General features: G+C 48.6%; 1 protein-coding gene across 1 annotated transcript; it reads left to right on the forward strand.

The window, feature by feature from the left end:
- The first annotated feature begins 3,629 nt into the window (after positions 1-3,629).
- KCNK3 (potassium two pore domain channel subfamily K member 3) lies at positions 3,630-116,115 on the forward strand. The gene is made up of 2 exons (XM_063123761.1): positions 3,630-3,943; positions 114,939-116,115. The coding sequence occupies exons 1-2, from the start codon at positions 3,661-3,663 to the stop codon at positions 115,844-115,846; spliced, it is 1,191 nt and encodes a 396-aa protein (XP_062979831.1). The 5' UTR covers positions 3,630-3,660; the 3' UTR covers positions 115,847-116,115.
- Positions 116,116-144,179: the final 28,064 nt, after the last annotated feature.

The raw sequence follows: 144,179 nt of genomic DNA on the forward strand, positions 1-144,179 counted from the left end.
GGGATTTGCCTGCTGGTATGGCCGGTAGTCTGGTTGAAGCCCGGTTACTCTGCAGAATGCAGAGATGATGACCAGGGCAGTTGGCACGATCCCTCCCAAGCACCGTCTCCCTCTGAGCGGAGCCCAGGGAGCTCCCTGGTTTACCCCTGAACTGAGGGCAATGAAGCATGAGTGAAGACAGTTAGAACACAGGTGGAGGGGGGCGCATACCATGTCCGAATGAACACAGGTTAGAGCTTCATATTGAGCCAACTCTGTGGTGTTGTGGGTGGCAAAGAGAGCGTTCTTTTTCAGCAGAAGTGCATCTTCTCAGTGTTGTCCAGTGGAGCTTTTCTGAGTGGTTCATGGCTATTTTTCAATCTGGATGAGGGAGAGCAATGGTGGAAAACTCAGAAGAACTCTGGGACGAGTTTGCATGACACTCTGAAGATAAAGTCACTCGCATTGGTCCCAACTTGGACACCACTGGATGCACGCAAGATGCTTGTCCAAGTCTGGTCAACCACCTATGTGCTTGACCTTTGCCCATCATGCTATAACACATCCAGAGATATGGACTGAGGTGTCACCAACATGCAGATGACACCCAGCTCTGTCTCTCTTTCCCATAAAGCCCAGGTGAGGCAGTGGGCATTCTGAACTGTGCCTGGGTGAGGTAATGGACTGGATGAAAGCCAATAAACTAAACTCAATCCAGACAAGATGGAGGTACTATTCGTGGGTGGTTCGTCTGCCCGGCTAAGTGATGTTCAACCTGTTCTGGAGGGGGTTGCACTCCCCCTAGTTTGAGGGTGCTCTTACATCCAGAGCTGTCACTTGAGGCACAGATGGACTCAGTAGCATGGAACACCATTTATCAGCTTACGCTGATATACTAATTACACCCTTATCTGGACAGAGGTAGCCTAGCTACAGTTATCCATGCTCTGATAACCTCTTGCCTGGATTACGTTATTACTGGAATGCGTTATACGTGGGGCTGCCTTTGAACATGGTTTGGAAACTTCAGTTGGTCCAAAACAGGACAGCAAGCCTGAGAGACTGGCCAATGTGATCATGTTATGCCGGTAGCTTTCCATCTGCACTGACTGCCAGTCCATTCTGGGCCTGAGTGAAAGTGACGGCATAAAATTCAGAGCCCTGAATGGCTTGTGGCTATGCTACCTGAAGGATACTTGCCCCCAGACCCTATAATCATCTTCAGCGGAGTCCCTGCCAAAGGAAGTGAAGTGAGTGGCCAGTACGGAGATGGCCTTTTCTGCTGTGGCACCCTGGTTGTGGAATGAGCTTCCCAGAGAGGCTGGCCTAGTGCCCACATAATGCTCTTTTCAGCACCAGTTGAAAAGACCTTCTTATATCAAGCATTTTAGTTTTGCCGTTTGTTTTGCTACATTGCATTTCTGTAGTTTAAAACTTTTATATTTTATTTTATGGTTCTATTTTATGGGGCACTGTAAAAAGTGACACATTTATGATGCCTCGGCCTTTCATGAACTTGAGTCCACTTCATCAGATACAGAGAAAGGGGGGAAGGAAGGGAAGCCAGGGGGCAAACAGGAGAGTGATCCACAATGCTTCCGTTCTACCCACCGAGGTTTACTGACAGCCTGGGGATGAGGCGGTTGAGCCAAAGGCTTCCTGGGAAAGGGTTAGGAGGAAGCCAGAGAGGTTGCAGCGCTCCCGTGTCCAGGGAGGCAGTTCCAGCGAGGGAGAAAGGGCAGAGCCTTCTGAGGAGTCCTTTGGACAGTGGAAGGGGTGGCGGTGCTCGAGGAGCAAAGATCAGGGCAGGGATGTCTTGGCACAGAAGAGTGGGGAGATCTGGGTGGGGGCGAAGGCGTGGAAGGCTTGGGAAGAAGGACAAGGATCCTGGGCAGGGCCGGTGCTACCATAGAGGCCACTCAGGCAGCCTCCTAGAGCGCCAAGCTAAGAGGGGCACGGAGCAGCACAGCACTCACGCGCATTGTTGGCTGTGAGCTGGGCTGGCCCAGCCTGAGGATTCAGCTGGGCCTGGGTGGGCAAGATGGCGCCCCGCACCTGCCCAGATGAAGCGAAGCCAGGGACGCTGGGGTGGGGCGGCGGCTCCACATTCGGACTTCCACCCGGAAGCCGCCCTCCCAGAGCCAGGAGGCCACTGCCGCCAGAAGAAGAAAAAGCACATGGCGAGCTCGACCCTGCCTCAAGCCAGCCTCCGCCTTACTCCCAAGGAAAGGGCACCGGGTCGCCTCGCTTCTCTCCTCAAACAGGCCGCGACGTCCAGGCAGGCAGGCAAGCAGGACTCCCTCTCCCTTCCCCCAGGAAAGCTAGGGACTTGTGGACTCCTCGCAAGGCCAACTCTCCTGCTTCCCAATGCTGCACACATGGATCAACAGGACTTGCATCCGAGAAAGCGAAGCACTGGGAGGCGATATGTGTGAACAGTGCGATATGGCTGCAAGAAAGGCAAATGCTATTTTGGGCTGCATTAATAGACGTGAAGTATCCAAATCATGTGAGGGTCTGGAAACAAAGCCCTATGAAGAGAGACTGAAAGAACTGGGCCTGTTTAGCCTGGAGAAGAGAAGATTGAGGGGAGACATGAGAGCACTCTTCAAATACTTGAAAGGTTGTCACACAGAGGAGGGCCAGGATCTCTTCTCGATCCTCCCAGAGTGCAGGACACGGAATAACGGGCTCAAGTTACAGGAAGCCAGATTCTGGCTGGACATCAGGAAAAACTTCCTGACTGTTAGAGCAGTACGACAATGGAATCAGTTACCTAGGGAGGTTGTGGGCTCTCCCACACTGGAGGCCTTCAAGAGGCAGCTGGACAACCGTCTGTCAGGGATGCTTTAGGGTGGATTCCTGCATTGAGCAGGGGGTTGGACTCGATGGCCTTGTAGGCCCCTTCCCGCTCTGCTATTCTATGATTCTATGAGGCAACCGTGCGGCCGATCCGCCTATGCCTCCTTACTCAGAAGCCTTATTCCCCTGAGTAAATGTGCGGAGGGGATTGGGACGCCAGGCTGCATAGCGGTTCACACGGGAGTAAGTCTGGGTGAATTCCAGATGGCTCGAAGTGAGCCAGTCCCAGCTCTCACGCAATTTGGGGTGTGCGTGCAAGTAGCTCGCCTTGCCTAGGGGCAAAACAGTGGGGCACCAGCCCTGAGCCTTGGGCCCCCGAGGGAGGGGCGCCCCTGAGGACGCACTCCGTCTATGCCCAGGAGTCCCTTTTAAGGCCAGCGGGCGCAGCAACCGGCGTCGGCGGCGGCGCGGGGGTTCTCCTGGAGGTGGTGCTGAAGGGACAGCTCCGTCCCTCCCGCCCTCCGTCCGTCGGTCGCTCGCGCCCGCCCCTCGGGAAGCCGAGCGCCGGCCGCTGCCCGCCCGCCCTCCCGCCCAGCCAGCCAGCCAGCCAGCCAGCGAGCGAGCGAGGGAGCGAGGGAGCGAGCGCGCGCGCTCCGCCTGGGCCAGCCCAGCTGCTGCCGCTGCCGCCGCCGTCGCGGGAGCCTGAGCAGCGGCGGGAGCAGCCGGAGCCGGAGCCGGAGCCGGCGCAGCAGCCATGAGCCAGGCAGCGGCCGCCTCTCCGCCAGCCGCCGCCGCCGCCGCCGCCGCCCAGCCGCCCGCCCGCTCGGCCCGCCGCTCCGCCGCCGCCGCCGCGCTCGCCCGCGCCCGCCCGGCGGGACCATGAAGCGGCAGAACGTGCGGACGCTGGCGCTGATCCTGTGCACCTTCACCTACCTGCTGGTGGGCGCCGCCGTCTTCGACGCGCTCGAGTCCGAGGCCGAGACGGCCGACCGCACCCGGCTGGAGAAGCGGCAGCTGGAGCTCAAGAGCAAGTACAACCTCTCCGAGGCCAACTACTGCGAGCTGGAGGGCGTCGTGCTCAAGCTCAAGCCCCACAAGGCCGGCGTCCAGTGGAAGTTCGCCGGCTCCTTCTACTTCGCCATCACCGTCATCACCACCATCGGTAAGGCGCGGCGGCGGCGGCGAGGGCGGCGAGGGCGAGGGCGAGGGCGAGGGCGAGGGCGAGGGGCGCGGCGAGGGGGCCGGCGGCGCCCATCGCCGCGGCCTTTGGGCGCAGCCGGCTGCCGCCCGCAACCCCCCCCCCCCGCCGCCGCGGCGAGACCGGGGCCCCCAGCGCGCCCTCCCGGGGCTTAGCAGGGAGCCGTCCCCCTTCTTCCTCATGCCCCCCCCCCCCAGCCACCTGTAGTTCGTCCTCAGTTCTGCCTTGGTGCCGCCGGACCAGTTTGGGGTCCCCCCCCCGCCCCCGGGCCTGTGTTTAAGAAACTGAGGCTGGCTAAAGGAGTTCTGCAACTTGTTTTGAAGAATGGCGGCGGGGGCGTTCAGAAACCTTCGGGACTGCTTGCCACTGGGCGGAGACCCCCCCCCTTGCTTTTCTCCGGGGTGTCGGTCCCGGAGGTGTCCCCATCACATTTCACTCTAACATCAATTGTATCCCCCCTCCTCTAATTCCACGCCTCTCATCATTTTAGCGAGCCTCGGACATGATGGGATCTGTAGTCCAACGCAGCTGCAAGGCACGAGGTGTGGGTGGGGGCAGATTTAAACGCCTCGGACTCCGTTTCCTGCCGTTGTTTGGGCGCCTCCGTTTCCCGTGAAAGCCGGGCTTGCGGGGGGGGGGGGGGAGACGCGGCGTCCTCAGCAGCGCCTCGAAGGAATCCGCTTTGCAGCGCCGCTGCCCTCCCAGACAAGCGAACCCCTTCCACGCGAAGTGGGGTGTGGGGTTTTTCCCCCTTCCCTCTTTCCCCCAGCCGGTTTGTGGAAGTGGGGGGGGGAGGCGAAGGAGTTGGAAACCTCAAGTGATTGCCGAAGGAACAATACAGACAAAGGGTCTTTCACTGAAAGCAGACCCCTCCCCTAGTCTCCCCCCACCCCCGGTCCGGCATGAGATAACCAGAGCAGCTGGCGCGGCGTTTGAAGGTGTGCTGCTGTGGGCTTCCATGTCCCAGCCGCAGCCTTGGGGTTGGGGGAGATCAGCTGTGGGGTAAATCATTTAGGACGAGGGCTGAAAGAAACAGCGTGGGTCCAAGTGGAGGAAGGTGAAGGCCCCCCCCCCCGTCACCAAAACCTCTGTGCCTCTTCAAGATAAAGGAAGAAGAACGGTTTGCCACAATCCAAAAGTGTACTTACTAGTGAGTAAGCCCCATTGGAGCCAACGGGACCCACGTGCGAGTAAATGTCCTGAGAATCGTGCTCTTGGACTGCGGTCCTGGATAGAACACTTTTTGTGAAAACGGTGTATGAAATGTGTCCTGGGCCTGAACAGTTGTCGTAACCCTTATAAGCCGTTATAAGCAGCAGTGTAGATCCTGCCACACCGGCTGAAGGGACTTAACTCCTGGGTAAACAGGCACAATGTTGTGCCGTTAGAGTCTCTCGCTCTGTTTTTTTAGTATATAGAATGTCTTTGGGAGAATTGCAGAGGAATCCTTTGCATCTTTACTTCGAAGTTAGCCCCGCTGCTCCGTTTCGTGGGGTTTGTTCCCTTGCGAAGTGTGTGCATGGGATTGCAGCTTAAAGAAGAGCTATCAAGCCGTTTTAAATGCCCCCCCCTCTGCTTTTCCAAGCTGTGTACACATACACAGTAGTGGCGGCTACAGGTCTATTAACCTGGCATAGGTGCCCTGAAGAGACAGCTGGGAGGGGGAGGCAAGTGAAAACCAAGCTGAATCGCCTCCAAGGATTTATTTCTTTTCTTCCTGCTTCTTCAGAAGCAAAGCGCATCACTTCTTGGTTCTCAAAAGGAGCACGGGGGGGGGGGGACCCAACCAATCTTTTTGCCAGTTTCTGAACAACATAAGCGGGGGTGCGGGGTGTGGCGGTGGGGAGTCTCAGCTCACAGTGTCTGCAATGCGTAGGATTCCAGAGAGTGTGACTAGCACCATGTTGGGAACAGAGGGGTTTTCCTCTATGGTGAGATAAATACTTGGGAATCACCTTCTCCCACCTCAAATAAGCCTAGGAACGACGCATCCGTCCATCCCAGTCATCTTTTACATCCCATATTAATGCTGCGACCCTAGACATAATTACTAGGGAGTAAGCCCAACTGGGTTCAGTCGGATTTACCTCCGAGGATGCACGCACGGGATTTCACTGTCCACGTCCGATCCCACCATAACTCCAATAATCCAGGCAGGCAAGAAAATGTTTTCCTAACTCCTCTGTAACAATTTTCTAGAGGGCTCACTGTTGCAGCAAACCCCACAAAGACTGTTGTAGCCCCTTAAAGACTGTCAGAATTATTTATTCTTGGATAAGCTTTTGTGGACGTGGTCCACTTCATCATACGCACGAAGCGGCGTCCATGAAAGTTTATGCCAGAATAAATAAACGTGTCAATCTTTAAGGTGCCTCAAGAGTTTTCGTTTAACTATTTTGTGTGCAACGAAGATGCCAGGTATCGTATTTTGGGATTGTTTCCATTTTGCAGATGGAGAACTGAGGTGCCCAGGAAGCAGCTTAAATTAAAACCCAAGTTTCTTTGGTCCAAAACTATACCATATTTGGAGGGGTTTGGGGGGGGTGTTATTTGTGTTTTTTGTTTTACTCTAGGTCCTGTGTTTTGATCCGAGCTTGGGGGTTGGTAGGACGGAACACCTCGGATCGTCTTAACAGTAAACCTGAGGCAAGCAGGAAACATCCCTTGCAAATGTTATTCTCGAGTTTAAATACATAGCTATATAAAGCTGAAATTCTATTCCCATTTACTTGGCAGTAAGTTCCATTGAATGCAGTGGGATTTACCTGGGAGTAAACATAGATTGAATCACATTGCAACTTGAGTGGACACCAACATCTCTGCTTTAATGAGGACGAAAAGCTTTGCTTCGATGCGTTTAAAAACCAGAAATTATACATCTCTGTTTACCACATATTAAGCCAGCTACAAATAGAGCATTTTTAAGGACAAACCAATGCAATTGGGCACCGTTTGACGCGCAGAGGAAGAGATCAGTGTAAGCTCCTAACTCTTGCTTGCAATCAGATTAATTCCTGATTTATGGTGCTGCTATATAACAAGAGTCGAATTCTGTCCAAAGACCCTCAGAGCCCAGACAGCCTTGAAGCCGCTTCCAAATTGTTTCTCAGATCTCAGACTCTTAAAATCTCCCCTCTGCAGAGTTTTCCCTGTCATACGGCATTTGCTCTTTGTCTCTCTTGCTGTGTTTGCTTTATTTTTAGCACATCCCCTTTTGCTTTGGAGTACTTGACTTCTTACTATTTGCATGTCTTTTGGCGACATCTCTTTTTGTTCATGCGCACAACGCCTTTGCAAGGAAGGCCACCTCTAGTCCTGGTCTGATATATTTATAGCTCACAACCCTCTCAAGCTCAAGATCTCTTGCAGTGGTGCCAAAGATGCTGAGGTCCGGTACTGGGCTTATGCAGGGTGCTGATGAATGGAGGTCATGAATTAAAATCATTTTAGCCTGGCTTTCCATCCAGGTGGATCATCATGGCTGCTAACAATCAATTTAGAAAATGCATCATTATTAAAAATCAAAATCCAATCAGCACAAGTCAATTAAAACAAACAACTAGAAAACAACCCCCACTAAGAGGATCAAACATTACTGTTTTTAAATTATATATTGTTTTAACTTGGATCATGGTTTAATTTGTTTTTAACTGTGCATATTTATTGTTTTATACTGTATGTTTTTATCTGTACGCTGCTCTGAGATCTTAATGATATAGGGCAGGATATAAATGTTTTAAATAAATAAATAATAAATAAATAGTTCCAGACCAGGCCAAAAAAGCACATTGAAATAACAAGAATCACCTAATATCTGATGGCAGAGAGGGGAACTGTGTGGATATTCTGGTTGAAGGAATTCCACAATGTGTGTACCAACACTGAGAAGACTCTGCTGCATTTACCTACCCACCACATCTCAACCAGGAGTGGGATACAGAGCTGAGACTTTAAGCATGCCAGTGGGCTTGCAGGGGGAAGGTGGCCCTTAGGTTGGTCATGTCCAAACTCTTTGACTTTTGCTGCCGGCCCCAGGATTTAGGCTGCAGGGCTGGGGAAGAGAAATGAAACAAGAGATGTTTTCTCTCCCTCTCTCATAATACTAGAACCCAACAAAGTCATCCCACGAAGCTGATTGGTGGGAGTTTCAGGACAGAAAAGGAAGGACTTCTTCACACAGCGCAGAGTTAAACTATGGAATTCACTACCACTAGATGTAGTGCTGGCCACCAACTTGAATAGCTTTAAAAGGGGGTTGGATAAATTAAGAACATAAGGAGATTCTGTTCACACAGTGGCCAACCAACTTCCCACAGCAGGACATGAATGCAGCAGCACCCTCCGGCCCATGTTCCCCAGCAACTGTTGTACACAGGCATACTGCCTCTGATGCTTTAATGTGGATTCCTGTATTGAGCAGGGGGTTGGACTTGATGGCCTTATCGTCTCCTTCCCACACAATTTTCTACATCCTATTGATTTATTTGTTACTTTTCTATACCACCCAATAGCTTGAGCTCTCTGGGCGGTTCACAAAAATTAAAAACATTCAAAGTATAAAGCAACAGTATAAAACCATAATATAAAATACAACATAAAAGCTCAACCAGATAAAAACAGCAGCAATGCAAAATTACAAGATTAAAACACCAAGATAAAATTTATTTATAAACTGTTAAAATGTGGGGAGAATAAAAAGGTCTTCACCTGGTGTCTAAAAGCATATAACGTAGGTGCCAAGCAAACCTCCTCAGGGAGCTCATTCCACAGCCGGGGTGCCACAGCAGAGAAGGCCCTCCTCCTGGTAGCCACCTGCCTCACTTCCTTTGGCAGGGGCTCACGGAGAAGGACCCCTGAGGATGACCTTAGGGTCCGGGCAGGTACATACGAGAGGAGGCGTTCCTTCAGATAGCCTATCCCCAAGCCGTTTAGGGCTTTAAATGTTAATACCAGCACTTTGAATCGGGCCCGGATCTGGACTAGATCCTATGATTGTGTGATACTGGGGGAAGCATCATCAGGACCAGTAGCCACTGATAGCCTAATGGATCATAGAATCATAGAATAGCAGAGTTGGAAGGGGCCTACAAGGCCATCGAGTCCAACCCCCTGCTCAATGCAGGAATCCACCCTAAAGCATCCCTGACAGAGGGTTGTCCAGCTGCCTCTTGAAGGCCTCGAGTGTGGGAGAGCCCACAACCTCCCTAGGTAGCTGATTCCACCGTCGCACTGCTCTAACAGTCAGGAAGTTTTTCCTGATGTCCAGCCGGAATCTGGCTTCCTTTAACTTGAGCCAGTTATTCCGTGTCCTGCACTCTGGGAGGATCAAGAAGAGATCCTGGCCCTCCTCTGTGTGACAACCTTTTAAGTATTTGAAGAGTGCTCTCATGTCTCCCCTCAATCTTCTCTTCTCCAGGCTCAACATGCCCAGTTCTTTCAGTCTCTCTTCATAGGGCTTTGTTTCCAGACCTCTGATCATCCTCGTTGCCCTCTTCTGAACACGCTCAGAATGGGAGGGTGCAGATGCTCTCATGTCCTGCTGGTGGGTTTCCCGTTGGGGCATCTTGCTGGCCATGGAGTGAAAAGAATGCTGGACTAGATGGACACTGAGGCCACAGCTAGACCGAAGGTTTATCCTGGGATCCTCCAGGGTTCGCCCCTGCCTGAGCACTGGATCCCCTGTGTGTCACCTAGTTGAACAGGTTTGACCCCTGGACAACCCAGGGATAAACCTTAGCTCTATCTGTGGCCTTAGTCTGATCCTGCAAATCTCTTCTTACATTCTTAAGTTCAAAGGAAGAGCTGGAACGGAACCCACCATTCACTCCGATTGGCGTTTCTTTCTACCTAAAGCGAAACACTGTGGTGGAGGCCTGAAGTGAGTTGCTGTTTCATTTCCGCAAATCTTTTGTGTTGGTTGTGAAAGATGAATAAAGGCCGTAGCTCTGCGCACTGCCGTCTTTGGGTGCTGTCGAGTTGAGGCGTGAATCAGTTGGTGCCTTATAGCAACGTTCCCAATGCCCCGAGGTGCGCTTCGGAAGGCAATGTAAGGGCAGGACCCTGGCTCACGGGTGGGGCTCCTCATAGGCAGACAGAAGTCCTAGGACTCCTCTGTAATCTTGTGGCCTTTTAGCATTTGAAAACAGCTTGGTGTTCAATGATATTGTCTTCCTTGTTGGTGTTTTATGATAGTTTGTCTATTTTTACCCTGATTGCGACCCCATTAGATACTTTATAGAAAGAAAAAAGGAAAGGAACCTCTCGTGCAAGCACTGAGTCATTACTGACTCTTGGAGGGATGCCAGCTTTTGCGGATGTTTTCTTGGCAGGCCTTATAGCGGGGTGGTTTGCCGTTGCCTTCCCCGGCCGTTATTCCCTTCCCCCCAGCCAACTGGGTACTCATTTGACCGACCTCAGAAGGTTGGAAGGCTGAGTCGACCCGAGCCGGCTGCCTGAAACCAGCTTCCACTGGGATCGAACTCAGGCCGTGGGGAGAGTTTCAGCTGCAGAAACTGCTGCTTTACCGCTCTGCGCCACATGAAGCTCTACTTTATAGAAAGGTGGGATATAAATCTAACATCATCATCATCATCATCATCATCATCATCTCTTTTCTCACTTGGGGCGGTTTTTCTAGATGAACATGGTGGGCTTTGCCAAGTCATGCTGTCTTTTACTGATTAAGGAATTTTCTATTGAACATGTTTTAAGTAGGACTGCTTTCTGGATATTGGTGTTGGATGTATTATGGTAGGCCCAGTTTCTGAAGGTTTTCTGTATGCCGGTGACTGATGTAACTAATGGAATAATTGTGACCTTTTCCTGTTGCCATAGTTCTTTAACTTTCGTGGCCAGTGGTGTATATTTCTCTCTCTTCCCTTCCTTTTCTACAACATTTTTGTCATTATGTATTGCTATGTCGATGAGGTATGTGTTTTTTTCTTTTTTGTCTATAGCTGTTATGTCTGGTCGGTTGCAGGGTATTCTCTTGTCTGTATGAATTGTTCTGTCCTAGGCCAGATCTACACCAAGCAGGATATGAAACTTTGAAAACTGTATGTGGAGTGTGTCCTGGGCCCCAACAGTTGTCACTACTGTTATAAACTGTTTTAAAGCAGTAGTGTCGGCCCTGTCCTAGTGTATTTTATGGTCTGCATTTTCCAAGATTGTTTGGGGTGAGTATATATAGTACGGTGTAAGTTGTTTGATGAGGTGCAGGACACGGAAGTGCAGGACACGGAATAACAGGCTCAAGTTAAAGGAAGCCAGATTCCAGCTGGACATCAGGAAAAACTTCCTGACTGTTAGAGCAGTACGACAATGGAACCAGTTACCTAGGGAGGTTGTGGGCTGTCCCACACTAGAGGCCTTCAAGAGGCAGCTGGACAAGCATCTGTCAGGGAGGCTTTAGGGTGGATTCCTGCATTGAGCAGGGGGTTGGACTCGATGGCCTTGTAGGCCCCTTCCAACTCTGCCATTCTATGATTCTATGATTCAATGAGGTTAAATTTGATGGCCAGTTGTTGGTGAATAATTTTTGCAGTTGTATTCTATCTGTATGTATAGTCTATTCCTGACAGATTTTTGCATCCTCCTATTACATGGTCTATTGTTTCTTGGAACTGATGACATTTCCTACATAAATCTGTTGTTACACTGTTATCTTTTATGATGACAACGATGATGATGATGATTCCTTTCCATTTAAATCCAAGAGAATATTTCAAGTTCTAAATTAGTGTCTCATGTTGGTAATGGATGAAGGCAAGCCTACTGCAGCTTAATCCAGGCATGCGCTCAGTCAGTCAAACAGCAAATCAAGAAATAGGGACGCAGTTTGTGCTGAATGGGGTGACACTCTTCTTGAAGCCCAAGGTTCGCAGTGTACTCCTGGAAGCAGCCCTTAACCTGGATGCTCATATCTCATAGAATCATAGAATCATAGAATAGCAGAGTTGGAAGGGGCCTACAAGGCCATCGAGTCCAACCCCCTGCTCAATGCAGGAATCCACCCTACAGCATCCCTGACAGAGGGTTGTCCAGCTGCCTCTGAAAGGCCTCTAGTATGGGAGAGCTCACAACCTCCCTAGGTCACTGATTCCATTGTCGTACTGCTCTAACAGTCAGGAAGTTTTTCCTGATGTCCAGCCGGAATCTGGCTTCCTTTAACTTGAGCCCGTTATTCCATGTCCTGCACTCTGGGAGGATCGAGAAGAGATCCTGGCCCTCCTCTGTGTGACAACCTTTCAAGTATTTGAAGAGTGCTCTCATGTCTCCCCTCCATCTTCTCTTCTCCAGGATAAACCTGCCCAGTTCTTTCAGTCTCTCCTCATAGGGCTTTGTTTCCAGACCCCTGATCATCCTGGTTGCCCTCCTCTGAACACGCTCCAGCTTGTCTACGTCCTTCTTGAAGTATGGTGCCTAGAACTGAACGCAATACTCTAGATGTATTATTTGTATACATTTATACAAATGTATTATTTGTATACTCTAGATGTATGCATACAGCACCTAGTGAAGTTCCCTCTCCATCACAACAGTTAAAGCTGCAGGAGCCCTGTCCTCTTTTGTATCCAGTAGCTAGAGTGACTAGATGCAAAAGAGGACAGGGCTCCTGCAGCTTTAACTGTTGTGATGGAGAGGGAATTTCACAAGGTGCTGCATGCATGACACCTGCTGAAATCCCCTTTTCTATGCAACTGTTAAAGATGCAGGAGCCCTGTCCTCCTCTCCATAGGGTCACCCTAGGACTCATTCTGAACTCTGGGGATTTTCAGGGCTGGCAGTGATAGGAAATTGGCACAGGAGGTGGCAACGCAGGAGACGAACGGTGCACTCCCTCCCTTGTGCGTCGTACCGTGCCGCCCCTCTGCTACCGCTCCACTCGCTGGCCCTGCCCGCTTTGCTGCCTGCCAGCCAGCCAGCTCACTGTTCTTTGCATGCGCACGTTCACTCGCCTCCCCAGCACACTGTCTATGCATTGTTTCCAACATCAGGAATTGCACAGCAACTATACAAGGTCGGGCAAAGTATTGTGAGAGGTTCTGGGATCTCTCACAATGCTTTGCCCAAATGAGCAAGGCTCTGTGTGGCCCCTGAAGGTGGAAGCACTTTATGGGCAGCGCGATGGGGAGGCGTGCATGCGCGTGTGCGCAAAGGACAGTAAACCAGCTGGCCAGCACACAGGAGGACGGGCAGATCGGGAAGGTGGGATGGAGGTGGCAGCAGTGGTGGTAGTGGGGCGTCCCTGCTTCAGCTGGCGACCTCCTTGGCCTGGGCCCGAATGTTTGGTTCATCTTGAACTTTGAGAATTAAACAATCGAACGAAACCTTTGCCTGAAATTTCATGTGCAGTTTTTCCTGCCCATTTCTCTAAATACATGCATGGTTTTGCTTAAGATATACATTATTTGCAAGCAATGTCCCCAATGCAATGCAATTCTGAACATTCAAAAACTTCCTGACTGTTAGAGCAGTACGACAATAGAACCAGTTACCTAGGGAGGTTGTGGGCTCTCCCGCACTAGAGGCCTTCAAGAGGCAGCTGGACAACCACCTGTCCGGGATGCTTTAGGGTGGATTCCTGCATTGAGCAGGGGGTTGGACTCGATGGCCTTGTAGGCCCCTTCCAACTCTGCCATTCTATGATTCTATGAATGGGCTCAAGTTAAAGGAAGCCAGATTCCAGCTGGACATCAGGAAAAACATCCTGACTGTTAGAGCAGTACGACAATAGAACCAGTTACCTAGGGAGGTTGTGGGCTCTCCCGCACTAGAGGCCTTCAAGAGGCAGCTGGACAACCCTCTGTCAGGGATGCTTTAGGGTGTATTCCTGCATTGAGCAGGGGGCTGGACTCGATGGCCTTGTAGGCCCCTTCCAACTCTGCTATTCTATGATTCTATGTTTCAAAATCCTTGCATGTAAATTGGTCAAATCGGTTAATCCAGCACAGCCGAGGGAGGGCTGGATTTCAAACAAAATGTGAAGAGAGGAAGGGATTAAGTGGGATTATTGCATGGACGGTGGGGGCAGGGGGAAGTGGAGGAAGCAGCAGCGAAGGGCTAGCAAATAACCTGTAGGGTTGGACGACTGGTGGTGGGTGAGGCCCAGAGCTTAACTTTCAAATGGGGAGAAGGAGGTGGCGACCGCCCACAGGCTGATTCCGATTTAACTTCTTAAACTCGAGGACAGAGTTTACACACATGCATCCCACTGGCCTAATCTACACCAAGCAGGATATTGCATTATGAAAGCCGTATGAAGGTGGTATGTAAGAGGCAGGAGCCACACTATTGCTTTATAGCAGCATTGAAGTGCACTGACGACTGTTGGGGCCCATTGACACAGACCGTATGCCTCTTTCATACCGCTTTCGTAGTGCTATATGTTGCTTGGTGTAAATTAGGCCACTGTCAGTTGTAAGTGGGGCACCTTCATGGAAGTGGCAAAAAGAAAAGCGTTGGGGCCCTACCCCCATTTTTATTGTGAGGAAACCCTCCACAATGGCTTGGAGAAGGTGAACCGGGAGACGTTTTCCTCAATCTCCTATAATGCTATACTCTTTATAACACTAGCCATCTTCTGAAGCTGTTCAAATAGCACGTAGCAAAACTATGGAATTGACTGTCCCTCGTTGCCACACTCTGAGCCTCTCTCGGAGTAGGCACCCAGAGGAGGACCTTAGATGTTGAACATAGTGACCGGGTATATTCACTTCGGGAGAGGTGTTCCGTCAGGTGTTGTGGTCCCGAGCCGTGTTGCCAGGGAACATGAGCAGCATGGTGCTGTTGTATGCATATCCTACCTGTAGGTTTCCCAGAGGCATCTGGTTGGCCAATGTGGGAGCAGGATGCTGCAGCAGATAGGGCTTTGCTCTGATCCAGCCTCAGGGCTCTTCCTCTAGTCTTCTGTTCACTTAAATCAGCCTTTCTCAACCTGGGGCGCTCCAGATGTGTTGGACTACAACTCCCAGAATGCCCCAGGCAGCTCTGCTGGCTGGGGCATTCTGGGAGATGCAGTCCAACACATCTGGAGTGCCCCAGGTTGAGAACCACTGACTTAAATGCATGCAGACCACTCATAATTGAGGGCACCGCCAGTCCATTTTGCCCTTTCAACTCAGCTGCCCCGTTGTTTGACCCCAAATTGCAAAGGCAAAACTATCAACTGGCTCTAAAATGGATGATCCTCCCAGAGTGCAGGACACGGATTCACGGGGTCAAGTTACAGGAAGCCAGATTCCAGCTGGACATCAGGAAAAACTTCCTGACTGTTAGAGCAGTACGACAATGGAACCAGTTACTTAGGGAGGTTGTGGGCTCTCCCACCCTAGAGGCCTTCAAGAGGCAGCTGGACAACTGTCAGGGATGCTTTAGGGTGGATTCCTGCATTGAGCAGGGGGTTGGACTCAATGGCCTTGTAGGCCCCATCCAACTCTGCTATTCTATGATTCTCTGTTGCCTTTTGTTTCAAAGATCCTGGAGCGTGTGGTCTACTCTCGCTGTCTTGACTTTCTTTCTAGCAACTCTGCTCTGGATCCTTTTCAATCTGGATTCCGTCCTTTGCATTCCACTGAAACAGCCCTTACGAAGATCACCAATGATCTTCTTACTGCCAAGTCTAAAGGCCTTTATTCCGTTCTTATTCTCCTTGATCTAACCGCAGCCTTTGACACGGTTGATCATGATCTTCTCTTAGACTCCCTCCATGACCTTGGACTTTGTGGCTCTGTCTATAACTGGTTTGCCTCCTATCTAACGGGTCGCTCCTTCAGCGTGTTGGCTAATGGCAACTCGTCTTCCCCTTTTCCACTTTCAGTAGGGGTTCCGCAAGGCTCGGTGCTTGGCCCGTTGTTGTTTTCTTTATACATGTTGCCCTTGGGTAATCTTATTCAATCTCATGGCCTCCAATATCATCTGTATGCCAATGATACACAATTATATCTCTCATCTCCGGAACTTTCTCCTGATGTTCACGATCGTATCTCAGCATGTCTCTCAGATATCTCAGCTTGGCTGCTTCATCGTCGTTTGAAACTTAATATGGCTAAGACTGAATTGCTTGTTTTTCCTCCTAAACCTTCTCCTCACCTCTCATTCTCTCTTACTGTCAATGATGTTACGCTTACTCCGGTCAATGAAGCTCGTAGCCTTGGCTTTATATTTGATTCCTCGCTCTCCTTTAGTCCTCATGTTGAGGCAGTAGCTAAATCCTGTCGCTTTTTCCTGTATAATATTGCCAGGATTCGACCATTTCTGTCTGTCTCTTCTGCCAAGACGCTTGTTCATGCACTGGTTATTTCTCGGTTGGACTACTGCAACCTTCTTCTCTCTGGCCTTCCTTCTTCTCACATCAGTCCATTGGTTTCTGTTCACCACGCTGCCACTAAGATCATCTTCTTGGCTCGCCGCTCTGACCATGTTACTCCACTTCTGATATCTCTCCATTGGCTTCCAATTCACTTCAGAATCCAATATAAACTTCTCCTGTTGACCTACAAAGCTTTTCACGGTTTAGCTCCGCCCTATCTCTCCTCTCTCATCTCACACTATTGCCCCGCTCGTGCTCTTCGCTCCTCTGATGCCATGTTTCTCACCTGCCCAAGGGCCTCTACTTCCCTTGCTTGGCTTCGTCCATTCTCTTCTGCTGCCCCTTACGCCTAGAACACTCTTCCAGAACATTTGAGAACTACAAGTTCAATCTCAGCTTTTAAAGCTCAGCTAAAAACTTTTCTTTTCCCTAAAGCTTTTAAAACTTGATGTTACTCAGACTTTAGACTGTTAGTTATACTGTTAGTTTTACCCTACCCAGTGCCTGTTTACCCTACCCTGTGCCTGTTTTCATTCTCTTCCCCTCCTTATTGTTTTATTATGATTTTATTAGAATGTAAGCCTATGCGGCAGGGTCTTGCTATTTACTGTTTTACTCTGTACAGCACCATGTACATTGATGGTGCTATATAAATAAATAAATAATAATAATAATATGACCTTCCTTTCAAACCTGGCTCTGGGGAAGTTAGCTGCGGCAGTGACTTAGCACAGAGTCCTACATGTGCTGCACACACATCGCTTAATCCTCTGTGCTTGGTTTCTCTCCACTTGAAGCTCAGTGTAAACTGGTTCAACGACCATTGTGTGGGAGGTGGTGTGAGAAAGCTCTGCCATGTGTGTGTTGTGTACTTAGCTAGCGATGGCGCATTTGCACAGACAAGATGTCATTTGATGTAGCGTGGTCATACTAGTCTATATTTAGTTTTAATGTCCCTGCTCCTATTGGTTTTCCCCCTTCCTTCCCTGTCTGTTATGGTGATTTTAGATTGTAAGCCTTATGGCAGATTGTCTTGTGTTGTTTTATTCTGTACAGCGCCATGAAAATTGATGGCGCTTTATAAATAATAATAATAATAATAATAATAATGTTGCAGTTATAAGAACAAAAGAACATAAAAGTGCCTTGATGCTGGATCAGACCAAGGGTCCATCTAGTCCAGCACTCTGTTCACACAGGGGCCAACCAGCCATCGGCCAGGGACCAACCAAGCAGGACATGGCGCAACAGCACCCTCCCACCCATGTTCCCCAGCAACTGGTGCACACAGGCTTACTGCCTTGAATACTGGTGGTAGCACACAACCATCAGGGCTAGTAGCCATGGATGGCCTTTGCCTCTAGGAATTTATTCAACCCCCTTTTAAAGCCATCCAAATAGGTGGCCATCACTACATCTTGTGGTAGTGAGTTCCATAATTTAACACAGTGCAGTGTGAAGAAGTCCTTCCTTTTATTTGTCCTGGATCTCCCACTGATCAGCTTCATGGGATGACCCCTCTAGGTTCTAGTATTATGGGAGAGGGAGAAAGATGTCTCCCTGCCCACATTCTCCGCACCATGCATCATTTTGCACACCTCTATCATGTCTCCCCTTAGTCTCCTTTTTTCCAAGCTGAACAATCCCAGTTGTCTTAACCTTCCCTCATAGGGGAGATGCTCCAGCCCCTTCATCATCTTAGTTGCTCCTTTTCTTCACCAGCTCCATAATATCCTTTTTCAGGTGTGGCGACCAGAACTGTTCACAGTATTCTAAGTGTGGTCGCACCACAGATTTGAATAAAGGCAGTGTAATACTGGTCGTTTTATTCTCAATTCCTTTTCTTATAATGCTGCATGTAACAGGTGGCAGGGGCTTTGGGATCATAGAATCATAGACTCATAGAATAGTAGAGTTGGAAGGGGCCTACAAGGCCATGGAGTCCAACCCCCTGCTCAGTGTAGGAATCCACCCTAAAGCATCCCTGACAGAGGGTTGTCCAGCTGCCTCTTGAATGACTCTAGCGGTAGATGCTGATCTGCCTTTTGCCTGCCCTGCTTCTGGAGTGCTCTGTCCTCCATCATGCCTTCACGTGTTCTACTAGCATTGAGGTCAATGCCTGGTAGGCCTGGTAGGGTGGCACTAGGAAGATCTGTGGCATGGGCAAGGCCAGGGGCAACCTGACAACCCTCTCAATTCCTCTTTCTTATTCGCATCATTTACATCTGATGTTACTCAGTGTTGTTGCTCAATTGGCAGTCCTTGAATCCTCCCAGCTAGCCTGGCCTTGCCGGCCCGGCCCAAAACTTCTTGTCCCCACCTATCCCACTTCCAAGTGGCTGTGCTGTGCAACCTGCACATGGTCAAGATTTCAGAGCCAGCCCTACCATGAGGCAGAGTGAGCCCTTTACTTTAGGTGGCAGATGCTAGGAGGCGGCAGCAAGGAGTTGGAAGAAAGACCCGTGTGCCATTCACCCTGTCAGCTAACCTCCTGCTTTCGGCTGCAGTGGAGGACATTGCCCCATCCTCAGTGTTGTAGGAAAAAATCATCTGCTTCCAGTTCGGTTGGCTTTTACCCATGGAATGGGAGGGGAGCCATCTTGTTCTCTGCCTCAGACAGCAAAATGTCTTGGGCTGGCCCTGAACGCATGAAGAACCAAAAGATCAGGCCAAAGGGCCACCTAGACCAATGTCCTCCTTTACATCATGGGTCCAGGAAGAGGCCTCTAGGAAGCCCATAGCCAAGATTCAAAGGCAATAGACCTCCCCCACTGCCTCTCCCCAGTAGCAACTGGTATCCAGATGCATACGGCCTTCGGACCTAGAAGTTCCATATTACCATCATGACCAGTAGCCATTGGTTGACCTCTCTTCTTCCTCCTCCATTTCCATGAATTTCCCTTATTCCCTTTATAGCCATGTGTGCTTGGGGGGAAAGTCATCATCCTTGATGACTTTGCAAGGGGTCATGTAGGGAAACACATGCTTTGCACACAGACAGCCCTGGGTTCATTCTCCATCAGCTCCAGTTGAAAGGATCCCTGGACGTCCCTTCGGGGAAGAGTCTGTCCCCATAAGGCCTTGAGAACTGCCATCTCTAGCACTCCGATGGCGCAAAAGGAGTTTCATATGATCTGAAGAAGGCTTAACGAACCTGGTGCCCTCCGTGGCTGTGCTGGCTGGGGTGGTGGTGGGTGCTCCTGTCCAACAGCTTGTACACATGAGCGCCCTTATCTCCCAGGACCATTTGGACGATGGGTCCAGCTGCTCCATCGTCTCCGTCCAGCACACGTTCTTGTGGAAGAAATCTTAACTAGCAGGAATGCTACGAATGTGCCGGGAAACCCGGGGGAGCACTGCATTGCCTCCGTTCTATCTCTTGTTTGGTCTGCGAGGCGACTGGGCCCTGGCACAGGGCAGCTCTGAAGAGTGACATGGAGGAACAAGCCCCCGGGGGCATCGTAGCCCATAAAACCGGCCCTCCCCAGTGCACGGAATGTACGCTATCTCCGGCATTCCCGCTCTGGCCTTGACCGCCCAGCGCCTGCCAAGGACTTTGGTGCCCATCACAGTGGACATGTCAGACCATCTCGCGCTTGACCTAGTAACGCCTGGTGGGCTGAGGCAAGGTTCTTTTCGCCCCCTGCTCCTCACAGGGGTTGGGCAGGCGCGTGCTCTCTTGAAAACAACAGCCGACACATTTCTGGACCTCATGAGAACAAAAGCCTCCCGTTCCCAGAAAGTGAGGTTTCCATGCCATAATTGGCATGATGTCTCCCGCCTTCCTTTGGGCTGGTGCACATAATCTAGAGCCCCTAATGTTGATTGAAAACAACAACAACAACAACAGAAGAAGAAGAAGAAGAAGAAAAAGAGAGCTTTATTCTGTCACTGGAACGGCTGCTGTTCTGTGCGTCCTGCCATTCTGCCAGAGAGCAGAAAGGGCACAGGATGTGGTTCTTGGCACAGCCCTCAGCCTTCCCCGAAGAATCTGTTTTCATTAACCCTCCCAAGCTCCTAGACCTCATGACTGCTAGGAAGTGTTTGAAAGGGAATGTGGAATGCCTTCTGGAATGAACCCTCCGAAGCCAGAGAGAGGGTGGGCGTGGGGCTCCATGGCTCGGCGTGGCTCGCGACCCCCTCTTGCTTTGTGGCTGGCACATGAAAGTATACAAAATAAGAGCACATGGTGCAAATGTGCTCCATTGCCATAATTTATAGTGGCCTCAAGAATTCACTTTTTTTGGGTGCAGAATATTGCTCCTTTAGTCATAATATCGCCATTATTATTATTATTTAATTATTATTATTATTATTTAATCACAGAACACAAACAGTTCAACACATAAACAATGACGCCAGACACATTACTGCCTGCACAAGGCTCTGGGATTTCTTTCTTGCCAAAATAAGTTTCTCTCCCTCTTTGACAGCTTCTAACCCATTTGGGCAGAAAAGATGACAGATTCTTCTCCGCGGTGTTGCTGCCTGGCCAGTTATGAGTGTCACGGCCCAGGGTGTCTTTATGCCTTTCCTTGCCAGGGAACCTGTTCCCTGTACAAGAGCCGGCATTTCTCTGCTTTTGTCTGAGAGGGAAAATGATGACCCATCAGGGACCCTTAGCTTTGAAATGATGTATGGAATATTGATTGCTAGATAGGGAGAATGTGGAAGGAAAAAGGAACGGCTGGAGTCAGAGCATTCAGGAGGCCCACATTTCTTTCTGTGAGTCATAGTACAAGCAAAAGCGGCCTTGTGGAGGCCAATAACTCATGGCTCACATGTATAAGGTCCCAGGTTCAGATGCAGTAAGGGGGAGAAATGTGCTCCCACTTCCTGAACCAATATGTGAACTGAAACAACCTTAGACTACAGTATTTGCACGTTTACAAATTTTGCAAGGCAGATCGCCAATTAAAACCAACCAACCAACAAACAGGGCAGATCTTAAAGGAAAGTGCATGCAAAATGCATATACTAGTAAAAGTAATGTACAAAAGCACATTATATTAGGGAGAGAATTGCTTGCTAAAATGCACATATTAGGCGAAGTGTGTACAAAGGTGAGCGTATTAGGAGAACGTCACGCATGAAAGTGTACAAATATCTGTGCTGACGTTTACAAAATCCACACGCTGATGCAGAAACTAGGGTGACCATATGACCAGTTTTGCCCGGATTTGTCTGGGTTTTTGATGACAAATCCGGGAGTGAGGAGGGGAAATCCGGATTTTTTTCCAAAGAGCAGCTCTAATGGGAATTAACATAAATGCTTATAACTCTGTCATTTTTTAAGATAAAGACATGTAACTTGGCACAATGGTAGCTCTTAGGAAGGGCTTTAGTCACACCAAATTTGAAAGAGATCCGTTCATCCATTGATTTTTTAGGATTTTTTTTAAAAAATGAGGTTTTAAAATTATTATTTTTAAAACTGTCATGTTTAAAGATAAAGAGCTGAAAGTTGGCACCATGATAGCTTTTAGGTAAAGCTTTAGCCATACCAAATTTGAAACAGATCTGGGGCCAGTAGCAAACCCTGTTAACAACAACAGCAGCAGCAGCTTGCAATGAGTGAAGATACAGTCAGAAAAGATATTTGAGGGAAGGGGAGAATGTAACACACAGAGTATAGCAAAAGCTTCAAAGTACAGCAAAACCTACAAAAGTAGGAGTGAGTGAAGTTAATTTCAGATACAGTGAATCTCTCACTTGTTCTTTATTTCAGTGATTTTAACATTAAGATGTTATGTAGAACAGATTTGTCTTAAATGTGTGCTGTAGAATCAGACATGTGACCAAAGCTATGTTCGGGTGGGCACGCCTCCTTGGTGCTGGACACGCCCCCTTGGGGCGACCATGTTGTCCTCCTTTTTGGTTTCCAAAATATGGTCACCCTACAGAAACAGGATGAAACAAATTTAAGATTGGAAAAATGGGGAAACTGAAACGGACAGGATTCGTCCATCCCTAGGATGCAACAGCAGCAGCAGCACTGCCAAGGGTCTGAGAAAGACCTTCTGCAAGAGACTAGAGGGACTTAGGCCACAGCTAGACCGAAGGTTTATCCTGGGATCATCCAGGGTTCGCCCCTGCCTGAGCACTGGATCCCCTGTGTGTCACCAAGGGCTTTGCTAGACCTGCCGGTATAAGCCGGCAGGGAGGCGGTGCGACGGTGCGCTGATGTTAGCGCGCGTGCCCGGGGCTTCCAGACGCCGGACGCGCAGGGACCTCGCGATCCCTGCAGCATCCGCCATTTTTTCCCTTCAGTTTAAAGGGGCCATGTGCAGCCCGAAGACTGCGGAGAAGGTAAAGGGTTTATTTTTAATTTAGCCCCCCCACCCGCTGCTGATCCCTCCCCATAGGCCCCTGCCTGCTCGCTCGTCCTCCCCGCATCCACCATCCTCGATCCCATCCCCGATCTTCTCCCCCCCTCCCTCGGCAGCCCCATCCCCGATCTTTGCCCCCCCTCCCTCGGCAGCCCCATCCCCGATCTTCTCCCCCCCTCCCTCGGCAGCCCCATCCCTGATCTTCTCCCCCCCTCCCTTGCCATCGTCGATGTCCAGCTTCCCCCCCCTCTCCCCTGGTGGGTCTGGCCTTCCCCCTGCCTCTCTCCCCCCCCTTGGGATCTCCCCCGGCCGATGGGCACAGCGCTCAACGCTGTGGCCAGTCCGCGGCTTTCTGCAGCTACTCGCGAATAAGCGAGTAGCCGCAAAAAGCCACGGAAGTAGCAAGACGTTCTGCAGCCCCGGCCTGAGGCTGGGGCTGCGGAAAAGGCGCGCCATAAGCGACTTCGCTTATGGCGCGTTAGGGGAGGCTTCAGCGCGGCCTGACCCCGGATTCCCCTGTGCGTCATCTGGACGCACAGCAGGGAAACCGGCCCACAAAGCGCGCTAAGGCCTCGTCTAGCAAGGCCCCTAGATGAACAGGTTTGACCCCTGGACCATCCAGGGATAAACCTTAGGTCTAGCTATGGCTTTAATGAAAGGCAGCGTCATAATGAGTTCACATGCATTTATTTAAGGTATTTGTATGGTGCCGTTCAAAAAGTGCATAACGATGAAAATCTACAATCCATATGATAAAATTAAAAACCAATAAAACAGCAGAGCAGGGGGGAAATCGCATCTGAAATCCCTAAGATCCTCTTAGGATAAAAGGGATGTCTTAGTCTGGCACCTTAATCTTTGCCTTCTAGGGAATCATACAACCGTGCAGCCCCCGTTGTGTCAGGAGCTTCAGTTTATTAGCCCTCATCCAGCCTGTGACCAGGTTCAGGTCTTCTACCGTTTGGTTCAGATGACAGGGAGAAACAGAGCTGAGGGGCGTCCGCATACTCATGGTGATTAAACCCAGCTCTCCAGATGATCTCTTCTAACAGATCCATACAGATGTTGGAACTGCATGGAGAACATGGTGGGACGAATGATGAATGAGAGACGAGCTCTGGGGCTGCTGAAAATGGTTAAAATCTTTAATAGTTCTTATTCGTATGCAAAAATGCTCGACGTTTCGGATTTGTTATAATCCTTCCTTAGGAATTGATACTGGAGACAGGCTGCTGAAAAAAACTGTTCCTGTATGTTGGATACTTTGGGGAGTTTTCTTCTCTTCTGAGCGTTCTACTAACGAACTGCGTTTCATCAAATAATTTCGGTTCGTAATGGCGAGTCTGAGTGGGTGGGACATGGTGGGACTCCATAAGGTGTGCCATGAGTCTGAGCAATATTCCTTCACCACACCCAATCCCAAAGCTTCCCTACAATTTGGGTGGTTTTAAAAGAGGATTGGACAAATTCATGGAGGACTCGGTGGCCTTGTAGGCCCCTTCCAACTCTGCTGTTCTATGGTTCTAGGAGAAGGCTATCAATGATGACTGGTCTGGATGCCCATATGCTATCTCCAGTGTGTCTATGTACATCAGTTGCTGGGAAGATGGGGGAAGGGTGTTGTTGCACTTAAGTCCTGCTTATGGGATTTCTGTGAGCAGCTGGTTGACCACTGTGTGGATGGACCCTTGGCCTGAAAGAGGGACGTCTGTCTGTCTGTCTGTGCCAAGAACATGGAACCTAGACATCTGAAACTTTCCATGCATGTTCAGGGGACATAGGGGTGTGGACCTCAGTGATATTTTGTTTTATAAGAGCCCTTAATTAATTTTAATTAATTTAATGTAGGGAAGTGCAAATCAGCAAAACACGACCTCACTAAAGTTCTCCAAATTCCAGCTTGAAGCTCATTCCAACAGCTCCATGTCAGATTGCGAGCTTTGATATTTTCTCTTTTTGGATGAAAACCTGGGTGTATTTTCAGGTGAATGTTTGCAAATGTATGCATGTACTGGTTCTTCTCCCATTGATCTGAGCATATTTGTGTGCATTTTTCAAATGCACATGTTTCAAATGTGCACATGTTTCAAATGTACGCATGCTGTCAGATGCATTTTTGGCTGTCTGAGAGTCTCACTGCAATCTCAGGAACGTACAGACTTCAATCCTAGTTTGGTCCAGAAGATGAGAGCTGGCAATATCCAGATCAAAAGCAAACTGAAATGAATTCCTCTTGCATCCCTAAGTGAAAGATGTCCCCTGACACCATCTGACCTGGTGGTGGTAGTGGCCATGCACCACCCCACCTTAAACTAGTTCTGCACCTCTGCCACGTACTGCCTGCTCTTACTAGTGAGCTATGAGCTCTCACTGTTATGATGATGCTCTGGAAAGTCCCACCTTGTGAATCCCTGACCGCTGCAGCCAGGTTAGCTCTGTGCTGGCCAACATGGGTTCAGCGGTAGCATGGATTTTTGGCAAGCTAGCCTTGCCTCTGGAACAGAGGCTGAGTTGTGGGGAAAGGATCCAAAAATAAGCTCATTTCTCCAGATGTTTGTCAAGAAGCTGCCTGAAGGCCCAGCTGTCCAGATGGACAGCTGCCCCTTCTGTGTAGGAATGATGAAGCATCACTTCGATAACTTCTAAAAAACCTTCAAGGAACTCAGCTGTGTTTTCCTCATAAGTTAAGTCCTAAGAGTCACCCCAGCTAACCTTGCTTGTGGACATGGGTCAGCCCATGCCGCCCCACCACACAGGCTTAGAAGGCGTGCCCCAGGACCCTTTGCAATGTCACAGAGGATAACGGGACACAGCTCTTGCGTTGCCCACGGTCTTGTGGCATGGGGTCGCTTGGGTTTCTTATGCCATTGGCTTCATGGTAGAGAAATAAACTCTGTAAATCCCTCTTCTCCTTTTATTTATTTATTTTATTTATTTATTTATTTAAGGGTTTTTATGCCGCCATTCAGCCAAAAAAGGCTCTCACGGCGGCTTACAAAAGTCTTTCTTTTTCTCTTAGGACCACTAAGGATGATGTGTCTCCTTCCAGTTTCTGGAATGGAGCCTGCTCTTCCATCCTGGACGTCATGAAATAGTTAAGGCTTGATCGGCAAACCTCTCAAAGAGTTGCTCTCTTGACGTCACCATGTTCAAAAATATAACTGCAGGATTTGGAAAATATATCCTTTGAGAAATTTAGAGCTGAGAAGTTTGGTCTGTATGCCAGCCTGGTCCTGGATAATGATGAGTGAACTGGGCCCCATGATAATTCATAATTTGCTTGCTGTGTTATGGATCCAAAGTTATAAATTTGGACCAAAGTCCTCTGTTATTATGCATTTTAAATATTATCTTCCCTTTTGTTTTTGCACACGTGCATCACGGAAACGCCTTGGGAATGCATGGGAATGGGCCATACATGATATGAGGGTCTTTTCTGCCTCTTTTCAGGACGTAATGCATTATGATGCAGCCTTCACAGCAGTAGGCTGACGAGGAGGCAGAGCTGTGGAGAGACGGAGAGGTTGTGGAAGCAGCTGCTTCCATCGGCAAGAATGCCTCCTCGGTGTCGCAAGAGGAGCTGGCATGCTGCCCATGCTGACCCTCTCATGGAGGAGGAAACTAAAGGATTAAAGTAAAGTAATTCTGCTCACAGGTCCATTGCAAATGGGAATTTTTCATTTGCTTTGGAAAGTGAAGGGTTCCAGACGCCAACGGCTGAGCCTGTATGGAGGATGGAGTTTGGGTACTTATTTGAGCGAAATGTGCATGCGCAGAAAATATAAAATGAACTCATAATCAATCTCGGCTTGAATGATCAAAAATATTAAAGTTTGTTGGAATGAAGTCAGGGCTTGTTACACGTTTGAGAATTGCAAACCTTCTGGATTCATTTTGCGTTGTGGTAGAATCACTATGAAGAAGAGGAGCTAGGGTTTTTTTGGACAAATATTTGATCTAGTTTGGGTTTGTTGTTTTTAAATATTATGATCCTGGCATGCTTGCCAACTGACCAGATAAAATCTGGATAGTCACTCTCCTACACCTGTAACAGCCACTTTTTTATTTTCATTTTATTTAGAAATTTATGAGACACCTTTTGACATAAATAGGGTCCTTAAGGTGACTCACAATTAATCATGGTTGAATCAGCTGGTCACTGCACTTAAAAAAGATGTGCTACCTCCAGTATCCGAAGCAGTAAGCTTGTGTGCACCAGTTGCTGGGGGACATGGGTGGGAGGGTGCTGTTGCACTCATGTCCTGCTTGTTCATCCCAGGCTGATGGCTGGTTGGCCCCTGTGTGAACAGAGGGCTGGGCTAGATGGACCCTTGGTACGACAATGGAACCAGTTACCTAGGGAGGTGGTGGGCTCTCCCACACTCGAGGCCTTCAAGAGGCAGCTGGACAACCCTCTGTCAGGGATGCTGTAGGGTGGATTCCTGCATTGAGCAGGGGGTTGGACTCCATGGCCTTGTAGGCCCCTTCCAACTCTGCTATTTTATGATTCTATGATCCAGCATCAGGGCCCGTCTTTATGTTCTTATAGCTGAGATTGTTTAGTTTGGAGAAAAGGAGGCTGACGGGAGACATGACAGAGGTGTACAAAATCATGCATGGTGTGGAGAATCCGGATAGGGAGACATTTTTCTCCCTCTCTCAAAATACTAGAACCCAATGGGGTCATCCAATGGGGCTGATTGGTGGTAGATTCAGGACAGATAAAAGGAAGGACTTCTTCACACAGCACATAGTTAAACTATGGAATTCACTACCACAAGGTGTAGGGACGGCCACCCATTTGGATGGCTTTACAAGGGGGCTGGATAAATTCCTGGAGGCGAAGGCTATCCATGGCCACTAGCCCTGATGGCTGTGTGCTGCCTCCAGTATCAGAGCTAGTAAGCCAATGTACACCAATGGTAGGGTGCTGTTTCACTGGTGTCCTGCTTGTGGGTTCCTGGTTGACAACTGGTTGGCCCCTGTGTGAACAGAGTGCTGGACTTGATGGACCCTTGGTGTGATCCAGCCTCAGGGCTCTTCTGATGTTCTTAACTTTTCCCGTCATGAGAAAGTTGGCATAGTTGATATTTATGTGCTATTTACAATGTTCATCCTTTTCAAATATCTGATTAAGTGAAGCATCTTGTTGCTTTACTAAGATGGAGTTAGAGTTTAGCAGTCACTTGTGTCGTGTCTTGGGACACTCCAGGTAGAGCCCTGCTGGAACCATCTCCAAAGTCTCATCCGATCCATTCCCCTGTTTCACAGTGTCCACAACCCCATTGCTGGTTGCCCCACAACAACTGGTTTGCAGAGGTAGCCTGTCTTTGAGTGTGGAATTTTTATTCAGTAATCATGGCTAATACCTATCGCAGGCTGGTGGGAATTCAACAGGTGCAGCTGCATCTCATCATTCTAAGCTTGGAAAAGATCCAGCAGATGAATTTTGCCTTGTCCTGCAGGTGTTAGAAACACAGGACTGCTGTCATAGAAAAATGGCAGTTGGTGAACATTATTGATCTGCTCTTAGCTCTGTGTTTGTTTCTGGATTGCTAAAGATTGTGTTGTTTGAGTCGTCTGGTTTTTTATTGTTGGAGTTTTGTATTTGATTTAAATGATGTCTGGAAGCCGATTTGAGGACCTAAAGGGTGGGATCTTCCAAGTCATGGGGAAATGCCAGAGTGGCTGGATTTTCTATTTTCATGCAGAATAGCCCAGACAGGGAAAACAGGGTGTCTTGGGACATCCTAGAAGGAAGCGAGGAAGAGGAGGTCCAGCAAAGAGGAGTCTTGGGGTTAATTTGAACTGGCGCAAAGCCCCAGGAACCATTTTCAGTGACAGGAAGAGACATCCACTGAGTAAAGATGGGTAAGAATTCCATTCCGTTCATTTTAGCGTAAAAGAACAAGTCGGAATTTTACCAAAATTTACAAATTTCTTCATGGAATGGAAAGAACGTCTTCATAAATGGGATGGAAAGAACTTGAATGTTTACAGAATTGAATGTGGGAGAAAGCGACACTGACAGATTTGTCTACACTTAGCCTTGAATAGAATCATAGAATCATAGAATAGCAGAGTTGGAAGGGGCCTACAAGGCCATCGAGTCCAACCCCCTGCTCAATGCAGGAATCCACCCTAAAGCATCCCTGACAGGTGGTTGTCCAGCTGCCTCTTGAAGGCCTCGAGTGTGGGAGAGCCCACCACCTCCCTAGGTAACTGATTCCATTGTCGTACTGCTCTAACAGTCAGGAAGTTTTTCCTGATGTCCAGCTGGAATCTGGCTTCCTTTAACTTGAGCCTGTTATTCCGTGTCCTGCACTCTGGGAGGATCTGTCAGTTTGACTTTCTCCCAGGCACTTTTTAAAAAATACATCCCAAATTCTTTCTGTTCTGTTTATAAAGAAATGTCCACATTTTGGTAAAGTTCTTATCAAACAGGAAAGTGAATGAAACTCTCTCCCCTCCACGGGGGCCAAATTCAAGAGGTGCAGCTCTTCCTAGCATGGAGAGGAGCCACGAAAGATGAGGAGACAGAAAAAAGAGATGTCAGTCCCAGTGCAGCCCCACAACCATGGATGAGTGCTTAGGGATTCAAACTTGGACCTGGATGGATGAAGGTCATTTCTACTTTCTCCTACATCCAAATATTTTTAATCTCAATTTCTTTCCATCGTGTTTATGGAGAAGGTTACTAATTTTGTTAAATTCTTAATTTTGGTAAAGCTCTTATCAGAAAATGAACCAAATGAAGTTCTCATCCCTCTCTAGCCTTGAGTAGAAAACATCCAGGATTGGGTGGGTGGGGTATTGAGGGCTCTAGGGGCTCACCTACACCGAGCAAGATATTCCACTATGAAAGCAGTATGAAAGCGGTATATAAAAGGCAGGAGCCACACGACTGCTTTGTAGCAGTACTGAAATGCACTGCAGGATCTATACTACTGCTTTATAGTGGTACTGAAGTGCACTGACAACTGTTGGGGCCCGGGACACATCTACACCGTCCCCTCGCTCTTCATTCTTTGTTACTGTTAATAATGTCACACTTTATCTGGTGGAAGAAGCTTGTAGTCTTGGCTTCATTTTTGATTCTTCACTTTCTTTCTCCTCACATATCGAGGCTGTAGCCAAGTCCTGCCGTTTTTTCCTATATAGCAGCCTTCCTCAACCTGGGGCGCTCCAGATGTGTTGGACTACAACTCCCAGAATGCCCCAGCCAGCTGGCTGGGGCATTCTGGGAGTTGTAGTCCAACACATCTGGAGCGCCCCAGGTTGAGGAAGGCTGCTATATAACATTGCTAGGATCCATCCATTCTTATCTGAATCGTCTGCTAAGACCCTTGTCCATGCATTGGTTATCTCCCGTTTGGACTTTTGTCATCTTCTTTTGACTGGTCTTCCTTCTGCTCATCTCTCCTCTTTGGTCTCTCTTCACCATTCTGCAGCCAAGATTATTTTCTTGGCTCGTCGTTTTGACCATGTTTCTCCTTTGATGAAATCTCTTCATTGGCTTCCGATCCCATATAGAATTCAGTATAAGCTTCTTTTGTTGACATTCAAAGCATGTCATGGTCTTGCACCTTCTTATCTCTCCTCTGTCATTTCACTCTACGACCCCCCTCGTACCCTCCGTTCTTCAAATGTTATGTTGCTCTCCTGCCCAAGAGTCTCTCTCTCTCTCTTGCCCAGCTTCGCCCGTTCTCTCTGGCTGCCCCGTTTGCTTGGAATGCTCTTCCAGAGCAACTACGTACCATGAGTTCCATTGTAGATTTCAAAACGCATTTGAAAACTCATTTGTTTTCAATAGCTTTTGGTATTTTAGCTTGATTTACTGTTCTTATTACTATGATTATTCTCTTATTTCTGTTTTGTGAATCCCTTTCCCACCTTCATATGTTTTAATGTGATTTTAGATTGTAAGCTTCTAGGCAGGGTATCGCTGCTTTATTTGTATATTTTGTACAGCACCAAGTACATCGTTGGTGCTATATAAATAAATATATAAATAAATAAATAATAATACACCAAGCAGGATATAACACTATGAAAGTGGTATCTGGTTTGTGTCAATGGGCCCCAACAGTTGTCAGTGCACTTCAGTACCGCTACAAAGCAGCCGTGTGGCTCCTGCCTCTTATATACCGCTTTCATACTGCTTTCATAGTGGAATATCCTGCTTGGTGTAGGTGAGCCCTTAGAGAGTTGGCAAGACCAAGCTTTAGCCCCAGAACCTTTGAGTGCTTAGAACACGAGACATAACAAGAGTGTGCATTTGAGTGTGTACAGAGTGTTTCCTTCTCACTGGGGAAGCTTGACCAGCCTAAATTCAGTTGGCCCAATTTTGAATTCAGCGTGTTCCGGATTGCGAGCTTTATTTTTCTCTTTTCGCATGAAAACCCGTGCATATTTCTCTGCACGTTTTCTCAAATGTCTGCATCAGTCGTGTACATCTTTGGGATGTATGCATTCTTCTCCCCTTGATTAAAGTTTATTTGTGTGCATTTTTCGAAAGTGTGCATTCACTTGCACATTTTTCAAATGTATGCATGATGTCGGACATAGAATCATAGAATCATAGAATACCAGAGTTGGAAGGGGCCTACAAGGCCATCTAGTCCAACACCCTGCTCAACGCAGGAATCCACCCTAAAGCATCCCTGACAGAGGATTTGTTTCACTCCGCGAATCAGGCTGCGAGCTTAGAAATGTACATCCTTCAATCACAGAAGGTGCAGACTGGGTAAATTCTGATCAAAACCGAACTGAAACGACCGCCTCAAATATCCCTACTCCCGGGTCGCAGGGAGTGTCGCATTTGAAACTGGTTTTGAGTCTTGGATGGTACATTCCTTGAGACACAAAGTGAGGAGGGCAGAAGTCAGAGAGATGGTGGCAGAGAGATGTGAAGAGGTCCTGGTTCCTCTCTATTTGGCTAGTATAGCTCCTGCAGCTTTAACTGTTGTGATGAAGAGGGAACTTCACCAGGATTCTCCATATATACAAAGGACACCTGCTGAAATTCCCTTCTCTATGCAACTCTTAAAGATACAGGAGCCCGGTCCTCCTTTTCATAGGGTCACCCTAGTCTACTCTCTGTACAGGTAGACTACAAAGTGAGGAGAAGCTGGCTGTGCGGATCCCCCGGGAGTGGTGCTTTCCAAGGCTGTAGCTAGACCTAAGGTTTTTCCCAGGATTGTCCTGGGGTCAAACCTGTTCATCTAAGTGCCACACAGGGCATCCAGTGCTCAGGCAGGGACGAACCCGCGATACTACAAACGAGAAGGATCTTGGAATTGTTGTAGATCACAAATTGAATATGAGCCAAGAAAGGCCAATGCTATTTTGGGCTGCATTAATAGAAGTATAGCTTCCAAATCACGTGAGGTCCTGGTTCCTCTCTATTCGGCCCTGGTTAGGCCTCATCTAGAGTATTGCGTCCAGTTCTGGGCTCCAAAATTCAAGAAGGATGCAGACAAGCTAGAGCATGTTCAGAGGAGGGCAACCAGGATGATCAGGGGTCTGGAAACAAAGCCCTATGAAGAGAGACTGAAAGAACTGGGCATATTTAGCCTGGAGAGGAAAAGATTGAGGGGAGACATGATAGCACTCTTCAAATCCTTAAAAGGTTGTCACACAGAGGAGGGCCAGGATCTCTTCTTGATCCTCCCAGAGTGCAGGACACGGAATAACGGGCTCAAGTTAAAGGGAGCCAGATTCCAGCTGGATATCAGGAAAATCTTCCTGACTGTTGGAGCAGTATGACAATGGAACCAATGACTGAGGGAGGTGGTGGGCTCTCCCACCCTAGAGGCCTTCAAGAGGCAGCTGGACAACCATCTGTCAGGGATGCTTTAGGGCGGATTCCTGCATTGAGCAGGGGGTTGGACTCAATGGCCTTGTAGTCCCCTTCCAACTCTGCTATTCTATGATTCTATGATTCTAGGGCTGCCCCTATTCACAGCTGCTGAGGGCTGGGCCAAGGGGCGTGCCCGCCGGCTTAATTATAGCTCTACCTCCAGCCATGGCATGAACATGAACATCCGTGTGGTGTTGTTAACCCAGCTGGCATGGTGAAGCTGGCAGCTGCTGCCGCCCGTCACGGCCCGGATCCCTGGGCTTTAGCAGCACCCAAATCCTACCCTGCGTGCAGAGTTACAGCAAAGGATTAGAGGCTGTGATGATCTCCGGGGCCGTTAATGGATTCAGAGACTTGCAGCCAGAAAGGGGGTCTGGTGGGGGCACGTAGTTTGACCCCCTGTCTGAAACTGGCCAATCCTGCTCTTTTCACTCTGGAATTAAATGGTGCGAAAGATGTGAAGAGGAATTTTGGAAGCTGCCTTAAAGTGAATCGGACCTGTGATGCGCAGAGCCAGGATTGTCCCCACCAGAGGCGGGGAACCTCTTTCACCCTGAGAGCTGAATCCAGTTTTGGGGAAGGGTGCATTCCAGGGGTGCCTGGAGCCAAAGGCAGAAGGGGGTGGGCCCCAAATATCCCAAACACCAGCCTATTTTAGCTTAAAGCTCCTACTGCCACTACTTGCAGTAAGCCTTAGTTGGAGCCATTTCAACCTTTTAGAATGGTGGGAGGCATAGGAGTGCGCAAGGGGTGTGCCAGGTGTGCTCAGGCACATCCTAATGTCTCAAGCAATAAGTGCTGAATTAAGGGGACCATTGAGTAGGGATCCAGAGGGGGATCCAGACACAGCGAGAATGGTCCTCTGGCTGCTCCGCTGCTGATCTGTCAGGGATGCTGTAGGGTGGATTCCTGCATTGAGCAGGGGGTTGGACTTGATGGCCTTTTAGGCACCTTCCAACTCTATTATTCCATGATTCTATGATTCTATGATCCCGGCAGCCTGCCGTTGCTTCAAGCAACAGGAGTGAAAAGGAATCACTCTGCTGGGAGACTCTCTGCCAGGAGCCAGGCTTCAAAGTTCTCACCTGCAGTGGCCGTCCCACGGTCAGGCAAAGCCAAACATGGAGTAAGGCATCAGTGTCTATAGTGTTAAATAAATAAAAATAATATCTTTTATGATTGAGTATTCAATAAATGTTACTCCTATCTATCTATCTATCCATCCATCCATCCCTCCATCCCTGTGTGCACACCCTAATGAAATGCACTATGCATGCCTATGTTGGGAGAGGGAACCAACCCCCAAACAGGAAACCGCCCAATGATCTGTGGTCAAGGGGGAAAGGGGCGTGGCTTTCAGGGGAACCCCAAAGAGACAGACTTGGCCCACGGGCCTGAGGTTCAACCAGCGCAGGCTGGTGGCTCTGATGAATCCTCTCTGGGCTTCAGTCAGAACCAGGCAGAATTCTAAAGAAGCTGTCCAAGGTGCTCTACAAGAGGCTGCAGTTTGAGTTCGGAGTGGTTCTGACTTAAACCCGGAGCGGATTCACTGCTGCCTTGACATCAGAGTCACCAGACTCCACTGGGTTCAATGCCCCCTACTCTACCCAGATTGGCAGCAGCTCCCAGGGGTTGGCTTCTCCCCACCCCCACCCCCACCCTTGCTGGAGGTGCTGGGAATGGGCCCCTGGCCCTTCTTCCGGCAAAGCATGTGCTCTGCCACTGAAATGACGCCCCACTGTCCCTGTTGCCCCTCCGGAGATGTCCTTAACATTTTGCTCATGCTGCTACATCATCCAGTGAATAGCACGCCATGGGAAGTTTTCTTGCATGTTACTCTTTTACAGTACACTTTGGGAATTCCCCCACAAATTTCCCTTTCTGTTTTTTAAAAGAATAAATCATGCTAGAAGCTGCAAATAGAACTGCATAATGGTCTCTGCGCCAGGTTTCATGGCTGTTCTCCTCCTCCTCCTCCTCCCCCCCTCCCCCTCTTCCTCCTCTTCCTCCTCCTCCATTGCATGACTCCACAAGGTCTCCCTTGGTGCGCTCAACCATTGGGAGTCGTCCCCTCCTGGTGCCTCTTTGGTGCCTTCCCTTGGAGTCTTAAATGCCTCTTCCCTTTGGAGTTTCTAAATTGGTCTCGCCCGCCAGCTACCTTTCCCCTTTGTCTTTATAACTCCAATAAACATTCACCTGCCAGTCTCCTTGCTCACTTTCTCATCATCCCTGTCATTGACGAATTCAGAACTCTTCCGCTTGGCTGTCCTGTCTCTTCTCCCAAAGGTCTTTGCTCTGCCTTGAATTCTGCTTGTCATGATTACCATGTTTCTGTTCTTTGCACCGGCTCCCTTTTTTTTTTCTTCTTCTGTCCCATTTGCTAATGCTGAAAGGTCTTCCTTCTCTTGCTCCTGCTTCTCCGTGGCTTCCCTCCCTCCGTGCCCCTTCACATGCACCTCCAAAGCCCTCTTTTCACGCCAGGATGACGTCCTCCATCGCCTGTGTCCATCCATTCTTCCTTGCCATTGGAAGGCTTTGGGCACGTCTACCCTTCCCGGAGGAGTGGGGAGGATCTCGCAATATCATGAGATCCTCCCCCTCAGTCCACACACGGCGCATGACGTCCTGGGAGGAAGGAGGACATTGCGCATGCCATTTTTAAAATTGAAGATGAGAGCACGAGCGCTCCATCGAAAAGGTGGTCCGGCTCCCCCCACCCCATCCTCTGATGGGCACAGCGCACCTGAGGAGCTCCGTGCCCAGTTCCCAGCTGCTCACTTTTACTCATGAGGAGCCAGGACGAAACCGGGACAGCTGCCCACACCTCCCTCAGTCTCAGGATGATCCCACAGTCTTGAGAATAGTCAGGCTAAAAGCTGTCCCAGTAATCCCAGGGAAAGGGAGGGATCAAGAAGGACACACTTCAAGAAGGACGCAGACAAGCTGGAGCATATCCAGAGGAGGGCAACCAGGATGATCAGGGGTCTGGAAACAAAGCCCTATGAGGAGAGACTGAAAGAACTGGGCATGTTTAGCCTGGAGAAGAGAAGATTGAGGGGAGACAGGATAGCACTCTTCAAAGACTTAAAAGGTTGTCACACGGAGGTTGTCACTCTTCTTGATCCTCCCAGAGTGCAGGACACGGAATAACGGGCTCAAGTTAAAGGAAGCCAGATTCCAGCTGGACATCAGGAAAAACTTCCTGACTGTTAGAGCAGTACGACAATGGAATCAGTTACCTAGGGAAGTTGTGGGCTCTCCCACAGTAGAGGCCTTCAAGAGGCAGCTGGACAACCCTCTGTCAGGGAGGCTTTAGGGTGGATTCCTGCATTGAGCCGGGGGTTGGACTCAATGGCCTTGTAGGCCCCTTCCAACTCTGCTATTCTATGATTCGATGATTCTACGATCATCTCTCCCTGTCCCCGGGATTCCCTTTGTGTCATGTGGATGCATAGTGATGATCCCGGGGCGATCCAACCTGGGACAAGCCGTTGTGTGGACACGCCCTTAGTCTCCTGATACCTAACTGGCTTTTTCCACTGGAATTTTAAAGGCTGGATGAGATCTCACTTTTCAAATTGATCTTGGCTGCCTACCTTTCCCCACGATTTCCTTCCCCTTCCCCTGGGTATCTGGTGCCTGCGTTACATTGTCACCCTGAGGGCTCACCCTGGGCCTTGTTTTCATTTCATTCAAAGCGCCAAGACTACGTAGGTGCACTTGGAATAAATACATAAGAATGATGAGGACAATATGCCCCCCTCTGTCACAACATTTGCCCAAAGTGGTTATTTCAAATTAATTACATCTTTATCCTGCCATTCTTCCATCACGGAACACAAGGCAATGCCGTTATTTTGTACTTTGTCATCTGAAGCGTGTGGCGGATTGTGACTAGGAATGTGTGGACTCTGCAAAAACTGTTCCGTCTGTGTTTCGCAAATGCTCAGGGGCACTTTTCGTTCCATCCTCTGCCCGTTGCTGGAATCAGATTTCTTTTTCCGCAGTTTCCCAATGTGCAAATTTACACAAATTCACATGTGCACAAATTCCCCCCAAGTACGCCAGTTCCTCCAAAATTCCCATTTCCATGCTTTAGCTTATCGGGGAAATGCACATTTTTGACCCTTTTTATTTTTGCGTATTTTTCTACAGCAGAATTTGCGCAAAATTCTTGAAGGTTAGGAAAATGGTTGGCAAGTCCGCGGACTCCACCCAGCAAGGGAAAAGCTGGTCCACTGTGGAATCCATGGGTTGGATTCATAAAAAATCAAGTTCATTTGGTTCAATTGCGGGTTTCCCTGGCATCCCTAATAGTTACCAGGTCTTCTCTGCCGTGGCACCCTGTTAATGCAATTTTCTTCCCAGGGAAGCGGACCTGATGCCCTCCGTCACAACCTTTTGGGACCCAGGCCAGAGCTCTTTCCTAATTATCCCCAGCGCTTGCTATTTGAGGAGCTCTGATCCTTTTGATCGACGCTTTTACTCTGCTGTTTTAAGGATCACTGATATAATGCTCTTCTTATTTGTTACTGGCCTAGTAATCCCACACTCTATAAATCTGGTAAATAAACAGAGAAATCAATATCTCTACCCTTAAATGCTCAATATTCCTACATTGCATTTCAGACAGTTCTTGCCATTGAGGAATGGAAAACCATGTTAAGGGTGGTTGATGCTGGTGATATTCTCACAAAAGAGACAAACATAGAAGATTTCACAGTGAAGAAAGAGAGAGAGAGAGAGAGAGAGAGAGAGAGAGAGATTCCATTTTAAATCCTGCTGTCTCAGATTTGCACAGGGACACCCATCTCTTTCAATGCAGGGATATTTGAAATTGGCTGTCATTGGCGGGGATGGCTGGGCCGCCCCCTCCTATTTCCCAGCGCCCCCACTTGCTCCACGTTGGGCATCCCGGCCACGGCACCTGCCGCCCTCCCATCCTCCCTCTCCTGCCACCCCAGGTGTGCACGTTTCTCTCCCTTGTGCCCGTTCCTAAGTAGATTTTCTCGCCAGGGTGTAGCTGCTAACGCCAATGACGTCAACGGGGACCTCGGTCTGAACCGCTTTCAGGAGAGACGCGCCAGCTTTGCAGGCAGCCAGATGGTGACTACATGTGAGGTGTCTGTTCTCTGACAGGGCCGGGTGTGGTTGATCCCTGAGTAGGAGAGAATGCTGGATCATGGGAGGGGATTAACGCCACCTCCCGCCCCACCCACAGTTAAATCGTGCTCCGCATGTGCGTGCCTGTGTGTTTTGCACGTTGCATCTCTCTGGTGGTGCGGCGCAACATTAAAAGGTGACCATTTGTGTAGCCAGCGGTTGAATTGATATGATGTGGATTTCTGAAGCTTGAGAAACCCACTCAAGGATCTCTTTGCCTGACAACCCTTTACAGGAAACGGGGGTTTGAATAAACACCGCTGAATGCAGAGTGACACGGGCTGTCATTTGCATTACTCTGAAACGTTTCGGGTCGTCTATCATCAAACGCTGCCTGCTGCACATAGCCAGGCTAGCTATGTTAATGAACAAAGTGAGTTCTGTCAGGCTTCCAGGAGAAGAGAGATGTTAGGGACATAGGAAGCTGCCTTAGACTCTCTCTCCATCCAGCCTGGTATCGACGCTTCTGACTGGCAGCAGCTGAGGTCGCAGGCAGAGAGATATCCTTCTCATTTGCTGGGGAACATGGGTGGGAGTGTTGCTGTTGCACCCATGTCCTGCTTGTGGGTTTCCCATGGTTAGCTACTGTGTGAACAGAATGCTGGGGCACGTCTACATGAAGGGTTTGCCCTGGGGTGGCTTTGAAGTAGCGCCACGTCATCTACATGATGCAGCCGCCATTGCAAAGCCATCTGGAGGCAAACCCTGGAAACTCCACTCCCCAAAAGTTGGGCACTTACCCTGCCTTGTTTTTGGCAGCAGAGCCCATGGCACCCCTTGATTGGTCGCCATGGGCGGCCCCACGCTTGTAAAAGTAAAAAAAAAGGGGGGGAGGAGGAGAGGAACAGGGTTGTTCCTCCCCCATTTTTTAAAAAAATATGATCTGTATCTCCGCAGCTGCGCAGATACAGATAATAAAAATAAAAAGAAATGGAGGGGGAAGAACTGGCAGCCAGAGGGAGGAGAGGAGAGGTGGTTCACCCCAGTTCCTCCCCCCTCTCCTCGTGTCCTCCCTCTGGCTGCCAGTTCTTCCCCCTCCATTTCTTTTTATTTTTATTATCTGTATCTCCACAGTTGCAGACATACAGATAATAAAAAAATTAAAAAGGAGGGGGAGGAACGTCCCCATTCCTCTCTTCTCCATCCCCCATTTTTTTTTTTAAAAAAAACTCTTTTAAACACTGAGAAAGTTTGCACTTGCGTTCCTTCCTGTGCAGTTGCCAGGAAGGAACGCAAGTGTGGGCACAAGGCGCCTCGCGGCTCCAAAGCGCTGCCCGTAAAGACGGGGGCCTGGACTAGATTGACTCTCAGTTCTTCTTATGTCTCATGTTCCCATCACCTACTAGGCGACCCTTTTAACCTGGAGATGCCATGGATTGAACCAGGGCCAGCAGGCATAGCAGGTGCTATTCAATGGAGGTATTTTAAAGTCCATCATATTAGAGGCAGCGGTGAGAATTTTGTTTTGGGCCAGGTTTGATATGAATCTACCAAAATTCAAATATTTATGGGATGGGGGAACAACAGATTGAAAAGAAATGAATTCGAGAGAACCCCAAACTGCCCAATTCATCCCTCCAGGTCCAGGGATTTAGCACTTAGCTCTTCAAAGCCTGGCTTTGAATCCCTGTGGACTCAACCACGTTAGTGCTGAATTAGGGTTTGCCACCTCTTTTTCCCTGTCAGGCTCCTCGTCTTCTATAGCTACATGACTGGCAGGTACATCGTGGTCCTCTCCATCCTGGGAACAGCTTTGCCTCTTGAATTTGGCTGGCGCAGATGGGTGAGAACGTCAGTTTTTGAAAAAGGTGTACCAAAATTCATGAAGTTCTTCATACGTATTTCAGAGAGAAAGAATTTGAGATTTTAAAGCTCTGAACGTGGAAGAAAACAGAACAGGACAGCGGCCAGTAATATATGCGGCAATAAAGAAGATGAAGTGTAATCGTGGACATTTATTTATTTATTTATTTATTTATTACATTTTTATACCGCCCAATAGCCGAAGCTCTCTGGGCAGTTCACAAAAATTAAAATCATCATAAAACAACCAACAAGTTAAAAATACAAATACAAAATACAATATAAAAAGCACAACCAGGATAAAACCACGCAGCAAAATTGATATAAGGTTAAAATACAGAGTTAAAACAGTATAATTTAAATTTAAGTTAAAATTAAGTGTTAAAATACTGAGTGAATAAAAAGGTCTTCAGCTGGCGACGAAAGGAGTACAGTGTAGGCGCCAGGCGGACCTCTCTGGGGAGCTCATTCCACAACCGGGGTGCCACAGCGGAGAAAGCTTTGTAGTCACGATACCTAGACCTTCACGTCTAGGTGCAGTCTATCTTTTCATGTCAAGCCGGGGCTGACCCATTGGCCCAAGGCCTCTTACTGCCTGAGACAGAGCAGTAAATGTGGCCTTCTCCTCAAATCAGGGTGTGTAGTCAAGGACAGCCGAGGTAGTTTGCACCCAAGACAGAGAATCCCATAAGTTCCTCTCCCTATCTGTCAAGGGAAAATCATCATCATCATCATCATCATCATCATCATCATCATCATCAAATAACAATTTGCTGACATTTCATAACACCCCAAATCAGCTGCCTGAATTGGCTGTCCCACTCTACCCAACGGTAGGGGCGGCCTTAGGAGGACTTTGCATAGGACACTGCTGGATACTAGCTATGGGCAAGCACTCAGATTAATGCTGAAAGGGCCTGAATCCCCCCACCTTCCTGCCCTACATGTGAAAGAAATGTGAATATGAGCCAACAGTGTGATGTGGCTACAAAAAAAGCAAATGCTATTTTGGGTTGCGTTAACAGAAGTATAGCTTCCAAATCACGTGAGGTCCTGGTTCCGCTCTATTCGGCCCTGGTTAGGCCTCATCTAGAGTATTGCGTCCAGTTCTGGGCTCCACAATTCAAGAAGGACGCAGACAAGCTGGAGCGTGTTCAGAGGAGGGCAACCAGGATGATCAGGGGTCTGGAAACAAAGCCCTATGAAGAGAGACTGAGAGAACTGGGCATGTTTAGCCTGGAGAAGAGAAGATGGAGGGGAGACATGAGAGCACGCTTCAAATCCTTGAAAGGTTGTCACACAGAGGAGGGCCAGGATCTCTTCTCGATCCTCCCAGAGTGCAAGACACGGAATAACGGGCTCAAGTTAAAGGAAGCCAGATTCCAGCTGGATATCAGGAAAAACTTCCTGACTGTTAGAGCAGTACAACAATGGAACCATTTCCCTAGGGAGGTTGTGGGCTCTCCCACACTAGAGGCCTTCAAGAGGGGGTTGGACTCGATGGCCTTGTAGGCCCCTTCCAACTCTGCTTTTCTATGATTCTATGAATTTGAGCTGGAGAAGAATCATGGGCCCTTCAAACACTCACTTGTCCTTTGGGATGAGCTTTACCTCCCTCCCCACCCCACTTTTCTCCTTTCTGGACCTGAGGCCTCAGCAACATCTCTTTTGGATGCTGGACTAAATAGACTAAAGGTCTGACCTAGCAGGGCTGTTCATGTGTCTGCAGTGCCATGCCGTCACGCACATGAAATGGAATGGGTGTTGCTCCTTTGCATACTTAACGGTTCCCAACACCAGCCAGGAATGCACATCTATGCTTGCAGATAGATGCTCTTTTTACCAGCCTGGGGCCTGGGTAGAGATGAGATGATTTATAATGTTAAATGGACCAAGTGTGAGAAAGGAGAGAAATGACTAGAAAGAAAATTCCAGGGCTGAAACACAGAAAAGGATCTGGACAAAACTGGCGTGGTACCCTTATAGTAGCGATGTTTATGAGCACATTGACAATGGCCTCATTTACATCCAGCAGGATATTGCACTATGAAAGCGGTATGAAAGGCGTATATAAAAGGCAGGAGCCGCACTACTACTTGATAGAGGTACTGAAGTGCACTGACAACTGTTGGAGCCCATTGACACGTACCATAGACCACATTCATACTGCTATATCCTGCTTGGTGTGGCTCCTGCCTTTTAAGAACATAAGAACATATGAAGTGCCCTGATGTTGGATCAGACCAAGAGTCCATCCAGTCCAGCACTCTGTTCACACAGTGGCCAACCAGCCATCAGCCAGGGACCAACAAGGCAGGACATGGTCCAACAGCACCCTCCCACCCATTTTCCCCAGCAACTGGTGTACACAGGCTTACTGCCTCAAATAGTGGAGATGGCACACAACCATCAGGGCTAGTAGCCATTGAGAACCTTCTCCTCCAGGAATTTATCCAGCCCCCCTTGAAAGCCATCCAAATGGGTGGCCATCACTACATCTTGTGGTAGTGAGTTCCATAACTTAACTCTGCGCTGTGTGAAGAAGCCCTTCCTTTTATTTGTCCTGGATCTCCCACCCATCAGCTTCATGGGATATGACCCCACTTTGTTGTTGTTTATTCGTTCAGTCGCTTCCAACTCTTGGTGACTTCATGGACCAGCCAGCGCCAGAGCTTTCTGTCAGCTGTTGCCACCCCTAGCTCCCCCAAGGTCAAGTCTGTCACCTCCAGAATATCATCCATCCATCTTGCCCTTGGTCGGCCCCTCTTCCTTTTGCCTTCCACTTTCCCTAGCATCAGCCTCTTCTCCAGGGTATCCTGTCTTCTCATTATGTGGCCAAAGTACTTCAGTTTTGCCTTTAATACCATTCCCTCAAGTGAGCAGTCTGGCTTTATTTCCTGGAGTATGGACTGGTTTGATCTTCTTGCAGTCCAAGGCACTCTCAGAATTTTCCTCCAGCACCACAGTTCAAAAGCATCTATCTTCCTTCGCTCAGGCCTTCCTTATGGTCCAGCTCTCGCAGCCATAGGTTACTACGGGGAATACCATTGCTTTAACTATGCGGACCTTTGTTGTCAGTGTGGTGTCTCTGCTCTTAACTATTTTATCAAGTTTTGTCATTGCTCTCCTCCCAAGAAGTAAACGTCTTCTGATTTCCTGGCTGCAGTCAGCGTCTGCAGTAATCTTTGCGCCCAGAAATACAATGTCTGTCACTGCCTCCACGTTTTCTCCCTCTATTTGCCAGTTATCCATCAAGCTGGTTGCCGTAATCTTGGTTTTTTTGAGGTTTAACTGCAACCCAGCTTTTGCACTTTCTTCTTTCACCTTCGTCATGAGGCTCCTCAGCTCCTCCTCGCTTTCAGCCAACAATGTGGTGTCATCTGGGTTCTAGTAGTATGGAAGAGGGAGAAATATGTCTCCCTATCCACATTCTCCATACCATGCATAAGAACATATACCGCTTTCATAGCACTTTCATACTGCAATATCCTGCTGGGTGTAGATTAGGGCAGTGAGTAACCATGAGTAAGAACAACTCCAGACCTGATGGAAGAAAGGCAGGGCGAGGACTCTGAGTAGGTCTGAAACAATGTGAATGTGTGTGTGTGTGTCACGTTCTCTCTCTCTGCCAAAATGGAAAATTATCTGCCGGGTGACCTTCTCCCCAACTGCCATGCAGGGGAGAACAGAACAGCTGCAGCCGGGGTGGGGTGGGGGGGCTCCCCGCCCTCATAGCTCCCTGTTCTCACCCTCATTGCTCCTTTCCGTCGCATGTGTCGGGGCAACAACGATGATTTCACCTTTCCTTCTGGCAGGGCTCGTCTGCCTTAAACAGCCTTGTTGGGTCCTGGGTTTTCTTATTTCATGTGTTATTTGCTCATTCTATAATTGTTATCTTTTTATTGCATCTTAATATATCATTTTAATGTTTCAATCAATTTAAACGTTGCTTGTAAGCCGCTTGGAGTGCCATTTTTTTTTTATAAAGGAAGGCAGAGTGCAAATCAAATAAATCTATCAATTAATTTGTAGAAATTCAACAGGTGCAGCCCTCCCCATGTCAGCATCTCTGGCAGGGCAGGGGAGCTTTGTCTGTTGAATTCCTGGCTGACATACAGCTTTTAACACCTTAGCGCCTTTCTGGCAGCTTTGCAAGGGATGCGGTTCTCATCTGGTAAGCCGGAAAAGTCATCCATAGAGATCAAATGTAGATTCCTTGAGAGACCTTTTCAGAGGGCATGTCTACACCAGCCATTTATCCCGGCATCGTCCCAGGATCATCCCTGTTCATCCAAATGACACACAGAGGATGCCGGGAGCAGGCAGGGACAGTCCCTCCATTTTCCTGGGATAATCCTTAGGTGTAGAAAGGGCCTAAGACGCTGCAACACAATCATTCTGAGTGAGTCAAATATAGGTTGGAAACTCATAATAAGACATAACTCATCTTCAGCATTATCAATGTGCATGGTATCATCATCATAGAATCATAGAATAGCAGAGTTGGAAGAGGCCTACAAGGCCATCGAGTCCAACCCCTGCTCAATGCAGGAATCCACCCTAAAGCATCCTTGACAGATGGTTGTCCAGCTGCCTCTTGAAGGCCTCTAAGGTGGGAGAGCCCACAACCTCCCTAGATAACGGATTCCATTGTCGTACTGCTCTAACAGTCAGGAAGTTTTTCCTGATGTCCAGCTGGAGTCTGGCTTCCTTTAACTTGAGCCCATTATTCCGTGTCCTGCACTCTGGGAGGATCGAGAAGAGATCCTGGCCCTCCTCTGGGTGACAACCTTTCAAGTATTTGAAGAGTGCTCTCATGACTCCCCTCAGTCTTCTCTTCTCCAGGCTAAACATGCCCAGTTCTTTCAGTCACTCCTCATAGGGCTTTGTTTCCAGACCCCTGATCATCCTGGTTGCCCTTCTCTGAACATGCTCCAGCTTGTTGTTGCTATTATTATTATTATTATTATTATTATTATTATTATTATTATTTGCTAGTAATATTTATTGGTATCTGTCAGCCCTAGCTAGCCAGCATAGCTATTAGCAAGGGATGATGGGAGTTGTAGTCCAACAACATGTGGATGGCGCTGTCTCCAGTATTCAAGGCAATAAGCCTGTGTGCACCAGTTGCTGGGGAATCATAGAATCATAGAATAGTAGAGTTGGAAGGGACCTATAAGGCCATCGAGTCCAACCCCCTGCTCATGGGTGGGGAACATGGGTGGGAGGGTGCTGTTGCACCATGTCCTGCTTTGTTGGTCCCTGGCCGATGGCTGGTTGGCCACTGGGTGAACAGAGAGCTGGGCTAGATGGACCCTTGGTCTGATCCAGCATTAGGGCATTTCTTATGTTCTAATGAAGGTACCTGGGGGCACACTGGGGACTCACCGTGCTCGCAGTCAAGTGCGCCCACCTTGTCCTCTCCTCTCTGTTGAAGTCTAACAGGCAGGCGTGGCCTTTTGAGAGCATCTTGTGTTGCTGCTGCCGCGGCAGCTTGATTTATGGGTTCGATTAAATATTTATCAAATGGCTTTTCGTGCTGGAGTGACTGCAGTTGTCTGGATGTTGGCGAGGTGCTGGCTTCGCCAATGAATCATTCATTGGATAATTCCCAGTGGGAAGCGGAAGAGAGCCACGGGCAAGTCATGGAAGTGAGCCGAGGCAGGAGGGCAGGGGAGCAGTGGGCACGCTCTCCTGGATCGTGAAGGTCACCCCGGCCACAGCAGAAATCTAGCGTAGTTGGCATCGGCCCTCTCCCAATAGGGTTGCTACTGTTTCTCCTTGTCAGCTTCCTGAACCTTCAAATGCTGTGAGATTGGCCAACATTCAGCAGGTGCAGCAATGGGAATGGCTTCATCAGTTGAATTTCTGATTGCCCTGTGGTTGTCAAAGACACAAGAGCCCTGCCCCCCACAAAAGCTGGCAGGGTTCTCATTCTTAAAAGTGGATTATGATCATGAAGGCTCTGAGCTCCAGATCTTGGGAGCTGTGGGACTTGTTCCTGTCTAAACATGCATAGGATTGCACCAATAACTATCTATCATCTCTCTCTCTCTCTCTCTCTGTCTCTCTCTGTCTCTCTCTCTCTGTCTCTAACTAACTCTGTCCCTAGCTCCTCAGTCTCTCCATCCCGACTTCACTGCCTCCTGTTCTGACTTCTTCATAAATCCTTTGTTGTCATAGAATCATAGAATCATAGAATAGCAGAGTTGGAAGGGGCCTACAAGGCCATCGAGTCCAACCCCCTGCTCAATGCAGGAATCCACCCTAAAGCATCCCTGACAGAGGGTTGTCCAGCTGCCTCTTGAAGGCCTCTCATGTGAGAGAGCCCACAACCACCCTTTTGTCTGTGTGACAACCTTTTAAGTATTTGAAGAGTGCTATCATGTCTCCTCTCCATCTTCTCTGCTCCAGGCTAAACATGCTCAGTTCTTTCAGTCTCTCTTCATAGGGCTTTGTTTCCAGACCCCTGATCATCCTGGTTGCCCTCCTCTGAACACGCTCCAGCTTGTCTGCGTCCTTCTTGATTTCAGCTTGTGATCTACAACACTTCCAAGATCCTTCTCGTTTGTAGTATTGCTGAGCCAGGTATCCCCCATCTTGTAACTGTGCCTTTGGTTTCTATTTCCTAGATGTAGAACTTGGCATTTATCCCTATTAAATTTCATTCTGTTGCTTTCAGCCCAGCACTCCAGCCTATCAAGATCACTTTGAAGTTTGTTTCTGTCTTCCAGGGCATTAGCTATCCCACCCAATTTTGTGTCATCTGCAAATTGGATGAGCGTTCCCTGCACCACCTCATCCAAGTCATTAATAAAAATGTTGAAGAGCACTGGGCCCAGGACTGATGCCTGCGGTACCCCACTCGTTGCCTCTCCCCAGTTTGAGAAGGTTCCATTGATAAGTACTCTTTGATTGTACTTGAGTACAATCCCATTCTTCCCCTTCCGCAAAGCACAGTGATTGGAGACTGGTAAAACAAATCCTTGGATTTATCCTATCTGAAAGAGAGGTCCGTAACGGCACCTCTTTCTGGCGTGGTTCCAGTTCTGTTGGCTTCTGAATCAAACCCTCTTCGCGTTGGGGCCCAGCGGAATTGGACCAAAGCGTTCTGATTCTGCTCAGGCTTCAGGCTTCATTCAAATCTGAGGCACCTCCCTAATTTCTGTTTTATTTAAAGAAGTCATCACAAGCACTATATATTCAGTGGGTGACCTTTAGTTAAATTCTGTAGATTGTGCGTGTGCGTATGTGTGCATGCCCAGAAGATGGCCAGGCTGCAGCCGTTGCTAAGCTCTTTATAAACGCCTGGTCATATTTTTATTTGATTAATTATCTGCACATGAGAGAGAAAATATTTGCCAATTGACCTCCCTGGAGGAATATGATGATTAATGTTTGCTAAAGATGCTGTCTGAAAGGGAAATGTGCTCAGGAACTGATAGGCTGACTAACTCCCTGTGGCAAAGATGGTATTTCAGGAATGGTTGAACGAATGGGCGCGCTTGCCTTCCCAAGGATCCAGGCAAGGGCAGGTGGACTCCAGCCAGGACACAGCGGGAGAGAATAGTCTTAGGATGCAGAAAACAATTTTATTGATGGAAAGCGCATCAGTAAAATTGTTTTCTGCATCCTGAGACTCTTCTATCCCACTGTGTTCATCTGGGATGTTCACTTGCCTTACGCCTTCGGACTCCAGCCGGGGCCTCTTCCTGTAACGTTGCAGAGAATGCTGGGATTTCCAGATGCAATTCTGAGAACATGCAGAACTGGACGGGCACGTGGGTGGGTGCCACCACTTAGGCCTGGGGATGGGGGCAATATTCATTGGGTTCACATTTTAAGATAAGCCAACCTAATTCACACTTCCCAGATGAATGCATGAGTTTCTGCACTTCCAAATTTTGCAATTAAGTTTTGCAATCAAACATTGTGTACAAGAATGCACACATTTGGGGGAATTGTGCGCCGAAATACATAGATTGGAGAAAACAGCATTCAAAAAAGCATATATTAGGGGTAGTGCAAAAAATGTGGACGTTATGAGAAATTGCATACAAAACTGCATACAAATTTCACATGAAGCAACCAGAGTTGGGGGAAGATATGGGATTTGCATATTTTGAAAACGATGTCTGTAAGGATAAAGGAAAATTACTACAAATTGGTCTGGAGGTGGTATTTAACACCAGCAAGATTAAATCAAATTGACAAGAAATATCCCACGTTATGTTGGAGGGGATGCCAGGAAATTGGCACCTATGTTCATTTGTGGTGGAGTTGTGAATATATACAGAAATTTCGGCAAAAGGTATTTAAGGAAATAAATGAAATAACTGGGTTGAATTTAGAGGTATGCCCAAGTATAGCATTGTTGTCTATTTATGATAAGGTTAACTGTACGCAAACTATTAAAGACTTAATAACAAATATATTGACAGCAGCGAGATTAACGATATCCCAAAAATGGAAGATGCAAGGCGATTATCAAATAGAAAAATGGTATAAAGAAGTATGGGATATCGCTATTAATGATAAGTTAACGTGTTGTATTAAAGTTAAAAGAGGATTATTGAATTGAAATGATTTTGAAGAGAGATGGAGATTATTTGTAGAGTTTGTTTTAATAAAGAGGAAAAGATGTAAACCATCACAAGAATTATTACAATTTTGGAAAGGAGAATAAGGGTCCCAGGGGTGAGGTGCACTTATTATTATTATCATCATTATTAATATCATTCATTGTTACTACTATTTTGTGTTTATGTGTAAGATTTATTTGTGGTTAGTCATATAATGTCAAAAATTAAAATAAAATAAAACAAACAAACAAATTGCACATGAAAACGCATATGTTTTTCATGAGTTCTCTCCCTCCCCCAAACCGATGCAGGAAAAGGACAGGACGAATCTGTGCTTGAAAAATCTGAACGCAACTCCCATTATCTTGAGCCAGCATGGTTGGACATGCCAGCTGGGGATGATGGCAATTGCAGTCCCACCACATTAGGGAAGGCTGCTCCAGACCCACCAGACCTGGCCTGCATGCGCGTGGCCTGCTGACGTGGCTGTAAACCGGCAAGTTTGGTGCTGCAAGCTACAGCTGGGCTCCGGTGTTTGTCCTGAATTTCTCCAGAAACCCACCTCTAGAATTTCTGGGACTAGATTATTCCATGGGATCCTCAGGGCAGGATCACCCCTCCTTTCTAAGCAAGTGTGTGTGTGTGTGTGTGTGTGAGAGAGAGAGAGAGAGAGAGAGAGAGAGGGAGAGCGCTTTATATTAGACGGCTTGTCCAAAGCGTCCACTGGAGTGAGGTTGTTCACCATTGTGAAGTGCTGTTTGTAGTATGAGATGGGGAGGCCTTCCAGAGGTGGTAGATTGCAATGTTCATCATCCCCATCCAGCATGGAGGATGAATGGAACTCTATTCCAAACACCTCTGGATGGAGCTGAGTTGTGGAAGGATGCTTTCGCTTCTCCTGACTCTGTTTCCTCCCCATCCCCTGAAACTTGTAATTCCTTCTTTTCAATAAATTTAAACTGCCTTTTTCTATACCTGAGTCAGTCTTTTGCAACAGAAAAGTCTCGGAGGACTATTCGGGGCTTCCCAATCAGCTCTAATTTGACTCAGGGCATCATAGTCCCAGTGTCATGTCTAACCCTACTGCTCTTGTTTTGGGAGATGATTCAGAATCAGATTCGGACCTAGAGAAGGCGGCGCCGGACACCAGCCAGCCTGTCCCAGTGGGGGAGGAAGCTCTCACAGGCGATTCCCCAGCTGGGAGTCATCCCCCTCCAGAGCTTATCTCCTCAAGGCCAAATCCTACACACTCGGTGGGAAGTGAGCCTTCTTCTGGAGGTGAGCGTCCTGACAAGCTAGCTGATGCTAGGGTCCACCGGAAGCTGAAACGCACAGTGTGGAAGGAAGGTGTGAGAAAGTTGGTTAGATTACGCCAGAACCTGCCTCCGCACCAGGCGCTCTGAAGTTACGGACGTTTGAGAAGTGGCTTCCTGTTCTTCTTGAACGGACAATTGTCTTGCTTAGTTTGCATAGTTTTTGCCAAGGGGGACATTTCCAAGAGGTTAGACACCCTTCAGGAAGAAGAGACATTCGCTACTTAATAAAAGCTTTGTAAATTACTTAGCAAGCCACGTCGTTTGCCTCCCATTGAAAGCAGGAGTGTTCTGAGAAACATGACACCCAGGCCATAGCTAGACCTAAGGTTTATCCCTGGATCATCCAGGGGTCAAACCTGTTCATCTAGGTGACACACAGGGGATCCAGTGCTCAGGCAGGGGTGAACCCTGGATGATCCCAGGATAAACCTTAGGTCTAGCTGTGGCCCCAGTTGCCTCACTTCAGATTCATTTCCAAATCTGAATCAGGGATGCCGGTTGCGGTTTCCCGGGCACCCATGGATGTCTGGGAAAGCTGAGAGCGAGGCTGACAGGAGTCAATGGGACTCCTCCCCTCCCAGCCACTGCCCCCCTGCCTGCGGGATTTACCTGAGGCCTCCACATGTGGCTGTTCCTGGCTGCTATAGTTTACAGCACTTGCCGGCATGCACAGAGGCCTCAAGTAAGTCAGGCATGCAGGTGAGCAGGCAGGGGACAGTGGCTGGCCATTGGGCCAAATCAGTCCAAGATTCGGGCAAAATCAGCCTGTGTCAACTTGGATTCGGGATTCAGGACCAAGGTAAAGCACAGTGCTAGCAATGCTTCTGTGATGTAAAATACAATTTCTATTTAACAACTGACCAGATATTATAAACATGCCAAGGAATGCACGGCCTCGATGGTTTGATGAGTGGTGTTCAGCCTCTGCATTGTATTGGCTGCCTTCTGTGCCAAGATTCAAGACATAGGTGTGCGCAGCACATTTCATTAGGATGTGCACTCAGGGATTTTTTTTTAAAAAAGACAAATGTTTATTGACTACTCAGTCATAAAGGACATTATTTTTATTCATTTATTTATTAAACACAGTAGATACTAATGCCCTACTCTGTTCAGCTGCCTGACCGTGGGAGGGCCATTGCAGGTGATTCTATAGGAAATAGAAACCAAATGCACAGTTACAAGATGGGGGATACTTGGCTCAGCAGTACTACAAATGAGAAGGATCTTGGAATTGTTGTATATCGCAAGCTGAAAAGGAGCCAACAGTGCGATATGGCTGCAAGAAAGGCAAATGCTCTTTTGGGCTGCATTAATAGAAGTAGAGCTTCCAAATCACGTGAGGTACTAGTTCATCTCTATTCACCCTGGTTAGGCCTCATCTAGAGCATTGCGTCCAGTTCTGGGCTCCACAATTTAAGAAGGACGCAGACAAGCTGGAGCATGTTCAGAGGAGGGCAACCAGGATGATCAGGGGTCTGGAAACAAAGCCCTATGAAGAGAGACTGAAAGAACTGGGCCTGTTTAGCCTGGAGAAGAGAAGATGGAGGGGAGACATGATAGCACTCTTCAAATACTTGAAAGGTTGTCACACAGAGGAGGGCCAGGATCTCTTCTCGATCCTCCCAGAGTGCAGGACACGGAATAACGGGCTCAAGTTAAAGGAAGCCAGATTCCAGCTGGACATCAGGAAAAACTTCCTGACTGTTAGAGCAGTACGACAATGGAACCAGTTTCCTAGGGAGGTTGTGGGCTCTCCCACACTCGAGGCCTTCAAGAGGCAGCTGGACAACCGTCTGTCAGGGATGCTTTAGGGTGGATTCCTGCATTGAGCAGGGGGTTGGACTTGATGGCCATGTAGGTCCCTTCCAACTCTGCTATTCTATGATTCTATGATTCAGGTGTGTGTGATGAGGTGATGCTCCTTAAGCCCCTGCATTTGTGGTGCTTTGTGGAGACAGTGGTTCTTCAGCATGGTGGTGGAGCAGCCGTAGGTTAACCGTAGGGCCGTTCCTACTTTGCCTGGATCACCCTCTGGATCCTTACTCAATGGCCCCTCAATTCAGCACTTATTGCTTGAGACATTAGGGTGTGCCTGGGCACACCCGGCATAACCCTTGCACACGCCTATGATTCGAGCCACTGACTTTGAGAGCTTTACTTGTGTTTGTGCGTGAGCAGCATGGCTTAGCAGGTCAAAGAAGGCTGTAGGAATGAAGCTGGCAGTTGTCAGGGTGCAGTTTCTACAGCAATGTCAGCTGTTGCATGCAGGGCGTGAGATTTCCGTCCCACTTCACTGGGCAAAAGTGATTATTTCTTTTAGCAAGCAACAGTTGCACTTTGCAGCTAGACCAGGTTCTGTAATTAATCCGAGGTTTCTGAATAAGGAGTGGAAGATGTTTGATTAAGCCCCACCAAGAAGCGTTTTGCTTGACGCATGAATACTTCACACCAGGGACGGGTGACGAATCTCTGCCATCCACATTTCAATGTGAACTTACCAAATGCGAACGTGGTTTACTGTTGAAACCATATATCGAAACCAAAAAACTTCCTGACTGTTAGAGCAGTACGACAATGGAACCAGTGACCTAGGGAGGTTGTGGGCTCTCCCACACTAGAGGCCTTCAAGAGGCAGCTGGACAACCATCTGTCCGGGATGCTTTAGGGTGGATTCCTGCACTGAGCAGGGGGTTGGACTCGATGGCCTTATAGGCCCCTTCCAACTCTGCTATTCTAGGATTCTATGATCTCTGAAGTGTGTGAGGCAGTCTGCTAAACCAGTGCAATGTAGTGGTTAGGGTGTTGGACTTGCGCTCAGATCATTCTAGAAGGGTTCTAGTCCCCACTTGGCTGCGGAAACCCAGTGGGTGACTTTGGGCCAGTCACTGATTCTCAGCCTAATCTACCTTACAGTGTCGTTGTGAAGATAAACGTAAGGGAGGAGGGTCATTCATGCCGCCTTAGGTTCATTGGAGGAGATTTGGGATATAAATGTCACAAATAAATAAATAAATATAAAGCAAGCAAACAAATTTATTTATTATTGCATTTATACCCCTCTTTTCCCCCCTCAAGGAACCCAAGGTGGCATTCATAATCCTCTCCACGTTATCCTAACAACAACAACAACCCTGTGAGGTAGGGCCCAGAGTCACCCAGTGGGCTTCCATGGCTGATGGGGGGGGGACTAGAACCTGTATTTCCTCACTCCCAGTCCAACACTTTAACCACTACACCACACACACTGGATGAAATACATCCCCCCCCCTAAAAAAGTACATTTCCCAAAAACAGGCAATGTGCATGTTTGAATAAAGTGGGTTTTTTGCAATGGGGAAATGGTGTGCAAAATGCATATATTTGCAAAGGCAAAATGCTGATTTAAAAAAAGGCTGCCTAAAAATACATGCAAATTTTCATTTGGACTAAAAAAAACCCCATACAATCGATGTGGAATAAGGATAGAGCAATCTTAGAATTGGAAAAATAAGAACCTGAGCAAAACTGAGCTTGACAGGTTCACTGATCCCTTCATGCTGACCTCCAAGACATTGCAGTGACCAACCATCTCCTGGCAAGTGGAAACGTCACTCCCTGGGCTCTCTTGCCCATAGAATCATAGAATCGTAGAATAGTAGAGTTGGAAAGAGCCTATAAGGCCAAGTTGGAAGGGGCCTATCTGGTTATCTATACCAGTGTTACAGATTTGGGGCAAATGGCTCAGAATGCAGGGGAAGATGACAGAAGAGCAGCCAGTGGAGGGAGAAGGAGCACCGATTTGAGGCCAAGGGTTGTTGAAGGAGCAACCCTGTTGTCCATTGGTGCAGAACCTCTTTCGTTCCAGTGGTGCAGAACCTCTTTCGTTCCAGTGGTGCAGAACCTCTTTCGTTCCAGTGGTGCAGAACCTCTTTCGTTCCAGTGGTGCAGGACCTCTTTCGTTCCAGTGGTGTAGAACCTCTTTCGTTCCAGTGGTGCAGGACCTCTTTCGTTCCAGTGGTGCAGAACCTCTTTCGTTCCAGTGGTGCAGGACCTCTTTCGTTCCAGTGGTGCAGGACCTCTTTCGTTCCAGTGGTGCAGGACCTCTTTCGTTCCAGTGGTGCAGAACCTCTTTCGTTCCATTGGTGTAGAACCTCTTTCGTTCCATTGGTGTAGAACCTCTTTCGTTCCAGTGGTGCAGAACCTCTTTCGTTCCATTGGTGTAGAACCTCTTTCGTTCCATTGGTGTAGAACCTCTTTCGTTCCAGTGGTGCAGAACCTCTTTCGTTCCATTGGTGTAGAACCTCTTTCGTTCCAGTGGTGCAGAACCTCTTTCGTTCCAGTGGTGCAGAACCTCTTTCGTTCCATTGGTGCAGAACCTCTTTCGTTCCAGTGGTGCAGAACCTCTTTCGTTCCATTGGTGTAGAACCTCTTTCGTTCCATTGGTGTAGAACCTCTTTCATTCCAGTGGTGTAGAACCTCTTTCATTATTCAGGGGGCTGAGGCCAGTGGTGAGTGGGCAAAGGTGAAAGCAGCACTGCCTTCATGGGACACAGAAGATGGGTTCTTTGTCTTCCTTTTGGCTACATGACTACTGCGCAGAGTTGAGTCATGAATCCATGATTAGAGATGCTTCCACCTGGTGATTTTGTGAATGCGCAGGAACTTGGCAACTTTCTTAACACAGCTTTCGAAGAACACCATGGTAAACGTTGGGTACAGCATCAAAGCCTCAGCCGCTGAAGACTGGGCTGGTGACATGGATGAATCTGACCCGGTGCAGAGCTGCAGAGCTTGCAAAGATGAAATCAAATTATATAGCCGATCTCTCTTCTTCCTGATCTCTGGTTCTTTATGTTTATCTTCAAAAATCTTTATTGAACCATGTTATTGGCAATTAAATGCAATTGCTTCCTAGAGCTGAAACGCTTGTTAGATCAAAATAGAACCTTCTGCAAGCCAATTCAGTCTGTTTGCAAGCCAATTAAAACAATCTAGTCAGCCTCTCCTTTTAATTAGCTTACCAGAGAGATGAGCCGTTTTGCAAAGAGACCTCAGCAAGCATGTTCTGCAGGGCTTAAGCGAGAGATTCTTCTTACAAGGCTTTAGCTCCTTTTCGATCTAATTAAAAGTATTTTCTAAATCTAAGCTATTAGTTACCTCACAGGGAGCTCTTGCAAGTTTTCAGCTGCTCCATTAGAAACCCGGCTAAATCTAATGTGCTAGATAGCTCATATCAAAAGTCCCGCATTTAGACCTCTTAGGCCACCTGCATGGAGCATTTATTTTACTGTGTTTTTTATTTTTTGCTTTTGGCATTCATTTTGCGACCTGAATGAATGCAAAGTAAGTCCAGTTGAGTCCAGCGGGCTCACGCCCAGGAGAGTGGGTGTAGGATTGCAGGCTGAGAATGGAATCCTGTACATGGAATCCTGTACATCTGGGGTGGGGGTGGGGTGGGTGGGGTTTGAACTAGGGCTGTGCACGGACCCCCTGAACTGCTTCATGGCCTGATCCAGAACTTCCGGATCGGGCCCAAACTGGTTCGGGCCAGTCCGCTTGTCCCCCACTCCGCGGAGCGAGATCCGACTCCGCTGCCGCCACCGCATGGCCGCCGCCGCCTCCACCAGGTAAGCCACCCCCGCCCCCTTACCTGTGTCCATCACGGTCCACCACGGGCTTCGATTGAGGCCCCGGTTGAAGCTGGAAGAGAAGGCTGCTGCCTCTTCCAGCTTCAAGTCGGGGCCTCAGTTGAAGCTCGCGATGGAACCGTGATGGAGGCAGGTAAGCCCCCCTCCCCCTGCCCCCTTACCTGGCTCTGTCGTGGTCGCTGCAAGGACTGTGGCTGCGGCAGAGCCAGGGAAGCGAAACTCCCCCCACCCCCTTACCTGCCTCCGCTGCAGGCTTCAACTGAGGGCCAGGCCTCAAAGCGAAAGCAAGCCACAGCCTGCTTCTGCTTTGAGGCCTGGCCCTCAGTTGAAACCCGTGATGGAGCCAGCTAAGCCCCCCCTCCCCCTGCCCCCTTACCTAGCTCCATCACCGTTGCTGCATGGACTATGCTGCCCCCCACCGCCAGTCCCCCTCCCCCCCACTTACCTGCGTCCAGAGCTCCAGATTGAGGTGAACTGCTTCGCCTCGATCCGCAGCCCCCAACCCGATTCGTCTCCGCCTTTGTCGGAGGCAAATCATGGCGCTCCACTATTGCTTCTCCGAAGTGAAGCGAAGCGGAACACAACCCTAGTTTGAACCTCTGCTTCAATGGAGGCTGGTGGCTCTGATTTATTTATATTTATTTATTTATTTATTTATTGCATTTCTGTACTGCCCAACAGCTGAAGCTCCCTGGGCAGTTCACTGTCAGTAGGGCAGTGAATCTGCCCTGGGTTGTAGCCAGAACCAGTCAGAACTCTGAAGGAGCTCTCCAAGATACGAAGCATAGCTCCTTTAGAACCCTGACTGAGACCTGGAGCAGATTTACTGCCCCACAGACATTGGAACCATCAGCCTCCACTGCCCCAACTCCCATCCTGGGATTAGGGAGAAATGCCAAGTCCTACATTTAGGAAATAGAAACCAAAGGCACAGTTACAAGATGGGGGATACTTGGCTCAGCAATACTACAAACGAGAAGGATCTTGGAGTTGTTGTAGATCACAAGCTGAATACGAGCCAACAGTGCGATATGGCTGCAAGAAAGGCAAATGCTATTTTGGGCTGCATTAATAGAAGTAGAGCTTCCAAATCACGTGAGGTCCTGGTTCCTCTCTATTCAGCCCTGGTTAGGCCTCATCTAGAGTATTGCATCCAGTTCTGGGCTCCACAATTCAAGAAGGACGCAGACAAGCTGGAGCGTGTTCAGAGGAGGGCAACCAGAATGATCAGGGGTCTGGAAACAAAGTCCTATGAAGAGAGACTGAAAGAACTGGGCATGTTTAGCCTGGAGAAGAGAAGATGGAGGGGAGACATGAGAGCACTCTTCAAATACTTAAAAGGTTGTCACACAGAGAAGGGCCAGGATCTCTTCTCGATCCTCCCAGAGTGCAGGACACGGAATAACGGGCTCAAGTTACAGGAAGCCAGATTCCAGCTGGACATCAGGAAAAACTTCCTGACTGTTAGAGCAGTACGACAATGGAACCAGTTACCTGGGGAGGTTGTGGGCTCTCCCACACTCGAGGCCTTCAAGAGGCAGCTGGACAATCATCTGTCAGGGATGCTTTAGGGTGGATTCCTGCATTGAGCAGGGGGTTGGACGCGATGGCCTTGTAGGCCCCTTCCAACTCTGCTATTCTATGATTCTATGAATACAGGGGCCACTTATGCACTGCTAAAAAAAAAAGGACATGCATCACCAGAAAAGAGGACAAAAGAAGACACCAATTTGCATCTACTAAATGATCAAAATTGATCAAAATTGAGGGAAGATTCTGATAGAAATATGGTACACCGCACACCATGGTAGAGAAGACTGTGAGCCAGGTGTCCTCCTGCGTTCCTGCTGCTCCACCTGTGGATGGGTGCTACCTGTCCAGATGGGTCACTTCAAGGCCCCAGCTCTGCTCCCCCTTCTGATGGTTCTTTATCTTTAAATTGGACTGTCCTCGGTCAAGTAGAACACCTCCATGGGAGTTGCAGCCCCACACATCTGGAGGTCTCCAGGTTGGGGGAGGCTGGTGAATATGAATGCAGCCTGCAAGGCGTCTTTCCTCCTTTTAGATGTTCAGGTATGCCCAGGTATCATAGAATTATTTATCCCTATTAAATTTATCGCTATTAAATTTCATTCTGTTGTTTTCAGCCCGGCACTCCAGCCTATCAAGACCACTTTGAAGTTTGTTTCTGTCTTCCAGGGTATTAGCTATCCCACCCAATTTGGTGTCATCTGCAAATTGGATCAGCGTTCCCTGCACCTCCTCGTCCAAATCATTAATAAAAATGTTGAAGAGCACTGGGCCCAGGACTGAGCCCTGCGGTACCCCACTCGTTGCTTCTCCCCAGTTTGAGAAGGTTCCATTGATAAGTACTCTTTGAGTCCGATTCTGTAGCCAACTGTGAATCCACCTAATAGTTGTTCCATCTAGCCCACTTTTAGCTAGTTTGTTAATCAGAATATCATGGGGCACTTTGTCGAATGCTTTGCTGAAGTCAAGATATATGACGTCCACAGCATTCCCACAGTCCACAAGGATCTGATCAAAAAATGAGATCAAATTAGGCTGACAGGACTTGTTCCTGACAAATCCATGTTGGCTTCTAGTGATCACTGCATTGATTTCAAGGTGTTTACAGATTGACTTCTTTATAATCTGCTCCAGAATTTTCCCAGGGATGGATGTCAGACTGTCTGGTCTGTAGTTCCCAGGTTCCTCCTTTTTGCCCTTTTTGAAGATAGGGACAATGTTAGCCCTCCTCCAGTTGTCCGGCACCTCTCCCGTATTCACATGCAGATGTACCAAAGCTGTAGAGTGGTCGTGTGTCTCTATAGCCAGAGGTAGAAGTGGAAAGTTTGATTCCTGGCATTAAACTGCATTTCTTCTAGTGCATCAGAAAAACCACTCTGGTCAGAGAACTGTCTTTCCCCTTGGGGCGGTGTGGGCGGTGTGGGGCTGGCTTGCTTCCATACCCCGGGGAAACTCCCACCCTATGGAATCCTCTACCAGGCACTGCCTTGTTAAGAAAACTCAACAGGTGTTCTCACTTGTGTGTTTATTGCTCTTCTGTCCTGCCAAGACAGAGGGCAATTTAGGAGGATGAGGCCAGAAATGTGTCATTCTCGACTCTGGGGATATAAATTGAACCCAGGAGAAAGGGAGTTGGGAAGGGTGGTGGAAGAGATGTTCAGATTTAATCCAAGGCTGATCTTTCCTTGGATTTACAATCTGCCCCATCGCAAGGCCAGGTAACAGCACTTATTAAATGATTAACCCTCCCCCAATAAAAATAGCCACAAGATTTTATTGATTTGATTAAGCCATGCGTCATGCACCTTTCCCAGTTCGACTTCATGCATCCTTCTCTCCTAGATGTGTTAGAGCGCAACTCCCTGGTCTTTCCCCCCACCCCCCGCTATGGTAAGATGTCTTGTCTTTCTCTTTAAATTATAATGACTGTTTTTAACTTTGCACCTATACACATATTTTTACATAGAATCATAGAATCATAGAATCGCAGAATTGGAAGGGGCCTACAAGGCCATCGAGTCTAACCCCCTGCTCAATGCAGGAATCCACCCTAAAGCATCCCTGACAGATGGTTGTCCAGCTGCCTCTTCAAGGCCTCTAGTGTGGGAGAGCCCACAACCTCCCTAGGTAATGGATTCCATTGTCGTACTGCTCTAACAGTCAGGAAGTTTTTCCTGATGTCCAGCCGGAATCTGGCTTCCTTTAACTTGAGCCTGTTATTCTGTGTCCTGCACTCTGGGAGGATCGAGAAGAGATCCTGGCCTTCCTCTGTGTGACAACCTTTTAAGTATTTGAAGAGTGCTAGCGTGTCTCCCCTCAACCTGCAAATGTCATGCAAATTGCTGCCCTCTTTTATCCTCTTTTCGCGCGATGCGATTCCTCTTTGGGGGCAATGGGTAAGCAGCAGGTTTAGTCGTTAGTGGTGGCTTCAGATACATCAGCTTTTTGCCAAAGGGTTGGTGGGAAAAGTGGGCTTTGAGGGAAGGTTTGAAGGAAGCAAGGGAGGTGGCATCATGCAGGGGTCCTGGGAGGCAGATCCAGGCACACAGAGCAGCAAGGGAGAGAGGGCAGAGTCACTTGAAGGAACAGGAGACTTGGGCAGCACAGCATGGTGGATCTGGAAGAATAAAGATAGTCAGAAGGGAGATCATAGGCATGCACAGAGGGTGTGTCCGGTGTTCCCAGGTACACCCTAATGTCGCACCATGCTGCCATGCGCACGCTGCCCAGTTGGGTGGGCGGCTCATAGATGCTCCTTCCTCCTGCAGCATGAAGGGACAGAGAGAAGCAGCAGCACTGGGCGATAAACCACGTTTGGGTCACGCTGCTGCTGCTGCTGCATTGCCCCAGTCTGCCCTCCCCACCACAGCAGCATGAAGCGATTGAGGAATTTAAGTCCATAACACCTGGTGAGCGACGTCTCATCCCCTAGGACAGGAAGATGAAGAAATCTTAATCTGATTTGGGTGAGCTCATTATCTAGTTAAAGATAGAGATCATGAAAATTGACTGTATCTTCGTATACCGTTGGTTATCGCTACTGCAAAAATTTAGTATTTTGTGTCTCATTTTTAAAGTTTGTATTTTGTATGTAAATTTTAGATGTTAATTTTAAAAAAGTTGAGTTAAGTTTTAGTTTCTTTAGTTTGTTTGATGAATCAAAATAACATCCTAAGAACATCAGAAGTGCCCTGATGCTGGATCAGACCAAGGGTCCACCTAGTCCAGCACTCTGTTCACACAGGGGCCAACCAAGCCATCGGCCAGGGATGAACAAGCAGGACATGGTGCAACAGCACCCTCCCACCCATGTTCCCCAGCAACTGGGGCACACAGGCTTACTGCCTCGAATTCTGGAGGCAGCACACAACCATCAGGGCTAGTAGCCATTGATAGCCTTTACGATTGAGTTTTCAATAAATGTTTCAATAAATAAATAATATTCCTGGGTGAACACCCTAATAAATGCTCTGCGCACATCTATGAGGGAGATTACATATTGGGATATAAGGGCAGAAGGATACGGGTGGGTAACTGCCTGAACTAATACATCTTCTGGGTTTTCAAATATTTATCTACCGAAGCTCGGCTGACATTGAGTGGGTTATTAATATTTAGATCTGGCCTTGAATCTGCTCAATCGCGCACATGCGGGCTGCCCATAATGCCGGGCCTGGAATGAGATTTTCACAGGCTGCACAGTAGGGCGTGCTGATGGCCTGGCGGAAGCCCAGATGGGAAGGCCGGGATCACACATTGAGAGGAGGGGATTAGGACATTCCTGCTGTCCTTGGCAAGCGGGCCCCGGAGCAGGACCATGAAATTCAGTAAGGACAAATGATAAAAGTATTGTGCGAAGAGAGGAGGCGGCTTGGGCAGCACAGAGAAGGAGGGACGGAGGGAGGGAGGGGGGGTTAAGAATCAGAGCAGTGCAGTGCAGTGGTTAGAGCAAGAATTAGCCAGAGACATTTTGGTGCCCGAAGGAGAAAATTTGACAACCTGCTTTCAAGGGGAAAGTGCCCGTGGCCACTCCTGTGCCCTCCGTGGCCTCCCCAGAAAGGCAACACTGTCTTGGTTCAGTTTGCTGCTACTTGGACGTTAAGGGGAGGAGGAAGCTTACATTTGAAATGGTGCCCTGTGAGGCTGCAGCTGTGCAGGGACGGGTGAACCGGTTCAGATTCTCCAAACACCAATTTGAAACTTGTCTCACTTTGTTCCCCACATTTGTTTGCGAACTGTTTCCATTTTGTTCGAATGGGGAAAGTGCACATTTAGAACGGGGCAGGAGGGGGGGGGATGTGATTTTTTCCCACAAGCAGGAATGCAAGTTTGGGGATTTGCGTGCTTTTCAGGCAAACACGTTCTGCTGTTCCCATTCCTGTTCGGAGCTGCGAAGGGACTTAATTGTGAGATTTGAGAGTATAAACAAAATCCTCGTATTCCCTTAGCTGTAGCCCTGCCTGGCTGGCCAGTTGCCACCACAATTCCTTTTCCCACGAGGGAAGAGGAGGAGGGGCTGCCCCCACCGTCCCCAATAAAGAAAGGGGGGCTGGCAGGGGGCGGGAAAGCAAGTTGCCTGCCCCCCCTCCTCAAACCTCGCGGCCCTTCTGTTTAATTTTTTTTGTAAATGTAAATATTTTTGGAAAACTAGTTGGGAGATGGAAAACCAGCTTTTGCTTCCTTTGCCTGGTAATGGTGTGTGTGTGTGTGTGTGTGTGTGTATATCCTCCACCCCCCAACTGGGCAAGTAGGTGGAGTGTGCACAGGTCCCCCCCCCCCTTTTATGCACTCTTGGAAAGATGACAGACAGCATTTTCCCTTGCTGAATTGTTTTTACAAGGATATTTAGGGAGGGGTTTTTCTGTCCCCCCCACCCCAATACCTAGCTTATCTGGGTCTTCTATTGCATAGATGTCAGTGCTGTCTACGTTGCCTTTGTGAAAGACGGTGGATAATTAGGTGCTTGGGGGGCGAGGGGGGGGGAGGAAGGAGAGGATGGAGCCACTTCATCCTTCAAGGTGGTTGGCTCTTGGCAAGTGCCCTCCTGCCTGGGCTCCGGGCCAGGCCTCCTGCCAGACTTAAGAAAATGTTAGAGATAACTTGGCAGACGTTTGGAACTGAGTGAGAGAAATATAGTGCTAGACAGGGAGGGAGGGAGAGACAGAGAGAGAGAGAGAGAGAGAAGGAGAGAGGCAAAATGATGAGACAAGGTGGAAAGAACTGGGCTTGTTCAACCTCTGTTGGGGATGGAAAGCAAAAGGAAAGCGAAGAGATTACTAGCAAGCATTTCCAAAAGACAGATGAAGAGATAGTTGTCAACAGGCAAGAGAGAAATCCCTTTCTCTACTGAGGTCTTTTCCCAAGTTCTGATATCTAAGAACATAAGAAGGGCCCTGATACTGGACCAGACCAAGGGTCCATCTAGTCCAGCACTCTGTTCACGCAGAGGCCAACCAGCTGTCAACCAGGGACCAACAAAGCAGGACATGGTGCAACAGCACCCTCCCACCCATGTTCCCCAGCAACTGGTGCACACAGCCTCACTGCCTTGAATTCTGGAGGCAGCACACCATGGATAGCCTTCTCCTCCAGGAATTTATCCAACCCCCTTTCAAAGCCATCCAAATGGGTGGCCGTCACCACATCTTGTGGTAGTGAATCCCAGGCCATAGCTAGACCTAAGGTTTATCCCTGGATCATCCAGGGGTCGAACCTACTCATCTAGGTGACACACAGGGGATCCACTGCTCAGGCAGGGGTGAATCCTGGATGATCCCAGGATAAACCTTAGGACTAGCTGTGGCTCCAGAGTTTAACTATGTGCTGTGTGAAGAAGTACTTCCTTTTATCTGTCCTGAATCTCCCACCAATCAGCTTCATGTGATGACTTTGTTGGGTTCTAGTATTTTGAGAGAGGGAGAAAAATGTCTCCCTGTCCACGTTCTCCATACCATGCATCATTTTGTACACCTCTATCAGGTCTCCCCTTAGCCTCCTTTTCCCCAAGCCAAACAATCCCAGTTGCTGTAACCTTCCCTCATAGGGGAGATGCTCCATCCCCTGGATCATTTGAGTTGCCCTTTTCTGCACTTTTCCCAGCTCTATAATATCCTTTTTTTAGGTGTGGAGACCAGAACTGCACACAGTATTCTAAGTGTGGTCGCACCATCGATTTGTATAAAGGCAGTACGATACTGGCTGTTTTATTCTCAATTCCTTTTCTTATAATGCCTAACATGGTGCAGATATTGGAAGTTCAATTCACTCTTTATTTATTTTATTTTTATTTATTTATTACATTTCTATACCGCTCAATAGCCGAAGCTCTCTGGGCGGTTCACAAAAATTAAAACCATAAAAAAACAACCAACAGGTTAAAAGCACAAATACACAATACAATATAAAAAGCACAACCAGAATAAAAACTACGCAGCAAAATTGATATAAAATTAAAATACAGAGTTAAAACAGTAAAATTTAAATTTAAGTTAAAATTAAGTGTTAAAATACTGAAAGAATAAAAAGGTCTTCAGCTGGCGATGAATGGAGTACAGTGTAGGCGCCAGGCGGATCTCTCTGGAGAGCTCATTCCACAACTGGGGTGCCACAGCAGAGAAAGCCCTCCTCCTAGTAGCCACCTGCCTCACTTCCTTTGGCAGGGGCTCATGGAGAAGGGCCCCTGTAGATGATCTTAAGGTCTGGGCAGGTACATATGGGAGGAGGCGTTCCTTCAGATAACCTGGCCCCAAACTGTTAGGGCTCCGTGTCCTGCACTCTGGGAGGATCGAGAAGAGATCCTGGCCCTCCTCTGTGTGACAACCTCTTAAGTATTTGAAGGGTGCTCTCATGTCTCCCCTCCATCTTCTCTTCTCCAGGCTAAACATGCCCAGTCCTTTCAGTCTCTCCTCATAGGGCTTTGTTTCCAGACCCCTGATCATCCTGGCTGCCCTCCTCTGAACACGCTCCAGCTTGTCTGCGTCCTTCTTGAATTGTGGAGCCCAGAACTAGACGCAGTACTCAAGATGAGGCCTAACCAGAGCTGAATAGAGAGGAACCAGTACCTCACGTGATTTGAAAGCTATACTTCTATTAATGCAGCCCAAAATAGCATTTGATATATATCAGTTCTAGTTTTCCTTACGGAAGAGCAACTGTTCTGCACTTGTCCAAATTCCCTCTTCTTTCAGAACGACACACTTTCTGTGCATGAAGTCTGAGGTTGTGTTTCACTTAAAGGAGTTCGCAGGGTGACTGGAAACTAGAGATGGGGAGAAGCAGATTTTTGAGCTTTTTGAAATAGCTTGCTCCCATTTTGATTTTTGAGCTGTTTTTTTTTAACTCATTCAAATGGAAAAGTGTGCATTTCAAATGGGGAAGGTGTATTTTTTTAAAAAAAAAAAATGTATTTAAAAAAACACAATTATTATTATTATTATTTATTTATATAGCACCATCAATGTACATGGTGCTGTACAGAGTAAAACAGTAAATAGCAAGACTCTGCCGCATAGGCTTACAATCTAATAAAATCATAGTAAAACAATAAGGAGGGGAAGAGAATGCAAACAGACACAGGGCAGGGTAAGCAGGCACAGGGTAGGGTAAAACTAACAGTATAAAGTCTGCACAACATCAAGTTTTAAAAGCTTTAGGAAAAAGAAAAGTTTTTAGTTGAGCTTTAAAAGCTGCGATTGAAGTTGTAGTTCTCAAATGTTCTGGAAGAGCGTTCCAGGCGTAAGGGGCAGCAGAAGAAAATGGACGGAGCCGAGCAAGGGAAGTAGAGGCCCTTGGGCAGGCGAGAAACATGGCATCAGAGGAGCGAAGAGCACGAGCGGGGCAATAGTGTGAGATGAGAGAGGAGAGATAGGAAGGAGCTAGACCGTGAAAAGCTTTGAAGGTTAACAGGAGAAGTTTATATTGGATTCTGAAGTGAATTGGAAGCCAATGAAGAGATTTCAGAAGCGGAGTAACATGGTCAGAGCGGCGAGCCAAGAAGATGATCTTTGCGGCAGAGTGGTGAACAGAAACCAACGGACTGATGTGAGAAGAAGGAAGGCCAGAGAGAAGAAGGTTGCAGTAGTCCAACCGTGAAATAACCAGTGCATGAACAAGCGTCTTGGCGGAAGAGACAGACAAAAATGATCGAATCCTGGCAATATTATACAGGAAAAATCGACAAGATTTAGCTACTGCCTCAATATGAGGAATAAAGGAGAGCGAGGGGTCAAATATAAAGCCAAGGCTACGAGCTTCCTTGACCGGAGTAAGTGTAACATCATTGACAGTAAGAGAGAATGAGAGATGAGGAGAAGGTTTAGGAGGAAAAACTAGCAATTCAGTCTTTGCCATATTGAGTTTCAAACGACGATGAAGCAGCCAAGCTGAAAAAAATTCAGGCATTTGTGAACATTACTTGAAAAAAAAAAACACTTGTTCTGCTCATGTTTGCATTCGAATCCGAAGTGCGTGGCAAGCAGAAGGCCCCAGGTTCAATCCCTGTCTGCATCTCCAGTTAAAATAGTGGTTCCCAAAGTGGGCGATACCGCCCCCTTGGGGTGGGTGGGATTGCATAGGGGGGTGCTAAGAGGCAAAGGGGCGGCAGGGGGACACTCAAGGTGGTCTTTTCCGAGAAGCGCCTCTCCAGAAGGTCTTAAAACCCAGGGACGTTTTTATGGGAGAAGGTAGTTTGGTCCCAAGCCATATAGGGGAAGAATCCACACATGTATTGATACTGTTTAAGAAGAGTCCTTTTAACGGTGAATTAAAATGTTTCAAAAGCACCAAAACGCTAATGAAGAGTCATATCCTGCTTGGTGTGCCCCGCCACGCCGGCTGCAAAACTGAAGCGTTCGCTCTCTTTTCCCTCTCTCCCTCATCAAGCCTGTGGCGGGTGCTTCCCATTTAAAGGGACCACGCGCAGTATGGCCCCTTTTTCATTCTTAGCTCCTCAGCTCAGCTCCTCCGCCCAGCTGCCACTGCCGCTGCCAAGCCCGGGCACCCAGACCAGCAGGATCCAGAGGAGCACGGCCCCTTTAAATGGGAAGCACCCACCCCAGGCTTGCTGAGGGAGGGAGGGAAAAGAGAGTGAATACCTCTGTTTGCAGCCAGCGTGGCAGGGCACACCAAGCAGGATACGTCTCTTCATTAGCGTTTTGGTGCTTTTGAAACATTTCAATTCACCGTTAAAAGGACTCTTCTTAAACGGTATTAATACATGTGTGGATTGAGGAGGGTCTTGTTGGCAGCACGGCTCCGGACAACTCGGGCTGATGGAGCGCCTCTCCCGGCATGACTCTACCCAAATATACTACACTCATCATCTAAGGCCCTCCTCAGAGTGCCTCCTCCTAGCAGAGGTTTGCAAAAAATGGAGAATTTTTTTAAAAAAATTAAGTAAGGATACTGCTATGATTGACCTGCTTTTTAAGCACATGCGTTCTCTTGCAGCAGCATTTTGGCCCCGCTGGGCGCTCCTTGGCACAGGGCTTGCTGCCGCCATTAACACTTCCCTCCACGATCCCATTGGACTCCCAGGGGGCACTGGGCATGAGTTTGTGGAACCAAGGGGGCGGTTACCTGAAAAAGTTTGGAAACCACTGAGTTAAAAGGACTTGGGAGACCCCTGGCAATCAAGGGTAGGTCATCCTTGGCTTGATGGAGGAATCACCTGGTGTGTGTGAATGTGTGTGTGTGTGTGTGTGTGTGTGAGTGTGTGAATGTGTGTGTGTGTGTGTGTGTGAATGTGTGTGTGTGTGTGTGTGTGAATGCGTGTGTGTGTGTGTGTGCTCACAAGTGCAGCACCTCTTGAAATTCCCTCTTTGACCCTATTGCTGCTGAGGGTGCCAGATAGACCCCCCCCTTTGCCCCTGGTCACCTGGTTCCAGGTTGCAAGAAAGCTGTTTATTTTAAGAATAGCTCTTGCAATTACTTTCTTTTCTTTCTTTTTATTCCCCATTGTAGCTATAGAAGTGTTACCGATGCAATACAGAGATCTCTCGTGCTGCTGGTTTTTTTTTTTTTAAATAACTCTTTGTTTAAGCATTTAAAAATGTGCCTAGTCTTGTCGTGCGAACCAGCTTCCTGTGAGTGGCCACGCGTGTCGACAAAAGAAACATTCCAGCAGTGGTTTGAAAGAAACTTTACTTTAGGAATAAGCGAGTCTCCATCCTAGGGTAAGATGGCTGCATTAATAGAAGTATAGCTTCCAAATCACGCGAGGTACTGGTTCCTCTCTATTCAGCCCTGGTTAGGCCTCATCTAGAGTATTGCGTCCAGTTCTGGGCTCCACAATTCAAGAAGGACGCAGACAAGCTGGAGCGTGTTCAGAGGACGGCAACCAGGATGATCAGGGGCCTCTAAGGCCATCGAGTCCAACCCCTGCTCAATGCAGGAATCCACCCTAAAGCATCCCTGACAGATGCTTGTCCAGCTGCCTCTTGAAGGCCTCGAGTGTGGGAGAGCCCACCACCTCCCTAGGTAACCGATTCCATTGTCGTACTGCTCTAACAGTCAGGAATTTTTTCCTGATGTCCAGCCGGAATCTGGCTTCCTTTAACTTGAGCCCGTTATTCCGTGTCCTGCACTCTGGGAGGATTGAGAAGAGATCCTGGCCCTCCTCCGTGTGACTCTGTTTGATTTCTGTGCAGCCTGGTCTCATTTGGCCTCCTCTTGTGTAAGAATTTCCCTCTTCCTGGCCATTTGCTTTTCCTGCCCCCCATGTCTTGTTCTGAGCCCTTCCTGCCCCCTGCATCTGCCCATTGCTGACAAAAGTGAGCTGCTGCCGGGGTGGGGTGGGGGCAGGGAGGAAAGGTTGTGGCGGTCTGCTCCCGGCCAGGGTGCGATGGGGGAAGGGCAGAAGGAGGGCTGTGCCATGATCTCTGTGGCGTGTGGAGTGGGCCTGGCCAGGAGCCAACGCAAAAAAGAAGAGAAATTGCCTGATTCTATCAGCACAAACCCTCCCTTTGGCTGGCTGCAGCTTTTTCCATGACACCATCAGCTCTGGCGGAAGGCGCTGCCCCCCCCAGCTGCGCAGTGGAGATATTGGGCTGGGGGAGGGGGAGAGTGGGGGGAGGGAGGGGAGGAGGGAGGAGGGGATGACAGATTTGACCTGACAGGTCTGGATGTTTGGAGGAAGACGCTTCTGCTGCTGCTGGGAATTTGTGGGTTGCACTTTGGAGGAACCGTTGCATTCAATGAGGCGGGCAAGCAGGAGAGAAGAGTTCAGCCTTCCCCAGATGGGTGGGACTACAATTCCCATGGAGAACGGGAGTTGTAGTCCAGCACAGCTGGAGCGCACCGGGAAGGCGTGTTAAGAGGAGGGCAATCAGGATGATCAGGGGTCTGGAAACAAAGCCCTATAAAGAGAGACTGAAAGAACTGGGCATGTTTAGCCTGGAGAAGAGAAGATTGAAGGGAGACATGAGAGCACTCTTCAAATACTTAAAAGGTTGTGACACAGAGGAGGGCCAGGATCTCTTCTCGATCCTCCCAGAGTGCAGGACACGGAATCACGGGCTCAAGTTAAAGGAAGCCAGATTCCAGCTGGACATCAGGAAAAACTCCCTGACTGTTAGAGCAGTGCGACAATGGAACCAGTGACCTAGGGAGGTTGTGGGCTCTCCCACACTAGAGGCCTTCAAGAGGCAGCTGGACAACCACCTGTCAGGGATGCTTTAGGCTGGATTCCTGCATTGAGCAGGGGGTTGGACTCAATGGCCTTGTAGGCCCCTTCCAACTCTGCTATTCTATGATTCTATGAAGGCTGGGCTAAACTGGGAGGCAGGCAGGATTTAGGAGGGGCAGGCTTCTACAGCTCATTGGTAAAGGTCCCACGCCAAGGGTCCCACGCTCAGACCCGGGCAGGTGGCAGGTGAGGTGGAAGTCCTCTTCTGCCAGAGACCCTGGAAGGCCACTCTCAGTTAGGGCTGACAGCACTCAGCTCGCTGCATGAATGGCCTGAATTTTGAATGAACACACAGTGAAGGCTGGTGGCTCTCATGTCAGTAGGGCGATGAATCTGCTTGGGGTTTCATTTGGAACCTGTCAGAACTCCAAGGGAGGAATCCAAGGGATTTGGATTTCGATTCACCTTGCTCCATTAGAGTTCTGACTGTTTTTGACTGAAACTCAGAACGGATTCACAGTCCCACTGCCTTCAGAGCCACCAGCCTCCACTGTGACAAGATGGAGCCACAGGTGTGGATTGTTCTAGAGAGAGAGGTGTTGGGGCTCAATCCTTTGGTGGGTGAGCACTGCTCTGCCCCCCTGAGCCTCCATCCCCTGTCATTCTCTTGCACATATATGGACGTTACAATGGTATGAATGGATTTAAACTTTACAAATAGCACTACAGATCCCATGATGCAGCAAGGGCGCCTATAGATGTGCTGAGATCCAGTGCGGATTTGAAAGCTGTGGAGAAAACATCTTCCTTGGTTCCAGATCAGCAGAGCTGGCGTTGCATTTCCCCAGGGCAAGGGCTGATGGCTTCGCCTCAGTACTGTTCCGAAATCGAAATCCTGGCTTGTGTGAGGACTTGCCAGGCCTGTGATCTGAGGCCAGTTTCAGTGCTTGGGCTCAGCTCTGGGACACGTGAAGCAATAATACAGAAGGGAGTGCCTCTGAGAGCATGCAGAGTGTGTGTCTTCCAAACAGGCTGGAGTTCTTCTTCGCCATTGCCCTCCCATGGTGACTTCTGTGCAGGCTCCTGGGCTACCACTTATGCTGTGTGGTCGAGGAGTCAGCACCACCAAGTGGTCACTTTGTCTCATCCTGCCTTTCCAAATGCTCAGCCAGAGAACAGCTGGGCCTCTGCGATCGAGAGCCCTAAATCCCTCCCGTCAGAACCTTGGCATCCTGCCCTCCTCTCTCTGGGAAATGAGGGATTAGGGAGGCATCAGTTGTCCCACAGAGGGGATTACAAGGCCCTGCCTGCTGATCTCTACCCTAGATGCAAACCCCCTAACCTTTCCCATCCTTACCTTGATTGTTGTGGCCACATGCAGAACCTCTTTTCTCCTTACTGGCATCAGCTGTTGATATGTCCCTGAAAGCTTTACCATTGGGGTTGCTAGTGAGATCATAGAATCATAGAATAGCAGAGTTGGAAGGCGCCTACAAGGCCGTCGAGTCCAACCCCCTGCTCAGTGCAGGAGTCCACCCTAAAGCATCCCTGACAGATGGTTGTCCAGCTGCTTCTTGAAGGCCTCTAGTGTGGGAGAGCCCACAACCTCCCTAGGTAACTGGTTCCACTGTCGGACTTTTCCTGATGTCCATCTGGAATCTGGCTTCATAGAATCATATCATAGAATAGCAGAGTTGGAAGGGGCCTACAAGGCCATCGAGTCCAACCCCCTGCTCAATGCAGGAATCCACCCTAAAGCATCCCTAACAGATGGTTGTCCAGCTGCATCTTGAATGCCTCTAGGGTGGGAGAGCCTAGAAGCATTCAACTTTAACTTGAGCCCGTTATTCCGTGTCCTGCACTCTGGGAGGATCGAGAAGAGATCCTGGCCCTCCTGTGTGTGACAACCTTTTAAGTATTTGAAGAGTGCTCTCATGTCTCCCTTCAATCTTCTCTTCTCCAGGCTAAACATGCCCAGTTCTTTCAGTCTTTCCTCGTAGAGCTTTGTTTCCAGACCCCTGATCATCCTGGCTGCCCTCCTCTGAACACGCTCCAGCTTGTCTGCGTCCTTCTTGAATTGTGGAGCCCAGAACTGGACGCAATACTCTAGATGAGGCCTAACCAGGGCTGAATAGAGAGGAACCAGTACCTCACGTGGCCACGCAGGGAGTCTGTGGCACGGCACAAGGACATCTGGGAACTGAAGCCAGCTTCCTCATTGCCTTCATCCCTGCCCCTATTTCACTGTCCTGAGTCAAGTCTTGGTCATGGTATGCCACAGGTTTATTAATAGGGTTCTCTGCGGTGTGTGAATCTCTAAAGTAGAGGAACTGCATCGCTGCCAAAGAGGACACAAACGTGCCTGCTGATTCATATGTAGAGATGGAAATGTAGAAACAATGATTAGAAGTTAAGCAGAGATGCCGTAAAGCTCACTGTGGTTGTGAGCAGGTGAGCTGTGGGCCTGCCTGTTGGGTCTGCTGTCCAGGTGCTGGATGGGCGCCTTCAAGGCCCTGCTCTGCTCTCCCTTCTTGCAGTTCTTTATCTTTCAGCTGGAACCGGGCAGGGCAGTCCTCCAAAGAGAGGCTGCCTTCATAGAGAGCACGGTCCTCTGTAAAGGAGGGCATAGGGTCACCCTAACTCTTGCCGCAGGGCTTTTCCTAGGCCAAAGGAAGAGAGGGAGGGGAGAGGCTGGGTTCTCACGGGCTGCGGGCTGCTTGTTCCCTGCGCCTGTGAATACAAAGTGCCGTCACCTCCAAATCGTCCCTCCCCTCTGACTCTTCGCCTGTAAGAAAACACAAAGGCCCCCGACTGGACATCTTTTCCCAGGAGAGTAAATTAAAAAGAGCTTGATCTTTCCCTGGCAGCGAAATGACCACGGCTCCGTCCGGAGAAGGCCTCTTCCTTTCATCTCGGAATCTCGCCACGCTTTGGATTACAACGTTCAGGGCTTGCAAAGGATGTTGTTTGTGACAGAGGGACAGGAAGCTGGCAGGAGATGCACAGTTCCTTGGGGGACTTCACTCCCCCCAACGTTCATGGGCCTATCCAACGTTTGGAGCCTCAGCATTAGCGTTCAGGGACAAGAGGTCCAAAGGGCTAGTAAACGGCCTTCTCCCTTCCCTTCCGAACCCAAGCCCTCAGCCTGCCCCTCTATGGTTCTCAACCCAGCAGCACACTGGCCAAATTGTGTGCAGTTTCATAGAATCATAGAATAGCAGAGTTGGAAGGGGCCTACAAGGCCATTGAGTCCAACCCCCTGCTCAAGGCAGGAATCCACCCTAAAGCATCCCTGACAGATGGTTGCCCAGCTGCCTCTTGAAGGCCTCTAGTGGTAACTGATTCCATTGTTGTACTGCTCTAACAGTCAGGAAGTTTTTCCTGATGTCCAGCTAGAATCTGGCTTCCTTTAACTTGAGCCCGTTATTCCGTGTCCTGCACTCTGGGAGGATCGAGAAGAGATCCTGGCCCTCCTCTGTGGGACAGCCTTTTAAGTATTTGAAGAGTGCTCTCATGTCTCCCCTCCATCTTCTCTTCGCCAGGCTCAACATGCCCAGTTCTTTCAGTCTCTCTTTAGAGGGCTTTGTTTCCAGACCCCTGATCATCCTGGTTGCCCTCCTCTGAACACGCTCCAGCTTGGCTCCAGTTTGGGCTGCCCCATCTCAAAAAGGATCTACTAGAGCTGGAAAAGTAGGAATGTAGGCAGCTGCCTTATACTGACCCTTGGTCCATCCAGCCCAGTATTGTCAACCGTGGGCTAGATGGACCGAGTCAAGTCCAGGGGTGCAGGCCAGATTCTTTGCCACCTGGAGATGCCAGGGATCAAACCGGACACTTTCTGCATTCAAAGCATGCGCATAACGATCAGGGGGCTACAAGAAAAGGCCAACGCATTTGGGGCTGTTGGGTTTAGAAAGAAATTGAAACTAAGGCCTTAGCTAGACCTAAGGTTTATCCCGGGATCATCCCTGTTCATGTAAATGACACACAGGGGATCCAGGGAGCAGGTAGGGATGACCCCGGGACGATCCCGGGATAAACCTTAGGTCTAGCTAAGGCCTAAGTGGGCACATGGTAAAGGCTTATCAAGTTTTGCTGGCTGTGGAGACACAGGATTGGCAGACTTTTTTGCCCTCTCCCAAAATACTAGAACCCAACGGGGTCATATCCCATTAAGCAGATGGGTGGGAGATTCAGAACAGAAAAAAGAGACATCTTCACACAGTGCATAGTCAAACTATGGAATTCATTGCCAAAGGATATCCATTTCTGGACAGGGATAGTCTGGTCATGGTGCTCTGTGCTCTGGTAGTCCTGGTTGGACTAATGCGATATGTTATATTTAGGGTTGCCGTGGCAGAGGACTTACATAAGAACATTGGAAGAGCCAAGCTGGAGCAGACCGAGGGTCCATCTAGTCCAGCACTCTGTTCACACAGTGGCCGACCAGCTGTCAACCAGGGATCCACAAGCAGGGCACGGTGCAACAGCACCCTCCCACCCATGTTCCCCAGCAACTGGTATATATAGGCACAGTGCCTCTGATACTATCAGGACTAGCAGCCATTGATGGACTTCTTGTCCAGGGATTTATGCAACCCTCTTCTAAAGCCATCCAAATTGGTGGCCATCACTAAATCTTGTACAAATTCCGTAGTTTATGCATTAAGTACTTCTTATTTATTTATTTATTTATTTATTTATTTATTTATTTATTTATTACACTTATATACCGCCCCCATAGCTAGAGCTCTCTGGGTGGTTTACAGAAATTCTAAAATTGAGATAAAAACAAGTATACAAAATTTAAGATTTTAAAACACAGAACATTCACACATAAAGCATTAAAAACGGTTAAAAAAACTAAACATGTGGGTGATCAAGATGTTCTGCCATATGCCTGGGCAAAGAGGAAAGTCTTAACCTGGCGCTGGAAAGATAGCAGCGTTGGCTCCAGGCGAGCGTCGTCAGGGAGATCATTCCATAGTCTGGGGGCCACCACCGAAAAGGCCCTGTCCCTCGTTGCCACACTCTGAGCCTCTCTCGGAGTAGGCACCCGGAAGAGGACCTTAGATGTTGAACGTAGTGACCAGGTATATTCACTTCGGGAGAGGCGTTACGTCAGGTATTGTGGTCCCAAGCCATGTAAGGCTTTATAGGTCAAAACCAGCACCTTGAATTGGGCTCGGAAACATACAGGCAGCCAGTGCAAGCGGACCAGAGCAGGTGTTATATGGTTGAACCTTCTGGTTCCCGAAATCAATCTGGCCGCTGCATTTTGCATGAGCTGCAGCTTCTGAACCATCTTCAAAGGCAGCCCTACGTAGAGGGCATTGCAGTAATCTAACTTGGAGGTTACCAGAGCATGGACAACTGAAGTCAGGTTATCCTTGTCCAGATAGGGGCGTAGCTGGGCCACCAACCGGAGTTTGTAAAAGGTGCTCCGTGCCACCGAGGTCACCTGAGCCTCAAGTGACAATGATGGATCTAAAAGAACCCCCAAGCTACCAACCTGCTCCTTCAGGGTGAGTGCAATCCCATCCAGAACCGGTAGAACACCCCCCCCCCATCCTGTCATAACTAAGTATTTCTTTTTATCTGTCTTGAATCTCCCACTATCAGCTTCATGGGGTGACTCCAGGTTCTAGTATTATGGGGGAAGCGCATCACAACATTTCATGGTAGTGAATTCCATGGTTCTATTCATGGTGTTCCTCCGTGTTCACAGGCATTTACTGGGGTGAAGGTGGGGGAGCCCAGCAGGGGAAGGCTGCTCGCTATCATTTCCCCCTCCCTGACACCCATTCCAAGCCAGGCCTTTTCGTGCCCAGTGGATACATCAGGCCATTGATAAGAAGAGGCACTCAGTATGCAGCTAGCTCAAAAGAGAGGCGCACCCGTGTCTCTGTCCTCTGATGCACTTGCACTAATCGCACGACGTGGCCTCAGAGGTGGCACCCAGGGCGCCTCCTGCCCATTCCGAAATGGTGCTTCTGGACACGCTGTGGTCCCGGTCCCGTACCTCAGGCCCAGTCGAGCATTTTTCATTCCGTCCTGTGTATTTCTAACCCAAGAGGGATGCGTTCTGTGGCTGTGGCCTGGGTGGGATTGGCTGCGTGATGCTGCGTGATGCTGGATGGGTCCCCTGACCTTACAGTCCTGACGTTCCTCTTGTTTCCCCAAATAAGCACAGCTGCCTTTATCCCCCCCCCCGGTTCTCGTCCCCAACTGTCGCCCTTCATTAACGTTATTGGCTAAGAACTGTTTACCCTCAAAGTGGCACTGAAACCTCACAACTCGGAGGAAGGAAGTAGAGCATATGCTATTAATAAGGAATCGGTGGAGGAAACGGGCCATGTGTTAAAGTCACAGGCGGGCAGATTCCAGGTACTCCGCATTCAGCAGAGGCAGACAAAGTGGCCTGCAGCCACGTTGCCCTTCTGCTTGGCCAGACGTCGCCAGACGTTAGTGGCTGCACCGGGGAAGGGGGTGGCAGGGGGGGCTTCTGGCCACAAAAATCAATATGGCTAAACTGTTGGCTTTGTCTTCTGGGAAAGCAGCATCTATGGCTGGGCCAGCCCACGGGGATCCAGCAGATGGATGTGCCGTTGCCACCTTCGAGGGATGGCTGCCGTCTCCCTTAGCTGTGCTGAACATCTATGCTCCACCTCAAGGTGGGAAGCACATAATAAGACACATAAGTCATGAAATAAATGGCAGCGTTTGGGACATTGCGTTTGGATAGAACGCGGATGGAGAATCCTTTCCACCTTGATGTACAGCCAGGTCTAGGCAATTGCCTTTCATGCAGGTTTTCGCCAACCCGGTCCCTTCCAGAGGTGTTGGCCATGCTCACTGGGGGATAATGGGAATTGTAGTCCAACGCAACTGGAGGACACCAGGTTTGGGAAGGCTAGTTATATCATATCAAGACGCCTTAAGAGGCAGAAGGTACTTCTTCCATCAACACACAATTGACAATGGTGGCTAGGTAAGGAAGAAAGGAATGGACACATCCGCGGGGGTGTTGATCTATCAGTGATATTAACTGAATGGAGCCACCATGGTGTGAGGCACCTTGGGGGAGGGGGAGGCGCAAACAAGGGGGCTGTTGACATCACACCCTACTTGGAGGTTCTCAGAAGCATCTGGTGGACCCCTGTCAGAAACACCAGGGAGACAGCTTTCCTGATCCAGACAGGCAGATGTTCTTTGCTGGTTGCCTGGACCTCTTACAGGAAATGCTTGTGACAAATCATAGAATCATAGAACAGCAGAGTTGGAAGGGGCCTACAAGGCCATCGAGTCCAACCCCCTGCTCAATGCAGGAATCCACCCTAAAGCATCCCTGACAGAGGGTTGTCCAGCTGCCTCTTGAAGGCCTCTCAGGTGGGAGAGCCCACAACCTCCCTAGGTAACTGATTCCATTGTCATACTGCTCTAACAGTCAGGACGTTTTCCCTGATGTCCAGCTGGAATCTGGCTTCCTTTAACTTGAGCCCGTTATTCCGTGTCCTGCACTCTCGGAGGATCGAGAAGACATCCTGGCCCTCCTCTGTGTGACAACCTTTTAAATGGGGTGGAGCGTCATACCTGTGATAAACAGCTATGTAGGAGCAAGGAAACGGCACTCCCACCAGGCGCCTCTTCCGATTTCTTGACCTTGATCAGAAGATGTCATGGCTTTCTCTGAAATGATGAAGGTTAGGGTCTAGTTCATTTTAAATGAACTAGAGCACCTTTTATCAGCTCAGGTTGATATACCAGCTGCGCCCTTATCTGGACAGAGATAGCTTAGCTACAGTTATCCATGCTCTGATAACCTCTCGTTTGGATTACTGCAATGCGTTATACATGGGGCTGCCTTTGAAAACGGTCCGGAAACTTCAACTGGTGCAAAACAGGGCAGCATGCTTACTAACAGCTACTGGCCAACGAGACCACATTACGCCAGTCCTTTTCCAGCTTCATTGGCTGCCAGTCCAGGTCCGGGCCCGATTCAAAGTGCTGGTATTAACATTTAAAGCCCTAAACGGCTTGGGGCCAGGTTATCTGAAGGAACGCCTCCTCCCATATATACCTGCCCGGACCCTAAGGTCATCTTCAGGGGTCCTTCTCCGTGAGCCCCTGCCAAAGGAAGTGAGGCAGGGGGCTACCAGGAGGAGGGCCTTCTCTGCTGTGGCACCCCGGCTGTGGAATGAGCTCCCTAAGGAGGTTCGCTTGGCACCTACATTATATGCTTTTAGACGCCAGGTGAAGAACTTTTTATTCTCCCAACATTTTAACAATCTGTAAATTTTAAATAACATGGTTTTAAATTTGTCATTTTGCATTGCTGCTGTTTTTATCTGGTTGAGCTTTTATATTGTATTTTATATTATGGTTTTATACTGTTGTTTTATACTTTGAATGGTTTTAATTTTTGTGAACCGCCCAGAGAGCTCCGGCTATTGGGCGGTATAGAAATGTAATAAATAATAATAATAATAATAATAATAATAATAATAATAATAATAAAAACCGGACAGCTGAGTTCTGACCTCCTTCTGTGCGGGAGGGCTGATTTCATAGATCTCCATTCCTGGGTTACGCACTGTTGTCTTTGGTGCTGGGGTGCGGGTGTGTGGCCATGTGCATGTAGGGGGCAGGCCGGGTCGCAGCAGCTGCTTTCCCTTTGGCAGGGAGTTCTGCCTCTCCTATGGTGTTCAAGCCAGTTTTGCATTCCCATCTGCTCACTCCGTAAGCCGGCATGGATCTCCTCGGCAAAAACTCTCATCCTTGCCCTGGCCCTCTCTTGCTTAGTCCAGGACTGGGCAGATGTCAGGACTATGGGATCTATTTTGATTTTTTTTTAAAAAAAAACCAGAACCCCCCAGATCCACCGACTGGAGCCAGGTGCAACAAACACATGTTAAAGAACAAGCCCCTGAATACATTCCAAGCCTAGGAATTTGTTTTGAGAACCAGGGCTGAACTGAACTCGCAGTGCTTTCACATCAAAGCCCCTGAGCTAATTAAAATGGAAACGTTATTTTGTTGTTGCTGCTCTTGTTTTAACAAATGGGCAATGGTGCAACTAGGGCTGGGTCTTGGGACTACAATCCAGCGCCCCACAGCACCTTCCTGATCCCTGTCAAGGGCCATCGAGAGAGTGGCAGATGCAGGAGCAAACTCCATTTATTGCTGTTATCATGATGGTGCCAGGATTTCATAGAATCATAGAGTCATAGAATAGCAGAGTTGGAAGAGGCCTACAAGGTCCATTGATTCGTGCATCAATGCAAGAATCCACCCTAAAGCATCCCTGATAGATGGTTGTCCAGCTGCCTCTTGAAGAGCCCACAACCTCCCTAGGTCACTGGTTCCATTGTCGTACTGCTCTAACAGTTAGGAAGTTTTTCCTGATGTCCAGATGGAATCTGGCTTAAAGTGCCAGATGCTTGGAGTATTATTATTATTATTATTATTATTATTATTATTATTATTATTATTATTAGGAGAGGCAAACACTGCTGTTTTCATTGCTCTAACATATTGGGAATGCAGAAGTAGTTTTAAAGCATGGAATGGTGTTTGAAGAGCAGGGACAGACAGATGTCAGTTGTGGGTTTCAATTTGCGCAAATTACTTTACACAAATAAAAACAACAACCCAGAAATCCGCAAGCTGGCCTGACTCGATTCAGACTGAGCTGGCCAGCACGCAGGGTTCTTCCAACATCCCAAGGTAGCATACAGCTATCAGGACTACGTTAGCAAGCGTCCTCATTGCCTGTAGGCCTGAGCACGCTTACATAGAATCATAGAATCATAGAATAGCGGAGTTGGAAGAGACCTACAAGGCCATCTAGTCCAAACCCCTGCTCAATGCAGGAATCCACCCTAAAGCATCCCTGACAGATGGTTGTCCAGCTGCCTTTTGAAGGCCTCTAGGGTGGGAGAGCCCACAACCTCCCTAGGTCACTGATTCCATTGTCGTACTGCTCAGTTTTTCCTGATGTCCAGCTGGAATCTGGCTTCCTTTAACTTGAGCCCGTTATTCCATGTCCTTCACTCTGGGAGGATGGAGAAGAGATCCTGGCCCTCCTCTGTGTGACAACCTTTTAAGTATTTGAAGAGTGCTCTCATGTCTCCCCTCCATCTTCTCTTCTCCAGGCTAAACATGCCCAGTCCTTTCAGTCTCTCTTCATAGGGCTTTGTTTCCAGACCCCTGATCATCCTGTTTGCCCTGGTTCAGACATGCAACTTTGACACTTCAAGGGATCTTTTAACATTGAGCACTGAGCGTCCCAAAGCTATGCATCTTAAGGAGAAGTTTAGAGATTGAAGACACCATTGCTTAACCCAGGAATAATTTATTGAAGAGAATTAAAGACAAAGGCCACAGCTAGACCTAAGGTTTATCCTGGGATCATCCAGGGTTCGCCCCTGCCTGAGCACTGGATCCCCTGTGTGTCACCTAGATGAACAGGTTTGACCCCTGGACAATCCAGGGATAAACCTTAGGTCTAGCTATGGCCATACATTCAAGAGATCAAATCACAGCAATAGGGTTTTTAAAGGATCACTGTTCTTTTGTACAGAATTCTAGTTCTAATGATTAAGATAGATGCATTGAAAGCAACGGTTTGGTGTAACTGACTAGGGCTGGATCTACACTACTGCTTTAAAGCGCTTTATAACAGTTTTATCGCGCTTTAAAGCAGTAGTGTAGAGCCTGCCTAGGAGAGGAGAGGAGAAGTTTTGGTGGTGGAGAGTTGGGGAGTGGATTTCAGGACTGGCAGGGGATTATACCCGTAGCACTAAGCTTTCGCAATAGTTGTTTTTGCTACCGGGCGACAGTGGTCCTTTGCATACCAGAAAGTGAGTTTAAGGGGGGGAAGGTAAAAAATCATTAAAAATCAACGGATAGCTCAATTCAATTCAAATTTGGTTTGCTTAAAGCTCTCCCTAATATCTATTACTGTGCTAATTTTGGTTTAAAATTCTGCTCCTGCGCCCCAGCGGTGGCTCGGAAGGTACGCTCAAAAAGTAGGGGCTAAATACGGCGAATCTTTTTTGCTTTATTGCACAATTAAGGCAGGATGCCTGGGAGTACGTCACAATCAAAGCAGATTATAAGGTGGAAAACTTCAGAGTCTTTTGCGTGCAATTTGCAGTGATTGCACAGTATAACGCAGGTGTGATAAAGCTCAGAGCCTGGTACTAGATTTAGTGAATGGAGGGAGGTCGCTAGCAAGTTGTCTCTCTCTGAAGAAAGAAGCAGGGAAAACTGACTGGGTTCTCCAGGAAAGAGTGATGACGGAAGAGAAGAGAGGGGGGAACCTGATAAGAAAGTAGACTTATTTGGGGAAAAGTTAGTAAGGGGTTGGTTACCTCTCCATAGCTGTGCAGTCTGGGGTGTGATGAAGTTGGAGGCAGTGGGGTGCCCCTTTGGTGAAGAAAGAGAGAGAGAGAGAGGGAGGGAGGAAGAATGAGGAAGAAGAGGGGATTCTACAAGCTTTCTCTTCTGGGAAAGAGTGAGGCTTTTGGTTCAAAGAGACCCCTTGTTTTGGCCTGCCTAGGAGCTAGTTATATCCCCCTAAAATTAAGTTTAATCGTTAAAACTTCAACAATGGCCATAATCCTTAAATGATGGCTTATTGAAATGCTATTTGGAAATCAAACTTTTCCTTCTTGTGGGCTCAGGCAAACTGGTACATATTAACACCTTATGAGTGGCTTTCTGGGTGACTGTGGGTATGTCTAGACCTCCCGGTGTTCCGGGACGGGAGGAGGATCTTGTGATTTTCTGATCATGAGATCCTCCTCCCCAGTCCACAAGTGGCTGCGTGACATCCCAGGCATCGCGCCCGTTGTGGTGGCCAATTATTATTTTTTTAAAGAAAGAGGAGCTGGAGCGCACGAGTGCTACAACGAAAATAAAAGGTAAATAAATTTCCCTGAGGAGTTCCATGCCCGGTCCTGGGTCCTTGTGTTTACTCACAAGGAGCTGGGACAAAACTGGGATGGCCACCCACATGTCCTGCAGTCTTGGGACGATCCCAAGACCACAGGAAAAGTCAGGATTAGAGCCGTCCCGGTTATCCCAGGGAAATGCAGGGATCTTGCCTCCCTGCCTCCGGGATCCCTCGTGCGTCATGTTGACACACAGGGATGATCTTTGGGCGATCCCGGGGATAACAACTGGTGTAAACATGCCCTCTGTTACTCAACTTTTTTCTCAGCTAAACAGTCCCAGATGTTCCTTCTAGGGAAGTTGTTTCAGCTCCTTTGTGATTTCGGTTGCCCTTTTCTGCACTTTCTCCTGCTCTATAATATCCCCTTTTTTTAGGTGCGGTGACCAAAACTGTACACAATGTTCTAAATGTGGTGGCACCATAGGGTTGTATGAGAGCAGAAGGGTGCTGCAAGTTTGGTTTTCAATTCCTTTCCTAAATATGCCTAACGAAGAGTTTGCCCCCCTTTTTCTTTTTCTTTTTTTGCAGCAGCTGCACTGTGGGTGGACATTTTCATGGATCTGTCCACTGGAACCCCAAGATCCCTGTCTTGGCTGGTCACTGCTAGCTCCCATCCTGTCAGTATGAAGTAATGCACATGGTTCTCTAATGGGCCTCCCATAAGACCATTAAGTCCGAGGACTAGAATTACAAGGCTGCATCATGGCTAGTTCCTGTGCTGCCACTCCGTGAGCAACTGAAATGACTGTGTATTGTTCTTTTGTTGACCTTTGGGGACTCCGTTTCTCTGCCTTTCCTCTGTTGTTTCACACACGGCTAATTTTAGTTTGCAAGCACCTCTGGGCGCTCCGGACAGGTCCAGGCACCCTGATGGGGCAATATAATATGTAAACTATAGGGGTCTGCCTCGAAATTCGATCTGGAGCTCCATAGAGGTGATTCTCTGCCTCAATTTTGGAGTGCCCCCATCTCTCCCCTCTCTCTTCAGCTTGTTGAATTACCCGTTGAAGAACTGGTCAGTATTTGGGTAGCTGGTATTAACAGAAATGCTTACAGCTCCCTCATTTTTAAACATAAAGACATAAAATCTTTATGGCACACTGATAGCTCTTAAGGAGGGCTTTAGCCCTGCCAAGTTTGAATCAAATTGGTTCATGCTTTGATATTTTAGGAACTTTAAAATGGAAATTAATTTTTATAGATAAAGAGATGAAACATGGCAGCATGATAGCTTTTAAGGAGGGCTTTAGCCATGGCCTCCAATATCATCTGTACGCCGATGATACACAACTAGATCTGTCATCTCCGGAACTTTCTCCTGATGTTCACGATCGTATCTCGGCATGTCTTTCAGATATCTCAGCTTGGCTGCTTCATCGTCGCTTGAAACTTAACATGGCAAAGACTGAATTGCTTGTTTTTCCTCCTAAACCTTCTCCTCATCTCTCATTCTCTCTTACTGTCAATGATGTTACGCTTACTCCGGTCAAGGAAGCTCGTAGCCTTGGCTTTATCTTCGACTCCTCGCTCTCCTTTATTCCTCATATTGAGGCAGTAGCTAAATCTTGTCGATTTTTCCTGTATAATATTGCCAGGATTCGATCATTTTTGTCTGTCTCTTCTGCCAAAACACTTGTTCATGCGCTGGTTATTTCACGGTTGGACTACTGCAACCTTCTTCTCTCTGGCCTTCCTTCTTCTCACATCAGTCCGTTGGTTTCTGTTCACCACTCTGCCGCAAAGATCATCTTCTTGGCTCGCCGCTCCGACCATGTAACTCCGCTTCTGAAATCTCTTCATTGGCTTCCAATTCACTTCAGAATCCAATATAAACTTCTCCTGTTAACCTTCAAAGCTTTTCACTGTCTAGCTCCTTCCTATCTCTCCTCTCTCATCTCACACTATTGCCCCGCTCGTGCTCTTCACTCCTTTGATGCCATGTTTCTCGCCTGCCCAAGGGCCTCTACTTCCCTTGCTCGGCTTCGTCCATTCTCTTCTGCTGCCCCTTACGCCTGGAACGCTCTTCCAGAACATTTGAGAACTACAAGTTCAACCGCAGCTTTTAAAGCTCAACTAAAAACTTTTCTTTTTCCTAAAGCTTTTAAAACTTGATGTTGTGCAGACTTCTACTGTTACTTTCTACTGTTAGTTTTACCCTACCCTGTGCCTGCTTACCCTACCCTGTACCTGTTTGCATTCTCTTCCCCTCCTTATTGTTTTACTATGATTTTATTAGATTGTAAGCCTATGCGGCAGGGTCTTGCTATTTACTGTTTTACTCTGTACAGCACCATGTACACTGATGGTGCTATATAAATAATAATAATAATAATAATAATAATAATAATAATAATAATGCCAAGTTTGAATCAGATCCATTCATGCCTTGATTTTTTAGGAATTAAAAAAAAAACCACCCCTCCAGCCTTCTCCAACTTTGTGCCCTCCAGATCTATTGGACTGACCCCCCGCCCCCTGCACCCAGCCACTGAAATAAAGAGCCTGTCTGTGCCTGAGTCGGGCACAGAAGTTTTCTTACTCACCATGCCAGCCAGCCCGCCAGCCCAGCAGCACTGACTGACATGGTGCCTGACTCAGGTGTAGAAGCTTTCTCACTCAATTTCACACTGTGGAAATGTGGATGATTGACTTCTATGAGTCTGAGCAGAAACACGCTTCCCATACCCCACCCCTCAAACACTGTGATTGGAGGAAAACACGGTCATAGACAGAGCTGTGGCAATTCCTAATTGGTTAGCCACAGAAGTCAATATCAAAGCTACCCCTCCACTCAGTGTCTTCCAAATATGGAGATATTCGATTTAGACACACACACACGCACACACACACACACACACACACACACGATAGTTCTGGAAATGTTAGAAGCTCTAGTTGGGCACGTCTCCGCTCTGATCTCCGCTCTGGAAGATCAAATGCTCCGTGGATGTTTGCGGTTACTTACCAGATAATTCCGGGGTGGAGTGCACATCCCTAGTAAACAATAAAGTAGAGACCACTATTGAGTCATTGTCGAGCTTGTGGGCTTCCTGGAGGCATCTGTTTGGCCACTGGGGGCAGCAGAGGATGCTGAACCTGCAGGACTCTTGGTGGTACCCAGCAGGGTCTCCATTAGGTCCTTAGGTCTAGTTGAGGAGCCCAATCTGTAACCTCTAGGGCAACCTTCCTCAACCTGGCACCCATGAGATGTGTTGGATTATAGCATCCATTGTTCCCAGCCTCCATGGCAATGATGGGAGTTGTAGTCCAACACACCTGCAGCTTGGGGAAGGCTGCTTTAGGAAGAGACTGGAAAGTTAGGAGAGTGTGTGGTGAGGTCGGGAAGCAGTGGCTCTGGGAAGTGGATCTTGCAACTGAAGGAAATCATGGCCTCCTACTCAGCATTGAAAGAGACAGAAATGAGAGGGAGTCAGAGAGGGAAACGTTGATTTATGGCGGACGGTGGCCGAAAGGAGGCAAGAGAAATGTGCGTTTGGCTGGTGTGCGCATGGCGAGGGTCCTTACAGAGGTGGCTTCTGCTCCAAATCAATCTGATTTGTTTTACGAGACTGCGGAGATGGGGGTGGCGGGTGGGGGGATAAAAGGGGAAGGCAGAGGGCGCGTTTTTCTTGGCAGGCTAAGAAACTTTGTCACATTCTTCACAACTTCCGAGCAATTCTCTGTGGGCCCCGCAGGACACAGTCTGCCTCTCCACTCCTGCAAGACATCAGATCTATTTAGATATTTACAGTAATCTCCTGCCTCCCCCCCCCCCACCCCCGTATGCCCCCAGCCCCTCTGGACAAAGCACAATGGCCTCTGACGAGTTGGATGCAGACTGGGTGACCAGACAGCTGGACCCAGCCGGCTTGCTGCCTGGATACTGGAGGGCGTTCAGAGACCCTGTGACCCCTTAGAATCATAGAATCATAGAATAGCGGAGTTGGAAGGGACCTATAAGGCCATCGAGTCCAACCCCCTGCTCCATGCAGGAATCCACGATAAAGCATCCCTGACAGATGGTTGTCCAGCTGCCTCTTGAAGGCCTCTAGGGTGGGAGAACCCACAACCTCCCTAGGTAACTGGTTCCATTGTCGTACTGCTCTAACAGTCAGGAAGTTTTTCCTGATGTCCAGCTGGAATCTGGCTTCCTTTAACTTGAGCCCGTTATTCTGTGTCCTGCACTCTGGGAGGATTGAGAAGGGATCCTGGCCCTCCTCTGTGTGACAACCTTTTAAGTATTTGAAGAGTGCTCTCATGTCTCCCCTCAATCTTCTCTTCTCCAGGCTAAACATGCCCAGTTCTTTCAGTCTCATCCTGGAGCCCAGAACTGGATGCAATACTCTAGATGAGGCCTATCCAGGGCTGACTTTATACTGTTAGTTTTACCCTACCCTGTGCCTGCTCACCCTACCCTGTGCCTGTTTGCATTCTCTTCCCCTCCTTATTGTTTTACTATGATTTTATTAGATTGTAAGCCTATGCGGCAGAGTCTTGCTATTTACTGTTTTACTCTGTACAGCACCATGTACATTGATGGTGCTATATAAATAAATAAATAATAATAATAATAATAATAATAATAATAATAATAATAATGAATAGAGGGGAAACCTCAAATGATTTGGAAGCTATACTTCTGTTAATGCAGCCTAAAATAGCATTTGCCTTTCTTGCAGCCATATCGCACTGTTGGCTCTTATTCAGCTTGTGATCTACAACAATTCCAAGATCCTTCTCGTTTGTAGTATTGCTGAGCCAAGTATCCCCCATCTTGTAACTGTGCATTTGGTTTTTTACATTGTGGCCCTTGAGCCTCTGCCTTCTGTGGATGTGTGGGGCAGATAGGTCCACTCTGATGTCAAGCAGGGGGAGCTTGGGACAGTGCCAGTGGTCTTGAATTGGGCTAAGGAATGGCCAGATTTATTTATTTATTTATTTAATAAAAAACCTTTTCCAGCTGAGCCCAGAAAGTTTTACTTAGTGGCCTTGGGCAAACCGGCATCATTCAGCGTCTCCTACCTTGCAGCGTTGTTGTGAAGAGAAGCCCTCCTCTGAGCTGCTGGGAGGAGGTCTAGGAGACAGCTCTCAACATGAAAAACGATGCAACGGGGACCGTAGGGCAGAGGCTAAAGCAGTGGAGCTCCTCTGTCAAAAGTCGGCTCAGAATCTTTGCCTGGCTGTGAAGCTCCCTCGGTTGAGCGACTAGGTCAATGTTTTATATTACGTTTCCAGTATGTTCTAATTTTGGGTTGTAATTTTTTGTGAACTGCCCAGAGAGCTTTGGCTATTAGGTGAAATAGAAATGAAATGATATAAATGAAATGAAACTAGGATAAATCAGCAACTCTGGCTTATTGTTATGTGCAAATTAGGGCTGTGCACGGACCCCACGATCCGCTCCGCACCTGATCCGCAAATTCCGGATCGGGGCCGCTCCACCCCACGTCGATCTGCCTATGGTCCACTCCACTCCACTGCAGAGCTCTGGAACTGAATTGGACCTCTGCAGCGGTGGCGGCAGGTAAGCCCCCCTCCCCCCTTACCTGCATCCATCACGTTCCAGCAGCTGCTTCAACTGAGCCCGAGGACTCAAACAGGAAGACCAGGGCGGTTTGAGTCCTCGGGCTCAGTTGAAGCCGCTGCCGGAATGCGACGGACTCAGGTAAGACCCTTCCCCCCTGCCCCCTTACCTGGCTCCGTTGCTATCGCTGCACGGACTGAGGTGGCGGCGGCGGTGCCAGGTAAGGCCCCCTCCCTCTTCCCCCCTTACCTGCGTCCGTTGCGTTCCAGCAGCGGCTTCACCTGAGCCCGAGGACTCAAACAGGAAGACCAGGCTGTTGCGGCCTGGTCTTCCAGTTTGAGTTCTCAGGCTCAGGTGAAGCCGCTGCTGGAACGCGACGGACTCAGGACCCTCCCCCCTGTCCCCTTACCTGGCTCCATCGCCGTCACTGCACGGACTGCAGTGGCGGTGGCAGGTAAGGCCCCCTCCCTCCTCCCCCCTTACCTGCGTGCATGGTGTTCCGACAGCAGCTTCACCTGAGGCCGAGGCTCAAAGCGGAAGGGCAGGCCGCGATTGCGGCCTGGTCTTCAGGTTTGAGCCTCAGCCTCAGTTGAAGCCGCCGCTGGACCACGACAGAGGCAGGTGAGTCCCCCTCCCCTCTGCCCCCTTACCTAGCTCTGCCGCCTTTGCCACACAGACTGCAGCAGCGCGAGGTAAGCCCCCACTTACCTTTTTTTCAGAGCTCCGGATCGAGGCGAAGGATCTGCTTGTTCTTGATCCTCTTCGCCTCGATCTGCAGCCCCCCGATCCGTTTCGTCTCTGCCTTTGTCGGAGGCAAATCAGGCCACCTCGCTATTGCTTCTATGCTCCGAAGTGAAGCGGAGCACAGACCTAGTGCAAATGCCAACACTGCCTCTGATCCAAATCGGCCTTACAGGGGTATTGTGAAAAGAAAATGGGATTGCGTCAAATTTCCTTATGTGTTGATTAAAGGCACAATTCTATGCATGTTAAGACAGAAAAACATCCTAAAACTCCCAGCATTCCCCAGCCAGCCATGCTAGGAGTTGAAGGATTCCGCCCCCCCCCCCCCGTCTAAGCATGCATAGCACTACATTCTTAGTTAGTTAGTTCTAACATTTATTGTCTGCTTTTTAGTATAAAATAATCCCAAACCAGTGTGCAATATGATTGAGGTCCAGATTAGAGATGGATAAATCTGTAATTTTTTGTTTCTCTCAGTTTCTCATTTTAGTTTCTCTAGGTTTTTCATTCACTTTGTCCCAAACTTTTAAGATTTTTTCTTTCAAACAAAACACACACAAGAATTCATATGCAAATTTCTGTGCACTTTGGTCTTATAGATACAGTTTTTGCAAGAAAGTGTCCCCAATAGAATGCAGTGTTTAATGTTATTTTCACAAATAAATGCATTTTTGTGTCCACTCTCCCCTAGTATACATATTTTTGTATGCAGTTTTTGGTTGGAAAAACCCATTGCCACCTAGAATAATAGAATAGCAGAGTTGGAAGGGGCCTACAAGGCCATCGAGTCCAACCCCCTGCTCAATGCAGGAATCCACCCTAAAGCATCCCTGACAGAGGGTTGTCCAGCTGCCTCTTGAATGCCTCTAGTGTGGGAGAGCCCACAACCTCCCTAGGTAGCTGATTCCATTGTCGCACTGCTCTAACAGTCAGGAAGTTTTTCCTGATGTCCAGCCGGAATCTGGCTTCCTTTAACTTGAGCCCGTTATTCCGTGTCCTGCACTCTGGGAGGATCGAGAAGAGATCCTGGCCCTCCTCTGTGTGACAACCTTTGAAGTATTTGAAGAGTGCTCTCATGTCTCCCCTCAATCTTCTCTTCTCCAGGCTAAACATGCCCAGTTCTTTCAGTCTCTCTTCATAGGGCTTTGTTTCTAGACCTCTGATCATCCTGGTTGCCCTCTTCTGAACACGCTCCAGCTTGTCTGCGTCCTTCTTGAATTGTGGAGCCCAGAACTGGATGCAATACTCTAGATGAGGCCTAACCAGGGCCGAAATGACTGGAGTTTCCCACCCATCTGGAGGACACCAAACATAAAACAAGTGCTGTACTGCATAACCCAGGGATTTTTGACATGAAATTCAGTAGGTGCTCTGCCCCATCATAGAATCATACAATAGCAGAGTTGGATGGGGCCTACAAGGCCATCGAGTCCAACCCCCTGCTCAAGGCAGGAATCTACCCTAAAGCATCCCCGACAGAGGGTTTTCCAGCTGCCTCTTGAAGGCCTCTAGGGTGGGAGAGCCCACAACCTCCCTAGGTAACTGGTTCCATTGTTATACTGCTCTAACACTCAGGAAGTTTTTCCTGATGTCCAGCTGGAATCCGGCTTCCTGTAACTTGAGCCCGTTATTCCGTGTCCTGCACTCTGGGAGGATCGAGAAGAGATCCTGGCCCTCCTCTGTGTGGCAACCTTTTAAGTATTTGAAGAATGCTCTCGTGTCTCCCCTCAACCTTCTCTTTTCCAGGCTAAACATGCCCAGTTCTTTCATCCCTGAGGCTCCTCCCCAATATGAGGAACAACCTGGAGAAAAGATGGGATGTTTATGATTAAAAAAAGGGATTTCTGCCACAACATCTGCGAAGTCATACTAGATATACGGTCCTCCGCCCCTCTCCTGAAAACGAAGCGAAAGAACATAGTTTCATTCTACCTTTTTATTTCTGTAGCACCATCCCACTGTGCAAGGAGGTTTCCAGAGAAAAGAAGCCAGGTCTTACTAGTGTTTATTTAATGTTACCTTTTAGGCATGTGCAGTGTGTTGATTCCATATGCAGTGTGTTTCAGTCATACTCTAGATGCAGTGAGGGCCACCAAGCTGGATGGCTTTAAAATGGGGTGAAGGAGGGGGGATGGCTACCAGTGGCAATTAGTCACGAGGGCTTTAAGCTGCCTCCGGTATCCTAGGCAAGGTCTCCCTGTATACCAGCCCCTGGGGATTGAGATCAGGAGGATACTTTTGTGTTCCTGTCCTGCTTTGGGCATCTGGTTGGCCACTCTGGGAACAGAATGCTGGACTAGGTAAGGCCTTTGGTCTCTCCAGCATAGGGCTGCTGCTGCTTCTTCTTCTTCTTCTTCTTCTTCTTCTTCTTCTTCTTCTTCTTCTTCTTCTTCTTCTTCTTCTTCTTCTTCTTCTTCTTCTTCTTCTTCTTCTTCTTCTTCTTCCCCAGAGAGCTTTTGTAAACCACAGAGAGCTTCATCTATGGGGTGGTATATAAATGTAATAAATAATAATAATAATAATAATAATAATAATAATAATAATAATAATATTTCTTGAACCATCCAGAGAGCTCCGCCCAGAAATTACTTTACACAAATAAAAACAACCCAGAAATCCGCAAGCCGGCCTGACTTGATGCAGACTGAGCTGGCCAGCACGCAGGGTTCTTCCAACATCCCAAGGTAGCATACAGCTATCAGGACTACGTTAGCAAGCGTCCTCATTGCCTGTAGGCCTGAGCACGCTTTCATAGAATCATAGAATAGCGGAGTTGGAAGGGGCCTACAAGGCCATCGAGTCCAACCCCCTGCTCAATGCAGGAATCCACCCTAAAGCATCCCTGGCAGCTGGTTGTCCAGCTGCCTCTTGAAGGCCTCGAGTGTGGAAGAGAATGCACCAAATAGGCACAGAGGACAATAAAACTAACAGTGTGAAAGTAAGAACAAAGTCAAGTTCTAAAAGATGTAGAAAAAAAGAAAAGTTTTCAATTGAGCGTTAAGAACAGTAATCGAACCTGTGAACATGTCTTCCTAAGTTCTAACCCCCCCCCAAAAAAAACCCTAAATCCAGGTGGGAGGGTATGTGTTCTAGTTACAGTTGCACTCTGTACATGCTCAAAGGTATGCTTTTATTATAATTTCTCAGTTTTCCAAGCTTCTTCTCCCATCAAAGAAATTGGTCCCAGAGCTAAAAGTCCTTTGCTCGAAGGTCTTTGGTAGCTTTGCCTTGAGTTGGAAGGAACGGATGTGGGTGTTCATTTCAGGGAATATGTAGGAGCGATGCTACTAGCTGTACGTTGGAACCGTTGCAGTGGGGTGGGGGTGATGGGGGAGGCCGTGATGCTGAGTCAGACCGAGAAGATGAGCAAAGCTACGCACGACCCGGCCTCTTGTTCTTTTTATAGCCTCCGCTCTTTCTCTACGTGCACATTCTTTGCTGGGTGAGACGAGGCATCTCTGCTCGCTGCACTTAAGCAAACTTGATGGGACTCCCTGTAGGCAGGGGATTAATGAGGACAGGCAGGGCTGCAGGGCTGGGGGGAGGGGCACCTCAACCCTTCCCCTTCCTTTGCCACCTTCCCTGCCCACTTTTCCTGGATCAGTGTGGGCTTGTGGGAGAAGTCTCCACATTGGCCGGAAGCCACGCTGGCTGAAAAGCCCGCCCCACAGGACAGCTTCCCCAAGGAGACGTAAGTCAGGCAGGAATCATCGTCTTCATCATTGTCATTGTCATCCTCCTCCTCCTCCTCCTCCTCCTCCTCCTCCTGCCTGAATCGCCCACAACTGTGCTGCGTCTGTGCAGTTCAAGAGAGGTCAGAAAAAAGAACCTGACCTGGAGCCATTGGGGTCTGGGTAGAGCCTCAGACAAGGCACGTGCAGGGCTTACTTGTCAGAAAAAGAGGCATCCGCCTGCAAGCCAGGCCTCTTGTACTTTGCACATGCCCAGAAACACTTTCTGTTATGAACACGACATACGCAGTTTGAAATGGCCCATTTTGGAAAGTCACAGCTTGTATTGCCAATGTGCAGGGCCAAGAGTGCCGTTCTTTGGTTCTGCTCTCCTCGTTCGCGCTTCTCAGCTTTGGAAGCTGAATTAAAGCTGAGGTTCACGGCTGTCCGGGCAATTGAAATCCGAGACCGGGCCTTCTCCGTCGAGGCAAATACAAATCCTGTGTCAAGAAAATTCCACGACCTGCATACACAGTGCAGCTTATGCAGAGTTGCCTGATCTGTGTGGTTTGCATCACTTCTCGTGCAGTTCTTCTCTTTCTCTTTGGCTAGTCACGAAGGTGGTCATGAGAATGAGGAGCGCTGGACAGGGCGCTGAAACATGCCCCCCCCCCACCTCCCAGAGCAGAAAACTCACCCATCCGCCCCTCTGGCTTCTGATACTCCATCATGGAGTCTTTTGAACTCTTGGGTCAGGGCTGTCAAATGCCTTTCAACCCCTGGATCAGATTCAGCTGTGGAGAAGCTGTTGCTGGGTTGGGCACATTCCAGTGGTGGGCCGGGCTAAAGACAAACAGAGCAGAGGAAAAACACTCCAAAGAGCCACATATATTAGCTTAAAACTCTTCCTGCCTGCAACTAAGCTTTATGGGAAGTATTTCAACCTGTGCAAAAGTCAGGAAACTACCTAACGACAGGAAGTCGTGGTGTGTGTGTGTGTGTGTGTGTGTGTGTGTAGAGTGGATGGGGCCCCTGAACCTGAGGGGTGACACCTAAGGTTGACCTCAGGATCATAGAATCATAGAATAGCAGAGTTGGAAGGGGCCAACTCTGGAAGCAGGAACGCAGAAGGACACCTGGCTCACAGTCTTCTCTACCATGGTGTGCGGTGTACCATATGATTTGGACGAGGAGGTGCAGGGAACACTGATCCAGTTTGCAGATGACACCAAATTGGGTGGGATAGCAAATACCCTGGAAGACAGAAACAACCTTCAAAGAGATCTTGATAGGCTGGAGTGCTGGGCTGAAAACAACAGAATGAAATTTAATAGCGATAAATTTAATAGGGATAAATAATTCTATGATACCTGGGCATACCTGAACATCTAAAAGGAGGAAAGACGCCTTGCAGGCTGCATTCATATACACTGGCCTCCCCCAACCTGGAGACCTCCAGATGTGTGGGGCTGCAACACCCATGGAGGTGTTCTACTTGACCGAGGACAGTCCAATTTAAAGATAAAGAACCATCAGAAGGGGGAGCAGAGCTGGGGCCTTGAAGTGACCCATCTGGACAGGTAGCACCCATCCACAGGTGGAGCAGCAGGAACGCAGGAGGACACCTGGCTCACAGTCTTCTCTACCATGGTGTGCGGTGTACCATATTTCTATTTAGATGGTATCAGAATCTTCCCTAAATTTTGATCAATTTTGATCAATTAGTAGATGCAAATTGGTGTCTTCTTTTGTCCTCTTTTCTGGTGATGCATGTCCTTTTTTTTTTAGCAGTGCATAAGTGGCCCCTGTAATCATAGAATCATAGAATAGCAGAGTTGGAAGGGGCCTACAAGGCCATCAAGTCCAACCCCCTGCTCAATGCAGGAATCCACCCTAAAGCCTCCCTAACAGATGGTTGTCCAGCTGCCTCTTGAAGGCCTCTAGTGTGGGAGAGCCCACAATATCCCTAGGGAACTGATTCCATTGTCGTACTGCTCTAACAGTCAGGAAGTTTTTCCTGATGTCCAGCCGGAATCTGGCTTCCTGTCACTTGAGTCCATTATTCCGTGTCCTGCACTCTGGGAGGATCGAGAAGAGATCCTGGCCCTCCTCTGTGTGACAACCTTTCAAGTATTTGAAGAGTGCTCTCATGTCTCCCCTCAATCTTCTCTTCTCCAGGCTCAACATGCCCAGTTCTTTCAGTCTCTCTTTAGAGGGCTTTGTTTCCAGACCCCTGATCATCCTGGTTCCCCTCTTCTGAACACACTCCAGCTTGTCTGCATCCTTCTTGAATTGTGGAGCCCAGAACTGGACGCAATACTCTAGATGAGGCCTAACCAGGGCCGAATAGAGAGGAACCAGGACCTCACGTGATTTGGAAGCTATACTTCTATTAATGCAGCCCAAAATAGCATTTGCCTTTCTTGCAGCCATATCGCACTGTTGGCTCGTATTCAGCTTGTGATCTACAACAACTCCAAGATCCTTCTCGTTTGTAGTATCGCGGGTTTTTCCCTGCTTGAGTGCTGGATGCCTTGTGTGGCACTTAGATGAACAGGTTTGACCCCAGGACAATCCTGGGAAAAACCTTAGGTCTAGCTACAGCCTTGGAAAGCACCACTCCCGGGGGATCCGCACAGCCAGCTTCTCCTCACTTTGTAGTCTACCTGTACAGAGAGTAGACTGGGGTGACCCTATGAAAAGGAGGTCCGGGCTCCTGTATCTTTAACAGTTGCATAGAGAAGGGAATTTCAGCAGGTGTCCTTTGTATATATGGAGAATCCTGGTGAAGTTCCCTTTTCATCACAACAGTTGAAGCTGCAGGAGCTATACTAGAGTGACCAGATTTAAAAAAGGACAGGGCACCTGTATTTATTTATTTATTTATTTAGAACCAACAATGTACTTGGTGCTGTACATATAGAAATAAAACAGCAATACCCTGTCTAGAGGCTTACAGTCTAAAATCACATTAAAACATATGAGGGCGGGGGAAGGGGTTATACAAAACAGTAATAAAGGAATAATCATAGCAATGAGAACAGTAAATCAGGCTAAAATACCAAAAGCTATGGAAAACAGCTATGGAACCTGGTGAACCTGCAGCTTTAACTGGTGTGACGAAGAAGGAATTTCACCAGGTTCTCCATATATAAAAATGACACCTGCTGAAATTCCCTTTTCTATGCAACTGTTAGAGATACAGGAGCCCTGTCCTCCTTTTCATATGGTCACCCTAATGTGGATTAAGTTCCAAGAATCTAGCAGAAACAATGATTTTCATTAAAAGAAGAGGCAGAAGCTGCAGGAGCTATACTAAAGTGACCAGATTTAAAAGAGGGCAGGGCTCCTACAGCTTTAACTGTTGTGATGAAAAGAAAATTTCACCAGGTGCTGCATGCATAACAATGCCTCCTGCTGAAATTCCCTTCTCTATGCAACTGTTAAAAATACAGGAGCCCGATCCTCCATTTCACAGGGTCACACTAGCATAGACTGAACTGTAGCTCATCCAGGCAGCTCTATATTTTGTGTGAGGGCATTTCTCTGCCACAGCAGATTTGAGGTTTTGCCTTCCCCAGTAATTGGATAATTGCTCTGGACGCCATGCATATTATTTATTTATTTTATTTACAATATTTATATACCACTCCACATCCAAAAGATTTCGAAGCAGTGAACAGCAGATAGGATGAAAGAATAAAAACACCATACTAAAATAATACTATTTTAAAAAAGAAACTGAGTTCTGATAAAACCCGAATTCTGGTAAAGCAATGACCAGTCACTCAAGGAAAGCTTCATGAAATAACAACTCCTGTTTTCAGGAGGTGCTAGAAGCTTGACCACGGTGGTACAGGCATTGGTAACCTCAAGATTGGATTACTGCAACGCGCTCTATGTGGGGCTGCCCTTGAAGCTGCTCCGGAAGCTGGAGCTAGTGCAGAACGCTGCAGCTCGGCTGTTGCCTGGAGCTGCCCCTTTCCGGCATGGAACTCCTCTGCTGAGGGAACTGCACTGGCTGCCTATTCGCTACCGGGCCAGGTTGAAGGTTCTGGTACTTGTGTACAAAGCCCTAAACAACTTGGGACCAGGTTACCTGAGAGAGCTCTGCCTTCTCCCTTACCAACCTGCCCGGTCACTGAGGTCATCCGAGGGCCTGCTCCTGGTGGTTCCACCTAGATCCATCCTCCGATTGGAATCCACCAGGGGAAGAGCCTTCAGCGTGGTGGCCCCCCTCCTGTGGAACTCCCTGCCTCTGGAGGTCAGGCAGGCGCCAACCTTGTACTCCTTTCGGCGCCTCCTGAAAACATCTTTATTCCAAGAAGCCTTTCTTCAACATGCAGCCTTGGATCTCTGTTTTTGCTTCTTTTTAAATTTTGTTTTAACTGTTTTATTCTGTTTTTATTTTCATTTTACCTTGTACACCGCTCCGAAATTTTTTCAATAAGGAGCGGTATATAAATATTCTAAATAAATAAATAAATAAATAAATAAATATGACATTGGTTCCTTCCTGACCATCTCCTCCTCCTCCTCCTCCTCCTCCTCCTCCTCCTCCTCCTCCTCCTCCTCTTCTTCTTCTTCACCTGAATTATGAACCATGATCCCGTACAAAAGCACAGCCATCATTCAGAATAATTTCCCAATGGAGGTCACTATTGCTGCTTCATCGTCGTTTGAAACTTAACATGGCAAAGACTGAACTGCTTGTTTTTCCTCCTAAACCTTCTCCTCACCTCTCATTCTCTCTTACTGTCAACGATGTCACGCTTACTCCGGTCAAGGAAGCTCGTAGTCTTGGCTTTATATTTGACTCCTCGCTCTCCTTTACTCCTCACATCGAGGCAGTAGCTAAATCCTGTCGTTTCTTCCTGTATAATATTGCCAGGATTCGACCATTTTTGTCTGTCTCTTCTGCCAAGACTCTCGTTCACGCACTGGTTATCTCTCGGTTGGACTACTGCAACCTTCTTCTCTCTGGCCTTCCTTCGTCTCACATCCGTCCGCTGGTCTCTGTCCACCACTCTGCCACTAAGATCATCTTCTTGGCCCGCCGCTCTGACCAGGTCACTCCACTTCTGAAATCTCTTCATTGGCTTCCAATTCACTCCAGAATCCAATATAAACTTCTCCTGCTGACCTTCAAAGCTCTTCACGGTCTAGCTCCTGCCTATCTCTCCTCTCTCATCTCACACTGTCGCCCCGCTCGTGCTCTCCGCTCCTCTGATGCCGTGCTTCTCGCCTGCCCAAGGGCCTCTACTTCCCTTACTCGGCTCCGTCCTTTTTCTTCTGCTGCCCCTTACGCCTGGAACGCTCTTCCAGATCACTTGAGAACTACAAACTCAATCACTGCTTTTAAAACTCAGCTAAAAACTTTTCTTTTCCCTATAGCCTTCAAATATTGAGTTTGTTCTGACTCTATACTGTTAGCTTCACCCTACCCGGTGCCTGTTTACCCTACCCTGTGCCTGTTTGCATTCTCCTTCCCTCTTTATTGTTTACTACAACTTATTAGATTGTAAGCCTATGCGGCAGGGTCTTGCTATTTACTGTGTTATCTGTACAGCACCATGTACATTGATGGTGCTATATAAATAAATAAATAATAATAATAATAATAATAATAATAATAATAATAATAACAACAACAATACTCCCAGACTTAGCAGAATCTGGAAGTTCAGCCACCTACCAAGTTTCTGTGATGATAGAGAGAAAATCCCCCCCCCCCCCCGTTTCTTAACAAGAGAAGAGAGGGTGAAACAGGCAGTAAGTTTGGGACTTGTGGAAGGAAGTCCACAATTAATGTCTGGAGTGATTTATGATATTTATGATATTTTTTAACCGACACTTATGGAACTCACTGCCTCAAGGTATGAGAATGGGGATTGGTTTAGATGGATGTAAGACAAACTGGAAACATTTGTGGAAGGGGGTTGCATGGACAGCTATTTGCCACGTGGAATAAATGGAATCTCCAGGTTTGAAAGTGTCTTGCACCTGAGTTGTGAGCCTTCTGTAGGCTGGCTGTTATTGGAAGCAAAATTCTGGACTAGGATGGGTCTTTGGTCTGATCTAGCAAGGCAATTCCTATGGGCAAGCTATACGATCTCCATGTGCATCATAGAAAGACAAATGCAGAGTAATCCAGAGTAGGATGCAGAAAAGCTGGAGCGTGTTCAGAGGAGGGCAACCAGGATGATCAGGGGTCTGGAAACAAAGCCCTATGAGGAGAGACTGAAGGAACTGGGCCTGTTTAGCCTGGAGAAGAGGAGATTGAGGGGAGACATGATAGCACTCTTCAAATACTTAAAATGTCGTCACACAGAGGAGGGCCAGGATCTCTTCTCGATCCTCCCAGAGTGCAGGACACGGAATAATGGGCTCAAGTGACAGGAAGCCAGATTCTGGCTGGACATCAGGAAAAACATCCTGACTGTTAGAGCAGTACGACAATGGAACCAGTGACCTAGGGAGGTTGTGGGCTCTCCCACACCAGAGGCCTTCAAGAGGCAGCTGGACAACCCTCTGTCAGGGATGCTTTAGGGTGGATTCCTGCATTGAGCAGGGGGTTGGACTCGATGTCCTTATAGGCCCCTTCCAACTCTACTATGATTCTATAATTCTAAAACAGCTCCAGAAGAAACCCAACTAAATAATGTGTTGCAGGCAAAGAAGACCCCTTCATGGGGGGGGGGGGGTGTCCCACAAAATGGTAGAGGTGCCTCTTTCTACAGGGGCAAATCTCTACTTTTAGGAATAGCCACTTCACCAATCCTCCTTTCTGGGGATGATGACATCCCACAAACCCACCACAGAGCCGTGAGACTCCATTAGATGCAAATAATCCTGAAGAAATCTCAGGAATAAGCCCTTTTAATGTAATTTAACATGTGGTTTGTGCCATGCCAGATGGAGATTAATTGAAATCCAGCTGCAGGCCTGAATCCTGCATTGGGAAAGGGTCTTTCAGCCATTCCCTGCCTTGTGCCCCAAACCGCCATGAGGCTTTGAGTCTGTTCCCATTGCTGAGGCTATGCAGGTCCCAGCCTCTTTGGTACTGGGACAGCATAGGACCCCCCAGGTGAGCTGCTCTGAAGGTAAGGAAGAATTCCTGCATTGAGCAGGGGGTTGGACTCGATGGCCTTTAGGCCCCTTCCAACTCTACTGTTCTACGATTTTATGATTCTATGAAATGCAAGCAATGATGGTAGTACAAAATGTCCCAAGGGCACACACTTCAACCAGTTCTGCCGGGACTGGTTGACTTCATGCTTTATGGTGAAACGGACTCCAAAAACTCCCGTTCTCAAACCACGCAGGAATCGGAAGGCTGGGCCCAGGATGTGGTGGAGAAGTGTCGGGTATTCCTGCCCCATGTATTCTCCACTTGCAAATCGTGGCACGGCGAGGTCCTTTTAGGCTCTGGACATGCTCTTACAGCGGTGGTGGTGGTGGGGAGAGACTCTTTAAATGGGTAATGTGCATTTGCTTCCCTTATCTCAATACGTGGTAGGGTGTGTAAAGCAGGGTGGTGGACACACAGGGGCGCCCCCCCCCCCATTTTGCTGAGTGGGGCCTTGGACATTTCCACTCTGAGTCCTCCTCACTGCAAATGGGAGGGAAGCTCAAGAGTGACCGTGATGGGTGAGTGTCCAGGCGGTTGGTAACATCCATCCAGTGGAGGCTGGTGGCTCTGACATCAGTTGGGCAGTGACTGGTTCTGGCTAAAACCTGCAGAGGATTCACAACCCTACTGATTCCATGTCTGGGTACCACAATTCAAGAAGGACGCAGACAAGCTGGAGCGTGTTCAGAAGAGGGCAACCAGGATGATCAGGGGTCTGGAAACAAAGCCCAATGAAGAGAGACTGAAAGAACTGGGCATGTTTACCCTGGAAAAGAGAAGATTGAAGGGAGACATAGATTCATAGAATCATAGAATAGCAGAGTTGGAAGGGGCCTACAAGGCCATCTAGTCCAACCCCCTGCTCAATGCAGGAATCCACCATAAAGCATCCCCGACAGATGCTTATCCAGCTGCCTCTTGAAGGCCTCTAGTGTGGGAGAGCCCACAACCTCCCTAGGTAACTGATTCCATTGTTGCACAGCTCTAACAGTCAGGAAGTTTTTCCTGATGTCCAGCTGGAATCTGGCTTCCTTTAACTTGAGCCCATTATTCCATGTCCTACACTCTGGGAGGATCGAGAAGAGATCCTGGCCCTCCTCTGTGTGACAACCTTTTAAGTATTTGAAGAGTGCTCTCATGTCTCCCCTCAATCTTCTCTTCTCCAGGCTAAACATGCCCAGCTGTTTCAGTCTCTCTTTGAAGGGCTTTGTTTCCAGACCCCTGATCATCCTGGTTGCCCTCCTCTGAACACGCTCCAGCTTGTCTGCGTCCTTCTTGAATTGTGGAGCCCAGAACTGGATGCAATACTCTAGATGAGGCCTAACCAGGGCCGAGCAGAGAGGAACCAGTACCTCACGTGATTTGGAAGCTATACTTCTATTAATGCAGCCCAAAATAGCATTGGTCTTTCTTGCAGCCATATTGCACTGTTGGCTCATATTCAGCTTGCAATATACAACAATTCCAAGATCTTTCTCATTTGTAGTATTGCTGAGCCAAGTATCCCTCATCTTGTAACTGCGCCTTTGGTTTCAATTTCCTAAATGTAGAACTTGGCATTTATCCCTATTAAATTTCATTCTGTTGTTTTCAGCCCAGCACTCCAGCCTATCAAGATCACTTTGAAGTTTGTTTCTGTCTTCCAGGGTATTAGCTATCCCACCCAATTTTGTGTCATCTGCAAATTTGATCAGCGTTCCCTGCACCTCTTCGTCCAAATCATTAATAAAAATGTTGAAGAGCACTGGGCCCAGGACTGAGCCCTGCGGTACCCCACTCGTTGCCTCTCCCCAGTTTGAGAAGGTTCCATTGAGAAGTACTCTTTGAGTCCGATTCTGTAGCCAACTGTGAATCCACCTAATAGTTGTTCCATCTAGCCCACTTTTAGCTAGTTTGTTAATCAGAATGTCATGTGGTACTTTGTCAAAAGCTTTGCTGAAGTCAAGATATATGACGTCCACAGCGTTCCCACGGTGCACAAGGGAGGTTACCTTATTAAAAAACGAGATCAAATTTGTCTGACAGGATTTGTTCCTGACAAATCCATGTTGGCTTCTAGTGATCACCGCATTGATTTCAAGGTGTTTACAGATTGACTTCTTTATAATCTGCTCCAGAATTTTCCCAGGGATGGATGTCAGAATGACTGGTCTGTAGTTCCCAGGTTCTTACTTTTTGCCCTTTTTGAAGATAGGGACGTTAGCCCTCCTCCAGTCATCCGGCACCTCACGCGTCTTCCATGATTTTGCAAAGATAATAGACAAAGGTTCTGAGAGTTCTTCCGCTAGCTCCTTCATTATTCTAGGATGCAGTTCATCGGGCCCTGGGGATTTGAACTCATTCAAGGAAATTAGGTGTTCTTTGACCATTTGTTTATCAATCTCAAACTGTAATCCTGCCCCCTCAACTTCTGCTTCACTTTTTCCAGGGGGGTCATAGACCCGCTTTTGGGAGAAGACCGAGACAAAGTAGGAATTGAGCACTTCAGCCTTTTCTTTGTCGTCTGTTATCAATTTGCCATCCTCATTAAGCAGTTGAACCACCACTTCTTTCCTGTCTTTTACTACTCACGTATCTGAAGAAAGCCTTTTTATTGCTTTTAGCATCCCTCGCTAATCTCAGCTCATTCTGAGCTTTAGCCTTCCTGACGCCATTTCGGCACTTCTGCGCCACTTGTCTGTACTCTTCTTTTGTAGCCTGGCCTTCCTTCTACTTCCTATATGTATCCCTTTTTGTTTTCAGGTCATCTCTAAGCTTTTTGTGGAGCCACAATGGTTTCCTCTGTTGTCTTCTATCTTTTCTTCTGGTTGGAATTGTTTGTAACTGTGCCTTTAAAATTTCCTTTTTTAAATACTCCCACCCATCCTGCACTCCTTTTCTCATTAGGCTCATTTGCCATGGGACCTTACTTATCATAGTTCTGAATTTATTAAAATCGGCTTTCCTAAAATCCAAAGTACGTGTATGGCTATACTCAACTTTTGTCTCCTTTATAATCAAGAATTCAAGTATGATGTGGTCACTTTCCCCCAGAGTTCCTGTAACTGCCACTTTATCCACTAAGTCATCCCTATTGGTCAATATCAAGTCAAGGATTGCCGATCCTCTAGTTCCTTCCTCCACTTTCTGTAGGAGAAAGTTATCACCCACACATGTCAGGAATTTCTTGGAAGGGCCACTTTTGGCAGTAATGGTCTCCCAACAGATATCAGGGTAATTGAAGTCCCCTATCACTACTTTATCACACTTCCTTGAAACACTGGCAATTTGTTTCTCAAAAGTTTCATCCTCGTCTTCTTCTTGATTGGGTGGTCGGTAGTAGACTCCGATTATCATGTTCTTTTTATTCCTTGCCCCATTTATTTTAATCCAGATGCTCTCGATGGGGCTCCCAGTCTGATCTGCCTGTATTTCTGTGCATAGGTATTTTAAACATATAGTGCAACTCCACCTCCCTTTCTATTTCTTCTTGTTCTTTTTGAACAAGTTATATCCTTCAATTGCTATATTCCAGTCATGGGAATCATCCCACCAAGTTTCAGTTATACCTATCAAGTCGTATTTGCCTTCAGTTATACCTATCAAGTCGTATTTGCCTTCATGTAATAAGAGTTCAAGTTTGTTCTGTTTCTTTCCCATGCTCTGGGCATTAGTATATAGACATCGAAGACCATGTGTTTTATAGTCTGGCTTTGTTCCTACATTGTTGCAGACACTATTTTGGGGCACTATTGGAGCTGTTCTCTGTACTGTGGTGCCTTGGCCTTCATCCATTGTTGCCTCGAGGTTTACGTCTCCCGACCCCGTAAGATTCAGTTTAAAGCCCTCCTGATCAAGTTCTTCATGCTGTGGCCGAACACATTCTTTCCAGCCCTTGTGAGGTGCAACCCATCCCTTGCCAGCAGTCCATGTTCCAAGTAGCGTAGCCCGTGGTCCCAGAATCCAAAATTCTCACGTCGGCACCACCTTCGAAGCCAGTCGTTCATCCAGAGTATTTTTCTTTCCCTTTCTAATCCTCTTCCAAGAACCAGGAGGATGGATGAGAAAACTACCTGGGCCCCAAAGTTCTTCAAATGATAGCACTCTTCAAATACTTAAAAGGTTGTCCCACAGAGGAGGGCCAGGATCTCTTCTCGATCCTCCCAGAGTGCAGGACACGGAATAACGGGCTCAAGTTAAAGGAAACCAGATTCCAGCGGGACATCATGAAAAACTTCCTGTTAGAGCAGTACAACAATGGAATCAGTTACCTAGGGAGGTTGTGGGCTCTCCCACACTAGAGGCCTTCAAGAGGCAGCTGGACTACCATCTGTCAGGGATGCTTTAGGGTGGATTCCTGCATTGAGCAGGGAGTTGGACTCGATGGCCTTGTAGGCCCCTTCCAACTGTGCTATTCTATGATTCTATGATTCTATGCTGACCTTGGATAGATCTATTAGAGCTCTGACTGGTTTTGAATGAAACCCAGAGCAGATTTATTGCCTCACTGACATGGGACCCACCAGCCTCCACTGCATCCATCATTTGTTTTTCTTGTCTTCCTTTCACGTTCTTGCTTTCCCCAGCTGGCGAGTTTAGTTTGGAAGCTCCTAATGGCGGAGACCTGGGTTTTTCCTTCTTATCTTACTCTGCAAATCATCATGTGCATTGATTCTATGTTAATGTTATCGCCATCCTCGTTCCATTAGGTTTATTCTACCTGTTGGGGCCCATGGCTCAAACTGTAACCAGGTGGTCTATGGCAAGGAGCCACAGGTCTGGGGCAAAGCGCATGTCAGAGAATCATGGAATCACGGAATAGTAGAGTTGGAAGGGGCTTGTAAGGCCATCGAGTCCAACCCCCTGCTCAATGCAGGAATCCACCCTAAAGCATCCCTGACAGGTGGTTGTCCAGCTGCCTCTTGAAGGCCTCTAGTGTGAGAGAGCCCACCACCTCCCTAGGTAACTGATTCCATTGTCGCACTGCTCTAACAGTCAGGACGTTTTTCCTGATGTCCAGCTGGAATCTGGCTTCCTTTAACTTGAGCCCGTTATTCCGTGTCCTGCACTCTGGGAGGATCGAGAAGAGATCCTGGCCCTCCTCTGTGTGACAACCTTTTATGTATTTGAAGGGTGCTCTCATGTCTCCCCTCAATGATAGCACTCTTCCACGTCACCTGTCTTCCATGTAGAAAGTCCACACCTCAAGCGCAGCCATCTCCTCCCCTAAGGAAGCCCGGTGACAGAGCTGAGAAAGTTCTAGTGCCAGGCCAAGGATTCCTGCCCACTTTTATGGAACCAGGAATCTCTCCCCCCCCCCCCACAATGCCCCAATGGGAATGATGTGCTCTTGATGCTCCCTCAGTGCAGCTCCTCCAACAGCTGAAGAGAGAATCAATAGAAGTGGCCGCTCCCTTCAAATGTGCAGGAGGTCCTTTCTTGGACTTCTTGCAACTTCCAGGGCAGTTAAATTCAAATGCATTCAGTGGGTGGACCATCTAGTCGCTCTCTTGAGGTGCTCTTATCTTAGCCTCTATTACTCTGCAGTGCACAGGGAACGGCTTTTTCTATCAAGTCATCAACTTGCTACCCTCCTGTTTTGCAGATGCTCCCAGACCACACACATTTTGCGCTCTCATTCTCTCTTTCTCTCTCCCCCCTCCTCCCTCTGAGGTCATATTATCCTCTTAGGGTTTAAAACCATCTGTAATTATGCCTTGTAACTGCAGGGCCAGTTTAAAGCTGATTTTACTGCCGGGTTTTCATTTTCATCGCTGCTGAGATCAGTCTACAAGCAAATTTCTAATCATCCGCCCAGGAAGCTACAAGAGGGTCAAGAGACAGGTGCTCAGATGGCCTTCGGGGGGGGGGGGGCACTTATCCAGTCATTGTGGAGCCCCCTAGTGGGAAATTGGTGCTATTAGATTTTGTGGGGACCATCCAAGATGGCAGCCAAGAGGAGCCACATGACTAATTCTTCCTTGGGCCTCACTGTGGGCAGCAGCATTTGTGAGCGTTTTAAGCATCCACTCCTGTTTGTTAGGCCACAGCTAGACCTAAGGTTTATCCCTGGATCATCCAGGGGTCAAACCTGTTCATCTAGGTGACACACAGGGGATCCAGTGCTCAGGCAGGGGAGAACCCTGGATGATCCCAGGAGAAACCTTAGGTCTAGCTATGGCCTTAGACAGCATTCTGATATGGACTTGGAACAAACAAATTACTTGACACTGGGCAACTACTGTTACAGATGGCACAAAATTGGGTGGGATAGCTAATACCCTGGAAGACAGAAACACACTTCAAAGTGATCTTGATAGGCTGGAGTGCTGGGCTGAAAACAACAGGATGACATTTCATAGGAATAAATGCCAAGTTCTGCATTTAGGAAATAGAAACCAAAGGCACAGTTACAAGATGGGGGATACTTGGCTCAGCAATACTACAAACGAGAAGGATCTTGGAATTGTTGTAGATCGCAAGCTGAATATGAGCCAACAGTGCGATATGGCTGCAAGAAAGGCAAATGCTATTTTGGGCTGCATTAATAGAAGTATAGCTTCCAAATTACGGGAGGTACTGGTTCCTCTCTATTCGGCCCTGGTTAGGCCCCATCTAGAGTATTGCGTCCAGTTCTGGGCTCCACAATTCAAGAAGGACGCAGACAAGCTGGAGCGTGTTCAGAGGAGGGCAACCAAGATGATCAGGGGTCTGGAAACAAAGCCCTATGAAGAGAGACTGAAAGAACTGGGCATGTTTAGCCTGGAGAAGAGAAGATGGAGGGGAGACATGATAGCACTTTTCAAATACTTGAAAGGTTGTCACACAGAGGAGGGCCAGGATCTCTTCTCAATCCTCCCAGAGTGCAGGACACGGAATAATGGGCTCAAGTGACAGGAAGCCAGATTCCGGCTGGACATCAGGGAAAACTTTCTGACTGTTAGAGCAGTACGACAATGGAAACAGTGACCTAGGGAGGTTGTGGGCTCTCCCACATTAGAGGCCTTCAAGAGGCAGCTGGACAAGCATCTGTCAGGGATGCTTTAGGGTGGATTCCTGCATTCAGCAGGGGGTTGGACTCGATGGCCTTGTAGGCCCCTTCCAACTCTGCTATTCTATGAGTCTATCTCAAAGTGGCTGAGACGAAGGAACTCCGTCCCTCTATGTACCCACTCATGTCACACGTTGGTTCCTTGTATCATTACAGGGAATGTCATCCACCATCTTCCTTGGCAGGGATGGTGTTGGTACGTTTCCAAGATGGTGGGTGTGTTGCCTGCAGGATTCTTAAAGAGTGACCTGACGAAGGCAGTGCCATCTGGTCCAAGAGTTTGTCAAAAATATGTCCCCCATGCCTGGAGCACCAGCAGTTTAACTTTACCTCATAATCAGGACAACCTTCTCCTGATCTTCTCCACTTATGTATAATAAAGCCAGAATGAAGTGTCATGCTCCTTACCAAAAACACTTAATTCTAGCCATAAAATCTGGCCCCAGAAAAGCAGGATTTCCCTTGCAATGCCCAATGCTGAGAGAGGTGGAGAAAGTCCAGCAAATTCTCCTAGACTGAATGTGAATGGGTATAAATCTGCTGGAATTAGTCAGGGTGCTTTAGGGATCCTTTCTTAGGGTGTTGGAAGGGACAACCCTTGTAGAGTCAAGCCCAGCAGTTCCTTGGATTAGACTAGGAGTGGATATAGTGGTTCAAAACAAAACAAAGCAAAACAGGAGAACGGATGGATCCTTCTTTGATTCTAAGGCAAGCCACAGCTCAGCAGCACAGCAGACCCACACTGATTATATTAGCATGATAAAACATGCTGGGTTAATTAACTTTCTTTGCTAATATATTTATTCATTATTTAGTATTACCACTTATATGCAACCTCATTGGCTTTAAAAGCCATTGCGGTGCTGCACAGCAATTTAAAACAATAAAAGCTTAAAGCAATAAAAACAAAACGCAGGTGTTTGAAACTGTAAAGCATTAGGACATTCAAACAACGACACGACTTGAAGGGCCAAATTGAAAAGATGCATCTTCACACGCTTTATAAAAACTAGCGGTGTGCTCCGCTCCCTTTCGGATCCCCAAATCCGAAGCGGAGTGGGCCGATCTGGACCTCCTGAACCTGGTTCTGGAGCAGTATCAGAGGAGGTCCGGATCGACCCGAAGTGGTTCGGAATGATCCAAATCAATTCGGACCGTTCCGAAGCTTTGGAGCCGGATAAGTGGGGAGGGGGCTTCCCTGGCTCCCTGTCCGCTGCCGCCACTTCAGGTAAAGATATCAAGATTCTCTGCCAAGGACACCTGGATTCTGCGTCCTCTACGAATCATTTCTTGAAATTATACATGCTGGCTTATTTTGCATGCAGGAATGGATAAAGAGCTGTGGAAAAGCCTTTGGCTCTGGTTGTCCTGGACCTGATCAGCTGGTCTTTAAAACAGTTTCTCTCTTACCTCCCTCCAACCTCACATACACCGTGCTGAGGGGTGCCGTGTGTGCCTCCCCCCTGGAGTGCGTGACAGTGGGGTGGAGGTGCGGAGGTAGAACTGAGGAGGCCGTTTCCTGCACTGGAACTCCCCCTCCTTTTTCACCCCAGACTTCCCCTTCTACCCCCCCCAGGCACCCCCTTCCCTCCCTGGGAGGGTGGTGGTTCTTACAAGGAGATGTCCAGTTCTGGGCTCCACAGTTCAAGAAGGACGCAGACAAGCTGGAGCGTGTTCAGAGGAGGGCAACCAGGATGATCAGGGGTCTGGAAACAAAGCCCTCTGAAGAGAGACTGAAAGAACTGGGCATGTTTAGCCTGGAGAAGAGAAGATTGAGGGGAGACATGATAGCACTCTTCAAATACTTAAAAGGTTGTCAGACAGAGGAGGGCCAGGATCTCTTCTCGATCCTCCCAGAGTGCAGGACACGGAATAACGGGCTCAAGTTAAAGGAAGCCAGATTCCAGCTGGACATCAGGAAAAACTTCCTGACTGTTAGAACAGTACGACAATGGAATCAGTTGCCTGGGGAGGTTGTGGGCTCTCCCACACTAGAGGCCTTCAAGAGGCAGCCGGACAACCATCTGTCAGGGATGCTTTAGGGTGGATTCCTGCATTGAGCAGGGGGTTGGACTCGATGGCCTTGTAGGCCCCTTCCAACTCTGCTATTCTATGATTCTATGTGAGATGGGAATCATGTCTCCAATTTTTTAATATCCACTAATTGATTAAATAAATAGGTTCCAAGTTCCACGATTTCACAGACTCCATTCCGTTAAAAAGAAAAAGAAAAGAAAAGATTTTAATTATAATTATAATTTGATGTTTGATGAAGCTGCCTTAAGTAACTGTGGTTCTGGCTTCCAAAGTCACTGAAGTCACACCACAAGACATATCAGAATTTAATTTGCACTGAGGCTCTGCTTTTCCCTACATTGGCATGGAGATGAATTTGTTCTTTTGTTGAAATATTGCTCTAAAAAGTCACGCTGTGACTATCAGCCACTGGTGCTACATATTGTACAACCATGTAAAAGCTTAGCACAGAATGAGGGACACATTTTTCAAACAGAAGCTTCTTCCATTTACCTTCCTGTATTTTATTTTTTTAAAAAAAAATCGGGCCATCAGGAGAGATCACAGGGCTTCTCCTCTGTTCTTTTACAGAAGCACACTTGGAATGCAGCTGCTCCCCCGAACTCCTTGTGTTCCACTTTCATCGCTAAGTGGTGCCATGTGTGGGATCCGATGCATGCGTCTGCTCAGAAGGAAGCCCCATTAAGTTCAGCTGGACCTACTGAAGTCCTGTTGAAGTCAGGGCAGGGAACGTGGCATAAGGTGACCCTATGGAAAACAGGACTGGGCTCTTGTACCTTCAATAGTTGCCTAGAAAAGGGAATTTCAGCAGGGGTCATTTGTACGCAGGCAGCACCTGGTGAAATTCTCTCTTCATCATATTAGTTAAAGCTGCAGGAGCCCTGCCCTTTTTTGTATCTGGTCATGCTAGGCAGGGCTCCTGCATGAGCTCTCTAACTGTTGTCATGAAGAGGGAATTTCACCAGGTGCTGCGTGCATAGAAACGACACCTGCTGAAATGCCCTTTTCTATACAACTGTTAAAGATACAGGATCCTGGTCCTCCTTTCCATAGGGTCACCCTATGCAGAAGATAGGGTGAGCCCCTGCCAAAGGAAGTGAGGCAGGTGGCTACTAGGAGGAGGGCTTTATCCGCTGTGGCACCCCGGTTGTGGAACAAGCTCCCCAGAGAGGTCTGCCTGGCGCCTACACTGTATTCTTTTCTTCGCCAGCTGAAGACCTTTTTATTTTCTCAGTATTTTAATACCTAATTTAACTTAAATTTAAATTTTGCTGTTTTAATTCTGTTTTTTAATCCTATATCAATTTCTGCTGTGTGGTTTCCTCATGGTTTTAATTTTTGTGAATCGCCCAGAGAGCTTCGGCTATTGGGCAGTATAAAAATGTAATAAATAAATAAAATAAATAAAATAAAAAATCCCATGTTCAAACCCCAGTTTTCCTAGGTAGGCTAGTTACGGGTTAATGTTCATCACGTCAAACGTTGCCAGCTATAACTTGCAGGCCAGTCCTGGCTATACACGCTGCAGAGTCCTGAGCTGAGATTATGGGTAGGGCTGAGCTACAGGCCTAATCCACACCAAGCAGGATATTCCACTATGAAAGCGGGATATAAGAGGCAGGAGCCACACTACTGCTTTATAGCAGCATTGAAGTGCACTGACAACCGTTGGGGCCCATTGACACAGACCATATATACCGCTTTCATACCGCTTTATCCTGCTTGGTGTGGCTCCTGCCTTTTATATACCACTTTCATAGTACAATATCCTGCTTGGTGTAGATTAGGCCACAGTTTCTCACTGGAAATCATGTGGCTCAAAGAGGAGACCATTTGTCCAATTTGGGGGTGGTGGTGGTGGACATAGTGAAATTCACCACAAATCTGCTTCTTGCCAGCCAGCTGCAAAACTGGTTTCCCATCTGCTCTCTACACATTCGAAACTGGCAGTGTTCAGTAGCAACCAGTCACCAGCCATCAATGCTCACTAAGGCCACAGCTAGACCTAAGGTTTATCCTGGGACCATCCCGGGTTCGCCCCTGCCTGAGTACTGGATCCCCTGTGTGTCACCTAGATGAACAGGTTTGACCCCTGGACGATACAGAGATAAACCTTAGGTCTAGCTATGGCCTAAGACAGGAGCAGCCGTGGCTACTAGTCAGGGTAGACCAGCCCAGTGGCCCTCAGACAGACCTGCTGGCTGGGGGATTCTGGGAGTTATGGGACAAAACATCTGGAGGGCACCAGGTTGGGGAAAGCTGGTATAGACAATCCTTAGAGAGAAAGGCCAAATGATCTGACTCCCTGTAAGGCCGTGTCCTGTGTTCCAGTTCAAACCATTTCTTTATGCAGAATCATGAAGACAGGAAACTGAGGGCTTAGCTAGACCTAAGGTTTATCCCGGGATCGTCCCGGGGTCATCCCTGTTCATGTAAATGACACACAGGATATCCTGGGAGCAGGCAGGGATGACCCTGGGATGATCCCAGGATAAACCTTAGGTCTAGCTAAGGCCTTACTTCAATTTTAGGGAAAAGGTCATAGTTGAGGGACACAGAGCACAAGCTTTACATGAAGAAGTTTCTTCAAGCTCAGTGCTCAGCATCTCCAGATAAGACCTGTCAGACTCCTTGGAGAGCCACTGCAGTCACTCAGTGTAAGCAGTTCTGAGCTTGATGGGCCAATGGTGAACTCTGTTTAGAACAGCATCCTCCGTCTCCTCCGTGGCTTGCCTCTGAGTGCAGGAACCTCCAAGGACAGAGCTAGCATACCTGTGACTAATAGCATCTGTCACTCACCAAACAGAGCTCTTGACTTCACCCCACACTCCTATAAGTCTCCCTTACAAGCTTAGGAACACCAGAATGCTGGTTGAGATCTATCTTTGATCAGATCCAGCAAGACTTCTTCAACAGCATCTGTCCTTGGAGGAGAGACAGACATGGCTATCTCCAGTAGGGCTGTGCTCCGCTTCGCTTCGCTTCTTAGAACCGCTGGTGGAGCGTCCTGATTCGCCTCCGACAAAGGCGGAGACGGGTCGGGTCGGAGGAGCTGCGGATCGAGGTGAAGTGGATTGAGACCAAGCAGATCCTTCGCCTTGATCCGGAGCTCCGAAAAAAAGGTAAGTGTAGTGGGAGGGGGGTTTACCTGGTGCTGCCGCAGTCCATGAAGCAACAGTGGCAGAGTCAGGTAAGGGGGCAGGAGGGCTTACTTGCCTCTGTCGCGGTCCGGCGGCAGCTTCAACTGAGGCCTCGGCGATGGAGGCAGGTAAGTGGAGAGGGGGGAGCTTACCTGCCTCCGGATGCTCGGATTTGCTTCAAACGGAGCCCCGCAGTGGATCGGAGCATAGACGGATCAACGTGGGGCGGAGCAGACCCAATCCGGAAGTTGCAGATCGGGATCAAGAGCGGATCAGGGGGTCTGTGCACAGCCCTAATCTACAGTATCTGAGGCAGTAAGCCTATGTGCACCAGTTGCTGGGGAACATGGGTGGGAGGGTGCTGTTGCACCATGTCCTGCCTTGTTGGTCCCTGGCCGATGGCTGGTTGGCCCCTGTGTGAACAGAGTGCTGGACTGGATGGACCCTTGGTCTGATCCAGCATCAGGGCTCTTCTTATGATCTTATAGCCAGGGAAGGGAACAGATGTGGATGCATCCTATTGCTGAATTACAGTTGCCACCTCTTTGTTCTGACAGGCTCCTCATATTTATTTAATTTATTTATTTTAAACATTTGTATCCCACCCTATATCATTAAGATTTCAGGGCAGCGTGCAGATAAAAGCATACAGTATAAAGCAATAAATATACACAGCTAAAAACAAGTTAAACCATTAACCAAGTTAAAACAATTTATAATTTAAAAGCAGTAAAAACAATTAAAACAGTTAAAACAGTGTGCCCTCTTTAACAGCAACATGGCAGGCAGGTATTTCACGGCTTTTCTTTTTCCTAAAGCTTTTAAAACTTGATTTTGTTCTGACTTTTAAACTGCCTATTTGGTGCATTCTCTTCCCCTCCTTATTGTTTTATTATGATTTTATTAGAATGTAAGCCTATGCGGCAGAGTCTTGCTATTTACTGTTTTACTCTGTACAGCACCATGTACATTGATGGTGCTATATAAATAAATAATAATAATAATAACTGAGCTTGTGCAGACAGGTGCGAATTTAGTTTCACTTCTTGTTTTATACGAATTTAGCAAAATTTGCAAAGTTCTTCAAATTCAGGGGAGGAATAAGTCTAGATTAAAAAAAAAACACACAGTGCAGGAGAAAGTAAAATAGTCACTTTCTCCCATCCCTTATTCCAAAGAGAGGGAGGGGTAGTTGTTTGTTTGTTTCCTGGATCCTCCTTTTGCTTGTCATGGCCCAGGTGTCTCATATGAATTTCTCATTAACTGGGATCTGCTGGTTGGGTCTCCTGTTACAGTTGCTTTTGGTCTCTGGATCAAGACAAAATCCAGGCATTTCCTCTGGCAGCGCCCTCATTGCAGAACACCCTGCCATAGGGTTCATCATTCTTGTTTTGAATCATAGAATAGCAGAGTTGGAAGGGGCCTACAAGGCCATTGAGTCCAACCCCCTGCTTAATGCAGGAATCCACCCTAAAGCATCCCTGACAGAGGGTTATCCAGCTGCCTCTTGAAGGCCTCGAGGGTGGGAGAGCCCACCACCTCCCTAGGTCACTGGTTCCATTGTCGCACTGCTCTAACAGTCAGGACATTTTTCCTGATGTCCAGCTGGAATCTGGCTTCCTGTAACTTGAGCCCGTTATTCCATGTCCTGCATTCTGGGAGGATCGAGAAGAGATCCTGGCCCTCCTCTGTGTGAGAACCTTTCAAGTATTTGAAGAGTGCTCTCATGTCTCCCCTCAATCTTCTCTTCTGCAGGCTAAACCTGCCCAGTTCTTTCAGTCTCTCTTCATAGGGCTTTGTTTCCAGACCCCTGATCATCCTGGTTGCCCTCCTCTGAACACGCTCCAGCTTGTCTGCGTCCTTCTTGAATTGTGGAGCCCAGAACTGGACGCAATACTCTGGATGAGGCCTAACCAGATATAGATACAGATATAGATATATAATTTTATACTTTATATTGAACATAGATATTGAATTTTATACTGCTTGGTACATATTCAACACGCAAATAATGGAAGCGTTCCTCCCCCCCCCCTTCTTAAGTTTGTCGCTGTCAGTTTCATTACATAAAGATCCTTTTTGCACAGAATGAAGACTTCCTCTCTTTGATCTCATGTAAGTAAACAAACTTTTGCAAAGAGCAGGTAACTGACCTAGAAAAGGGCTGATCTGAGGCTCTTATTGGTCAAAAGAATGGGAGCAAGTTAAAATAAGACCACTGTGGGAATTCCTTCTTCCTGCGTATGGTTGCAGTTGACTTGGATTTGAAAGTCCTGGGTTCAGATCCCTCCTTTGCCATAGCCTCATGGTGTGGCCCTGGACAAGTTGTTTGTCAGACTTGGTTCTCCATCTGTAAAATGGAAATAATAGCAAACTGCTTCTCAGGGTTGCTGAGAGGATGATTAGAATTAACCCTGAAAAGCAGTTAATAATATCCTTTAAATGATATGTGAATAGTGGTAGCTTTCATGGCTGGTTTGGGTCTAGGACTATCTTCTTTAAGGACTATCTCTTCCGTTGTATATCCCTGCAAGTATGAAAATTTTCTGAAAATTACACTGTATGGCTGTTGCTAGACGGGGGTTTAGCCTGGGCTGATACCCGGGCTCATCCCTGTGCGTCCAGATGATGCACAGGGGATCCTGGGGTCAGTCCGGGCTAAACCCTCCCTTGACCCGGGATAACCGGATCCGCTTGTGGCCCAGTGGCTCAGCCCGGGGCTGCGGAAGGTCTAGCTGGTTCTGCAGCTTTTCCCAGCTACGCAGCTTACTCTTATTTTATTTATTTATTTATTTATTTATTACATTTCTATACCGCCCAATAGCCGAAGCTCTCTTGAGTAGCCGGGAGAAGCCGCGCACTGGGCACAGCATGGAGCGCTGTGCCCATTGGGCCGGGGGGGGGAATTGTGTGTGGGGATAGATGGGGGTCAGGGGGGAAAGAGCAGACCTGGCAGGAGAGATGTGGGGGAAGAGTGGAGCCAGGGTGGGGAGATTGTGGCTGGGGGGATCGGAGATCGCAGCCGGGGGGTGGGGTGGAGGGGGCATTGGACATGGCGAGCGGGGGGCGGGTGACCGAGCGAGCAAGCGAGTGGGGGGGCTGGGCAGGTGAGTGAGTGGGGGGCCGGGCGAGCGAGTGAGTGAGCAAGCGAGTGGGGGGCTGGGCGGGTGAGTGAGCGGGGTTCCTGGGCGAGCAAGCGAGGGGGCGGTGGGGGGCATCAGACATTGTGGGGGAGAAATTGCGGGCTGGGGGGAGCGGTCTTTTTTTTTAAAGACCTACCTTATCGTTGGTGCGCTCCTGCGCACATGCCCCCTTTAAGTTTTTTTTTTAAAATGGCCAACGCGACGGGGCTTTCCCTTACCCCGTCGCATGTCACGTGTAGACTGGGGCGACGGCCCGCGCTAGCTGCAGCGCAGGCTTGCCCCTACTCCCCACCGGATTAACAGGTAGGTCTAGCAAGGGCCTATATCTAGGTACCTTTTTTTGGCTTTCCATGCCAGCTGTGAAGAACTGAAACTGTGTTTGTTAGTTCTTATATTCAACTAGCGTCAGAGAGTTCTACTAAAGTTGTTACCAAAGTTCAGAAGGGAGCAAGGGCAGCAGGGTTCATGACGGTGAACTCAAGGGTTTCCTTCCCATTCCCCAAAGCTCGTTAAGAGCCAAGCCCCAAACCACTAAAGTTAAAGCCAGGCGCATAATGAGCTCACCACCAGTCAATCCTCCCAATAGCCAACTCTTTCCCAAACTTGCCATTGACAAGAGGAGTGGAGAGAACAGGCTGGCTTGTAGGCTTTAAGACTTGGGGCCCTCCTAGACGGGGCTTTAGCCCGGTATGCGCCCTGGGCTCACCCCTGTGCATCCAAATGACGCACAGGGTATCCCAGGCTCAGGCAGGGGTGAACCCTCCCTGGGCCCGGGGTAACCGGCACTGCTTCAGGCCCGGTTTTTCTTGAGGTCTCGGGCTCAGCCGGGAAAAGCGGTGGACAGGCCAACGTGCTCCACAGGAGCGCTACAGCCATCAGGGCTACGGTGGGGACATGGGGGTGGGTGGGAAATGGAGGCCAGGGAAATCGGGGGGGGGGAATTGCGGCCCAGAGGACATCGGGGGGAATTGCCGGGGGGGCATTGGCGGGGGATTGGACATCGCGGGTGGGGGGGTGGGCAGGGGAAGGAGAACAGGGCTGGGGGGGAGATCGTGGATGGGGTGGGGAAGGAGAATTTTTTTAAAAAAACACCCTACTTACCTTTCCTGGCTCCTGCACTGATGCTGCCGCTTTAAACAAAAAAAATGGCGGCCGCGATGGCTCTCCTCCAGAGCTTGTCGCGGCTCGCGTGTGAATAAGGGCGAGATCTCGCATTATTCATAACGCGAGGTCTCCCCTCCTCTCCCCCGGATTTTCCACCAGGTCTAGCAAGGCCCTTGGATTCCCCCAAGCAAGCCCAGGAGTGTCCGTTGCTAGTGGGACATAAAGGAATTTCATCAAATGTAGCTTGCATAATAATATTTAGATGTAAGTGGTTTATAAATATCCTTGAATACTACTACTACTACTACTAATAATAATAATAATTTGCTCTTCTACAAATCTATTTAAGGTACAGGAGCCCACCTCTTTTATGCCTCTGACCCCTGCTGGAATTGTGGTTCTTCTGACTGAGCTGAACATCTTTATCTTCTTTCTGAGTATAGGTGTCAAGTATGCTTCTAATCTGAACCCTGAATAAATCTGTACTCTGGCTAGAAGTCTGGGATAGAAGGTCTCTGGAAAAACCTGACCCACAACTTCTTTGGCCAAAAGTAGGTCAAGACTCTTGGCTTTCAGGTCTCATATAAAAATCCCAGCCACCAAATCAACCATGCTCTAATCAGAAGAAAACCCCTTCTGGAAGAGGGTTAAGTTGGGTGCAGAAACAGAGTAAAGGAGACCATACCTGTGGTACTCAGCACAGCCACACCACCTTCATCCACCCTGATATTCTCCACCTTTAGGTTCTCCAGCTGTTAGCTCCAAATCACCCCATGTTACCTTCTCTCTTTCTGCCCCAGTTACCCCTACAGTATCCAGTTTAATCCTCACATCCCTGCATGGTTGGTCCTATCGTGAACCCACCTGGGTCCCCAAGATTCCCTCCCTAATCAATCCTTCACCACCATCCATGTGTTTGTATCTCCTCACCTTGCTTGAGGTGGAGGCAGCTCCAGCCTGCAAACGTGGTGTTGTGGCTCTGTGTGTGCCCAGGCTGTGTGGAGTGGGGTTTCATGGGTGGCATCGTGGTGACGGAGTGTTGTAGCTTCTCCCGGCTCTTGTACCAGAAGCAGGAGCACATGGACCGGAAGAGGAGGACCCTGGCACAGATTGCCACACCACTGAGTTTGCAGGCCTGAGTGGCACCACCCCATCCGGCTGTGACCCTTCTTTCCAGCCACCATTTTGAATGAGGAGGAAGTGGCACCCAACACCCATCAAGCCAAGACAAGGAGGGGAGACTCTTCCTCTTTCCTCCCTGTGCAAATGGTGTCCATAAGGGCTACTGACCAGGTTGCATCTGCTTTGTGTCTCTGTTCCACAGGGTATGGACATGCTGCCCCTAGCACCGATGGTGGGAAAGTCTTCTGTATGTTCTATGCCCTGCTGGGGATCCCACTTACCCTGGTCATGTTCCAGAGCCTGGGCGAGAGGATCAACACCTTTGTGAGGTACCTCCTCCACCGCATCAAGAAGTGCCTTGGCATGAGACGGCCAGAAGTGTCGATGGCCAACATGGTCACCATTGGGTTCTTCTCCTGCATCAGCACCCTCTGCATCGGGGCAGCAGCGTTCTCCTACTACGAGAACTGGACCTTCTTCCAGGCCTACTACTACTGCTTCATCACCCTCACCACCATCGGCTTTGGGGACTACGTGGCCCTCCAAAAGGAGCACGCCCTCCAAACCAAGCCCCAATATGTGGCCTTCAGCTTTATCTACATCTTAACCGGGCTGACCGTCATTGGGGCCTTCCTCAACCTGGTGGTGCTACGGTTCATGACCATGAATGCCGAGGACGAGAAGCGGGACGCCGAACACCGGGCGCTGCTCACCCGCAATGGGCAGGCCAGCAGCGTACATACCACGGACACCACCGCTTCCTCGACCGCTGCCGCGCTGGGGGGCATGGGGGGAGGCGGGAATGTCAGCGGCAGAGGGGGGCTCCGTAATGTCTATGCTGAAGTCCTCCACTTCCAGTCCATGTGCTCCTGCCTCTGGTACAAGAGCCGGGAGAAGTTGCAGTACTCTATCCCTATGATCATCCCCAGAGACCTTTCCACCTCGGACACCTGCATGGAACAGAGCCATTCATCCCCCGGGCACTACCCGGAGACGCCGTCCAACAGATGCTTCTGCAACACCCAGCGGTCTGCCATCAGCTCCGTCTCCACGGGACTCCACAGCCTCTCAGCCTTCCAAGGACTTATGAAGCGCCGTAGCTCTGTGTAAAGAGTAGGAGTCCTTTTTTAAACAAAACAAAACAAAACTATCCTTAACTACAGCGAAAGGGAGGGAGCAAGGGGGTGTGTGTGGCACCAAAAACCCAGGTGGAGAGAAATGGCAACAACCAAACCTAGAGCTTATCCCTATAAAGAGAGAGAGAGAGAGAGGAGCCTGCATGGTCAGGTGTGTGCAATGGAAGTCCATGCGTAGACATCAAGCACTGGGCTGGGGAAACTGAGGCACACGTGTCTCTGCAGCTGGAGCTACGGATGGGTTCAGCTGGGAGGGACGTGGGGATGACCCCTGCAGGGAGGGTCGACATTTGTGTGGCCTGTTCTCCCCAGGAAAGGGGTCTCGTGCTCAGATGCAACTTTGGGCCGGTTAAAGTTCTAAACGTTTGTTTTGCAGCAACTCCACAACATGTGAAACTTGAAAGGAAGCTGTTGCACCCTTGCGGGAGCGTTGTGTGGAGCGGAACGGGGCAGGTGCGCGTCTCGATTTATACCTCTGTGGACTGGCTGAAGGATGTTGTCATTCTTCCCACCCCGGTCCAAGAACGTGGGGGGGGAGGGGGGAATGAAGCCACGCCCTGTCCCACTCCGCTCACGTGGTCCCCTCCACGTCCTGGGTGTGGCACCTCCTTCCTTCGCTGTTGCTGGTGTCCCCTCCACAATGAAAATCCCCGATGTAGAGGGATCCCTGCATCGTCTGGAGATGCAGCAACCTGTTCCTGAGTACAGAGAAGTGTGCCAATGGCATCCATTATGAATGGCACGCACGGGTACAAATCGTGACTTTTGCTACGAGGTCTGGAGCATCACTCAGCAAAAGCTGCTTTTTATGTACTGTGTTCTGTTCACAAGTGACGCTCACGGCTCTGCTCTCCTCTGCTGAATGAAGCAACCCCCCCCCCAGGTTGCGGGTCTGTGTGTTTGTGTGTATGCAACACAGGCACGTGCGTCCATCTTCCTTGCAGCTTTCCTAAATGCAGGTCCATTACAAAACCTCTTAGGCAGGAGTACATCCTCCTTCTAATGACACCGCCCCCCCGGCCATCTCACGGAATGGACCTGAAAGTTGCTGTGCCCCAGACTTTTCCTTTCTGGGTCCGTCTCTCTTCCTCCTTGTCTTCTGCATTGTAGCTTCCTCTCAAATCTGTCTTTCTCCCGGTGTATGGATTTGGGGAGTGGATCTTCTTTAGGAATGCTGTACAGGCCTATCCCTAGCAATGTCCTGACTGGGTATCTCCACAGTGTGACATGGCAGCAGGCACCCCATCCTATGAGGTGAGGGCAGCACAGGCTGAGATCTCATTCATCAAGCCCCAAACATGCGGCTTTCCTAGGCTATGCAGTGTATTATGAAATCCAAAATACCCGGGCAAACCCAGTGTGGCTTCTGACACACCGGATTTGCGTGGATATTATGGTTTTCATGGTCACCTGGCTGGCCCCGGCCAGCTTCTCCGGATGGAAAACCAACTGCTTCAGCCATGGTCATTCTGCTAATCACCCTTGGACTAATCCACCCCAGCATTTTGGGCATTCTTGTTTGTCCAGGGCCAGCCAGGCTAGGGGTCCTTCTGTCCAGGACTGGTGCCAGACTATTTTGCGCCCTAGGCAGGTGAGCTGCTTTCACCTGCCCCCCACGTACCTGGGCACAGGGCGCCATCTCGCCCACCCAGCCAAAGCGAAGCCAGGGCGCTGGGGTGGGTGGGGCAGCTTCGGAACGGCACGCCCGGCCGGAAGCTGCTCTGGGAGAGCGACTTCCGGGCACTCTGTTCTGAAGCTGCCCGCCCCCCCCCCCCCGAGAGTTCTGGCTTCACTTCAGCTGGGCGTCCACCCAGCCGAAGTGAAAATAGGACGCTGGCGTAGGTGGGTGGGCGTGGCTTCACTTTGGCTGTCTGGGCGCCCAGCCGAAGCGAAGCCAGGATGCTGGGGTGGGAGGGGCAGCGGGCGGGCAGCTTCAGAACGGCGTGCCCGGCCAGAAGCCACTCTGGGAGAGCGACTTTAGGGTGCGCCATTCCGAAGCCGCCCCCACCCCCACCCCAGCGTTCTGGCTTCGCTTCGGTGCCCACCCAGCCAAAGCAAAGCCAGGATGCTGGAGTGGGGGAAGGGGGGCGGGTGTGGTTTCGCTTCGGCTGGGTGGGCACCCCGCTGAAGCAAGGACGCTGGGGTGGGCGGGTGGCTTCGGAACGGTGTGCCCGGAAGCCACCTTCTCAGAGCTGCTGTGGGAGAGTGGCTTCCAGGTGCAGCATTCGGCTCCCCCTTACCTTGGCGCTCTAGGCGGCCGCCTGAGTGGCCTCTATGGTAGCGCCAGCCCTGCTTCTGTCAGCGCTTTCTAAGAAGTGAAACGCTATATCAGAAGCATCACCTGATGCAGGTTTTGCTTGCCTGTACCACTTCAAGTAGCAGGTGTGGGGTTGCCTGTTTGTGTCCTTTCCCACATTAAAAACAACCCAACCCAACCCTGCACTTAGAAAGTTAGAATGTTAGGGAGAAAACTCCGCTTACAGAGCAATCCGATACACATTTACTCCGAACTAAGTCCCATTGTGTTTAATGGGCCCTACTCCCAGGAAGCTACGCCTAGAATCACAGCCTTAAACTCTTCTCCTAACACGTTCTCCTCCTTCGGTATTCAGGAAATTTTGTCGTATGGGAGAGGATTCAAACATGCACCCCTCTAACAGTTATCGGAAATGGTACAGTCCAGCCCAAAATGCGCCATGGGTTTCCGTTCATCACGCGTTGTGCTGTGACCTTCCCCCAGCCCCCCGTTTTGCTACCTGACAAGATAATTTCGTTGGCGATGTCAGAAACTGAAAAGGCAAGAAACGGGAGAGGTCCTCTGATGCCACCGCTGACTTCTCTTCATGGAGAATGGGCTCCAGGGTTCCTTCGTGTATCACCCTTTAAAAGGCGGGCAAAAGGACTCACGCGTTAGAGACATGTGGAAAAGAAGTAAGCTGATGACCAGCTCTTCGCCATGTGGCAAAGGAGACACCCCCACATGCTTGTGTGAACTGGCCTCTCCGGACAGGGTCAAAGAATATACAGGGTTTCCCCCAAGCCAAAGATATTCCTCCTTCCATCGCAATATATGCATTTCATTTTATATTTTAAAGAGCGGTACCCCGCTTTTCCTGCTTAAAAGCATCTAAATCGGCTGGCAACAGAAACAACCTCTGTGGGGTGCTTCACACGGCATGGTTTAGTCTCACCAAATATGGCCTTAGGGTGGGTTGCTGTGGTTGTCGTGCAGAGTGGCAGTCGGCAGACGGAGCTGGTCCAGGAGATGCTGGTCCAATCTGCCCTGCCTGAGCAGAGGATGCCCAGCTCCAGAGGTGATGGGATGGCTCTGAGTCAAACGCAAGAGGAAACCCACCAACTCCTTCAGTCACCTGCATGTGGGGCACGTCGGACAGAGATCAATGGGAGGGAAACCAAACTGGGTCCAGATGCTGCCCCCCCACGCCTTCCCTCCCTGGGGCACGTCCCACTGACCTCCTTGCTCTCTCTCAGTGACGATGACCTCTTGCATAGGAGCTAAGAGCATTAGTTTTCTCCAAGACGTCCTTTACTTTTCCTTTCATGTACTTGCTAGCATCACTGCTGGGAGTAGAACTTTGGGGGGGGGGGAAGCACGGAGGGGGGGAGAAAGAGAGAGAGAGAGAGAGAGAGAGAGAGAGAGAGAGAGAGAGAGAGAGAGAGAGAGAGAGAGGAAGGCTCACAGGACAACTGAGCTTCCTGGCTAAAACAGGCTCACGCATCAGCAAGCAAATTAGGCTAAGACGGTCTTAGGCTAAAGCTTTTTATATTTCTGCCCATGTGACCCCAGCTGCTGTGGCAGAGAGGCAACCAGCCCAGCGTCACGTAGGCAAAGGAGAGACGCAAGGCTGTCTGGGTATTGGCAGGCGAGGCTCCAGGCTGCCTCCTTAGGCCTGGGGTGTGTGTGTTCGGGAGAGGCAAAGCGCAGGGGGACGAGAGACGGAGGGGACACTCTCCGTTTTGAAAGGAGGATGCAGAACAACGCAGTTTTGGGTCAGTCCTGCTCAATAAAAGTCCCTCTGATCAAGGCTTTAACGGGCTCTTTGGAGGCGAAATTAGGCCAGGCAGCATTAGCGCTGCGCCACGTTCCGTCCCCTGTCAATCATACCCTTCCCAGTCAGGAAGCAGTGATGGCTGCCGGGTGTGCGCACGCGCGCAAGAGAACGAAACACCACTGATGCGTTTTGTTACCTGTGACTGTGAGTAAGAAGAGAGGGGGGTAGGGATAAGGAGTTATCTCTGCAGCTCAGCTTAGCCAGGGCTTCATTTCTTTAAAAAAAAAATGATCAAGTTTCCCTGGTTATCCAAACCCTTAATTGCATATGTGCAAAAGCTGGGTTTCGTTTACTTGATAGCAAAGCACTCTGCACACACCCAAAAGCACTGTCTCCTTCTTTCTTCACACATTCTCTAAGACTAAACCTCAGCCTTCAAAACATGGTTAAAACCTGGCTCGGTGGATGACGCTTACTGCTGCTAAAACAGGCTGGCTGTTGGTTAGCAGGCTTTGGGCCACGTCTGCATATTTGACCTTCCGTTCTTCGACCCCTCTGCTTCCACGACCTGGTTTGGCCCATGCTCCCCGCCTCGAAAAGGCTGCCTCAAACAGAACCAATCCGGTTTTCTTCACCCTCCTCCTTGGCCATGGAAGGGTGTGACGTTCATGGACTATCCTAAGGCTGCCTTCATGACCTTTCCACACACTACATGTTTAGGGGTTAGCCTAAGGTCTTTTTAACTGTGTACACCTAAAAGGGTTACTTACGTGGGAATGTGAGAAACTGATGCTTGCAGGGCCGGTGCCAGACTATTTTGCGTCCTAGGCAGGTGAGCTGCTTTCACCCACCCACCCCCATCCCAGCGTACCTGGGCACGGGGTGCCATCTCGCCTGCCCAGCCGAAGCGAAGCCAGGACACTGCGGTGGGGGGCGGCTTTGGAACGGTGCGCCTGGCTGGAAGCCGCTCTAGGAGAGCGACTTCTGGGCATGCCATTCCAAAACCGCCCCCCCGCCCAGCGTTCTGGCTTCGCTTCGACACCCACCCAGCCGAAGCGAAGCCAGGACGCTGGGGTGGGCGGGCGGCTTCGGAACAGCGCGCCCAGAAGCTGCCCTCTCAGAGCCACTGTGGGAGAGTGGCTTCCGGGTGTGGTGTTCGGCGCGCCCCCTTACCTTGGCGCTCTAGGCGGCCGCCTGAGTGGCCTCTATGGTAGCACCGGCCCTGGATACTTGGGAAACAAGCAGACAGACAGACAGACAGGACTGGCAGGACTGACTCTGGCTTTGTAAGGTATGAAATGGCCTTCAGGTGACGGGGATGAAAACCTGACTAATAACAAGGAAGTCCTCCTGCTATCATCTGTTGCTTGTGGCTGCGCATGAAAGTGGCCACTATGGTGGCTGGACAGTGGCTTGTGAATCCAGGGAAGCCAGTAAGGAGGGATTCTGAAATAATCACTTGCCACATGGCCAGAGGCTACTTGGGGCAAAAGTAGATTAGACTATTCTGAAGCTGTCATGGAAAAGTCCAGAATAAGAACCATCTACTCCATTTTGTTGGATATTTATAAGGAATATACCTCTCCTCATCAGGAATTGTGGGTAAATCTCTCTCCCTCCTCCCTCTCTTTTTCACCCTTCTTCAGATCTTTTGATGCAAATATGTTTGTCATTCTTCCTTGCAATTTGGGGAGTGCAAGAAATTGTTGTTATTCCATTTGTTTTTTATTAGTTTCAAATGAATAATGAATGCTTTTTTTCATTTTTCATTCATTAAAATCTAATTTGTTTAATTATTCATTTGCTATCATCACATCCATTTTTATTCGGTTTGGATTTGTGTTCTCTCTCTCTCTCTCTCTCTCTTTCTCTCTCTTTGGCCAATGTCTGTGATGACTGTGATATTGGAGCCATTTTATGTCCCCAGAATGCTCTGGACATTGTGGCTGTAGCTGGACCTAAGGTTTATCCCAGGATTGTCCTGGGGTCAAACCTGTTCATCTAAGTGCCACACAGGGCGTCCAGCGCTCAGGCAGGGATGAACCCGGGATGATCCGGGGATAAACCTTAGGTCTAGCTACGGCCTGTGTCATTATTGAAAAGGAAACGCTTCCACACCCATTTGCTTCTCATAGCATTTGTTTTGCAATTCAATGGGAAGGGCTCCCTTTGGTTTATATTTTTCATTTGTTGCAGGAAGAACGAAAACCCTTACTTGAAATCTGTGGCCTCATCAACACCAAGCAGGATATTCCACTATGAAAGCAGTATATAAAAGGCAGGAGCCTCACGACTGCTTTATAGCGGTATTGAAGTGCACTGACAACTGTTGGGACCCATGGACACGGACCATATACTGCTTTCATGTCACTATATCCTGCTTGGTGTGGCTCCTGCCTTTTATATACCACTTCCATAGTGCAATATCCTGCTTGGTGTAGATGAGGCCTCCGTTAGTATATCCATAGTGAGGCTGAACGTTCCCTTAAAATCCATTAATGCTGAACCAAAAGGGGCCCCCAGTTTGTCAGCATTTTTGGCAATGGATAAAAAAGCTCCCCCACCCCTACAGCCTTTCAGGGACTTTTCAGGGACTGCACCAAAAGAGAGTGAAAGTGTTTCTTACACAGCACCGGGGCAATCAGTGACCCGATTCAGGAATCATTACTGTCACTTTTAGGCAACAATCTTTCTTTTATTGACATATCTGGGTGGCTATGGCGTGCCAGGATGTTCCCATTTTATTATCAATGCTTTTTTGATGCCACCCTTCCTCCAAGGACCTCTGGGGAGGCAGTGTGTGCGGTTCCGCCCCCCCCGCCCCCCGCTCCTGTGCCCCCAGAGAAAGGGCGAGACATAGTGATGGGCCCAAGAGCATCCTGGGAACTCCATGGCACAGCAGGGATTTGGACCTGGGTCTCCCCAGTTCTGAACTAATGCAGGTGTCTCCAGCACAGGGCTTGTGGCGTCATCGTGCCCATGGCGGCCTCCAACGGCACACACACACACACACACACACACACGCACACACAGAGCTCTCCATTATTTAGCCTCTTAAAAAAGTTTTTAAATAAAAACCTTTGAAATTTTAGGGTAGCTTCCTTTCTTTCTCTTTCTAGCTTTGCTCTTCCTCTCCCCTCTCCCCTTTTGCCTTGCTGTTTCCTGCACCCTCCCAGCCTCTAGCTTTGACAGTGTGGTGTAGTGGTTAGAGTGTCGGACTGGGAGTCGGGAGATCCGGGTTCTAGTCCCCACTCGGCCATGAAAGCCCACAGGGTGACTTTGGGCCAGTCACAGCCTCTCATCCCAACCTACCTCACAGGGTTGTTGTTGTGAGGATAAAAGGGAGAGTAGGAGGATTATGTATGCTACCTTGGGTTCCTTGGAGAAAAAAACAGGGGATATTTATTTATTTTATTTATTTATTGCATTTATATACCGCTCCCATAGCCAGGGTTCTCTGGGCGGTTTACAGAAATTCTAAAATTGAGATAAAAACAAGTATACAAAATTTAAAATTCTAAAACACAGAACATACACACATAAAGCATTAAAAACCGTTAAAAAAACCTAAACGTGGGTGATTAAGATGTGCCGCCATATGCCTGGGCAAAGAGGAAAGTCTTAACCTGGCGCGGAAAGATAGCAGCGTTGGTGCCAGGCGAGCCTCGTCAGGGAGATTGTTCCACAGTCTGGGGGCCACCACCGATAAGGCCCTGTCCCTCGTTGCCACACTCCGACCCTCTCTCAGAGTAGGCACCCGGAGGAGGACCTTAGATGTTGAACGTAGTGACCGGGTATATTCACGTCGGGAGAGGCGTTCCGTCAGGTATCGTGGTCCCAAGCCGTGTAAGGCTTTATAGGTCAAAACCAGCACCTTGAATTGGGCTCAGAAACATACAGGCAGCCAGTGCAAGCGGACCAAAGCAGGTGTTATATGGTCGAACCTTCTGGTTCCCGAAATCAATCTGGCCGCTGCATTTTGCACGAGCTGCAGCTTCCGAACCATCTTCAAAGGCAGCCCCATGTAGAAATGCGAAGGAGGTCTTGGTGGCACCTGACTTAAGACACTGAGACGTCTTATAGAGAAGCTATTTGGGCAACCATAGATTTTGCATGAGCTGCAGCTTCCGAACCAGATATAATAATAATAATCTCTCCCCTCCCCTTTACCTTGCTGTTTCTTCCCCTCTAAGCTTCTAGCCTCACTATTACCTGCTCCACACCACCACAATCACCTCTTTAGCTCACTTTTGACTAGCCGGTCCCCACAGCCGCCATTATGCAACTAGCCACGTCCTCCATAGGAGCCATTTTGTGGTGGTGCCCACAGCAGTTTCTCAAATCCCCAAATGTGCCCACGGGTACAAAACAGCTGGGGACCCCTGCTGAAATGTCTACATTGTCATCTGCACTGTGTCACTCTAGAAAGGAGAAAGAGACCTCAAAAGAACATGAGAAGGGCCCTGATGCTACATCAGACCAAGGGTCCATCTAGTCCAGCACTCCGTTCACACAGTGGCCAACCTGCCAAGCAGGACAGAAGTGCAACAGCACCCTCCCACCCATGTTCCCCAGCAGCTGGTCACGCAGGCTGACTGCCACAGAATGGTGCCAAATAGGGTGGCCGCCTAGGGATTTTTTAAAAAGAGGAAATGTATCACCCCCCCCAAAAAAAGACAAAAAGAGGGCATGAATTTGTATAAAGTTTGCCTATGCTAATTTAGCATTTGTAAATGATGTAAAGGTGCAAATTAAGACATTATTATTGTACTTTAAATAGAAGCACTGTACATCTCATCATAGTGTGAAAGACTGTGACCAGGTGACCGGTCCTGCTTACCTGTTCAGTCTGCTGTCAGGTGCTAACTATGGATGGGCAGCTTCAAGGCCATTTAGCTCATCCTCTGAGGGTTTCTGATCAATAAGCCTGTGTGCACCAGTTGCTGTGGAACATGGGCGGGAGGGTGCTGTTGCGCCATGTCATAGAATCATAGGATCATAGAATAGCAGAGTTGGAAGGGACCTACAAGGCCATCGAGTCCAACCCCCTGCTCAATGCAGGAATCCACCCTAAAGCATCCCTGACAGAGGGTTGTCCAGCTGCCTCTTGAAGGCCTCTAGTGTGGGAGAGCCCACAACCTCCCTAGGTAACTGGTTCCATTGTCATACTGCTCTAACAGTCAGGAAGTTTTTCCTGATGTCCAGCTGGAATCTGGCTTCCTTTAACTTGAGCCCGTTATCCCGTGTCCTGCACTCTGGGAGGATCAAGAAGCGATCCTGGCCCTCCTCTGTATGACAACCTTTCAAGTATTTGAAGAGTGCTATCATGTCTCCCCTCCATCTTCTCTTCAAAAGGCTAAACATGCCCAGTTCTTTCAGTCTCTCTTCATAGGGCTTTGTTTCCAGATTCCTGAACATCCTCGTTGCCCTCCTCTGAACACGCTCCAGCTTGTCTGCGTCCTTCTTGAATTGTGGAGCCCAGAACTGGACGCAATACTCTAGATGGGGCCTAACCAGGGCCGAATAGAAAGGAACCAGTACCTCACCGATGGCTGGTTGGCCACTTTGTGAACAGAATGCTGGACTAGATGGACCCTTGGTCTGATCCAGCATCAGGGCCCTTCTTACGTTCCTGATCATTAAACCAGACTCAGCCTGGATGGCACTTCAAATAAAGGACGTCTTCAAAACTGAAGGCAGGCCTCTGGCTGTCCTACAAATAGAGGAGTGTCCTCTGTAAAAGAAGACAGATGGTCACCCTAGGCCCAAAGCACAGGAAAAGGAAGGGAAATGGGCAGTAGTGAATGGACTCAAAAATGATCATTGAGGATTTATTTCAGGAAATATCCTCTCTCAGATAAGGACACACGTTTTAACCTAAAAATCAAAACAGGTAATCATTCAGTTCAGCCCCAAAATTCAATACTACTACTTTGAAAAACTAATTACTGACATTATGCAGCACTAGATACAATAAAAATAGTATATCCAATTATTTCATACATGCTAATAAGCTAGATGAGAATGGGTATATACTCACCCACTCCAAAATCCCCCTTATTCTTATGATTTGTGAAACAACTGATAAAATATTTCTTAGAAGGATCTGGGTATGTGGTGGGGGTGTGTGATGCTGGCAGGGGGAGGTTTTAAATTTCCCTGACACTGCCAAAAATGTTGGATGGTTCTTATTCAAGATTTCCCCATCTTTCAGTATCCTTCCATAAGATTTCTACAATATGCAGCATGCTTACTTGGAAGTAAAGCCCAGCGTATCAATGGCACTTCCTCCCCGCTAGCCATTTAGGATGGCAACAGGAGAAACATTCCTGCTTTTCGAAACCTCCCCGAATATTTCCTTACTTTTAAAATGTCATGGAGGAACGTACCACTTGCGCACGCCGACAGCGAAAGCAGCCCGGTGGTCCAAGCGCTTGCTGCAAAACTGCACACGACAGCAAATGAATTTCCTTCTTTCCAAGGAAGGAAACTGCACAGCTGGGAAATGGCACCCAGCCTGAGAGCGAGCCGGAATCAACCAGGCCAGCTTACACATGGGGCACCACTATTGCTGTGGAGAGAACTCCGCATGGGCTTTTTCATCTTCTTGTTATGATTCTAGTGCCCACCCCTGTTCTAGTGGTAATTCCTGCCTAACTTCCCAGCAATCCAGCCATCACATCCACCTGTCAGGGATGCTTTAGGGCGGATTCCTGCATTGAGCAGGGGGTTGGACTTGATGGCCTTTTAGGCCCCTTCCAACTCTGCTATTCTATGATTCTACGATTCTATGACTTCTGAGAATCGGCCGTGCCTTTCACTGCAGAACTGAAACCGATTTAGCCAGGTCTCAATATCTCAGGAGCACTATGAGGCTCCACCCATTTCCCACCTGACATCAGGATTCAACCTTGAGGGATGTCAGGCAGAGATTCAGCATGTGTGCCACCAGTCAGCTCTGGGAGGGCACCACTGGGAGACCATGGAAGCTTCAACAGCAATGGGTCGTGTGGTTCTCCTCTGGTCCTTGTCAAAGGTCAGGGTTCCTCACTGGGCCAGAGAAGACTCTGCTGGCTACCCTGCCTCCACACACCCCACATCACTTGACCTCGTCCAAGTCATGGGAATTGCTACTGTAACCTATAATGCAATTTATACAGTCTCTCTGGAATACAGACCACCAAAAATATCCCCAGAGGCCATTTCACACAATCAAGTCAGTGCATGGAGATTTGCTACAGTGCAGAAGTTTGCAGTGAGGCACATCAATTGTACTTACACCTGGGCTGTCTCAGTCCCCCTGCCTCTTTCCTGAGTTTGTACGACATCTGGCAGCAGGACACTGAGCTCTGGACTCTTAACAGCAGGGCTGGCTCTCCGTGGGATGGTCTCTCCATAGCACAAGCCACCCAGAAGTTGGGCTCGTCTTTGCTTCTTTTCCCTAGCCCAGCTCTTTGATCTTCGGCTGCATCACCCCACCAGCATAACCCTCTCCCACATCTTGTGCCTTTGCTTTGGGACGGCTCTTCAAATATGCAACATTTCCTACCAGAAGGGATGGGGGGGGGGACAGGGAGTCCTGTCTGGCTCATGAGGTGCCCCCCACCCGAGACACCCTCTGGTCACCAGGGGAGTATTTATGTCAGCTGTCTTTGCTCTCCTCGCTGCAGCTGAGGGACCACCGCTTAATGCCACACGATCCCACAACAATTTGAGAGCTCTTAGGGGCTTTTATTTTCCTCCGTGGCATGATGCTTCTCAGAATGTACCACACTGTATCTACCTAATCCCAGAAGAATGTCTGATTTGTGGGGTTCCAGGAAGCATCTGCCTGCACTAGATGGACCTTGGGTCTGATCCAGCAGCGTTCTCCTTAGGTCCTTCAGAAGGCCACCAGTGACCCTGTGAGTGAACACTATGCTGAAAGTCTATATCTCCACTCAAGATCTTTACCATGAAACTGTAGACCCCAATCTAGAGAAAGATAATCAAGGCTAAGTCTTGTTGAGATTAATTAGTCACAACTAACTTTCCTCCTGTTGATTTCAATAGGACTTACATGCAGCAACATCATCTGGGGTAATGTTGCCAGATTTAGGGCATCTTCAGCATGGCAGCCCCAACTGGACAAAAGTTGTGGCCGGGAATCCCACGGTTTTTCTATTGCACATCCTTGGGCATGAACCACCAAGTTTCTCAGGCCCCTGTTTGTTTCCAGTTTTCATTCTAAATTCCACCAATTTGCCTATGCTCAAGGTAATGGAGCTTCTTCTGTCACATGCCACAAGATGAAAGAAAGGCAAATCAAGAGCCCCTTCGTTATTTAGGAGATCTGTTAAATCAAGAGCCCCCTAATAATTCAGAGAGTGATGGCCTTGCATTCAGGGCCTTTTGGCCTCTGTTGAAACATCTGGCCATGTAAACAAACAAGAGACAGAAGCAAGTCAAGGGCTTTGCTGTCTCAGAAGACTGGATCCCATAAACAAATCTGAGTTCATGCCCAACGATTGATCAGAAATGACTCTGCTGTGATGGATGAGAAGAGAGGGTGGTCATCTAGAAAGGAAATGCCATTTCTATTTTTTTATTTTTTTGCTTTTAAATGTTTCCAGGTTCTACCCCCCAAAATTGGAGCCATTTGGTTCTGCCCTTGACTGCAAGTAGAATTCTCAGGACTTCAGTACAGGAGAAAATAAATTATTATTATATTTATTTGTATCCCGCCTTTTGCCCAATGCTGGGCCTCAAGGGGGCTGAAAATAAAGATTTGGGCCGTAGCTAGACCTAAGGTTTAACCCAGGAGCATCCCGGGTCCACCCCTGCCTGAGCACTGGATCCCCTGTGTGTCACCTAGATGAACAGGTTTGACCCCCTGGACGATCCAGGGATAAACCTTAGGTCTAGCTACGGCCACAGTCAGGGTGGTGGTGGGTGGGGAAAAGAGAGATCGAAATAAAATACCCAGACCATGAACAACAACAATGACATTTGAGATGAATTGAAGTGAGCTGTGGAGCAAAAAGGCAATTGTGTGAAGGTGCCACCGTTTTTCCAACCCAGAAACCAATGGATGGGTGGCTGGCATGGGTGGGTGGAAGGAACTGAGGCATGGGGGAGGGGGGCAGCTAGGACCTCCCTCCCGTTTGGTTAACAGCCCCCTCCCCCATGCCTCAGTTCCACCCACCGATCACCACGGATAGATGCCCCATTGCTCTGGTGGGCAAGCTGGCCCTAAAACACGAATCCAAGGAAAACCTTCTGGATGCACCGTGTGTAGAAAAATGAAGGCAGAACTTAGAAATGGTTCACTGGCCTGGTAGATTAGATGAAAAAGCAGCTGCTGCTCTGCTTTCTTTTTCAGGCTAATATTGTGCAGCAAAGGCAGGGCACCAAGTTCAGAAAGAAGGAAATCCTAGACTGCTCCCTGAGTGTAAAATGTAGCAGCTCCAGGTTAAATACAGCCTGATTGTTGGAAGGCCGGGAGACGCTCACGTCCTGTGCAAGGTGGACCCATATCCCAATGACAGTGTTCTCTTCCCATTTATTTTATGACCCATCCATTCGAACTATTTATTTTGGGTAAATTAAAAAAGGGCACCCGAAAACGGAAAAAAGAAAGAGCAAACACCGTGCTTTGTTTAGAAAGTGACAACGCTGAACCTGCATTTTGCTATTTTTTAACAAGCAAAGATTACAACCCACATATTTCTAATACTTGACTACGTGTATATAATATTAGATATGGGATTTTAAAGAAGAGTTATTTATTATAAATGAGGCTATACACACACACACACATACACACACACCCCATATCTCTATAAATATAGACATCTCTCTTGCAAAAGCATTGCAGGGGACTTGCTTTTGAACGATTTGGGAGAATTTTATTCTTAGTTGGGGTCCCCCCTTAGATAAATAACAGTGGGTGGGGGTAGGGGAGGGCAGGGGATAATTGAATACAGGACTCCTGAACAAATCTCTCTTTCTCATGCCAAAGCATATTTGTACTGCTCTTTTACTTTCATTTTAGAAACAAAATAATAAAGTCTGAATTCAAGCTCAGCACTCTCTCTCACTACCTCTCTCTTTTTCTCTTTGCTTACGGCCGCAGTCCCAAGTACCCTTACTAGGGAGTGAATTCCATTGCGCTTAGTGGGATTTACTTCTGAGTAAAGCTATTTAGCATTGCACTGTTAAAGGCCGATTTAGGGCCTCAGCTGCCTCTGTGAAGCTTTCCATGTGCCGGGAACTGTGACTTTGTCCACAATGAGGTATCTGCTGGTTGTTTTGGAAATGGTTCCACCAGGCCAGCCGGGTGATGGGGTTACGACACGTCCTGCTCCCTTGACAGAGAAACTGGGAACAGCTGCTTGTCGGGAATGTGGATCACACAAAGCGGTCCTGAGGGGGCTGGGAGGTGGGTCATGGGGCGAGCAGGAAGAGAGCACAAGAGGTCCTGAGAACAGGCAGAGGCGTTGGCAGACCTCTGCGCTAGCACCACGCGAGCGAGCGCTGGGATGGAGACCCTGGGCCTCTCTGCTGCCACAGCCTCGAGGCGTCCCTGATGAGTTGGGCGAACTATTTATTTTTCCTTTTGTGAAATATGAAGGGTTGCTAATGAGAAGATCATGTTCCCTTCCTCCCGGTGAACGTTTCCCATGGAAAGAGGGCCTTTCATGCTGTTTCCCTTCAGCAGCTCCAGAAAGGTTCAGATCAGTCCAGAATGGTTTCAGTACGATGCTGGTGGAGTCGGAGGTTCACCATCCACCAGGCCAGTTTGATATCGAATGTGTGTGTGTGTGTGTGTGTGTGTGTGTGTGTTCTTAGGTTTAGAGCACCACCCTTTCCCAAGGGGTGCTGCAATGGCACCAACCTCACACAGAAGGCCTTGCCTAGCACACCCTTCTCAAGGAGGACGCAGACAAGCTGGGGTGTGTTCAGAGGAGGGCAACCAGGATGATCAGGGCTCTGGAAACAAAGCCCTATGAGGAGAGACTGAAAGAACTGGGCATGTTTAGCCTAGAGAAGAGAAGATGGAGGGGAGACATGATAGCACTCTTCAAATACTTCAAAGGTTGTCAAACAGAGGAGGTCCAGGATCTCTTCTCGATCCTCCCAGAGTGCAGGACACGGAATAACGGGCTCAAGTTAAAGGAAGCCAGATTCCAGCTGGACATCAGGAAAAACTTCCTGACAGTTAGAGCAGTATGACAATGGAAGCAGTGACCTAGGGAGGTGGTGGGCTCTCCCACACTAGAGGCCTTCAAGAGACAGCTGGACAACCCTCTGCCAGGGATGCTTTAGGGTGGATTCCTGCATTGAGCAGGGGGTTGGACTCCATGGCCTTGTAGGTCCCTTCCAACTCCACTATTCTATGATTCTATGAAGCCACCTCTTAAAAAGCCTGAGGAAAGGGTAAAAACAAAACAACCTCTCCCCTATATGTGAGGGGACAAGGTAAAGGGTTTTGGGAAATAGGTTCTATTGTTGAGGTACTGAACTGCAGGTGTCTTGTTAGATGCTTTTACACTGTGTAATATCGCAGGTAATAAATCCGAGCTGACACGTGGTTTGTGGTAACAGAACACAAAGTAAAGTTTATGGAAATTTAACAAACCTTTGGTATTTCAATTTAGATCAAACCTGCTTATATTTATATTTAAAACAACAATCCCAAGTCCTTTAAAATCCTCTCTCTTCTCACTCCTCACACACCAAACACTCTCATGAAGCACAAGCCAGACTAAAACGAAACCTCAAACGAAACCTCACAATCCCCTCAGCCAACCTATTTGTACTCCACCCACCATCGTCAGCCACACCCCCTCAGTCAAACATTCCGCACTCACTAGACATACAAACTCAGACATACCTAAGGGACAGGAAGGTGGGTATCGCCACAGGTGCTTCCAGGCGAGATTTTCATTGAGCAATTGCCCTACCATGTCCAAGGAATTTTACGGGATGGGATGGGATCCATCACCTTCCACTGGCAACACTCCCATCCTTTCCAAACACTTCTTTCCTTGCCTTCCCATCAGGTTTCACAGGCACCACTGTCCCACAGCATTTCTACAGATCTTGGACTCCCCCACTTCCCCTCAAAAGCCGAAAACATTGAGTGGAGATATAACCCAGGTGAATGGCCTCACCTTCCTATAGATGGGATTAGGAGCAGAGGCCACCCAAGAGTCGTAAGAAGAGAGGAGCTCTCTGAATGGATCAGTGTGTGTGTGTGTGTGTGTGTGTGTGTGTGTTTCCATGAACCCCAGCATCCTGTTTCCGACAGTGACTACCCAGATCTTCTGGGGAGACCACTATCTATCCGGACATTTAACAATAAGAACATCAGAAGAGCCCTGATGCTGGATCAGACCAAGGGTCCATCTAGTCCAGCACTCTGTTCACACAGTGGCCAAGGGACCGTTGGCCAGGGATGGACAAGCAGGACATGGTGCAACAGCACCCTCCCACCCATGTTCCTCAGCAACCGGTGCACACAGGATTACTGCCTTGGATACCGGAGGTAGCACACAACCATCAGGGCTAGTAGCCATGGATAGCCTTCTCCTCCAGGCCACAATGGCTACTTTGGCCACAAATACTTCTAGAGCACAAATGTTTCCCACCACCACCACCACCACCACCACCACCACCACATCCCAAGTTTCTGAGCTTTGCAAAGAGTGGCTCCATTTAGTCCAGGCTGACATCCTTCTCTATCGTGACCCTGATGTCTTCTGGAAGGCAGAGCCAATGCCTTCTCATCCTCAAACTCCCCAGCAAATGGTGAAGGGAGGAAAGCTGGGAAGTTTTTCATTTTAAAAAGAATATATATATATATATATATATATATATATATATATATATATATCTTCTTTTTCTTGAGCCCAATTAGCAGTTGGTCCATGAAGCGTCCTCTTCTAGCTGATGCTCCAGGGAGAGTGCAGTCAAAATAGCTTGTTCTCTGGCTCACCAACTGTGTGCAGCAAACCTTTGAGATGGCTCCCAGGCCTGGACGCCTCACAGTTCAAGGAGAGTTGTGTTTTGGGCTCAGAAAGCCGAGCCCACGTTGTTGCTGCTGCATCATGATGACGTCCGCATCAGAGAAGCTCGCACGGAACCAGGAGGAAAGGGAACCTCATCCAGGGGGGATCGGCCTTACGGTGGATAAAAAGTACTGGGAATCTGAAAGTGGGCGTCCAGCTCCCAAGAAAGGACCACTGCAGTAGCTCCTTCTAGAACAGGGGTGCAGAACCTCAGATCTGGCCCTCTGGGGGTTCTCTACATGGCCACACCCACTTCCTCTGGCCACACCCCTTTCCCCCAAGCCACCGATATTTGGTTGTTTCCTGACTTTCATACAATCATAGAATAGCAGAGTTGGAAGGGGCCTACAAGGCCATCGAGTCCAAAACAAACTTTGGTGCAGTTTCCCCCCATTCTAAAAGGCTGAAATGCCTTAAGTACTGGCAATAGGAGCATGAAGCTCAGGCTAGTATTTTGGGGGGATTTGGCCCCTCCCCTTTTGCTTTCAACCCCACCCACCACTAGAATGCGGCCGCCGAGAGCTTCTCCAATGTGACATTTGGCCCTTGGACTGAAAGAGGTTCCACATGTCTGCCCTAGTTCAACCCATATAAGATGAACAGTAGGGCTGTGCACGGACCCCCTGCTCCGCCCCACTCCCGATCCACAAATTGTGGATCGGGCCCGCTCCACCTTGATCCGCCTAGGGTCCGTTCCGCTCTGCTGCGGAGCTCCGGCTCCGAATCGGAGCTCCGCAGCGGCGGGGGGCGGCGCCAGGTAAGGCCCCCTCCCTCCTCTCCCTTACCTGCTTCCATCCCGGCCTGCCGCCAGCTTCACTAGAGCCCGTGGCTCAACCAAGAACTGTAGGCCCCGCTTGTGGCCTACACTTCCGGTTTGAGCCGCGGGCTCTAGTGAAGCTGGCGACGGGCCGCGGATGGATGCAGGTAAGAGCCCCCTCCCCCTTGCCCCCTTACCTGGCTCTACCGCTGTCACCGCACAGGCGGCAGCGGCAGGGCCAGGTAACCACCCCCTCCTTCCTCCCCCTTACCTGCAGCCATCCGTAGCCCCGCGGCTGCTTCAACTGAGCCCAAAGACTCAAACAGGAAGACCAGGCCGCCTGGTCTTCCTGTTTGAGTCCTTGGGCTCTGTTGAAGCAGCTGCGGGGCTGTGGACGGATGCAGGTAAGACCCCCCTCCCTCTTGCCCCCTTACCTGGCTCTGCCACTGTCGCTGCATGGGCGACGGCGGCAGCGGCAGGGCCAAGTAAAACCCCCTTACCTTTTTCGTGGAGCTCCGGATCGAGGCGAAGGATCCGCCTTCACCTCAATCCTCTCCGCGACGCTCCTCTGCTCCCCCGATCCTCTTCGCCTCTGCCTTAAGGGGAGGTGAAGCACCCCAATCCGCTTCTGCTTCTCCGGTCCGAGGAGAAGTAGAGCACAGCCCTAATGAACAGCCTCCTGAACCAATCCACTACAACGGGCCGCCTCTTCCTGATGGCTCTACAGCTTCAGAGGAAATCCATGGCAAAGGGCTGACTGGGCTGGAATTGGGTGGGGTTTCCACGGCACTACAAATTAACTTATTATTATTATTATTATTATTATTATTATTATTATTATTATTTATTTATTTATATAGCACCATCAATGTACATGGTGCTGTACAGAGTAAAACAGTAAATAGCAAGACCCTGCCGCATAGGCTTACAATCTAATAAAATCATAGTAAAACAATAAGGAGGGGAAGAGAATGCCAACAGGTACAGGGAAGGGTAAGCAGGCACAGGGTAGGGAAAAACTAACAGTAGAAAGTAACAGTAGAAGTCTGCACAACATCAAGTTTTAAAAGCTTTAGGAAAAAGAAAAGTTTTTAGTTGAGCTTTAAAAGCTGTGGTTGAACTTGTAGTTCTCAAATGTTCTGGAAGAGCGTTCCAGGCGTAAGGGGCAGCAGAGGAAAATGGACGAAGCCGAGCAAGGGAAGTAGAGGCCCTTGGGCAGGCGAGAAACATGGCATCAGAGGAGCGAAGAGCACGAGCGGGGCAATAGTGTGAGATGAGAGAGGAGAGATAGGAAGGAGCTAGACCGTGAAAAGCTTTGAAGGTTAACAGGAGAAGTTTATATTGGATTCTGAAGTGAATTGGAAGCCAATGAAGAGATTTCAGAAGCGGAGTAACATGGTCGGAGCGGCGTGCTAAGAAGATGATCTTTGCGGCAGAGTGGTGAACAGAAACCAACGGGCTGATGTGAGAAGAAGGAAGGCCTTGGCAGCACATAGGGACTGTGCCCCTCCCGCTCTTTCTGCTGCTGAGGACTCCGGTGTCAGTGGGGCAGTGAATCCGCTCCAGGTTTCAGTCGGAACTCAAAGGAGGTCTCCAAGGTGCTTTGGTATCCAGGGTCTCATTGACACCTGGAGTGGATTTATAATCCCACTGACATCAGAGCCACCAGCTGCCTGTGATCTGGGGGCTGTCAGGCGTCTTTCATTATGTCATCCCCTCAGTGATGGAATTGGATTGTTTTAAAGAGATGCATGAGGAGTTCATTCCACTTGCACACATGCGGATCAGTGCTGATGCACATGAATGCAAGTGCACATTAGCACTATGGTGCATTCATACGAGTGCACATTTGTGCAAATCCCCACCACCACCAAAAAAACAAAAACCCAGACCAGTCTTCAAGTCTGCAGAAACTGTGCGACTCAAAAAGAGTCGGTCCACTGCGAAATCCTCAGGCTGGATTCATAGAAATGCAAACTCATTGGGATCCGTCACAGATTCCTCCAGCATCCCTCCACAAGAGTTGGAAGACTCACAAGACCAGAGCCGTCCTCAGCTGCCCTCATTCCCTCCCTCTAGGCCTGGAATCCTGGTCTTCAGCAGCTGCTATTGCTGGACAGTTCCTCGTTGACCTTGCAGAAAAGTGTTCGGCAAATGAGCCGGTATGAACGCGCCGATGTGCTGTGCCGCTGGAGGGGAGCAGCCCAAGAGCTGCAAAGCAGAGGGGTGGGGCACCGTTGGGAGGAGGCGGGGTGGGCGAGGGAGCAGTGCAGCCCTGCCTTTTCCCTACTCACTAGTGACCCCCCACAACTTCTCCCAAGCCCATTTCCTCTGAATTGAGCGCCAAGGCTGCAGCTGAGCACAGCTTCGGGGTGGGGGGGTTTCTGCAGCAGACTTTCTCAAAGAAACCTGATGCCCCCCAGATCTGTATGGCAAAGCTGGTTGGGGATGATGGGAGTTGCAGTTTAACACAACTGGAGGTCCCCAGGTTGGGGAAGGGAGGGATGCCTGGAGGGAGGAATGGTAAAGAGCCTCCTCATAGAATCATAGAATAGCAGAGTTGGAAGGGGCCTTCAAGGCCATCGAGTCCAACCTCCTGCTCAATGCAGGAATCCACCCTGAAGCATCCCTGACAGGTGGTTGTCCATCTGCCTCTTGAAGGCCTCTAGTGTGGGAGAGGCCACGCCTTCCTTAGGCCATTGGTTCCATTGTCGTACTGCTCTAACAGTCAGGAAGTTTTTCCTGATGTCCAGCTGGAATTTGGCTTCCTTTAACTTGAGCCCGTTATTCCGTGTCCTGCACTCTGGGAGGATCGAGAAGAGATCCTGGCCCTCCTCTGTGTGACAACCTTTTAAGTATTTGAAGAGTTGTCATACTGTTCTAACAGTCAGGAAGTGGCATCTCTGCTTCTAATTTTCCCCATCCCTGTTCTTACTGTGCACCAGAATGGGCCACAATGTTAAAACCAGAATAGAATAGAACATAGCATTTTTATTCAAGCTAGAGGAAGTTTTCCTTCTCTACAGCTGAAATCATTGCAAGTCAACACACACACACACACACACTAAATCTGCAACATGGGACCCCCTTCTAAGGAATGTACCTGCTGAATATTTCCCCCTTTCCGTGCAACGATTACTAATAAAACAGCTTCTGTGCCCCCCCCCTTCACCAGGCAAATAGTGCTGATTGTACAGGCAAGCCCCCCCCCGCCCCCCAGGTCAAGATGTGATCCGCTTTTGGCTGCTGTCCCAGCTGTTGCAAACCAACAGTCTGTTTTAAAGGAGTTTGTGTGCAGTGCTAGTCAAAGGCGGTCCCGCCATGCTGTTCGATGAGTAGACCTTGTTGGCTCCTGCTGTGCTTACTTAATGAATCGACTCTCTCCCCATCACCTCCTCCAGATGCCACACTGCTCTTGGCAAAATAAAAAGACTAACCAAATCTCAGCTTGGAGGGGGTGGGGGGTCTAGAGCCCCTCCCTGTCAGGTCTCTTAAAAGGGCACAGAAACAACACCGCTTTACTGTTCTAACTGATAATGCTGCCTCACCCTTTGTTTATTTATTATTCACATTTATATACTGTCCTATTGAGCTGAGTAACTACTTCTCAGTCCATCTGACTAGCTGGTTTCCCAAACTTGAATGGGTGAGTCTGGGATTCACATGATCAAATGAGAATCCAATAGCTTTAAGGACAGACCCCCAATCAGTAATAGATTTACGAACCTTTACCAAGTGTTTGGGGCTATAAGAACTATTATATAGGTACTAGAGTCCAACCCCCTGCTCAATGCAGGAATCCACCCTAAAGCATCCCTGACAGAGGGTTGTCCAGCTGCCTCTTGAAGGCCTCAAGTGTGGGAGAAGCCAACACCTCCCTAGGTAACTGGTTCCATGGTCATACTGCTCTAACTGTCAGGAAGTTTTTCCTGATGTCCAGCCGGAATCTGGCTTCCTGTAACTTGAGCCGGTTATTCTGTGTCCTGCACTCTGGGAGAATCGAGAAGAGATCCTGGCTCTCCTCTGTGTGACCACCTTTCAAGTATTTCATAGAATCATAGAATCATAGAATAGCAGAGTTGGAAGGGGCCTACAAGGCCATCGAGTCCAACCCCCTGCTCAATGCAGGAATCCACCCTAAAGCATCCCTGACAGAGGGTTGTCCAGCTGCCTCTTAAATGACTCTAGGGGTGGCCGAAATCGTCAAGTGCTTGCCCTGCTACTTCTGCAGTCTGCCCCTGTAAATTGGGCTATGTGGGCCTCTGCTGGGCATGAAGGCCCTCATAGGCACAGGGTGGGAGGGACGCATTTCCCTCCACTGTGTTAATTGTGGCCGCCATTAATGCAGCAGGGGGAATGGGCACAGGGAGTCCGTCGCCCTTGCGGACCCAGCCAGATGCAAATGGAATCAGTTACCTAGGGAGGTGGTGGGCTCTCCCACACTAGAGGCCTTCAAGAGGCAGCTGGACAGCCATCTGTCAGGGATGCTTTAGGGTGGATTCCTGCACTGAGCAGGGGTTTGGACTCAATGGCCTTGTAGGCCCCTTCCAACTCTGCTATTCTATGATTCTATGATTCTATGGGCAGTGGTCCCTGAAACTTTGCTCAAGGCAGACAACACAAATCTGGTATTAAAGACTAGGGCTGTGCACCGCCTCGGGCCGAATCCCTGAAACTGAGGCAAGGCAGGCTGATTCGGTTTCAAGTTGGTTCCGGGTCAGCCCAAGGTGCCCTGAAGCTGAAGCCGATCAGTACCAAAGCTTTGGGGCGCCTCAGGACACTTTGGAGCAGCACTGGGCCACTCTCCCTGCTCACCTGCTGCTGCCGCTGCTGCATCGCTCTTGCTGCCATTATCACAGCCGTCACCACCACATTGCTCCTGCCGCCATCGCCATTGCCACCGCCACATCAGAGAACCAGGCCGTGATTTTAAGATATCGCGGGGTCTCTGCTGGTGGCCATAGAGGTACTGAACAGATCCCCTGCGATATCTTAAAATCACGGCCTGGTTCTCTGATGTGGCGGGTGGCAATGGCGATGGCGGCAGGAGCAAGGCAGCGATGGCAACATGTGAGCAGGGAGAGTAGGAAGAAGGAGGTGGCCTTGCTACGGGTTTCCTGGGTGCCAGCTGCGCAGCCGGTTCCCAGGGACTTGCAAGGCTGAGTCACCTCGAGGGCCCTGAATCTCACCTTGGCTTTGGCACCGAGGCAAGGTGGGCAGCCCTCGAAGCACCCCGAGTCAAATCAGCGCTGTTTTGGGGCCTCCGAACCAGCCTCCGAGGCAAATCGGGGAGGGGAATGGGGACCATGCACAGCCCTATTAAAGAATACCTATTTAATGCTCAAACAGTCAACAAGCTTTAGCTGGGATGAGGCAGATCACAAACATTTCTCAATACACACAAGTTATAATCATTAGAAGTACAATGAAGATAATAGCGGGCATATTGATAACACATTAAAACCTCAGTTCCTCTTAATCTAACAGTCAATATCAAAGGTTCATATTTACCTAAATGGAAGGCCTGGTGGCCGAAGCTGGCCGAAGCACATGTGGTGGGTTTCTCATTCTCCCAGGCTCTCTCTGGGCTATCAGATCAAATTCTTGCTTTTCTTACCTCCATGACGTTGATGACCCCACCTTAAGATTCAGACCTGGTCATATCACTATTCCTATTTCTCCCAATATAGCCAGGTTTGCCATTGATACCAGTAACACCTAGACAGAAGTAATACTGGCTCAACAACACTACAAATGAGAAGGATCTTGGAATTGTTGTAGATCGCAAGCTGAATATGAGCCAACAGTGCGATATGGCTGCAAGAAAGGCCAATGCTATTTTGGGCTGCATTAATAGAAGTATAGCTTCCAAATCACGGGAGGTCCTGGTTCCTCTCTATTCGGCCCTGGTTAGGCCTCATCTAGAGTATTGCGTCCAGTTCTGGGCTCCACACTTCAAGAAGGACGCAGACAAGCTGGAGCGTGTTCAGAGGAGGGCAACCAGGATGATCAGGGGTCTGGAAACAAAGCCCTATGAAGAGAGACTGAAAGAACTGGGCATGTTTAGCCTGGAGAAGAGAAGATGGAGGGGAGACATGAGAGCACTCTTCAAATACTTAAAAGGTTGCCACACAGAGGAGGGCATGGATCTCTTCTCGATCCTCCCAGAGTGCAGGACACGGAATAACGGGCTCAAGTAAAAGGAAGCCAGATTCCAGCTGGACATCAGGAAAAACTTCCTGACTGTTAGAGCAGTACGACACTGGAATCAGTTACCTAGGGAGGTTCTGGGCTCTCCCACACTAGAGACATTCAAGAGGCAGCTGGACAACCATCTGTCAGGGATGCTGTAGGGTGGAGTCCTGCATTGAGCAGGGGGTTGGACTCGATGGCCTTGTAGGCCCCTTCCAACTCTGCTTTTCTATGATTCTATGATTCTAAGGGCACATCTAGTCCTAAGGTTTATCCTGGGATCATCCAGGTTTCGCTCCTGCCTGAGCACTGGATCCCCTGTGTGTCACCTAGATGAACAGGTTTGACCCCTGGACGATCCAGGGATAAACCTCAGGTCTAGCTATGGCCAAAGTATCTCTGCTAAATTAAGCAGCTTGCTGGTCCCAATGCTTCACTAACCCACTTTCCAAGAATGCTTTCCTTTACTCACAGTTATCTCACAACACAGAGGGAAGTAATTACATCTAATGCTCATCACTTAGGCCATAGCTAGACCTAAGGTTTATCCCTGGATCATCCAGGGGTCAAACCTTTCATCTAGGTGACACACAGGGGATCCAGTGCTCAGGCAGGGGTAAACCCTGGATGATCCCAGGATAAACCTTAGGTCTAGCTGTGGCCTTACATTTGGCATACACAGATAATTAAGAATAGCACTCCTATGAAATACAATGAATTCTTATCAGACATTAGCTGCTGAAAAGCCATCAATGTGGTGCACAACAACTTAGACAGTAAACCCTTAAAACAATAAAGACAAGAGCATTCAAACAGCCACGACACTAAAACTACACAGTACGCAAGGCCACATTGAAAAAATGAGTCTCTACACCCTTTCTAAAGGCCAAGAGAGTGGGGTCCGATCATAGTTCTTGAGGGAGCACATTCCATAGTTTGGGGGCAACGCAGGAGTAAGGCCTTTCATGTGTGCCCAAGAAATGGCCCTCTGCCGGTGATGGTGTCCTCAAAAGGGCCTCTCCTGAGGATCTTAATACCTGTGCAGGTTCATAGCAGGACAGGCACTCCCTTAGCTAGCCAGGTCCTAAGCCATTTAGGGTGTTGCAGGTTAAGACCAACACCTTAACTTGAGCCAGGAAAGCAGCTGGCAACCAGTGGAGGTATTTATTTATTTATTACATTTATATACCGCCCCATAGCCGAAGCTCTCTGGGCAGTTCACAAAAGTTAAAAACATTCAAAGTATAAAATAACAGTATAAAACCAAAGATAACAATGTTGGCGCCAGGCAAGCTTCATCAGGGAGATCATTCCATAACTGAGAAGGGCCTCTCCCTTGTTGCCGTCCTCCAAGACCAGGTGTAGCATGGTCTCAATACCTTGCACCACCAGTTAGCAGCCTAACTGCTGCATTTTGCACCAATTGAAGCTTCTGGACACTCTCCAAGGGTAGCCCCACCTAGAGTACATTGCAATTGTCTAAGGCTGTAGCTAGACCTAAGGTTTATCCCAGGATCATCCCGGGTTCGTCCCTGCCTGAGCGCTGGATGCCCTGTGTGGCACTTAGATGAACAGGTTTGACAAATACGACTTGATAGGTATAACTGAAGGCAAATACGACTTGATAGGTATAACTGAAACTTGGTGGGATGACTCCCATGACTGGAATATAGCAATTGAAGGATATAACTTGTTCAAAAAGAACAGAAGAAATAGAAAGGGAGGTGGAGTTGCACTATATGTTAAAAATACCTATCCCTGCACAGAAATACAGGCGGATCAGACTGGAAGCCCCATCGAGAGCATCTGGATTAAAATAAATGGGGCAAGGAATAAAAAGAATATGATAATTGGAGTCTACTACCGACCACCCAATCAAGGAGAAGACGAGAACAAAACTTTTGAGAAACAAATTGCCAGCGTTTCAAGGAAGTGTGATGTAGTAGTGATGGTGGACTTCAATTACCCTGATATCTGTTGGGAGACCATTACTGCCAAAAGCGGCCCTTCCAAGAAATTCCTGACATGTGTGGGTGATAACTTTCTCCTACAGAAAGTGGAGGAAGGAACTAGAGGATCGGCAATCCTTGACTTGATATTGACCAATAGGGATGACTTAGTGGATAAAGTGGCAGTTAGGGGAACTCTGGGGGAAAGTGACCACGTCATACTTGAATTCTTGATTATGAAGGAGACAAAAGTCGAGCGTAGTCATACACGTACTCTGGATTTTAGGAAAGCTGATTTTAATAAACTCAGAACTATAATAAGTAAGGTCCCGTGGCAAGGGAGCCTAATGAGAAAAGGAGTGCAGGATGGGTGGGAGTATTTAAAAAATGAAATTTTAAAGGCACAGTTACAAACAATTCCAACAAGGAGAAAAGATAGAAGACAACAGAGGAAACCAATGTGGCTCCACAAAAAGCTTAGAGATGACCTGAAAACAAAAAGGGATACATATAGGAAGTGGAAGGAAGGCCAGGCTACAAAAGAAGAGTACAGACAAGTGGCGCAGAAGTGCCGAAATGGCGTCAGGAAGGCTAAAGCTGTGAATGAGCTGAGATTAGCAAGGGATGCTAAAAGCAATAAAAAGGCTTTCTTCAGATACGTGAGTAGTAAAAGACAGAGGAAAGAAATGGTGGTTCAACTGCTTAATGAGGATGGCAAATTGATAACAGATGACAAAGAAAAGGCTGAAGTGCTCAATTCCTACTTTGCCTCAGTCTTCTCCCAAAAGCGGGTCTACGACCCCCCTGGAAAAAATGGAGCAGAAGTTGAGGGGGCAGGATTGCAGTTTGAGATTGATAAACAAATGGTCAAAGAACACCTAATATCCTTGAATGAGTTCAAATCTCCAGGGCCCGATGAACTGCATCCTAGAGTAATGAAGAAGCTAGCGGAAGAACTCTCAGAACCTTTGTCTATTATCTTTGCAAAATCATGGAAGACGGGTGAGGTGCCCGACGACTGGAGGAGGGCTAACATTGTCCCTATCTTTAAAAAGGGCAAAAAAGAGGAACCTGGGAACTACAGACCAGTCAGTCTGACATCCATCCCTAGGAAAATTCTGGAGCAGATTATAAAGAAGTCAATCTGTAAACATCAATGCAGTGATTACTAGAAGCCAACATGGATTTGTCAGGAACAAATCCTGTCAGACTAATTTGATCTCATTTTTTGATAGGATAACCTCCCTTGTGGACTGTGGGAATGCTGTGGACGTCATATATCATGACCAGCAAAGCTTTTGACAAAGCGCCCCATGATATTCTGATTAACAAACTAGCTAAAAGTGGGCTAGATGGAACAACGATTAGGTGGATACACAGTTAGCTACAGAATCAGACTCAAAGAGTACTTATCAATGGAACCTTCTCAAACTGGGGAGAGGCAATGTGTGGGGTACCGCAGGGCTCAGACCTGGGCCCAGTGCTCTTCAACATTTTTATTAATGATTTGGATGAGGAGGTGCAGGGAACGCTGATCATATTTGCAGATGACAACAAATTGGGTGGGATAGCGAATACCCTGGAAGACAGAAACAAACTTCAAAGTGATCTTGATAGGCTGGAGTGCTGGGCTGAAAACAACAGAATGAAATTTAATAGGGATAAAGGCCAAGTTCTACATTTAGGGAATAGAAACCAAATGCACAGTTACAAGATGGGGGACACTTGGCTCAGCAATACTACAAACGAGAAGGATCTTGGAATTGTTGTAGATCGCAAGCTGAATATGGGCCAACAGTGCGATATGGCTGCAAGAAAGGCAAATGCTATTTTGGGCTGCATTAATAGAAGTATAGCTTCCAAATCACGTGAGGTACTGGTTCCTCTCTATTCGGCCCTGGTTAGGCCTCATCTAGAGTATTGCGTCCAGTTCTGGGCTCCACAATTCAAGAAGGACGCAGACAAGCTGGAGCGTGTTCAGAGGAGGGCAACCAGGATGATCAGAAACAAAGCCATAGGAAGAGAGACTGAAAGAACTGGGCATGTTTAGCCTGGAGAAGAGAAGATTGAGGGGAGACATGATAGCACTCTTCAAATACTTAAAAGGTTGTCACACAGAGGAGGGCCAGGATCTCTTCTCGATCCTCCCAGAGTGCAGGACACGGAATAACGGTCTCAAGTTAAAGGAAGCCAGATTCCAGCTGGACACCAGGAAGAACTTCCTGACTGTTTGAGCAGTACGACACTGGAATCAGTAAACCTAGGGAGGTTGTGGGCTCTCCCACACTAGAGGCCTTCAAGAGGCAGCTGGACAACCATCTGTCAGGGATGCTTTAGGGTGGAT

This window comes from Elgaria multicarinata, chromosome 4 (genome assembly GCF_023053635.1).
Source record: "Elgaria multicarinata webbii isolate HBS135686 ecotype San Diego chromosome 4, rElgMul1.1.pri, whole genome shotgun sequence".
In the NCBI taxonomy this organism is placed as follows: Eukaryota; Metazoa; Chordata; class Lepidosauria; order Squamata; family Anguidae; genus Elgaria; species Elgaria multicarinata.

Bases quoted from the DNA above. Each gene is read 5' to 3' on its own strand.
- KCNK3 (XM_063123761.1), top strand. From the start codon at position 3,661: ATGAAGCGGCAGAACGTGCGGACGCTGGCGCTGATCCTGTGCACCTTC. The intron at 3,944-114,938 runs GTAAGGCGCGGC...TCTGTTCCACAG, and splicing joins CACCGTCATCACCACCATCG to GGTATGGACATGCTGCCCCT.